The sequence below is a fragment of the Rattus rattus genome, chromosome 11 (genome assembly GCF_011064425.1).
Source record: "Rattus rattus isolate New Zealand chromosome 11, Rrattus_CSIRO_v1, whole genome shotgun sequence".
Classification (NCBI taxonomy): Eukaryota; Metazoa; Chordata; class Mammalia; order Rodentia; family Muridae; genus Rattus; species Rattus rattus.
The window spans coordinates 69,438,196-69,579,797 of NC_046164.1; the positions used below are offsets into that span (position 1 = coordinate 69,438,196).

The window sequence follows — 141,602 nt, forward strand, 5'->3', positions numbered from 1 at the left end:
ATAATGTCGAACTCACAAGTTACAGCAGTTCGCAGATTATCTTTGGCCACCTCACCAAGGAGAAGGCAGGTTCTCTCATTCCAATCTCATTCTTGCTCACAATAGTTTTTATTTCTCGTCTGGAAACTTCACACACAAATACAGTGTTCATTCTAACCTGAGTTGCTAATATCAACTCTCATATCAAGATGTGGGTTACAGGATGGACGTGAGGTAGGCTACAGCAGTGCTCTGGAGGGTTTGGAAGTGGGGCCGATAGAAACACAAACAAGTCTGTGTTGGAAGGAGAGCAAAGGAACCCTAGAACCGGCTGCAGGGACACTGCTGCTGTAGAGACCAGGCCCCAGAGCTGAGGATGAGAGTCCAACTATGACGGGAAAGGGCAGACCTGGATCTAGAGCAGGAACAGAGGGTTCAGGTCCAGGCAGCTGAGTAGGTGTTTGGAAGGATGGCTGATGAACAGGCTGCATGAACAGCAAGGGATGAACTGAGGCCCCAGCACAGCCAATGGGTTCTCTCCCTGTGCATCCAAGGGCCATACATCAGATGTCAGATGGGGATGGTGTGGAGTCAGTGCCATCCCAGAGCTAGATGCGATCTTTTTCATGCAGTCCAGGTAAGGGAGCTACGCCCTTTCTTTGGTTTTCTGTGTCTAATACAATATTGGGCCTATTAATATCCCTGAATGTGATTTTAATACACCCATGTACCTGCACAGTCTCAATCCAACATGGTCATCATCTTCAAAATGGAGTCAAAAAAAAATGGAGTCTCTTAGGTCTGTGAGGCACGGTCTGAGAACCGTTTTACACAATACGGGGAAACTCAGGGCACAGCCTGATCTCCGTAGTCTCTGAGACTGGGACAGATGCCCCACATGTCAGCAATCAGAAAGGCTGGGTCGCATGCTCTGCCTTTCTCTCTTCCCCGTCCACAGGGAGCCCCACAGGTGAATCGCAAAGCAGGAGGACACACTCTCCTGGTGTTGCAGAATACCCTGTCAGACAGAAGCTCTGCCGCCTAGACCGGCCAGCTGGACATTGCTGAGGTCCCCAGGGTGAATGAGGCAGTGTCTGGTGCCCTGTGTCACAGAGCCAGGCAGTATACAAGGCAGCCTCAGTGGGGAACCAGCTTCTCGGATAGAAGCATGGGTAGGGGCCCTGGTAGACCCCATCTATCTCTTCCCTCTTAGGACACAGAGAGAGGGATGTGAGGAAGCAATCTCCAGGCCTCATCAGCACACCTGGTATCCTGCCGGCTAGATAGTCCACGGGAACTGTGAGGAAATCAGAGTCACATCACGGGCTCAGTAAAAGTCACTTGGTTACAGCAAAATGCCCCCAGCATGACGAGTTTCATGCAGTGTCATAAACACACAGACTCAAACAGGCCTAGATGTGCCTTTGGGAAAAGGATAGCCCAATGGCATATGGGTCCAGGGTCAGAGAGGGAGAAGCCCTAATGGACATCCAGAGTATTTGCAGAGGCTGTGGGCCAGCAATGGCTGTAGCACACAGACTCTTGTAAAGAGTGTGTTCCTCAGGGCTCGTACCTCATGGTCTCAGACTCTGTATGGGTAGAGAAGGCCAAAGCCTGTGGGTAAGGGGCACAGTAATGTCAGCCCTGAAGCTGACCACTGTCTGAGGGACCCCAGGCCACAGACAAGCAGACTTCAGACACCACGGGTTGCCACCACGGATAGATACCAGGAGACACAAGATCAAGAACTGTGCTGCAGGACCAAGATTCAAAGAAAGAACGAGCAACAAATGTGTGGCAGGGACACTCTATGACCTGGGGACATCTTGCAATCCTGGCAGAGGTCATGAAGGGAGACTGGTCAGTGCACACACGCACATGCTGATCTCTTGAGCACGTAGCCACATTTCTCACCTCTCCAGCAGCTACACAAGTCTCTGTCCAGTTGCCAACTGACAACATGTTTCCTCCTCCCTGCTTCTGAGCCGCTGATGTTCAGAATAAAGAATGAGAACTCCGTGTCCCTTTCCACAGGACTCTGAGGTAGGCCCTGGTGGTTCTGAACGTTCAAAGCCACCTCCCATTCAAAAGCTGCCAGAACTACAAAGGCTTTCTGCAGAGGTCTCCGAGGCCTGACCTGTGGGTGGCAGAATGTTGTCAGGACATAGTGGGCTGGCTCATGCATGGCAAGGTCAAGGTCAAGGACTGCACTCTCTGGGGTGTTATCCTAGTGATGACTACTGTGAGGGCCCTGGGGACCAAATCTCTTTCCCAGTGCCAACCAGACTCGCCTGGATCTGGAAAGGGCTGGTGTTTGCCGTTTTTTTTTGTAGCTGGGCTGGTGTTTGCTATTTTTGCATCTGGGCTGGTGCTGGGGGTGGGTAGTAACTGAAAATGGGAGGGGGCTACTGGATCTAGCCATATCTGAATCCAGATCAATATGGCCTCAGGTTATGGAGTCAATTCATTGTCTTTTTGGCTTCACCTCCTTTGAGTTCAGTTTCTGCACCAAGAGTCCAAAAAAAAAAAAAAAAAAAAAAATCCAGTGGTGTCACAGTGTTCTCATCTGAGAGGTACCCCGTGAGGACCTGCATCTGAGGACCACAGGGTGGTCAAAGTTTCTGCATTGTGGTAATAGTTGCTGGAGAATAGCTTTGTGACCTGAATGCTCTGTAGTCTATGCTCCTCCCTTTCCTGCCAGCCCAGGGCCACGGGGTCCTCATGGGAACAGTTGCTTGAACTTCAGGGGGTCCCTTTCTGCTTGTATTGAAATAAATGTGATTGTCATTTGCAAATGTGTTGGTGCAAAGGTGAGCATGGTCCTCTGCTGCATAGCCACTGCTACCGTGCATGACTTTTCCTCTCATTTTTGAGGGGAGGCTAACATTCCCACAGGCATCTTTTGCATGATGTGCCTTCCAGTTGCATGTGCTGTGCCTGTGGTTATGCTGCTCTGGGGCAGCCAGTCTCTTGAGTTCAAGCACCACTGTGGATAAAGCGTCGATGTTCCTCCAGAATGTTATGCTGCATCCTGTTCTGGATGGGGAAGGTGCTGAGAGGTGGGGCGTGTAGGGGGAAGTATCCCAGTTTGTTTTCAGTTGCTGTGACAAAAGAACATTCTGACTAACGCGACTCGGGAAGGAAAGGGTTTGTTTTGGCTTGTATTTCTAGGTCGCAATCCATCACTGAGGAAAGAGGAAAACCAAGTCAGGAATGCAAGACAGGACCTGGAAGCAGGAACTGTGGAAGAATGATGCTTACAGGCGTCCTCACTGGCTTTCATATACAACTCGGGACAGTCTGCCAGGGGTGGTCCTGCCCACAGTGGGCTGGGTCCTTGTAGATCAATCAACCAATATTTCATTCACATAGTAGCAGGCCAGTCTTAAATTGAAGCTGTCTCTTCCCACCCGATGCTAGGTTATGTCAAGTTGACGATAAAAACAAGAGGTGCTGAGGTCATGAGGGTGGATCCATATGAGGGGAAAACATCTGTATTAGTCGGCTTTCCCTTGTTATAGTGAAGTACGCAAGACCAAAGACCTATTTACGAAAGAGATTTATTTTGGTTTTCTGGTTCTCAGTTCTGGCCCAAGGTCAAAGGCAACATCTGGTGATGGCCTTCTTGTTGGGAAAGTCTTGAAGTAGCTCAAGATATTATGGCTCTGTGTGTGTGTGTGTGTGTGTGTGTGTGTGTGTGTGTGTGTGTGTGTGTGTTCTTTCAAAACCACCAAGATAAAATCATGATGCTCCACTCTTGTGTCCTAACCAATTCCTATCACATTTACTACTACTGTTACTACTGCTACTACTGCTGCTACTATCATTGATGCTACTATTGCTACTGTTGCTACTACTGCCATTGCTACTGTTGCTGCTACTATACATTGTTGCTACTACTGTTGTTACTACTGCTGCTACTGTTGCTACATTACTGTTACTAGTGTTGCTACTGTTGCACATTGCTACTACTGTTGCTACTACATTGCCATTGCTACTACTGTTGCTTTACTGTTACTGTTACATTGCTACTATTACTGCTGCTGCTACGTTGTTACTACTGCTACTATTGTTACTACATTGCTACTACTGTTGCTACTGCCGCTATTGCCTACATTGCTGCTACTGCTACTACTGTTGCTACTACTAAGTACTACTGCTGCTGCTGCTGCTGCTGCTACTACTACTACTACTACTACTACTATTAATTGATGTGTATATAGGTATATACATGACATACAACATGTATAGAAGCCAAAGTCAACTTTTGGGAGTCAGTTCTCTCCTTCTATCTTGTAGACCCAAGGTCTTTCTTGTATCTGTTACACCGTGTTCTCTGGCCTAGCTGGGCTGAGAGGTTCAGGTGATTCTCCTGTCTCCATTTGTCGTTTCACGGTAGGAGTGCTGGGATTACAGATGTATGCCGACACATCTAGCTCTTTATGTGGGTTCAGGGAACCGAATTCTGGTCATCAAACTTATATTTACCTACTGTGACTTACTTTTACCCAGTGAGCCATCTTATTAGTCCAGCTGTGGACTATGGAAGACGACTTCAGCGTATTCTTGCCTGGATTCCAGCTATGAGGCCAAGACTAGGATGCAGTCAGCTACCTGCAAGCCAGGGAGAAAGGCCCCGGCAGCTGCATGCATTGTTCTCCAGACCTGTATAAAGGCTGCGGAGTCACCTGGTCTCTGACTCTCACCACAGCTCACAGAGACCCAGCATGCACCCAGAAGCACCTCAAAAATGCAGGACCAGGCTGCCCATTGGTCACATAGTGTAGGAGTCCTGGAAGTGGTAACACAAAGCTGGACCACACCCAGGAGGGGAAAGTCAGGATGAGAGAGCAAGGGGACAGGTGAAGGGAGCTGTCCCAGGCAGCCTTTGGGAACATGGGAGGGGAACACTGGGGCAGGGGAGGGGAGGGGGCGTTATCTAAGAGCTCACTAGGTACCCAGTGACCTGTCAGCAATCTCCATCCACTAACCCCATTCTAGCCACCCAGAAATCATCAGAATTCCTTTGCTTCTCCCACCCCATCTTGTAAATCAGCTCCATCCAGCACTGGCTCTGGGGCAAGGGCTGCCTCCTCTCCCAGGAATCAGGGCTCTTCAGTTGCCTCCCAGCATGCACAGGGGTCGACAGGAGAGAGAATTCCAGATCCCCCATCCCACCTGTGTATGTGTGGCCCAGGCTACCTAGCTCTACTGCAGAGAGCATCCATGTTCATGGCTGGGGCCCGAGAGCCAGAGTGGACAGACTGGGCTTCTCGCCACCTCCTTTCTGGAAGGCATGGGCTCCTTCGCTTGACTCTGGCAAGCACACTGGGCTGGCTGTGAAGTCCCCAGGGGACAGGGAGAAGTGAGACACTTCCCGACAGGGCCATGGCAGGGGAGGTGATTGTCCTAATGAGAACCAGAGGTAGCTGGCAGGCTCTCTCCTGCGTCCCATAGTTGTATGATTGCCAGACTGGAATCACAGAACCTGCAGTCTGCAGAGATGGCTCTGGCTTCTTAGAAACAAGTCTGGAGTCTGCCCCAAGCAGAGGCTCAAGGGGCTTGTGTGTTGTGTCTGGGTCACCATGGACCTTGGTTCTTTTTGCAGACAACTTGACAGCTAGCAATATGGTCGATAACAGATATGAAGACTTCCTTGGGCCATTAAGTGTTCATCAAGTCACATTTCATCTTAGTTGTCACACTCTCTTCTTCCCCTACAGAGGAGGAGACCAAGGCCCTAGGTGACAAAGCCCCCAACAGAAGCATCCAGTGTGCTGGTCTTAACATAATCACCTGAGCCCTCAACGTGAACGACCCCACTTCAAACCCAAAGTAGATGGAGGGGAAGGAGTCTGGGTCTCCTCAGAGGGTGGCCTGCAGTATCCAGGCCTCTGAGGCTCAAGGTCAGCTGGTAGCTTCCTCCTGCACTCCTGGTCTCTCAGACCAAGGCACAGAAGATTCTCAGGGTACATTTATTGGCAAGATTTCACTAGGCCGAGTCCATTCCTCTGTTGCTTTGGACCTCTCTCATCCACACTCCGAAATAGGAGCGGGTTCTGCTTCACAGTTGTTTCAGGAGCTCTGGGAAATGTCTAGCAAGCACTCCGGATGGGGACAGCAAGGGCCTGAGAAGGGATGCTCCCAGCCGGTTCTTACTGTGTGGATCAGGAGCTGGTTCAGCACCCATTAGCCAAAGGCTTGGGTACTAAGGGTTCTGGTGCAGGGAGGGCTGAGGGCAGGTGTACTTAGAAGACCACCTGCTCAGTGGGCAGGGTAAGGAGCTGAGCTACAGAAGTCAGTCCTGAAGCAGAGCCAGCTGGGGTCCTACTGTGTGCCAGGCATTTGGCAGGGCTCATCCAAGTCTCACAGTGAACACAGTAAATGACAGTAAAACAAACAAACAACAAAAACAAAACAAAACTGCACATCCAACTCCCTTCCACAGTGACACACCATCAGCTCTTCTCTAAATTTTTTTTTTAAGGTAAGCAAAGCCACCACTACTTAGTCCTTGGATCCTTCCGAGGACTACTGAAGTCCTGTTCATAACCACTATAAAGTCATTACTTCCCCTTCCCCATTCAGAGAATGCAGAAGCGAGGACTAAAAATGACCTTTTAAGACACTGATTTTTAATTTAATGGGGCTGGAGAGATGGTACAGTAGGTAAGAGTGTATGCTGCTATATGAGAGAATTCAGTACCCAGCTCCCATACTGGGCAGCTTACAACCATCTATGCAACTCCAGCCCCAGTGGAATCGAATGTCTTCCTCCGATCTCTACAGAAACCTGCACTCATGTACACACACACACACACACACACACACACACACACACACACACACAAAGAGAGAGGGGGGGAATCTCACTGTTCTATATGGATACATTACCTGTCAATTAAAAAAATAAACCCTATGGCCCATAAGAAAGGGTAGAATAGAAAGCGGGACATCCCGCAGGCAGAAAGGATTCTGGGAGAGAGCCAGGTGCTAGAGATTGGTTTGGGAGGGTGGAGGAGTACAGTGCATGGGAGCAGAAGTAATCAGCCACATAGCAGAACTTAGATTAAAATAAATGGGATAATAAATAATGAGCTAGTCAGGAAACAGCCAAAGCTTACGGCCAAGGTGTTTGTAAATATAATTGAGTCCGGGAGTCCTTATTCCAGGAGCTTGGGGCCGGCAGGAGAAACCTGACATCAACACATACAATTTTAAAATATTGTTACAAACTTATTCATTACTAATTGTGTATGTGTGTGCGTGTGTGAATGTGTGTACATGTGTGTGTGAGTGTGAGTGTGCATGTGTGCAAATGTGAGTGTGTGGTGAGTGTGTGTGCATGTGTGCAAGTGTGCATGTGTGTGTGTGTGTGTTTGTAGCTACGTGGGTGCCACAGGACACTGTAGAAACCAAACGATAACTTTCAGGTCCGTGGTTCTAGGGATCAAATAGGTTTTCAGGCTTACATACAAGAGCTTTTACTCACTGAGCCAACTTTGGGGGCCCAAGAATAATAACAGGAGGAGGGGTCAAGTATAACGATTTGGGAATTAGAGGAGCTTTTCAGTTGTTACACGAGTTATGGTCATGAAAGGTAGTGGATAAACCCCTGCACCACTGGACTCGCCTAACTGCACACAATGATTTCTAGAGTTTTGAACCCAGCCCAACTGTTCACTGAGCATGAGGTTAGGGTGGGGACATGGTCAGATTACATCTGTCTCACCTCCCCCAACCTTTACTGGAGTCAGATGAGCTCCATCAAAACAGGAGAGTCACCAAGTCCAAGGAAAACTCAGAGCATACTCTGAGTCCACAGGCATCCAGGCAATGGACAGTTTAGAGTGAAATTGGCATTAACCACACACATATAACTGATATCTGCACGGAGGGGTTGGAGTGCTCACTGGTAGAGCACTTGCCTAGCGTGCACAGGGCCCCAGGCTCATTCCCCAGTCCCAGTAACTATAAAAAAAAATAACTATCAAGTTCATTCATAATTAAGTAAAAGTGAAAATCTTCATGGGGTTAAAAAGTTGAGAAAGGAGACTAAGCCACAATGCATTGTTCTTTGCTGCAGATGACAGGGTCAGTTTGTCCTGGTGTGTGGGGTAAGGTGGTAGGGAGTACGAGTGGAAGGACAGGATGCCGTGGCCTTCATCACGGAAGTCAATGACACGCTAAGCTGTAAACCTGAGGGACGGCTATGCAAAGAAGCTATCAAGAATATGAAAAACAAATTCCCAAATAACTCAGTTTTAAAGTGGAGAGTTGTCCCCTGATGCATAATTAGAGTGGGTGGATGGGGGACAGTCTGGCTGGTGGATTGTGTAACTCCTTAGATTGAAGAGAGGACATGCAAAAAAAAAAAAATCAGGACTCAGGGGCAGGATGGATGGCTCAACAGTGTGGAGCACCTGCCACTCTCGCAGAGGACCCAGCTTTGATCCCCATCACCCATATGGCGGCTCACAATGTGATATATGGTATATACAACATATGTGGTATACACATATGTCGTCGAAACACTCACATATATAAAATCAATTTAAAAATCTGAAAGACAAAAGAATTAGACTCAGAATGGGTGCCCAGCAACTAGGAGTTTGAAACAAGCTAAAAGAAAACATGTGTGTGTTGGGAGGCATGGGGTAATGTCAGAGCCAAGGGAGAGGCCTGAGTGTTTAGGGACGGTAGGCCTGGGTAAAGAATGGGGACCTTTCTCTGCACAGGGTGCATGACCTGGTTCCAGCTTCTTGGCCTGGCCTGCACCAATGGATCCTAAGGGAACCCCCAGGACGGGGCCATGTGTTTCTTTTGCACACAGCCCCGCACAGCTGCACTGACTGGATATCCTGGCTATCCAGCCTTCTGCAGGGAACTTGGTCCTGCCTTCAACCAGATGTGAAGCCAGCACTGATGTTTTTCTGCTTGAAGCCTGCAGGAATGAGGGCCAAGACCCAATGGTAGTCTGAGAACAAGATAACATTCTGGTTTCCCCTGTCCCCTGGTGGGAACAAACATCCCTGGGTGTGGGGGAGGGGCAGAACCCTGTCTCAGCCCATCTTCCTTTGGCTTCATATTTCTGGCAGCTTCCCCAGTTCCGACAGCAGCTGACAGCTTTCCTTTCTTTCTCCTTGAGTTCCAGGCAGATGCCACTTCTGCTAAGCCCCACTTCTTCCCTGAACCCTTCCCTTGTAAGCACAGCCCTGCCTGCTCCCTAACAACCTGGTGGGATTGGAAGATGACCACTCCTTCCCTCCCATACGGAGCTTTCTGACAGGCAGCAGGCTCAAGCCCTGAATGGTAACCATTGCTGCAGCAGCTCAAAAGACACAAAAATCCAACTCTGAAGGAAGCAGGAACTGAAGGAAGGGGGACATGGCAGGTAGGAAACACTAACGCATATCTGTAAGGACAGACCCCAGACCTGACTGTGAATTTGGGGGAATCTCAGGGTTTCCTTAGAAGCCCTATTTTCCCCCCCTTTGTGCACCTTTTTCACCCCCTTTGTGTACCTACACTCAGACAATCAGGGTCCAGCTAGTACTCTCTAAATCTGGGCTTTGGAGCATAGGGCCACACTAGAATTCAACAAAGGAGGGAAGGAGAGTTGCCAGAGATGAACCCAAGCCCCCTCCAGCACCAGAGGCTTCTGTAAGCCTCCAGGACTGGATTTTACTTCAAGCCAAGGGGACGCATGCCTGCCTCCGTCTCTGTGACTATACATACTCGTGCTGTGGAGAGGACGACCTGGAGATCACCCATTGCAGGCTTGCTCTGCAACTGACCTCCCTTGTTTGGCACCCAAGGCCCTCCAAGTTTTGAGCTGTAACACTTCTCAGAGGGAGTGTCCCTCTGCCACCAAGAGTTCAAACGTTCTTCACTTAATCCCGCAAGGCGGTCTGTTTTGATTGGTTTGTCTCGCTTAAGGTTCTTAATCCTGAACTGACATTAAAGCATCTCTCATTTGCACTGTTCTCTGTCTGCCCAATACTTTCTTGGAAGAGGATGGGGAAAAAAAAAACAAACCCAATTGGAAGCAGACTTGGTCTCCATTACACTTCCTTGGTGGCTGAAGGGTCAGGGATACAGCTCATAAATCCTTGGGCCTGTGCTGGGTGTTTCTTGGACCACCCTTGCTTTCCAGGGTAGAGTCCAAGGTCTGGCAGCTTGGTGTCACCTGAGAGCTTGTTGGAAAGGAGTCTCTCAGGCTAAAACCTCAGATATACCAAATTGGACCCTGCACTGGAACCAATGCATGGGGATGTTAGAGTCTGGGCTCACCGCCTTCAGGGGGCTTGGTGATAGCCTCACATGAGCCAGGAGGTAAGTGACAGCTGCAACCAGGGCTGGATTTGGTGTGCACCAGCGCCCCCAGTGGCAGGCAAGAACCATGCACATTGCCTAGGCCTCAGTTTCCTCCCCTGTAAGGCTCTTCAGGGAGGAAGTGCATTTCACACATCATTCTCCTTTGGGCCAGGCAGACGAGCCCTGTGGGGACAGGCATGGCAGGCAAGGGCTGCCATCTTGAGGCTATGAGGTTCAGGAGCCAGGTTTTCTGTCTGACCTGACTCCAGACAGCTGAAGTATGACCCAGAGCAGACGGATCTCTGAACGTCTCTCTCTGAACGTCTGGTGGCAGTGAGGAAGTCCTGAGTAAGGGTAAGTCCCTCTCAGTGGAGCTCACAGGGGAGCCTGGGCAGGCCTGTGTGCTCAAGACATTTGTTAAATTGAATATCAGAGAAGAAGATATGCAGGCCAAAGTCAGCCTGAAAGGAAGATTGAGGCGTACGGGCTGTGGGGGATGCGGAACCTCCCTAAAGGAGGAAGCCCTTAGGCTAGAATAACCTGGAGAAGGGGTAGGGAGATAGGTGTCTGGATGAGGAGAGAGGAAACAAAGTTCCCCATCTTGGATGCTGTGCTGGAAAGTTTTATGTCAACTTGACACAAGTTAAAGTCATCTGAGAGGAGGGACTCTCAATTAAACTGTCTCCGTAAGACCGGCTGCAGGTAAACCTGTAAGGCAGTGTCCTAATTAGTGATTGATAGGGAAGGGCTCGGCCCATTATGGGTGGTGCCATCCCTGGGTTGGTGGTCCTGGGCTCTGTAAGAAAGGCTAAGCAAGCCATGGGGGGTGGGGGCAAGCCGGTTAGTGGCACCCCTCCATGGCCTCTGCATCAGCTCCTGCCTCCAGGTTCCTGTCCTGTTTGAGTTCCTGTCCTGGCTTCCTTTGATGAAGAACAATTCTGTGGTGGTAGAGAGATGATGAGGGCAGAGCCTGCCGCCCAGTTCTGGCTGGCGGGAAAGGTGGTGTGGGCTGGGTAGTCCACCAGGCCTTCACAGACTGACCTACTGGGGTGTTTTAGTGAGTCACCAACTGTAACACTGTCAGCCTTTAGACACAGCAGGAGGTAGGGGTGTTGACAAGAAGAAAAAACCAGACTTGAGCTTGGGCAGGGTGGGGTTGGAGGGTGCAGCCTGAGGTCTACAGGCAGATATCTGGAGGTGTTCCAGAGGTCTCGGGGCAGGAAGGGCTTGGAGACGGATTTCATCCCATCATCTGGGACCCTGGTGTGAGAAGTCACCTATTCCTGAGCTGAAGGACCTAAAAAGTGCTCTCCCAGGTGCCTGAGGGGTCCCCCACAGGGGAGGAAGCAGCCTGGGCATGATCTCATAAACACTGCCACTCTGTTCCTTCAATTGCTCCAGAACTGGGTGTCTTTTTTTCTTCTGTGGTTCTAAGCCTTGAGGGATGGACCTTCAGAAGACCGCTCTAAGCCAACATGCAGGTCGGTGGACTGTCCCACTGGCTGTGTCAGCCGCCTTGTCCCGAATCCATACCTTTAACCACTCACTGGTTTTTATCTTGAATCTCACTAGGCTGAAGCCTCTATGAGAGCAGGACTGTTCTTCAGCTTGATTTGTGGCATTTGTATTAGACCAGACCTGGCATGGATGGGTCTCCATGGAACCCACAGAACAGAAGCATATCACAGGGGGATTTATTGGATTGGTGTAGATGGTGTGGGCTGGGTAGTCCAACGATGGCTGCACAGTGGAGAGGCTAAGAACCCAGAAATTCCTCGGTCCACCAGCTGCATGCCTCGGTTGTCCAAAGCCGGTGCCAAAGGCCTAGAAGATTCCTAGAGAATTGCTTGTTAGTGCACAGTGGAAAGCCAAACAGCCGAAGAAATTGGGCTTTGGTGTCAGCAAAGGATACAGCAGCAGTAGCAACAGGGTGGATAAACAGTCCAGTGTGGTTAAAAAACAAACAAACAAACAACACCACAAAGAGCAAAAGCTTTGCCATCTGATCTCCTTATTCTGGGCTACCTGGAGAAGGTGCCACCCACGTCTGAGGGTGTGTCTTCCTATTTCAAATAACTTAATCAAGAAAATCCTTCCAAGATGCACCCTAAGGGTTGTCTCGTGTAAGAGTCTAGACCTTGTCAGGTCCACAATCAATATTAACCATCATGATGTGGGGGTGGGGCTAACTGGTGATGGACAGCCAAGCTGACAGATCAGAGAGGGTCTTGAGCTGGTGGCCACAGAGAGAATGCCAGAGAAAGGGCAGATAACCCAGGCACCCTCTGACTAGCCTACAGGGAGACTCCATTACTCAGTGCCTGTGGAGGGCTCCCTGGAGGAAAAGGACAGGATCTGCTAACCCACTATTAAGCCTCAAGAACCACAACAGACTCTGGTTAAAGAGACATGGACGAGATGTGGTCCAGGCACGTCCAGAGCAACAGCTGTTCGAGGTAGGAAAAGGGGCCTCCCAAGAGGCAGAGGTGGGGGGGAGAGGCTGAGAGTGGAGGTTGGCTAGGGAACAGCAGAGGATGGGGAGGAAGTGGGCAAACAGAGGAAGCAGCCTGCTGGAAGCAAGGAACGCCCTGTGCAAAGGTTCTGAACAGGCCCAGCTGCCGCTCTGTTTGGGAAGGACTTGATGAGATTCAGGGAAGACATGGCCTGACCCTCTTTGCACAGTGAAGTCAAGCCAAGGGGAGGCAGGGCTCTCTGAGGTGTCCCAGAGCAGCTGTTGGCAAGTGTGTGAGGGGCGGGGCAACTGGAGGCGTCTATGTCCCGGTCTCTTGTTTTGGTTTGGGGTGTGTGTGTGTGTGTGTGTGTGTGTGTGTGTGTGTGTGTGTGTGCCCCCATGCATATGTGTATTAAGGAAAAACAGCTGGGAGGCGGAGAGAAGGGGTGTTTCGAGAAACTTCCAATATCACTGCCCAACTTACAAACTTGGGATGGAACCTCTCGATACCTCCACAAGCAGAGCCAACCACAGGGCTCTACATAGGCTGGTTCAAGGAGCCTCACATCTGGGTCAGACACAGAACCCCAGCCTGCACAATGCCGGTAGCCTTTACAGACTCAGGCAATCTGAGAAGCCTTGATCCCTGCAGGTGCCAAACCCCCAAGCTGGCTATGCAGGGCCAGTAAGGCCTGGCTGTACTGTGCCCACGGGCATAACAGTGATTGGCTGGCAGGCTTCGTGGTACTGGGAAGACAGAGGTGACGAGTGTACAGGACCTATAAACTAAGTCACACTAAGCAAGAATACGTGGATGTGCAGGGGCCCCAGGTGTACTGGATCCACCAACCTGTTCTAGGCAGGAAGCTCTAGCTGGAAGCTGGACTGGAAGGTACACTAAGCCACACCGGCCCTGCAGACAGAGCCGTACTAGTCAATCTTAAGAGGCCTGGAGGCTCAGTCTTACTAAACAAACAGACTTGGCTATACTGGCCCAGCAGATCCAGCCATACTGGACCTGCAGAGCTGACCTTCCCTGTGCTAAGCAGAAGTACTGGAACACTGGAGAGGCAGACTCAGCCATATTTAGCAGGAAACAGCCTTACTGGACCCACGCACCTAGCCCTATCAGATAGGCAAATCCAAAGGTACTAAGAGGTGACCAGGTCATGCTATGCATCCAGACAGCTATCTAAGATCCACAGACAGGGTCAAGGGGCTACTAGGTAGGCAGACTTGGATGTCATATGGACCCTCAGATCTTACCATGCTGGGCTTGCAGACATGGTTGTGTTGGGCAGGGAGTCACAGTTGTGCCAGGCTGGCTGACCTCACTGTGCAGGGCCTGTAGACTCTACTATATGAGGAAAGATCTGTCCATACTGGGAGACACATTTAGCTTACTGGGCCCATAGACCCAGCCATATTAGACAGGAAGACTGAATGGCTGTACTGGGGAGGAAGACCCAGCAATAGCTGGCCTGCAGATCCAGCTTTACTTGGCCCACGGGCCTGGTCATACTATAGAGGCACATCAGGCCTTAATGAATCCTCACCCAGAGTCACATGAGGCAGGCAGACCTGCCTCTCCTGGGGCCACAGACCCAATTGTCCCCACTAGGATTTCTGCCACCCTGAGTTTGTGCCAAGAGTGAGGTCTGCCTCTCCAGCCCTTGGGTTCCCTCCCTGTACCTGTCTGTCTCTACTCAGTTCCCACATGACAACTGCAGCAGCTCCGGTCTCTGAGCTTAGAGTATGGGCTTCACATTGTCTCATGGTCCTGTTACCAAGTCATACAGCCCTATTATTGTCAGGTTCTAACTGAAACAAACTCTGAGACAGAGGTGGGGGGAGGAGAAGGTTTATTCAAATCTGGTCTTAGGAAACAAGGGTTGAGACGGCTTCATATTCTCTGCTTTCCGAGTGGAGGTAGCTGGGGTTTTATGCAGTAGTGTGTAGAAGACTGTGGGGTGGTTTGAATAAACATGGCTCTCATAGGCTCATAGAGGGTGGCGCTATTAGGAGGCGTGGCCTTGGGGTTGGGGATTTAGCTCAGTGGTAGAGCACTTGCCTAGCAAGCGCAAGGCCCTGGGTTCGGTCCCCAGCTCTGAAAAAAAGAAAAGAAAAAAAAAGGAGGTGTGGCCTTGCTGGAGGAAGTGCGTCACTGGGGGGTGGGCTTTGAGGTCTCAAATGTGCAAGCCAGGCCTACTGACTCTTCCTGCTGCCTGTAGATCAAGATGTAGAACTCTCAGCTCTATGTCTACCTGCAAGCTGCCATGCTTCAAGCCATGATGATAATGGACTAAACCTCTAAAACTGTAAGCTGGCCCCATTGAAATGTTTTCCTTTTTAAGAGTAGCTGTGGTCCTGTCTCTTCATAGCAATAGAAACCCTAAGTAAGCCACCTATCCTTGGAGACACTCTTTGCACTGCAGAGAAAAGGGATGGCACAAGTCCCTGCCACACCAAGAGGTTTTTTTTTTTCTACAAGAATAGGAAAAGTCACCTGGGAAAAATCCTGGAGTAAAATGTCCACCAGGACAAGCTTTTCTGTCTGGAGTGAACGGCTGTCCCGGATTGTTTGCCTCAACTCTGGCATTTACTGGGAAGCATCTCTTTTAAGATTGGTAAAAACGAAGCCTTTTGCTGAAACAGCTGCAGGTAGGTGGCAGCTAGGCAGCTGGCCCTAGCGCTGTGACTGCAAATGCCTTGGTTAGTAGATGGGGAAAACTAGGTCACAGTGGGGGTGGGGGAGAATGTCACCTCACAGCCCCTCACCTAGGGAGTGACTTAAGAACGGGTGGCCTTTCCTGAGAAGGGTGTGAGGATCACACTATGATGGACCTGTTGTTCCAGCCACAGTGGTTGGCTTCCTCATCCCTGCCCTGGGATGCACAGAGCAGAAATGAGCTGAGTCCCTCTTTAGAAAGGCTTGGATTGTGAGCAAGAAATCAGCCAGAGAATCAGACAGCAAAAGGTGCGTACAAAGATGCCACCCAATGGCTAGTCAACAAGAGAAGATGCTCCCATAGCCCGCCTTGGGGGATACCACCTGAAGCTGAAGGCCTGAGCCGCCATGGAGAGGAAGAAGAGGGGATGGGTGCTCAGGCTTTGGTGTGATCCTGGATGGCACTTGGGATACAGAGGTGCCGGAGGGAGCTGACTGGTGTGGAAAGATTTCCTTGATGTATGGGGCACTGAAACCCAGCCAACACCTTCGAGGAGACCAAGAGCTGGCTGACCTGATAGGCTCATATAGCATTGTATGGGAAGTAGGCTCCAAAGGGAACTAGGCCTGACACCCACCAGCAGAAGACCCAAGGCCCTATGGGTATAGTGTGGGATGGCACAGCCAGAGAGCAAGAGTTCTACCACCTGGTATCACATGACAGCCAGGAGGAAGGAACAAGACCACACACTACATCAACACAAGACAGGACAGCAATGACAATCTGTGGAGACCGTTTCCCAGGGCTAAGCACTGACTAGAGGGCCCAAGAAGGCAGAGTCCTTCACTATAGGGTATGCTCAACTCTTGAGACTGTGAGCTGAGGGGCTCCGTGCATCCTTTGTGTAAGTGACATGGATTCAACAGAGTGAGAGAGGAGGCTTCGGGGTAGAGGCTGGCTGAAGGATAGGTGCTGGGTAGCAGGGGCTGAGGGAGGGGACAGTCGAGTTTTAGCTCCCACAGCCCTTCCATAGGGTCACTCAGGGAGAGTGGCAAGCCAGCCAGGGGTGGGGTCTGGTTAGGAGCTGTGGAGAACACCAGCATTTTGTGCAAGACAGGGAAGGAAACCTCTCCTCACAGTAGGGGGTCTGCAGGGATCTCTTCAGCGAGGCTTGACAGGAAGAAGGGAACTCAGACCAGACACATCAGAAGCCAGCAGCTGCCAGGAGGCTGCTGGGTTCCTGCTGTGGACAAAGGACCCTTGTTCCCAGGACTGAGCCTGGTGTCACAGCTTTGTGAGGAGGGCTGTCTTAGCTGTGGGCCGACCAGACAAGCCGGGAGGCTGCCTATGTGTGTGTGTGGAGTGAGGGGTGACATTACCTATAAAAGTGTGACTGTTACTGTCATCATAGTGACTACGGATAGATGCTGAGGACCAGTAAGATAGCCAGGGCTCCTGGGTGTTGGTCTGCCAGGGTGGTTGTGTTACCCATGGGTATGGGGTTGGGAAGCCAGGTGACTATCCAGGCAAAGCACTAACAGAGAGAGGGACACACCAAAGAACAACAAGCAGGCCATCTAAGGCCACTCAAGGGTGCGTCATTCTGGGGGTTTCCATCTATGATCTTAATGGGGAGAATTTGGTTACTAAGGGCTATGGCTTGGGTGGTCCTCTGCTTCGATACAAAGATTGGGGCATATATTCATTTTTCCCACTGCTCACACCCCTTCCCATAATACATCTGATCTTAATGGTGGGTGTGCCCAATTATGCACAGGCACAGGCTGGTTATACGTAGGATATTCTCCCTAAAAGTTCACTTGAGGATGCAGTTTGCCTTAATGCACATGTACCTCAAACCAGTTCAGACTGGATGGACCTTTCCCTTCTATACGCAGATACATTGAGAATATTGGATAAAATCTGCCTGCTCATGGTTGTTGTTAGGGGCAGAGATATTGAGCGCTCTGTCCAGTGGGGGATTCATATGGGCTGATGCAGTTGGGGGCTGAGGTTCTAGGAACATTGCACGAAGAAGGCTGTGTGTGCAGTGTGTGCAGACGATGGAGCTAACCTGTGTTATTAGAAGAGGTGGGTGCACAGCCCATACCAAGCGGAGTTCCGGGCTGCTAAGGTATTCCTAGACTTGCCTGTCTCTGTTGTGGTAAAGAGCCTCAGGCTGGGAGCATAAACTTCAAGAATCATCAGCTCACAGCCTGGAGACCAGAAGTCCAGGAGTCATGGGTCAGTGAGCTGGTTTCTGCTGAGGCCTCTCTCATTGACTTGTAGAGACATCGTCACAGGGTTCCCACAGGACCTTCTCTCTGTGTTTGTCCTGAACCTCCTCTTTATGAGGACTCCAGTGGGACTAGATAGGGGCCTAATTTAGTGGCCTCTTTCAGACTCAGCAAACAAACCCTGTGGCCACACATGGCCTATGGTGGGAGCCCTAGTTTAGGACTTCTTAGTGTAACTCTTGAGGCACAACTTGGCCTCTCCAACACCCTCCATGGTCCTTGATCTGGTAAGGACATGGGCCAAGGCCCTACAGTACTTTTTACACAGAGGACCAAGGACTCTTGGGGCTTTTGCCCTCCATCTTTCAGGAGAGTCTGTCCATGCTGAGCCACTTTCTGATAGAACAGGGATCGATCTTCTCTCAGATGTCAGTCTCCTGCCTCCAATGAGCCTTGTATGTTGTCACTTGTCACTGTGACAGACACCTGAGAGACGTGAGGGGGAGGGTTTCTCTTTGCTCAGGCTCTCAGAGGGTCCAGGCAAGGCTTGTTTGGTTGTTATTCCTGTGGTAACACAGAGTATCGTGGAGGAAGGGCATGGTATCACACAACTGCTCATCCTGTGGTAGCCAGGAAGCAGACAGATGAGGAGAGAAAGGGGCCAGAGCCAGGATCCATCCTTCAAATCATGCTTCAGTGATCTGTTTCTTCCAACTGGGCCCCACCTCCTAAGTCTTCCCTCAGCGCCCATAATGCTGTCAAATTATGACGTCAATGGATCCTTCAGAGGGGAGAGTGACTGAGAGTCAATTGCTTGGCCATGTCCCTCTGAACTCGGCTCTGTCAAGGAACCAATCCTTCAACACAGTAGCTTTTAGGATACAACTCATTCCAACCGTAATACCATGCCTCTCTACATGTCCCCAAAGGCCAGTTGGCATCTCTGTCCTTGGTGACAGAGGTCAGGACACTGAGCAGAGGCTCCTGCAGCACCGCAGGACCTCCATCCCCAGTCCCCTCCAGTGCTGTCACACTGCACAGATTCTATGGAACGGAGATGCCTTCATAGCCCTCTGGAAATGACATTGTTCATTTAATAGGTCTAGAAAGGAGCAGCAGCTTTTGGCTTCTCATTTCTTGTGATGGTTTTTAAAGAATTTGAACTCCAACAATAACAGGATGAAAAATGCATCTTTCCCTGGCCAAACACTCCATCGGGCCATATCCAATTCCAGCGTTATTCTGTAGCCCTCCACACCTTCTGCCCACTGCAGACCTGGCTCCATCCTCTTCCCCCCATTACCCAGACCATCCCTGGTTATAAGGTGCAGTACGGGCAGCCCTACCCATGGGTAGAGACTACATAGAGCCTTGTTCCTACTGCAAAGAGCCAATTAGGAAAGGAGAGGGTAGGTATGATCAACACATTTCTCTCTCTCTCTCTCTCTCTCTCTCTCTCTCTCTCTCTCTCTCTCTCTCTCTCTCTCTCTCTCTCTCTCTCTCTCTGTCTCTCTCTCTCTCTCTCACACACACACACACACACACACACACACACACCCCCACGGAATGCATGTTTCCCTTGCACATTCTATGAGGAGGCAGTGTACCTAGGACACAGTGCCAAAGTGGTCTACCTTTCTCTCCAGCATCTCGACCTGCCCCACACCATCCTCTACTAACTATAGGATGATGTCATCACACAGTGAAGGCAGGTACAAGATAGAACGAGGCCCGTCATTGGACAAGAAGGAAGGATGGGCAGGAGAAGAGTTTTAGAGAGGAGGGAGGAGACTGGAGCGAGGGGGAGAAACAGAGAAGGAAGCAGCAGAGAGAACATGGAGGCGGATGTTGAGATTCCTCTCTGCACATTTGCAGGTTGTTATGAATATTCTTAAGGGATGGATGTGTACAGGGCTTTGTGTGTCTAGACGAGCAAATTATATATCATCAATTGGATCAGAGGTTATTGTGTTGTGTGTTCTTTCATGTGGCGATTTAAGTTCAATAGCGTATGTGGTGGCTGGAGACATGTGTATGGTGGCAGCCTGCCTTGGGAACTAGATGGGTAGAGAGATTGTTGCCAGGCTCAGAGAGAAGCCATTGGCAGTGTGATATGGGATGGAGCAAAGTGGGTGAGAGGCTTTGCTGACTGAGATGAAGATGTCTACCAGATATCTTGGGACACAATGGTGCCGGACCTAGTGCGGGGTAAAAGACAACATTTTTTATAATTTTACTGCAACAAATTACTTGTTCATTCCTTTGTGCATTCAATCACTTAATCATTCATTCACTCAACCATTCACTGCTCATCACCTAGCTACCCTCTCACAAATCCTTCATCAATCCATTTACCCATCTACCTATGTGTCTACTGGTCTACCTATCCATGTACCATTGACTCATCTGTCCGTCCCATCCATCCACACATCCACCTACCCACCTAGCCTTCCTCAGTCCATCCATTCACCCACCCACCCGGCTTTTCCTTAATTATATACACTGCCCATGTGTGAATCCCTTTGCTGGAGACAGATGACTGAGACCCTGACCTCAATGGACTTCCTCCCAGTGAGATCAATCCCAAAGCAACCAGAAGATGGGCTCCTGTCCCCTGTTGTTGGGGAAGGTGTGTCAACAATTGCCTCAGGTAAATTGGTCACAGGTAGGCAGAGGAAGTGATGGACTGCCATGGCTCTGATGCCAGGTGGATGGCCACTGTTCCTGGTAAGAATCCTGCAACCACACCCACCCAAGGCTGCTGAACAGGGAGTAGACAGGTGGAGATGTGCGTGAAGAGCAGGGAGGGGAGGTACCAGGCCCCTAGGTGCTACCCTAGACTCTAATGGATGTTCACTAAATGTCAGGGACTTCAGTAGGAAATAGAGGGGACGGTCAACCAGAGACAAAGCTGGGAAACAGGGCTACTGCTCAGGGTAGGCTCAGATAGGTAGACCAGTAGACACATAGGTAGAACACAGCCTTCTTAGTTGGAACCATAAGGCACATATCCAGTGGTTATTCTGGTCCTGGAAGAGGCTCAGCCCTGTGGGGGATACAGGAGAAGCTGAGGACAGAGCTGTGTATACTAGGCAAGAAGAGAAATAGCACAGGGTAGGCCATCTACCTCCCTCTACTTTGGTCTCCATTAGATCCAGGGACGGGCCTTCCCTGCCCTAGGGCCATTGACTGCTGATCTCCTCCACATATTCAGGCCTGGAAGTCAGAACTGCTTTAGGATGTGGAAAGAATGCATTCCCCTGGCCCAAGTACAGTTCACTGGGCCATAGGCCATCCCCATGGTGTGTTGACTGTGTTGGGAATGTTGACACATACTGTCTCAATTGATCCATATAAGCCAGTGGAGTTAGTGCAGAATGGTTTGTGTGCCCGTAGCTCTGAATTAAAGTGCTGCAGAGTAAAGAGGCCAGGGAGGAGGTAACTCACTCCAGGGCTTTGTTTTCGTACCCTAAAGCACCCAGCCCAGTAAGCCCATCCATGGTCTCCTCCTGCAAAATAAACAGCACTCTGGTCCCTGCTTGAGTGGATTAAAACACCCTCATGCACCTCCACAAAGGGGCAAGCAGGCCCTACTCCAAGCGCAGCACCAGTGGCTCAGGACCCAGCCACCCAGGAAGGGGTGCAGCCTTCAGTGTCGTGAGCAGAAGCACAGAGACAGTCTCATCTTCGATTCCCCTTCATGCACACATGCCTTTCCTGCTGACCTCTTGCCCACTGTCCTGGAAACTTCTCTGAGCATCCCACGGCAAATTGAGTCACTTTCCCGGCAGCTGCTAGGGTGAGGGTGAGGGGTGGTGGAGGAGGGAATGGTATAGAAACTTGCTGAAGTCAGTCCTTGCATTTGCCTGGGAACAGGGGCAGCTGGGCATTCCTGGGAAGCCATGGGGTCTCTGGATGGGTTCCCCCACAGAGCCGCCCTGACCTTTTGGATTTAAGCTCTAAGTCCTGAGCCTGAGGGAAATGCCTGACGTTAGTTTCAGTGACAACAAGTGGCTGCAGAGTTAGGAACTAGACAAAGCAGATGCCCCGGGGCTGCTGGGCAGCTGGGATGGCTAAGAGTAGGGATTCCCACACCTCTGTGGGCACTCTGTGCTGAGCTCACCTCTGTGAGGATGCTGGTATCCAGAAGGCTGCCGCAGAGGAACTGGGAATACTGAGACCTAACACTCACAAGCAGGCAGAGAAGTTTGGTTACTCGGGGAAGGCAGCAAGCATTAAGAGAAGGCATAGCCCAAGGGGACTGGCACCCAAGGCTCAGTAAGGCAGCCAGGGTACATAGTATCCCTCTCAGGCATGGCCACCTTGCATTACAGAGGCTCTGAGGATGCCCAGCTCTGGGTTTTATGTCCTGGGCACCATGTAACCCACTGAGCTTATGGGTTGCAGAATAATATCTGATTTTAGGTTCAGGGCTACACAGCCTGGGGGCTCCCGATACCTCATCAACGCATGCTGTATGCGCTCTAACTTCCGAATGAGACCTGAAAGCAGAGGGGGACAGCTAGGAGAGCCAGGTCTTCCAGGGCCGATTACTGCTCAGAGCCTCGAGCCTGCATGTGTCCTACTCCTTTGTTCTGCAACACTCCCAGACTGGAGTCGGTCTCTGCTCTGTGACATCCTGGATTCGCAGAGCTGATGCAGCTGAAGCAGCGAAGGACCCTTCAGAAGAAAACTCCATGTCCAGTGGAAGAAGCCACTTCTGTGCCAGCTTCGGAATCTGCCTTTAGGGCTTACCCAGAAGTCCTGGACTTGTTCCTCTCTCTGAGACAGTGACCAGAGTCCCTTGAAATTGATATCTTGTTTCTCACAATGTCATCTAAACTTACCACACAGAAGCAAGAAGAGGCTTTTTACCACCAGATGAAGTTGGCCTGTGTACCTGACCCTAACAAAGCTCAAAGAGCATTCAGTGTCACATGATGACATCACATCTCCTGAGCATAACACAGAAAAATGCTCGAACTCATGACACAGTTGGAATGCTTGAAAAATCTACTGTAGTGCTAGAGACATGGCTCCAGTTAGGAGCACTGGATGCTCTTGTAAAGGGCCTGGGTTTGATTCCCAGTTCCAACATGGCAACTCACAACTGTCTGCGATTCCAGTTCCAGGGCATCTTTTGATTTCTGTGGGTTCCAGGCAGACTTGTGGTGCACAGACATGCAGGCAGGTAAAACTCCCACATACATAAAATAAAACGGCCTGACCAGACAGCCTCGGCTATCCTCATATGAAGACAACCTTCCTGGAGAGACAGAGATTCTCCTGGAGTTCACCTGTCAACTAAGCAGGGCCTCCAAAAAACCATTTGGATCTGTGGGCTGGAGACAAAGTCAATTCAGTTGCCTCAGAGATTTCTGAGAGAGATGAGACATGAGCTTTTCCTAGCTGCACCAACGACAGAAAGAGGAGAAGCAGGGTGGGTTCTGGAAACAAGAGATGGGACAATCTGGAGTAGAGGTGCAGAAGCAGGAGCCCGAGTCCGTTTCCTACAAAGGGGGAATTCAAGTCTGTTGCATGATTCAGCAGGCTAACTGGCTACTCTCCGATCCCTACCTCACACCACGCCTAGAAAATAGGCAGCCTTTTAATAACAACTGAAATGGACCCAAGGACGAGCTCATGAAAACAAAATTGATCCTGGCCTGAGAAGAATTTCCAAGTAAGACTGACAAGATGGGAGCCCACATGCTTCTTGGGTTATAAAGTTAGAAATAGCTCCCATTTTAACACTTAAGCCATTTTAATCCAAAACAAGAAGGCTAGTACATCACAAGGCAAGTGACGAATGAGGGAAAATAATTTACAAAGGGTGACTACGGTTTTCTACTCTCCATAGGTAAAAATGTTTTACAGACAGCCATGCTTGGTGATACACAACTTTAGTCTCATCACTTTGGAAGGCAGAGGCAGGCAGACCTCTGTGAGTTTGAAGCCAGTAGTCTACATAAAAAGTTCTAGGATAGCCAGGGCTGTGCAGGCAGACCCTGTCTCAAAGCCAAACCAAACTAAGAAACAAAAATATTTTACAGCTAAAACACTTGAGTTGAACTGCTTCATTAGGTGATGAACAAAAACGGGGCTGAGGGGAGGGCTCAGTGAGAAAAGGGCTTGCCGCACGAGCGTGGAGATCTGAGTTCAGATCCCCAGAGCCCACATCAAGCCATGTGTGGCAGTGTATGTCTGTAGTCACAAATGCTCCTACAGCAAAGTAAAAGGGAGAGACAGACACCCGCCTGCTGTGTACAGGGGCTCAAACAGGATGGAGAGCCAGGAGGCTCTCCCTGAGGACTCTAACCTCCACATGTGCACTGGGGCACACACACGCCTGCACACACACACAAACACGCACATAAACATTTTAAGTAAGAAGCTAATGGCAGGTGCCATCACAGGACAGCAAGAACGAATGAGGCTGGGTTACGAGGTGAAAGAGGACATACAGGAGATCCACCTGGGCAAGCCTGCTGCTATGAAATGCTTCCACCCTGAGGACAAGGAGTCTCCTGTCTTCCTGGGGAAGCAGCTATGTAAGAGACCTACCAAGTGCATCACTTGTCAGCCTCGGGCTTGTGTGCTCTCACAGATCTGCTGCCGTTTGTGCTTACACAATGCAGCGAGGGGTCTTTCCTTAAGTGAGAATGTTGTACGGCTGGTACTGATGCAGCTGGCCACTGCTCAGCCTGTCTCCAGTCCTCTATGGCAACTTGGTATCCAAAGTCCTACAGCAGAGGGTGCAGAGCGAGTCCCTGCAAGCCCCTTCTGAGAGCTAGCCACATGCAAGGACATACAGGTGCTTATGTGCCAGCCACAGTGAGACTGGGGAGCAAGCTTCGAGGCCCATGTCTCTTGGGAGGAAGCTGATAACCTTGGAGGTCCACATGGCTTGGTAGGGGAAACAACCATCCCATGCTAATACACATGCACACGCACACGCACGCACAAACATACCATATACACACCACATACATATGCATGCATGTACACACATACACCACTCATACATACATGCATGTACACACCATACACACACCCCATATACAACACACACACACACACACACACCCCATACACAGAAGAGGAAAAGCATTCCAAAAGGATGCATGCTAACATGACAGCAGCTAGCGTGATGCAGAACCAGGTGACGGAGACCCTTGGGATTAGAGGGAGGACCACACAGAACAGGTCACTCCCTCTGCTCCAACTACTGGGCGGAGGGAACCTGACAGCTCCAAAACCAAAGGAGAGTGAGCAGGCTCTGTGTCTTGTGACCCAAGTAAATGAGAAAAAAGTAGCAGTTACTCCCAGACGTGTGAGGTTGCCAGAAACATGTTTTTCTCTGAATTCTGCCATTGCCCAACAGTACCCCAGGAATGGGCGCTGGCTTTACAGGCAGAGACAGAAGAGGAGAAAGCAGGGCTTCAATTTTAACACTTTATTGCAATTATTCAAGTCTTTCCCGCTGTTTACAAATGTTTCATTTTATGGGACTTTACAAGTTTGTCTTCACAATGTGGCCTCTGCGCATAGACCTCCACACACCACTTGCCTCTGCCTCGGGACAGAGGAGGGGAATGTGCATGCACAGGAGCAGGGACCAGGATACACGATTCGTTCTTGGGAGTCATGTGATGTCTGCAGGCTAACAGGACATCTACTTGTCCAGAGAGCCAGTCCCTACCCAGGGACAAAGGCATACCCAACCGGTAGATATGAAAACATAGATGTGCACACATTACAAAACAACAACAACAAAAGCCATCAAGTCCACTCTGTGCCGCACATATGCTCTTGGGTGTGTGGGCGTGCAATGGAGCCCGATCAACCTGCCAGTGGCTACTCCTGAGAGAAAACTGACTCTCCCTCCCCTCAGAAGCTATAGCTAGCTAATGAGCCATTTTCAGTAATTTGTTATCTGTTGGCACCTCGGCCACCAGGGGGCGCTCTGCAGTCAGATTGCCTGACCCTGGGAATCATGTGACTTATCTTGATGCAGCACTCTGTGGCATGCTAGTCAGCTTCCAATCAGACAGGACAGTAGTAACCAAGCTCCCACACAAAAGTATGGTCAGGCGAACAGGTGGCTGAGGTGATTGTTGCATGGCAGGATTGGAGGGCAAGGAGCCCAAGAGCTGGGAGGACCTAGTGGTCACTGTTGGGAAAAGCCATAGATTCAGGTGGAGGGCATCATCTGTGAACACATGACCCTCAGGTTCCACAGAGACTCAAGATGGCACGCCCCCATTCAGCTGGGGTGGGACTCTGGGAAGGGGCCGACCCAGGGGAGGGTGTGGTGGCTGACCGAGAGCAGGTGGCGAAAAGAGAGGCTCTCAGGCTCTGCAAGCACCTGGGGCTCAGAACGGTTTGTCAGAAATGCTAACAGTATGGGCTCCTCCCTACGGCAGGAAGGGATGGCATCCCGTGCCTTTCAGAATCACAAGATCTGGCTACGGCCAGTGTGGCAGGGTCATGCCGTGTGTGAATTTGCTGAGGTACACTTGACGGGAACAGATGGCACTGGGCATTCCTCCTGTTTTAGGAACAAAAGGACTAAAGCCACAGCTAAGCAGTTACTGACACAATGGGGGTGTCTGTGGTGAGCAAACTGGTGCACATCTTCTGTGGGAGCACTTTCCTCAGTGGAAACTTCTGGTGCCACCGAAGGACTTAATAAAACATTTTTTTCATATAAAAAAAATCTTCAAATTACGTTCTGACAGTCCATGGTACAGAGTGGCAAGTGGCAGGTAAACAGACGTATGGCCACCTCACAGCAGGGTTAAAGAAGCAGACAGCAGCAGAGAGAAGAGAGCATCTCGAAAATCTTCCACGGATCCCAAAGTTTACCTGAGCAGAACTTTACATTCCTATCTGGGCCCCCGAGATAGCATTACAAAATCCTTAGTTAGATTCCAAGGCCCTCGGGGAGACATACTGTGCAAACTCCTTGCAAATACCCCATTGGGGATGGGTACGGCAGGCTGACGAGAGTCAAGGAGAGGATTTAGTGCGTCTTCCAGCGTGGGTGTCTGATTGTCTGGGTCCAGGCCTCTGGATCGGCCGCTCCTGCTCAGACACCCCTCCAACTGTGTCTACAGCTGGGACTTCAGCCTGTTGGCCACGGATTTGTTGGCAGTGAACTCAGGCCACCAGGCCGCACGCTCCAGCACACCGCTCTGCTGCAGGACAGCTGCCCACAGGTTTTTATAGAGCTGCGGGAGACACACCAGGTAGAGGTGAAGGGCAAGGACCAGCAGAGTCCTCGGAGGACAAGCAGCCAGTGTGGCGTCCTCTCGTCTTGAGGACAGGAAATTCTCCACTGTCACTTTTTAGGAAATGTCGTGATGATGTGCGTTTAATTTATGTAAGTCTTTTATTTCTCCAGTAGGAAGTAATTAAGCAAATTTGATTATGAAGTACCATAAAAGCACTTCTGGTGGGAACCATCCCTTCTGGGCTATTCCCTCCCTGGGAACTCACTGCCTGTGGCAGCCTCTCCTACATCTGCACCCTTCCCCCACCTCTGCCCTCACCTTCCACATTTGCCAGACCCTGCTCTGTCTTCTCTGAGCCCTGTCCTTCAGCTCAGGATGCACAAGCCAGGTGTGGCCGAAGAGCAGGAGGCTGGGTGGGGGTGGGGGCTTGGGTCCCCGATGGCCCCACTGGAGTCTTAGCTGTTCTTGGTCTCAATTCCTCAGTGGAAGACAGGCAGAATAGAAGCTATCCAAGAGGCAGGCCCAGATCCCACCTGGCCAGATCCTACACCTGCTACAGATGTGGAAACCTTGGGCAGAGTCAGCTAGGGCAGAGCCACAGCAGAGCAAACGGCTCAGATGGCCCCATGCCCTCCTGCACAGCAGACCCAGACTGCTCGCCCACGTGGTGTGAACCTGGCCACGTTCCACAGAGCTGATAGCACTGCCATCAGAGCTATCTCAGACCCCCGGCTGAGTTTGCATTCCTGAAGCCATGTCTGCCTGGGAAGAGCACTTCTTCCTTAGGCTGAGGGGTATGTGCAGTCCCCCTGACAGGCAGTACCTCGCTGCCATGGATTGAGCTGCAGCACTCAGAAACAGAGAAGTCCCTGTGTGTCCAGGCATGGATGTGGCAGTCCCACAATGAAGGTCCTGCTTGCAAATGCCTGAGAGGCTGATCTGCTTGGGGGGACCCAAGTGAGGCAAGCCCTATTCCTCAGTGTTCTCTTCATACTCAAAGTTCTCCATCAGTTCTAACACAGGACCCAGGTCTCTGTCCACAGCTGGCTCTGCTGTGCATGGACCACATGGCAGGCTTCGCTGCACTTTAGGCTCTAATCATAAAAATGGTGTGGTACACACCCCGTGTGCTATCGGCCCTGCTTGTACATGCTCCTGATGCATCTGGGAACTCTCGGACTCATGTCTGCTCCCTGGGTGCCCATCCCAATGCACATGCAGTCTGAGTGTGCCAATCTTGGGGTTCAGACCCCCTAGACAGGACTCTCACAGGCTTGTGAAGCACTGAGCCCCGAGTGCTGTCTGAGGCCACCATGACCCTGGAGTGGGTAAGATTAAACCTGGCCCACAACCATCAGACCTCAAGCCCATGGCTGGAACACCTTACGATGTCATACTGACAGAATAATGTGGTATAGCCTCACAGGTAGCAAGGCACTGTGGAATACCAGGCTGTGAATGTCTCCCTACATGGGCATCACCTTGTGGTGGGCTGTCACACAGGGCAGGGAGGTGCAGCAGCGGTAGAAGATGCATCTTGGGTGCCTGGCTGTTGGTGACAGAGAGGCCCAAGTCCACTAACTACTTCTGAACAAACCATTCTAGAATTCAGTAGCAAGTGGACACCAGGAAGCTAAACAAGAGCTGTAGGGCTGTACAGGAAGACACAGAGGGGCAATGGCCCCACAGTTGGGATAGTCAAAGGGTAGTCAACTGGGATATTGGAGGGCAGGGCAGAGGAGAACTTGAAGGTGCAAAGGTTTTAAAAATAGACCAAGCAGATGGGGTCATGTCTGACCAGAAAGACCAGGGCCAGGGTGGGTAAATGGTAGCTGTTATGTCAAGGTTACGGCTTTGACATCGTGTCTGTGAATGAGCTGCAGGACCCATGTGGAGAGCAGGCATGGAGGAATGAGGAGGCTGGGCCTCAGGCCCTGCAGAGGAACGGTACATCACTCAGGACAACGGTGCAACTTCCCTGTTTCATGGGGTAAAGGCTGGTCAGGAATGGTACCTGAGACACAGAGCTGGAGTGACAAAGAGCTTCGATACCGTCCCCAGAAAGCTCCCCAAGGGTGACCATTTCCAGGAAGGCGCCCGAGACTGCTCACTACCTCAGGGCCCACAGAGACTCCAGCCGAGGCTCAGTGGCCGCAGGAGGCATCCCCCTTACCTCGCCATCAGCTCTGCCAATTGGGGAGCCCAGGACAAAGTCAGAAGGGGCAATTGCGTCCACCAAGGCCACCGCATCGTCTTTCAGCTGTTGGGAAACAAAGTCCGTCCACTTGGCAATGCCCTACGGTCTCCAGGGCAACCGTGGAGTAACAGAGACCTGCGGCTGGCTGTTCTAGTGCACTGGAAACCTGATCAGGCACGGAGTGCTCCGAGGCCTCCCTGGTCTGGGTTATGGATTCCCTGGGTGTGTGTTTGCATTCTTCTGCCATGTCGCCACTGACTCGGGACAGCCAGCATGTGCTGTTGCTGCAAAGCTGGGAGGCTGACAGAGGTGATGAGTGCGGGCTGTTAGGGTGTCCCCCGAGGCCCAGCCCCAGCCTATGGCCGACTGCTTTTCTGAGGCCGGAAAGGAAGTCCTGAAGCCACAGGGGCAGAAAGTGCTCCTGAGCTCCTGCAAAAGCTATCACACTTGCAGCTGAGGCGGTGGTTCCGTGACCCCTGCTTCCTCACACGGACTATTATTAAGCCCCACAGAGCAATCTGCTGTGGGGATGCCCAAGGACTTTCTTGAAATGCATACAGTGTTCTTCCCCTTCGGATAACTCCTGCCAGGCACACTGAAGTTTAGTAACAACTGGGTGATGGTGGGGCTTGGGTGGATAGCCTGGGGGTGACAGGAGAGGCTGCACAGTATGAACAGAGAGAGGGTTCCCAGCAAAGGTGACACGGCTCACCTGCACACACAGCATCAGGATGGCATCCTCCATCGCTTTTCCTGTTTGCTCCCCAGAGATGTAGCCACCTGCAAGCACAGCCTCGTCACACACTCCTCAGCCCTGTGGCCTCGATATGTCAGAAACGGCTTTTCCACCGAGCCCCATTAAGCCTTTTGGACAGAGATGTCAGGGTATCACAGCACGGACCAGCCTACTGTGATGTCTGGGAAGAAACATGCTGGCTCCAGACATTTTCCTTTCCCCCTGGGCATTTGTCAGGCCTGGCTAAGGAGCCATGAGGGAGGCAAGGCCTAAAGGCTTGGGGCTGAGTGGGATCCGACCACAGGGGGAACGATGGACAGGTAGGCAGCATCAGACCACACTGGTGCCCAGATGTACTCCAGGTGGAAGTGAGGGGGAGCTGGGGGCCGAGAAGGGTCATGGGGCTATGGTGTGTGGGGTATGTGGGCCTCTGAAGCTGCCAGGGGGCAGAGTAAGGGACCAAGCTCACAGCGGCCTTCCTGTAGAATCTCAACAGAGGTCTGTGAGGCTGGGAATGTGCTGATTGATGGCAGGAACTACTTTTAGGATGACTTCTCACCAAAGAGAGAGGCATCAGGCCACTACCTTCTCAGACAGCGGTCCGGGTAGCAGCCTCACCTCGGTAGAGCAGGGCCGTGTGCTGGCTCAGGCACCACAGGCCGTAGAGCATGCTGAGCCGTCCAAGCACAGTCCGCAGAGATGGAGGCACGCTAGAGCTGTGTGTATGTTCGTGGAAGCGCTGCATCACAGTGAGCTCCATGAAGGCCAGGGCCAGGGGCCGGCAGCCATACACCTGCAACGGGACAGAGGCCTGGTGTGCTGGAGGCAGCCAGTCAAACAACTCTATGACTAGGTCTCCGACGAGGAGGGACTTCGGGGAAGTGGAGACTGAGGTCCAAGTTGGGATGCTAATTCTAGGTCAGTATCGTGAGGCTAAGCATCATGGGGACACAGGAAGGCGCCTATCGATCTCCAAGTGAAGCTAAGCCCTGTGGAGGGAGGCTACAGCATTTACACACTCCACTCACTTTCCATTGGCCCCATGCCCAGCCCATCACTACAGTACTGGGAGTGGTTCCAGTGCACAGGGCCTGTCCTCTTCTGTAGCTGGGAATGACGGAGTACAGGTTCTACTGGACAGGGCTAATGCTTCACTGTTCTTAAGGGTTTCTGAAATGCAAATCCCCCGTTCTTATACCGTGTGTGAGGCTGTCGAGTAGCCACAGGCCCTGCAAGATCCCTCTAGCCACAGACAGCTCACCTCCCTAGGGAGGCTAGCCACCAAAGACCTTTCGGTGGCCTTCTCTGATACCCAAACTGGCTGTGGTGACTGCCAGCACATCTTTCCCTGTCCCCAATGTACTGCCTCAACAGAACTTTTAAACCCACGGAGGATTTCAGATCCACGTATGTGCTGCTTGACTGCGAGCTCAAGCACATGCTGCTTCTGAGAGCAGAAGACACGAAGCCAGGAGGGCAGAGAGTAGGAAACACTACAGCCCATTCCTACCAGGGTACACTAAAGATGGTGGCTGAGAAGGACTGAATAGAAGGGTGAGAAGGAGGGAGGGGTGGGCCGTGGGAGGTGCTGCCCCATTGAAAGCCCTTACTGTGGGTCCATGGTCTTGCAACGGACACCCCACACCAGCTGCTGCTGGTCTAATTTCCAGCAGCCACCACTTGGCACAGTCAGGTGTATTTACAACACCCTTCATCTCTCCCACAGGCACCAAGGCTGGTACTGACACTCTAGGGTGCAAGGGTGGGGCCCGCCAAGGAGCTGACTTTTCCAAACAGGACAGAAGTAAACTGTGAAACAGACCTACCTGGCTGTTGTTCCTTGCTTCAAAGTCACTGCCTCTGGACTTTTTCTCTTGACAGTATCTCTGATGACTCTCTCGGAGCAGGTAGCAAACAAGCCAACGGTAAGCTGCCAGGGGGGCTTTGGAGGGGACACAGGAAACAGCTGAGAGCACTTATTGCCACATATGTAAGCCTGGGCAGACAGTACCTCTGGCCATGTGTACCTTATGGGTCTCCACAAGGATGGCAGAGGAGGGGGTGGTTTTACAGACAGGGAAACCCAGCCACAGAGGGTAGCTGCCCAAGGCCCTTTACCAGGTGGAGTTGGTGGGGCATGTGATTGACAACATTTCCACACCGTCATCACAGCTTTGAGAAGGCAGACCACAGAGCCACTCAGAACCAGCTAAGACACAGTGGCTACTCTTTCGGTGGCTGAAAGGACAGGCACCTGTATTCCCATCCTCAGCCTCACTGGTCAGCCTGGGGGCTGTAGGTTGACACCCTGCCAAGGCCTCAGCCTGGCATGCTGCTCTCACTGACAGCAGACAGCCAGTTACAGAGAGGGGAGGATCAGGGTGGGTTGCTGGCACCTTGTCATATCTGAGCAGACTTCCCACACTGCTCAGGACTTGGGACACTGATGAGCAGGGACACACAGCCTTGGATGGGAGTTAGGTTCTAACCAGATACAAGGTGGAGTCCATGCTCTCCACATTCCACATCCAGGGGAAGAGGGTCTAGGTCCAAAGGACTTGCAGGTTTTAGGGACAAGGAGCAAGGGGACCTCTGCTAGGCTCAGAGCTCCTGGGGAGAAAATAGGGGTCTGGTCACAACTGTTTTGGGCCTCTGGTATCACATAGCCTATTACCAGAAAAAACGATGCTACAGACCATCAGGCTGTGATATCCTCATGGCTCAACTGAGAAGCCCATTAAATAGACAGGCAAATCCACCCCACAGGCTCAGAGAGGTCTAGTGGCTCATCCATGGTCACACAGGATGTGACCACGCAACCATGCATGAAGGAGAGCTGCAGTGGGAAGGCAGGTTACTGTGACTTCAGCCGTAAGTGTTCCAAGGAACAGGTGAGGCAGGGATGGGGATGGGGTGGTATATGCTTCTCAGGGTCCTTCCAGGTGTGGTACAGACAGATATGTGGTCCCCAGATATCTCCCAGGTTCAGAGCCCTGGAATTTATGGCTGGTCTTTTTAAGAGGGCCTATGCAGGTGGGAAGAAGTTGTAGCTAACAAAGTGAGATCACCCTGGGATGGGGCAGGCCTTAACTCCTATGACAAGGGTCCTTATTCAACGACAAAGAGGATATCCTGAGACAACAGAGGCAGAGGGTGGAGTGTTACAGTCATAAACGGAAGGTGCCTGGAGCCCCTGGGATCAGGGAGAAGCAGAGACAACTTGATGTTGGATGTCTTTTCTGCACTGTGAAACAGTGGTGTCTCGTACTCTCAGAACCCGGACAGCCCAGGACAGGATCCAGGGCTGTCTGATACTCATCCATGAACCTTAAATGTCATCCTTGCCATATCAAAACCCCCATCAACTTCTGGAGGCCACAGCTGAGGCTGGGGTGATGCCCACTCATTCTTAGGTCATGTGGCTCACGGGGCTCCTCCCAGAGAATCAAATCATGGGCAACGGGAGGGGTGGGTGTCCCACAGACCTTCCCAAGAATTATGAATGGCAACGAAGCCAAGAAAGTACTGCAAGCCAGAAAAGCACCGGTCCCTGTGAACTGTCACCCCAGCCCACGTGCTTCAGTCCCCAACCCTGTGGAAAGGCACAGGGCAGTGGAGGGGAAAGTGCTGTACCTTCTGAGTCCAACCAGTCAGCCTTGCTGGAGGCCATGAACTTCTGGCCCAAGATTCCAGGGTAGGCTTCCAGGAAGTTCACTGTCTTGAGAGGGCTTGTGAAGTGAGCTCCGTCTAGGACACACACGTCTGTGACTCTGGAGAAAGGCAGAAAGCCCCCACCCACGAGCCTGGCCTGCTGGCTCACCCACCTCTGGCTGGGCATCCCTATTTAGCTGGCCTGTACCTAGGAAGCTCCCCTGCCACCAGATGATGGCCTTTATTTATCCTGCAGATGACCCACAGTTTTTATTTTTTGAAACACTTTTTTTTTTTTTTTTTTTTTTTTTGCAGTGGGACCTTTAAGACAGGTTTTCCTATCTCTGCCAAGTGCCAAGTGCCACCACTGCCTGGCAAGACAGTGTCTTGCTTAGAAGCCTTCTAACTTGAGATGCTCTCGCCTTGGTTCCCGGGCTACTTAGATTAAGGGACTACACGGCCATGACTGGCTTGAGGACACATCTGACCGCAGCTTGGAACCCCCAGAGCCTGAGAGCATCCTGCACCCTGTTGCGCTCAGCCCCCTCCACCCCCCACAGAGGTGCCCACCTTGGAGAGGATGCTCCAGGAGGCTGAGCAGGTAGTTGCTGGTCTGCTGCAGCAGGACATTGTTGTCGCCTTCATAGGTACAGTTTGGATCGTTGTCATTTCTGAGTTCGCCAAACCGGTTCACTGTAAAAACCACCACAGTGTCACTCAAGATGCTCTGAGAGGTGTCCCTCCCATAGCCCCACCCAGCAGGGGCAGGAAGTGCTCTCTCGCCTCCCTGCTCCCTTGGCCCACATTTGCTGGCTGTGCCTCTGCACCATCCTTAGGGAAGAAAAGGTGCCTCCAGGAAGGCTGTGGGATGACACATGGACATTCAGCACAGAGTTGGTGGCAGTGAGGATCATCACCTTCCTGCCTGTTGGTATTAACAGCAGTCTGTCTGTCTGTCTCTCTGTCTCGCTCTCTCTCTGTTTCTCTCTGTGCGTCTCTGTCTCTGTCTCTCTCTCTTACACATGCGCGTGCGCACACACACACACACACACACACACACACACACACACACACACACACACACAGAGCCTGCCAAGTGTGGAGACCACTCCAGAGACAGGACATGAGGCTACTCTCCTATAGCTAAATGAAGCCTTTAAAAGGCAATTTCTAACTCTGAGCTGGCTCTCATGTTGACACCACTCTTCTGCTACGTGAACAGCACTTCACCAGATGTGCTTTGCCCAGAGCCTGCCTGAGGTGAGCTGTCCAGAAAACATTCTCTTTGAGGCGAAAGGAGGAGCCAGCAGGGAGAGGCGCCAGTCCAGCCCCTTGGCACCCTAGCTAACCCACTAGATAAAGAGCGGGGATCGATCTGAGGTGGAGCTGGAGAGCTGACGTTTAGCCTGGATGTGGTTCCTTATATTGCTGTGACTGTCTCTGCATCCTTACTGGCTAAATTGTAAGCTGTGGGTCAGGCACGTTTGTGTCTACAGCACTTCAAGATGTAACTTCCTTATTCTATTTAAAGCCAGGACAAAGCTACACTGTTTGTGTGTTTCTCTGAGTTTTAACAACAAATAAAAGCTCTACCAAGAACACTGCAGAAAGGATAAATCACGCGAACAAATAACTCAGATACAGCCAACGCGTGCTAGTGCCAATAGGAGACAGCATGTGGGGGAGGGGCTGGGCCAGGTTACTGGGAGCATCAAATCCAGGCTATCATAGGATCACCCACTGCTCCACAGGAACCTGAATCATCTCTTTGGCCACTAAGGGGTCCGTGGTTCTGTGCTGTCTGCAGCAGCAGTGGCCCTCTTGAGCAGTTGATTATTATTAGTTTATGATGTATACTATATAGCACTATATGCTATAGTGACTCCTTGGAAGAACCTATATGCTATGCATATAATTCTACCCTACTCTAATAAGAAAGCTGAGCATATAGTGAGGGTAACCTGCCCAGTTACCATGGAGACGACACGAGGTGCTGACCTGACCATGTACTCAGAGTCACGTACTAGGTACCTGTGGGATGCAATGCTCTTATCAGAGTTTTAGTACTACATTAAAACTACCGCTAGTTTCCTACAAAGTCATCTGCCAAATGTCACATTGAAATAACTTGCTAATTCCACTCAGCTGCATGCTAGGACCACACGCATTTCATACTTCCTCATTATTCCAAATTTTGACCAGGAAGCATGAGGCATCAGAAACTGCTGCGATCTGACTGCTAGGACAGGGGTCGGTGAACTTGCCCTGTGACAGGTCAGACTGTAAGCATTTCAGTTCTGACATGAAGACTTAGCACTGCCTGAGTGGGTATTCTGAGTGGGTATGGCTGGAGGAAGTGAGAGTCTGAGTGGGTATGGCTGGAGGAAGTGAGAGTCTGAGTGGGTATGGCTGGAGGAAGTGAGAGTCTGAGTGGGTACAGCTGGAGGAAGTGAGAGTCTGAGTGGGTACAGCTGAGAGGAAGTGTGAGTCTGAGTGGGTACGGCTGGAGGAAGTGAGAGTCTGAGTGGGTATGGCTGGAGGAAGTGAGAGCCTGAGTGGGTACAGCTGGAGGAAGTGAGAGTCTGAGTGGGTACAGCTGGAGGAAGTGAGAGTCTGAGTGGGTATGGCTGGAGGAAGTGAGAGTCTGAGTGGGTATGGCTGGAGGAAGTGAGAGTCTGAGTGGAAGTGAGAGTCTGAGTGGGTATGGCTGAGAGGAAGTGAGAGTCTGAGGGGGTATGGCTGAGAGGAAGTGAGAGTCTGAGTGGGTATGGCTGAGAGGAAGTGAGAGTCTGAGTGGGTATGGCTGAGAGGAAGTGTGAGTCTGAGTGGGTACAGCTGGAGGAAGTGTGAGTCTGAGTGGGTATGGCTGGAGGAAGTGAGAGCCTGAGTGGGTACAGCTGAAAGGAAGTGTGAGCCGGAGGGGGTACAGCGGGGGGAAGTGAGAGCCTGAGGGGGTATGGCTGGAGGAAGTGAGAGTCTGAGTGGGTATGGCTGGAGGAAGTGAGAGCCTGAGTGGGTATGGCTGGAGGAAGTGAGAGTCTGAGTGGGTATGGCTGGAGGGAAGTGAGAGTCTGAGTGGGTACATGGCTGAGAGGGAAGTGAGAGTCTGGTGGGTATGGCTGGAGGAAGTGAGAGTCTGAGTGGGTATGGCTGAGAGGAAGTGAGAGTCTGAGTGGGTATGGCTGAGGGGAAGTGGGAGTCGGAGTGGGTAGGGCGGGAGGAAGTGTGAGTCTGAGTGGGTACGGCTGGAGGAAGTGAGAGGCTGAGTGGGTATGGCTGAGAGGAAGTGTGAGTCTGAGTGGGTACAGCTGGAGGAAGTGAGAGCCTGAGTGGGTATGGCTGGAGGAAGTGAGAGTCTGAGTGGGTATGGCTGGAGGAAGTGAGAGTCTGAGTGGGTACGGCTGGAGGAAGTGAGAGCCTGAGTGGGTATGGCTGGAGGAAGTGAGAGTCTGAGTGGGTATGGCTGAGAGGAAGTGAGAGTCTGAGTGGGTATGGCTGGAGGAAGTGAGAGCCTGAGTGGGTATGGCTGAGAGGAAGTGTGAGTCTGAGTGGGTACAGCTGGAGGAAGTGAGAGCCTGAGTGGGTATGGCTGGAGGAAGTGTGTACCTGAGTGGGTACAGCTGGAGGAAGTGAGAGTACAGCTGGAGGAAGTGAGAGTCTGAGTGGGTACAGCTGGAGGAAGTGAGAGTCTGAGTGGGTATGGCTGGAGGAAGTGTGTACCTGAGTGGGTATGGCTGGAGAAAGTGTGTACCTGAGTGGGTATAGCTGGAGGAAGTGTGTACCTGAGTGGGTATGCCTGAGAGAAAGTGTGAGTCTGAGTGGGTAGGGGGTATGGCGGGGGAAGTGAGAGTCTGAGTGGGTACAGCTGGAGGAAGTGAGAGTCTGAGTGGGTACAGCTGAGCCTGAGTGGGTACAGCTGGAGGAAGTGAGAGTCTGAGTGGGTATGGCTGGAGGAAGTAAGAGTCTGAGTGGGTACGGCTAGAGGAAGTGAGAGTCTGAGTGGGTACAGCTGGAGGAAGTGAGAGCCTGAGTGGGTACGGCTGGAGGAAGTGAGAGTCTGAGTGGGTACAGCTGGAGGAAGTGAGAAGTGGAGGAAGTAAGAGTCTGAGTGGGTATGGCTGGAGGAAGTGAGAGTCTGAGTGGGTATGGCTGGAGGAAGTGAGAGCCTGAGTGGGTATGCCTGAGAGAAAGTGTGAGTCTGAGAGGGTATGGCTGGAGGAAGTGAGAGTCTGAGTGGGTACAGCTAGAGTGTGTGAGAGGAAGTGTGTACATGAATGGATACATCTGTGTCCCAATAAAACCTTACCAGAGAAATAGGCTGCATTTTGTGGGACCGTGGCCCAGTAGCCCATGGGAGGACTGAGGATGAGAAACTCCCCCCAAACTAACCCAAACTTACTGGCTAGATAGCCGTGTCCCCCACACGCCTCACGGCACTCCTGAATTCCCCGCTGGGCTGTCCATGAGGCTAGGGGCTTGCCCGCTGATGCTAGTGCGTGGATCTCCCGTCCGAGCTCTGCCTGTTGGGGAGAACCTGGTGAGAAGAGGGGAAGACTGACTGGCACGGCGCTGGAGCCAGTGCAGCCCTCTGAGGACCATGGTCGTGCCATGGCGCCATGGCATTCGTGGGCCGCCTTTCCCGAAGCTCACATGTGTTTCAGATGCACCCTCTTCTCTACTTCATTGGGTACAATGCCTGCTACACAAATGATCCACTTAGCCAGCAGCATCCGTCTCAACTAAGGAGAGGTTCAGATGCCATTGTGCCTGGCTGGGTTTCATCACAGGGTTTCAGGAAGAAGAGAAACAGGAGAACTACGCTGTCAACAGGCGGGTCATAGACTCGCTAGGGGAAGCATGTTTGCTTCTTCTCAGCAGCGCCCCTCAACAGCCTGTTCTTCTCAAGGGAACTGCGCCAACATGTGCGATGCTCTGGCTCTCATTCCAGATCTGCGCTGGGCATCCCAGTGCAGCTCATCTGACAGGTGATTTAACAGTACAGAGCCCCAGTCTGCAGCACTAACCTGCCTCCAGACCCACGTCTTTTGATTGACATCTGATTTCCACTCAGGGGTAGCACAAGGAGGGGCCAAACACCAACCCGTGGGGCTATCTACAGAGAAACCAGCAATGGACATCCTCGTGCAGAGCAGCTGACCCCGTGGAGCTGCGTGCTCACTTCTGGCACAGATCCTGGGCTGTCAACTCAGAGAGTGGAGTCAGACCTCTGCGGGGTTGTTTATGAAAAGACAAGAAGAGCTGAGACATCCTCCGAGGGTGGCAATGTGGAGTGTGGACGCCGTCACGCTCTCAAAAGAAGCTGTGAGCTCAGCTGTGCCAGCACATCCCCCAGATATGGGGTGATGGACACGGCCCAAACGGCAAGCCATTGGGTGAGCCAAACCACACGCTGGTGGGGCAGCTGAAGGAACTCACACAGGCTCTGTTCCCACAGCGAGCTGCCTTTGTTTGGCCTCGGTGCTGAAACAGGGCTGCTCAACCTTGGCAACAGTCAAACAGATGCCTCACCTGCCTGTCACTGTGGTCCCCGCTTTGCCGGCCACGCTGTAGCTCTATCAGGTCCAAGAAGATTGTCTTGGAGAAGTGGTCCAAGGCATAGGCAGCTGCCAGGTATGGAAGTAGGCGCCATTGCTGAGGGAAACAAGACACACAACAGCCATCCAGAGTGGTTGGCCCAGATAGCCAGCCTACTCCTGACCACAGGAGAACCCAGAGTCAGCTTCCGTAGGAAAGAAGGACGCCCACTGCTGGTGACAATGCGGCCCAAGACAGGCGCAATTTTATAATACTTATCTACTCAATGCATATGAATGCTTTGCCTGCATGTATTACATATATACATTTCATGTGTGCCGGGGTCTCAAGGCGGTCACAGGAAGGTGTCAGATTCTCCAGGAGCTGAGGTTACAGATGGTTGTGAGGCACCATGTGGGTGCTGAGAATCAAACCCAGGTCCTCTGGAAGGACGAGTGCTTTAAACCACCACGCCATATTTCTTGAACCCAAGAAAGGTGATCAATCATCCTGGGGTGGGGGGACTCACATACCGGCACCTGACAGTGCACACTCACTGCTGGGTGGACAAATGGACGAAGAGAGATGGCTGGAATGGAGGACATGGGTGGAGCCACCACCATGGCTGCTCCATGCCTGCAGAGTGCCAGGCACAGGCACTATTTCCATGTGCTAACTCTGTCAGCACATGGAAGCCTCTCTTAGGAAGTGGCAGCACCAGCAAGGACCTGGGTTGGAGCTCCTGGTTAACACTGGGCTTCCTTGGGCACCCAGAGTAGTCGATATGTTGTCACAATGAGGAACAAGGACGATAGCAGGGCATGCGGGCTACCCAGGCATGGTGAGACCTACGTTTCTTCGATATTTACTTCCTAAACTGGAAAAGCTCACTGCCAACAATAAGGCAGAAGTGAAGAGAAAAGGCCATTTGCCTCATTTCCTTTGACTGTCACTCAAACACCTACTTATGCAGCACTTGGCACAAGGCCTAAGCCAGACATAGCAACCAGGTCACCAACCTGACCCTTGTGCCCATAAAGAAGGGCCATGACTGCACCTCTGGCTGCAGAGGGTGCTTGAGCAGGACATGCAGTGTGACTCTGGCTGGGGAGCTCAGGAGGTGGCTGTGACCTTTCCACTCATGGTCTCTCTGCTTTGCCCCTTACTCCCTCTGAGGATTCGAGGCTAGGTGTTCCTTCTACTACTTTCAATGCCATGTTGTTTAAAGGGCTGCCCTCACCTGCTGCTTCCAGAAATGGCTTCCTTGGGGCCATTTCTTAGGGATGGGACAGATGAGTCAAAGAATGTAGCCTGATCCAGAATAGCATCCCCTGCCAAAGCAGGGTGACCTCATCTTGTACCTGCCACCTGAGTCCTGGCTCTCCCCTTCCCATGTGCCTCCTTCTGAGCAGACATAAGCCCTTTATAAAGACCACCCAAGACCCTGGTGCGTGTCAGGTGCACTTCTGTTCTCAGGGCAGTGCCTGAGAACTCTCACCAACACCCAGGGGCCAGGAAGAGCAGAAAGCAGAAAACGATGCCGACGGCAGTACCTGCAGTGGATACTCGAGGACAGGGATCTCTTCCTTATTTGTGGGTCCAAACTGACGCCGCGTGGCCGAGAATCGGATAGCTATGCTCACAGCCAGCTTCAGGTTGACCACAGAAATGCTAATGATGGAGATGCGTCCCGAGGACAGGCCGCCCAATGATGCCCCCAAACGCTGCCGGACATCCTGGGGAAGAAGCACAGGTGTCACACATCAGTCAGATGCTACGCGGCCTCAGAGAACGCCCCAAAGAAGGCGGCGTACAACCAGATGTACTGAGAAGAGAGGGCTCCCAGCTGACCGAGGAGGGAGCTTTGAGTAGTGCTGGGGTTCGACTGTGCGGGCTCTTCTTCTTTGGCCACCTGAGGGTGCTGTGCCCTGCCTTTTCCTAGATGGGCACCAGATGCAAGGGCAGTCCAGCATGGGGCCCTGCATCCACTCGGCACTCTGCTCCTGCTGACCTCCTGTGCACTGTTTCAGTCTTTGGTGTCAGTTTCGCATCTATCCTGCCCTTCACTATGTTTGACAGAAGCTATGCTCGGGCCCCTCTGTGGTGCTTTGGGATAGCCTGGTGTCCTCGCTCCCTGCCCCCTGCTGCTGCTCTCTGGATACCGTTTGGGTCCTTCCTCCAAAATAGGGCATTGCATGCACGGCCGTCTTCCAGACAGGGGACATGTGTCACACTCTCAGGTAGAGAGGACAGCTTTGTTGGTGTTAATAATGTTTCACTTCATGGGCACAGCTGAGGCATCAAGGTAATAATGGCGGTTATTCCCCTGTATCAGAAGGATTTCTGAGTCCTCTAATGATCTTGTTTCCCCCACGTGTCAGTTGATTGCTTTTCTTCTTTGGAACAGCAGAGATCCCTTACATCAGTCTTTCTTTCTCTAGCTGGGGACATTTGGATGTCATATCTCTGAATCCCTGCTGCTATGGCCGGACGCTCACCTCTCCAGGGCCTTCCGGTGAACTCTTCCTTTCACGCCTTTCACATCGTGGTAAATTTTCATTGGCTGCCTTCACATTACTGTGTGTCCCGTGTGGCTTCTTCACTCACAGGGCTAACTTCTCTTAAGTAACTTTGCTGGATTCGTCCTTGTTTTCCCACCAGGCAAAGGGTGAGGGTTGTCTGGGGAGTGTCCTTCCTGGAGCCCTGTTCTCAGGGTCAGCCAACTGTCTGTGCCCACCACTCCCTAGAGCCGTGGGCTGCCCCATGGCTCATCTCCACCTACAGCCTTAACACTCTCAGTTATTATCGTACCTGCTTACCCGGTCTGCATACAGCTTTCCACGTGACCCTCCTGTGGTGCTATGAATGAAAACGGCCCCCGTAGGCTCATGTGTTTGAACACTGTCAGTGGAACTGTTTGGGAAGGATGGCCTTGCTAGATGAAGTGTCAAGGGGGTGGGGGCGCTTTGGGGTTTCAGAAAACTCTAGCCGCCATTCCCAATGTGCCTCTCTGTCTTGTGTATCAAGAAGTGAGCCCCTGGCTGTTCCTGCTGCCACGCCTTTTCTCTACAGCCACAGACTCTAACCTTTTGAAACCACATGTTCCAACTTAAACACTCCCTTTTGTAAGTCGTCTTGATCACGGTGTCTTATCATAGCAATAATAGCTAAGACCATTTTCCTCTGTATGCTATGGGAGAGCAGCCCCCTACCCAAGTAGTCATAGATAGCCAGGCATAGCCAGAAAATGCTGCCAGATCTAGGCCACCCCTGCCCACCAACGCTGTGGTTAAGTCCCTTTTCTGCTGAGGGCACCAAACCCAACCAAGAGAGCTGTGTGGTAATTCCAGGGCCAACTGTTCCTGGGGGTCTTAAACATCACGGAAACAGACATGTGGGAAGTTCTGTCCGCAAATACCCACAGCCCACTGGTACCTTAAAGGGGGTGTTGTAAGTGCCCTCAGAGGTGATATTCCCGGTCCGGTCCAGCAGGTTCTGGCGAGGAATTCGAACTTTGTGGAACATGGCGAATCTGTAAGAGAGAAGGTAGGCTTCTGTCATTCAAGTTCTCTGGGAGCCTGTCACATGGTTCCTGAGCTTCCTCCTCTCCCCAAGAGCAGCTGAAGGTAACATCGCCCCAGAAACAAGGGGCATGAGTGTGATGGGGCCATTTGGGGACCATCACAGCCTGGGGCAGATGTGCTCTCAAGTCACTGGCAAAGAGAAGCTCCACATCTACCACTGCCTGTGCACAGCAAGGGTCGCACACAGGACAGGACAGGACAGGACGGGAGGGCAGGAAGACAGGAGCTGGTTCTAAAGCTTGACACCTCTGATCCCCAGGACAGAGAGCTACAACCAGCTGATGGTGGCTTCAAATGCTAAGTCAGGCTGGCAGTGGTGGTGCACACCTTTCATCCCAGCACTTGGGAGGCAGAGGCAGCTGATCTCTGTAAGTTTGAGGCCAGCCTGGTCTACAGTATGAGTTCCAGGACAACCAGGGCTGCACGGTAAAATCCTGTCTTGAGAAAAACAGAACAACGAAAATGCTAAGTGAAATCAAAGAGCCTGTAGTCCAGTCTCTTCCCCCGAGCAGCTAGGAAAAGGGTCTAACAGGTGTTGCTATGGACACGGGGCACTGACAATCCAGGACATTTTATAATAGATTAAGAAAGAAGCTTGTACAAGGCTACAAATCTATGTCAACTGCAAAGTAAACCATTGAGTCTCAATGGTTTCTACAGCAGTGTGACTGCTGGCTAAGATGCTCTGCAGACTCAGAAAGCCTTGTCAGTTGACAGCAACCACCTGTGCAGTTGGCAGGACAGCCTACTGCTCCTCACCTGCGTCTGACCTCCCGCTGCAGTCTCTGGCTGGTAGCGGCCCACCCCATCCCCCACCTGAGTTGCTCATTAAACAGCAGGGGGAGCAAAGTATTTCAAAAGGGACACACTCCACCCAAGACCATCAGGTAGGTGTGATTTTTACCCATCCTACAAGGATCCGGAGGCAGACCCCTCTCCAGGGTAGCCCTATTCAGAGTAAGCACTCAATTGTCCCCGTTCCTCAATGAGTCATTTTCCTGCCAGCAGATTCTTGGAGCTGTCAGATTTTTCTTACAAGTCCACAGGACCTGGTCCCTACCAAGTACTTAGTGACAAGGAACAGAGGTGATGGGGTAGGATGGTCCTCCGAGGTGACGGAGCCATCCCCCAAAGACCGTTTCCTGGGAAGATACAGCAGCCCTTCTCAGTACACACATGACAGGGCTGACAAGAGCCTTGGGGTGGCAGAATCTAACGCAGCACACCCTGTCTGGTGGCCACCTGGCCCACGCCCAGCCTGCAGGCTGCACACAATGCCCTGTTTTCAAGGAAGCCCAGCCTTGGTGCCAACCCCGAGGTGCTCCAAATGTTTACTTGAAAGCCGAGGAATGCTTTTCAAGTACAATGTTGTGGACGGAAAGCACGCTTTTTAAGGAGTGGAAAATCTTCACCCGTTTTTGCCACCGAGGTAGAATGAGTCTGAACATACTTGTGTTTGTGAAGTTTCTGCTCTAGTCTAAGTCTCACAGACTATCTTTGGGCCACTTTTATATCCACTGAAAAGTCAGATGGGTCCAGCTGGTGAGCTATTTGGCACACTATGATTATGGTCTCCAGAGGTCAGGGGATGTGTGTGCAGCAAAGTGTGACACAGGGAGTGTGTAGCACAAGGCATGTGCACACATATGTGGTATGGGACATGTGTGTGACATGGGGCAGGCAGAGGTTCAAGTAGTATGGAGGGATATGAATGGGGGTGCTGAGGAGGCTTGTGTGTGTGTGTGTGTGTGTGTGTGTGTGTGTGTGTGTGTATTACAGGACTGTGATATGGGATATCTGTATGGCAGGAGGCATGTGGTGTGGAAAAGGATAGAGGAGGGGGCTAGGGAGAGCGCTGTAAGTATATGTGGATGACACGAGGCATGTATACAACTTTAGGCATGTGGTATGAATGTGACAGGCATGTTGGAAAGGTGTAGAAGGGGTGTGTGTTGCAACAATTTCCACCCCAGTCTCCTGCTGCAGCTTCCTTCCATGGAGGTCCCCTCCAGCAATCACCAGCCAACCCCCAGTTGGTGCAGACACTCATTCTGGGGCACCCTCTCAGCCTTGTCAAGGAGGATTCCCCAGGCCCAAAGGCCCGGCCTCGTCATGGAAAGTACAATGGGCACACTGAGATTTGGGTTCAGACGGAGCAGCCACTCAGCTCTGGGGCTCTGGCGTCCTCTGCTGGTGGCCTGTGGTCAGTGCAGTCAACAGGCTTAGTTTAGTCAGCTAAGGACTTAGGTCCAAGAACTCAAGATCAGCCTGGCCTCTGCTTTGCTAGAGGCCCCACAGCGTGTTCACGGTGACTCTCAACCAAGCTTTTGCCACACCTACAGGTTGGGGCTCCTGTAAGTGGCATTTGGTGCCTGTTAGATATATCCCAGAGGACGACCCATTCTTTAATGACAGGAGCTGCTGTGATGGGATCAAATACAAGCTCTTTGTGATGTTGCAAAGTTATTCTGATGGCTTTAATGAACAACCAGCACAAGCCAAGGGGACCCGCCAGGCTGCACACAGAGCCATTAACAGAGGGGATGACAGTTCTGTGATTTCTGAGCCCTGATCCTTCTTCTTAAGCTTGGACTGCTAGGTATTAATGCTTCTAACCCCCTCCATACTGTCTATTACTGACTGCAGACTAAGGTGGCTTGATTCCTCTCTTGGCCCTGCCCCAGCCTTCTGGTGATGGCTAGACAGAAGTGTCCATCAGAGTCTGGGCAACCCCTAGCCCAGGTCAGGATTCTCTCTGTCTGGAGGTGGCTGGTCTTAGTAGCCAGACACAGCAGCAGTTGCTCGAGGTGACACTAACTGAGGTGGGCAAACACACTAAACAGCATAGGACACAATTCTTGGGGACACCCTATTTTGGCCATGTCCGTAATCATGAGTTATTGTGTGGGAAGAAAGGGGCCTAAGTGCACTGGACCAGGCATCTTGGAGCTGGCTGGAGCCTGTATACACTGACCCAGGGGAAGGCGGGAAGGCTGCCTAGGCTGCTCAGCAGGGCCTTTCAGGGCTAAGCATGAAGGCTGGACGAGGAAATACTAGAGATGAGAGCGAGCCCTACCCTGCTGGGTGCCGTGCAGCGGCTGCCAACCTGGATGTCAAAGACGGATGCTCAGAAAAGCCAGGACCCCTCGGGAGCTGACTTCACTATAAACCCCAGGCCATCCAGGTGTCCTGCTGACCATGGAGCCTCGGCCTGGTTAAGGAGTTAGCTAAGGTCCTTCTGGGCTGCACTCCCATCTGAGTACTTGGTGCACAGTGCTGCAGGTCAGCCCTGTTTCTGATCAGCACCAGGATGAGACAGAAGCACCTTGTCGACCATCATGTGTCCAGAACTTTGCCAACTCCTGCCTTGAGGACTCTAAACAAATATCAGGCTGGTTCCATGGATCAGCTACGTCTGCTCACTAGGAGACCTCAGAGAGGTTGTCCTCCATAGCTCAGCCTGAGGTCTCTCTGGGATGCAAAGGGCACCCCTAGTCTGACTTGAGAGCTGGGAGAGCTACACTCTGAGAAGCTGACCCGTGGAGTGAAGGGCAAGGTGGACCTCTGGGGACTGCGGCCATGCAGGCCATGGCTGCTGCTCTAATAGTGCCATATTGGCCGACCACATCCGAGCCAGGTCCTGAGAAACCTGCACCCCAGAGAGAGTGTGGCACTGGCAGCCCACTCCAGCCTGTAGCTTAGGAACAATCCTGGAGCCCCAAAGAGGTGGCATTTGTCTGGTGAGGTCCAGTGACACTCACCCATTATCCAGGCCATTCTGTCCCAACTTCTTCCCCATGTCACCGACCATCACCCCTGGCATGGGAAGCAGGGTCTTCGGGTCCCGAATCTGCACAGGGTCACAAGGAATAATGGCTAGTTTAGTCTGTCAGCAGACAAGCAAGCATGTCCAAACAAGCTGACCACGGACGGGTGACTCTGAATAGCTCTGGGTCATAGTGGGTCCTCTGAAGTGACATGTCCAGGTCTAGATATGGGGCCTGTTGGTTGATGTCAAGGTGATACATGGTTGGACAGTAGAGAGTGGGGCGGGGACAAAGTTTTTGTAGGGAGGGAGGGAAGGAGAAGGAGGGAGAATCAAGATGGAGACTGAGAAGGATGACCCAGATCCGGGTGGTCCTGAATTGCCAAGGGAGCTGGGATGGATTTCTGCAGACAAATTTATCTTATCTAAGTGGGAAGTTTAGAGCCTTATCAATTGGTTGTAAGTTCATTGTGTAGATGTATTGCGCACACACACACACACACACACACACACACACACACACAATATTAAAGTTAACACTTAGCCATAAGGGATTTCTAATTTTCTGTAATCTTGCAGTAAAGCTAGGTAAAAATTTAGACACAAATTTCTCTTAAACCTTTTTAAATAAATGCCATAAAAACCAGACAGTTGGAGAAAGAGAGGGGGGAGGGAGAGGGAGGGAAGGAGGGAGGGAGGAAGAGAGAGAGAGAGAGAGAGAGAGAGAGAGAGAGAGAGAGAGAGAGAGAGGATGATCAGGATCCTAGCCCTCAAGGTAAAAGGTTTGGGCTTCAGCCAATGGTGTTTTGGGGAGGTGGGACACGGGTGGGAAGAAATCAGGCCATTGAGAGTGTGTCCTTTAAGGGGCTATGAGACCCTGGTCAATTCCTGTTACTTCTCACTTTGTCCCCAGACACAGCTTGCTCAGCCACATTCTCCTGCCAGGAAACCTGGGCTGCCACCGGCCCACAACAGCAGTCAGGGCACCAGGGCCTGAGACTTCACAAACTGAGCTAGAGCAGTTTCTGCCTAGCTGCCCTGCCTTTGAAGCTAATGTGTTAGGGACTCTGTCACAGCGGCAGGAAGCTAACACAGGAGGACAAGGACAACCAGCAGGGGGAAAGCAGCTGTTGTTCTGGGTTTATTTTTTCCCAAAAGATCAAACAAAAGCCCACAAGCGTGGCTGGAGGGATGACTCAGTAGTTCTTGCAGAGAACACAGGTTTGGCTCCCAGTATCGATAGAGATCAGGCTGTGCTTCTAGTTCTAAGGCATCTCGCGCCCTCTTCTGGCCTCCACAGGGACTGCCCGTATGTGGTGTACAGATGTATATTTAAGCACTCTGTACACACACGGCATAAAATAAAAATAAACCACTCTTTGGAAAATAATATGACCAGTGGCAGCTTCCAGTTCATCTGGAAAGAATTCCAGAGTGAGAAGCAAAAACAGCTAAGGCCATGCTTCACTCAAAAATATTAATTGTGCAGATTCACCTGTCCATTTCCTAGGATGTGTACAAGACTGCCAGCCCGGCAGGGCAACACAGGCTCAGCTGGAAGGGGGATGGTGCGGCATCACTGAGGTGCCCTGAGTAAAGATGTGTGCCACAATGTCAGGCCTGCTGGGTGCTCTGGCTATCGCTCACAGAGACTCTAGCAGTACTGCATCCGCGGGGACCGCAGTGGAAGCCTGCAGGAAGCTAAGAGTCAGCACAAGTGTCTTCCACAGCGGTACAGATCTGCCTGAAGACACAGTGCATGCAGCTACGGGTTAACCGTTCATCCGGGCCAGTCCCGCCCAGGTCTTACCTGCACCAGGAAGGAATGCAGCCCGTGGCACTGGCCATCTGGCGTGTACAGCTGGGCAAACACCACCGCATGAGTTGCGGTCTTGCCCAGGTTGCCCACCCAAAATTTGGCAGCCTCGAAATCCGGAGAATGTAAGATGAATTCCTGTGAAGGGGAGATCGGGCAGCCTTGTAATCAGCAGCTGAGAATGGCTTTCCCTCCACAGCAGGCTAACCACTAGGCTCCAAGGCTTGGAGCCAAAATGGACTGAACATCATATTTCCTGTATGGGCGAAGTTGACTTTATTTTTGTTTCAGGGTCACCTTACAGAGGAAATGGAAAGTGAGGTTCAGTCTCATATGGTGAGCTGCTGGCTGCACTCACTCATAGAGGCTGACACTGGGACTGGCCACACTCTGCCAGTAGGGTGTTTTACCTCTTGCCACATCCCCTTCTCACTGCTAATGCCTACAAGGCCGAGTTCTGCTGAGTCAGCAATTGTCCCCACAGCCTAAGGTACGGTCATGGGGCACTGTCTTCAGCCAGCAGCCAGCACAGGCTTCCCACAGGTCCCACAGAAGCCACAGGCACCAAAGTATAGTGGGAGAAGGGGGCTTCCATACCCCATTCAATACTGACCATCCCTGACATTTGAGACCTGTGGTAGTTTGAGTAGGAATAGCCCCCATAGACTCATGAGTTTGAATACCTGGCCCATAGGGAGTGATACTATTAAGAGATGTGGCCTTGGAGGAGTAGGTATGGCCTTGTTGGAGGAAGTGTGTCACTGTTTGGATGGACTTTGAGGTCTCATATGATCAAGCATAAGACCCAGTGTGGCACACAGTCACTTCTGCTGCCTGTGGATCAAAATGTACAATTCTCAGCTCCTTCTCCAGCACCATGTCTGCCGGCAAGCCACCAAGCTTCTAACCATGATGATAACGGACTAAACCTCTGAAACTGTAAGCCAACTCCAACTAAATGTTTTCCTTTATAAGAGTTGTTGTGGTCATGATATCTCTTCACAGCAGTAAAAGACAAAAGTTGGTACCAGGAGTAGGGTATTGCTGTGATAGGCCTGATCATGCTTTTGTTTGGAGGAATATGAACATTTTGGGACTTTGGATTAGAAAAGCAACTGAACACTTTAAGTGGGGTTTAATGGGATATCTTAGTGCAAACATAAAAGACAGTAGTGCATATGGTTACTTGAACTGTGGGGGCCGAGCTCAAGAGGTTTCAGAGAATTTTAGTATGTGGCCTAAAGGCTGTTCTTGTGATATTTTGGCTAAAAATGTGCCTCTTCACAGCAATAAAACCCAAAACTAAGACAAGACTCATGTCCCTCACACCCTGCATATCAGGAGTTTCTTGAGGACCAAGCATGGCCTGTCTCCACAGTGCCTCCCTATAGATGGCAGTGTCCACACAGAGTAGTGCATAGCAATGCTCCACAAATGGTCAGCAACACAGGTGCCACAAGGATGCCAGAGACGTGGCAGGGAGCAGAGGATCTAGGCAGCAATGGGCAGAGCAACCTGCTGAACCACAAAGAGGCCTAAAAGCATTGGCAAGGCAGGCCTCAGGGCTGGGGATTAGGAAGAATTACCCTCTGTTTGGACACCTCATGAAGATTAAGTATTGTGGGAAAACTCTGTTAATTAAGGTTGACGTCTACCATGACAGGATGATCTTTGACAATTCTGGATGTTCCACTATACCAAAACCTACATGGCCATGCAAGTGACATAGCTCCTACCCCTGGAACAGAATCAGTAGGGTGTGGGCCTCTATGACTGTTCACAGTTATTGTGAGTGTAAGGGTTGTTTGTATAATAATGTACATATTTTCATGTTCCTCCTTGTCACTCTGACAAGGTAAATGAATCCATGATAATCAAAGACAGTACAAGTCTAGGAGGCAAGGGTGTGTCTAGTGTCTTAGCAAAATGGTAAACACTGAGATCTTCAGGGCAGCCTTTAAGGCTGTGGGAAAGAACTCTGAAAACATAAGTTGAAAAATATACAACTTCTCAACTATGCAAAATATAAGGATGCACTATGAATTGTATAAGGAGCTTCATGAACCTAAAGAACAAAGGCAGCTGCACTATGAGCCAGCTTGTCAGAAAGATATTAAGAAAGGAGATAAAGAGAGCTAGGGAATGATGATCGAAGAGCAAGATCCCACTCAGCTAAGTTTATTGTCTGTGCTTACAAAGGCAGGCAGATTCCTGAGTTCAAGGTCAACTTGGGACAGAGCAAGGTTAGGCCCAGGCATGGTTGGAATGGTGATCTCAGAGCAAGATTCCACCCAGCTAGCTTATTGTCTGTGCTTACAGAGGCAGGGAGTTCTCTGAATTCATTTGCAATGTGAAGGAAAAAAAGAAAAAATAATGTGGGGTTGGGGATTTAGCTCAGTGGTAGAGCGCTTGCCTAGCAAGCACAAGGCCCTGGGTTCGGTCCCCAGCTCCAGAAAAAAAAAAAGAAAAGAAAAGAAAAGAAAAGAAAAAATAATGTACTTGCTGTCTTTTTCTAAGAATCAGGGGTCTAGGGTCAGGAGAAGCTGATTCATAACCTGGAGGTGAATGGTTGATTGATATGTAAATAAAAGACTGGGCTTTTGGTCTACAAGAGATGATTGATCCAGAGAGGTTTTAGAATTTTTTTTCTAGTAATGGAGAGCTGCCTCAAGCAGAGGACTATTTGGGAAGCTGTTTCAAGCAGATCACAGGCCGTCAGCTTATACCCCACGATTGACTTCACATTGTTATCACTGCTCTCAAACATCCCTTCTGTCAGGAACCCCTCTTCAAGCTGAGGCTGGTCATTGGACCCACAGTCCCCCTAAGCTTTGTATGCCCTGAATCACTCTAATAAAAGTTGATCCGCCTCCTAGTAGATGGTCCCTGAACCCCTGCTCACACATCTCTGTTCCTTCAGCCCTCATGGATTGAATCAGCCAGAGATCCACAAGAGCAGGGAGACCCACAGAGTACCTGATCTTCCGTGGGTTCCCATACCTGTTTGCTTGGTGTGGAAGGTAAAAACGTCATGCCTCAGTACAAGGCATGCTTTCAGTGGCCTCTGCAGTGGCCTCTCTAATGACAGTGTATAAGGGGACAACATTCTTGACTATTGTTCGTTTTTATTTCCTGTGTTCCACCCAGGGCCGAGGGGAATCCAGAACCTACCTGGGTAGCAGGATCATAGTGAGCTGTCGTTCTCATGGCCTTGGTATTACTCCCATGACTCAGTTCGGTGAGAGCAAAACAGCCAAAAATCTAAATGTCAAAGCACACAGTGGCACCAGGTAAGAGGTGTGTTCCTGTGCATAGTCCTACAGTGACCTTGTCTCCGAGAGCCTTAGAGGACTAAAGCCAGGAGCCCAGCCACACCTCTCCCTTCCTATATAACCAGACAATGACATGACTGAGACATCCCACTGCACTGGATACCACTCCCACCTGTTGGTTTATATGCCATAGCCTATGCCCTGTTGAGCAAAGGCTGCAAAAATCTCTAGGGTCACAGGAGGCTGCAGGGGTCAGAAAGGAGAGCTAAGTCCACAGACAGGCAGGGTGGGCAAGGAAAAACACCAGCCCAAGAGCACTGATTTGAGCAGGGCCTGGCCCCCCGGGTCTCTCCCGTGGCCTGCCCTGTCTGTGGCTAAGTATGGTGATGACAGCTCACATGGCCAACTCACCTCCAGGTTATATATCTTCTCAAGGTACTTGAAATGGTGCTCAGAACCAGAACCGATAATTGTAGATCCAAAAACCTGAAATGGAACACAGGTCGAGGGTGGGGATGGGGGTGGGTGCTGCTGCTCCTGCCTCGGGGCAGGCATACCCCGCACCCACCCCACGCACACATCTTCCTACTGGGCTGCAGATTCTGAATAAACCCGTTCTATCCAAGAATTCATGGGTGCAAATTTACACCGAGAACTAAAAATCTGATCTTGTCACTGACTCTTAAACGCTGTATATTTTGAGAGCCGTGTGGCTGTGGTTTGTGACTGATGTGTGTGGCCCTGTATGGACATGGGTTCCCTGCCCTCTGCCACACACTCACCAACATGTGGAGGACACATTTGTTGGCCAGGGACCAGTCGTACATGCCCAGGCAGTTCATCAATACTAGAATCTTCAGGGGGTTCTTTAGCATGTCCTCTGCGTTGAAGAAGCCATACTCAAAGACCCGCTTGCAGCGAAGGAAGTTCAGTTCTCGCTCCTTCTCCAGAGGCAGATCAGCCCCGAGTGGGCGGGCGAAGAGAGGGTCATTCTCCAAAGTTGAGAAGATGGTTTTCTGTAAACACAGAGCACAGGGTGCTAACTTGAAAGCCAACGGTGGGATTTCACATGCTTCTATGCATTTGGTTTCTCTCGGGGTCATGACTGCCTAAGACCTAGTCTGACTCAGAAATCTCCAGATGAAAACATCCATCCCAGCTGAGAGGAAGACATTAGGATTTCAGAATCTTGTCCGTTCCTTCCCCTGGCATCCTGGGGAACATTCTGGGGTAAGGAGAGGCAGACCTAGACTGTCCCAAGCCCACCCATCCTACAGAACCATCAGGGCCAAGAAGGTCACTGGGCTATGCCAAGGGGCAGAGACACGACCAGGCTCCATGCAGACCTCACCTTGAAGTCGAGTATATCCTGGCCGTCCCAGAAGAGCATCAGCTCCTTGGAATTGAAGGAGGCTCTTGCTCGGTAGGCACTAAGGGGGCCCTTGGGGATGTCTGACCATAAAGCACTGTCTCTTCTTTCCGATGAGGACCCCATGGTACTGTCACCTGCACAGAGAATCAAACCCGTTGTGAACAGCCACACGGCATCGGAATGAGAACAAACCCTGGGGCACCACAGCAAAGCATCAGCCTAGAGGCACCGGTGTCCAACAGGGAGGTGAGGCAGCCCCCTCTCCTGGACTGCACTCCTGAACAGGCAGTGAGGACACAGGGCAGAGCTGAGCCGTCTGCTGGTGGAGTTGGAAAGAGGACCAGGGAAAGAGGCTGTAATAAACCTGGTAGCTATGGACAGGCCACCTTGGGGCTCACTCTCTTGTTACAAGGACACTGTGATCTTGCGTGAGCAGGAAATTCAAGTCCCTCGTGGGTCACTAGGCCCAATGGTAGGGAACTGTCCCTCTGGGATCTAGCCACTCACAACACTCAATGTCCCTGTTCACAGGGACACAGGCCACTGGACACAGAAGCTGTGACTACAGGTTCCTGTGCTGGTCTGTACTCAACACTCGGGCATCCTGCTCACAGAGCGGGTGAGTCCTTTTCACTAAGGAACTGTTCTGGAATTCTCTGAACAAACTGGGTCCTCCTCCAGAGATTGATTCATCTTGCCATAGAGGCAAAGAGCTTGTGATCTAACCAACAATAGTCCGAAGGCCAAATCCAGGCAAGGAGGCTCTAAGACCTTTGGAACCCACTGAGGTAACTGTCCAAATAGTCTAGGGCTAGACTGCTAGAGTCACTGTGCTAGTGGTTTGTTTTTGGTTTTTTTTTTTTTTAATGTGCATTGGTGTTTTGCCTGCATGTATGTCTATGAGGGTGCCAATCCTTTGGGACTGGAGTTACACAGAGTGGTGAGCTGCCATGTGGGTGGGCGGGTGGAATTGTGCTTAGGACCTCTGGAAGAGCAGCCAGTGCTCTTAACCACGGAGTCATGTTTTCCTATGTGACAGGGACAACGGGTACATAGAATGGCTGAGCACTCACTCTGACAACCAAGAAGTCCTACGAGACCTTCCCCAACTCTACGCCACAGGTTGTCCCCACAGAAACATGAGCCACTAAATCCAAGGCTCCTGCACACACACAAAACTGGGAGCAAGGGCTCAAAGCAACAGAAGGACAACAGACAAAAACTCCAGGGGCAAAAACTATGTCCTTATAAAGAATGACGGGACTGGAAAACATCCACCATCTGCTCCCAGGAAAGAGAAAGTCCAGATTCTGATCAGGATACAGAGGGGACATCAGCACCCATCGCAAACCAGAAGGACTAAAGGAATACACACATGAGAGTTAGCCCAGAGGCAGTAAGCAGAAAAGGACCATGCAGAAAACTACCAGTTACCCACATATGCTACAGTGGAAAAGGCCTCCAAGTAAAAGGGAATGTAAGGGTTAGAAGAATGAAGCCAGAGCTGGAGCCACAGCCCAGTGTTTAAAAGTGCTCACTGCTCTTGCAGAGGATACAGATTTGGTTACAGCACCCACATATTGGCTTACACGTGTCTCCAGTTACCAGCACCCACATATTGGCTTATACGTGTCTCCAGTTCCAGGGGGTCTAAAACTCTGGAATTCCTTAGGTTCCTGCACACATGCAGCACATAGACATACATGCAACCACACATGCAAAATTAAACATTTAAACAAACAATGAAGCTAGCACCATGGAGGGCAGAGACATAAATGCCTTATACTGGGTTTGAGACAGCCACATGACTTGTGAGAGGCCAGAAGGCTCTAAGAAGCAAGGCCAGCGACAGGGACCAGTAGGAAGAGACTTTTTTCCCTTGGGGAAACAGGACCAGGCGCTGTTGCTTGCTACAAATTCTTGCTTCTAACACAATGCTTCTAATGCTGACAATTATAACTGACTACACTGGGAGTAAGAATGGCTTCTAACAGCCTGACTTAGAGTTTTACTGCTGCAAGCAGACACCATGACCAAGGCAAGTCTTATAAAGGACCACATTTAATTGGGGCTGGCTTATAGGTTCAGAGGTTCAGTCCACTATCATCAAGGTGGGAGCATGGCAGCATCCAGACAGTCATGGTGCAGGCAGAGCTGAAAGCTCCTACCTCTTCATCTGAAGGCTGCTACTGGAAGACTGACAGCCAGACAGCTAGGATGAGGATCTTAAGCCCACACCCACAGGGACACACCTATTCCAACAAGGCCACACCTCTTAGTGCCACACATACAAACCATCACACAATCCTTCCCCAGTTTAAGATATTCAAGACCATACTATAGACCAATGGTTCTCAACCTGTGGGTCTCAAACCCTTTGGGAATCAAAACAACCTTTTCACAAGGGTCTCCTAAGATAACCGGAAAACAGAGATATTTACATTATGACTCATAGCAGTAGCAAAATTACAGTTATGAAAATAATGTTATGGTTGGGGGTCACCACAACCTGAGGAACTGTATTAAAGGGTCGTAGCATTTGGAAGGTTGAGAACCACTGCTCTAGACAGATAACCAAATGTTGGCACCTGTGAGAAGAGAGATTAATTTAATTAGGGAAGACCCAAGTTAAACATGAGAACATCATCCCATGGGCTGCAGTTCCAGGCTAAATTTTACAAAGTGGGGTGAGGGGCTGGCAAGATGGCTAAGCCATAATGGCACTTGCTGTCAAACTTGGAGACCTGGGTTCAATTCCAGGGGCCCCATATAGTGGAGGGTGAGAATCAACCCTCCCAGTTTGTTCTATGACACCCCCCACCACATGCATGTGATGGCATGAATGAGTCTCTGCCCCAGAGGATAAATGGATAAAACAGAATTTTTAAAAAGTTTAAGGGGGGGGTACAACACAGTCCAGCAGGTAGAAATGCTAGCCATCAAAGCTTATGCACAGAAATTGATCTACATGCATGGTAGGTGAGGGCTGACTCTGACAAAATGTCCTCTGACTGTACATACACACACACACACACACACACACACACACACACACATGCACACACATACATACTCACACATACATACACACATGTGCATGTGTGTGTGTGCCTGTGCGTACATGTACACACATTGAGCTAAAACAAAGCTTCCTTAAGTCATTTCTGTCAAGTATTTTGTCACAGCAACAAGAATAGTAACCAGTGCACCCAATTTCTTTTTTAAAAATATATTTATGGGGCTGGAGAGATGGCTCAGTGGTTAAGATCCCTGGCTGCTCTAGGAGAGGACCTAGGTTTGATTCTCAGCCCCCACATAACAGCTTACAGCTCCAGTTCCAGAGGATGCCACGTTTCCTGTAGGCATTGCACCCACAGGAATACATATATATACATATATGTATATATATAAAATGCAGGTAAACACACACATAAAATAAGCATATATATGATATATATCATATATATAAATCATATGAATATGTATCATATACAAGGCATGGACACTACTGGGAACGAAGCAGGAGGATTGAGCATTACAGGCCAGCCTTGGTCACCTAGTGAGTCCAAGGTCAGGCTGAAGGACATGAGACCCTGAGAAGGAAAGGACCCCTTGTACATGTTGTCACTAGCTTCTTAATTAGCATGCCACAATGATTCGTTGAGAAGAAACCACTTTTCTGACAACTGTGGCAAGGACAAGGTTCTCACATACACAGAAATCACCTCCCGGTGGCACAGATCCATGGGTACAAACCAGACCAATCGAACTCTTAGAAGACAGAGGAGAAGCTAACCTCTGTGACTTTAGATTTGCAAAATCATTTCTGTTCTTTTTTTTTTTTCGGAGCTGGGGACTGAACCCAGGGCCTTTTGCTTGCTAGGCAAGCGCTCTACCACTGAGCTAAATCCCCAACCCCTGCAAAATCACTTCTGATAAGGCCTGTTAGTTAATGTGAAACTCCATTACCAGCCTCACTACATCTATAAACAACTAAAGTGCAAGCCTCTGGTCACTCCCGTGAAAGATTTTCTTGTTCAGATCAGCGGAAGCAGGAAAAGCTCCTCTGATGGAGCCTGCCTCCCAGACAAAAGGAAACAGAAGGAAACTTTGCTTTTTGCCTGCTGGCTCTCACTCTCACCAGCAAGTTCATCTACTCTGTTGCTGCGGCACTCCTCCTGCCCAGTATCAGAACCGATTCTTCAGAATTCCAGTGCACACTAAAGACCAGGAGCTCCCTGGGAATCCTCCAGGACCACAGCCCCAAACTGGGACTGCTGTGACATCCAACCTCATGGACTGAGCAACTACTGGATTCTTGGCCTCTCCAGAGTGAGACAGCCACTGTTCTATTGCCTAGGCCAGATCTGTAAGCCAACCTAATAAATTATACATACAAATATCACATGTATAAGACACACACACACACACACACACACACACACACATTCATTCTACCAGTTCTTTCCCTAAATTATACATATAAAATCACATGTATAAGATACACACACACACACACATATATATATATTCATTCTACCAGTTCTTTCTCTAAATTATACATATAAAATCACATATCATAGGCAACAAGAAAGTGGATTTCTTCTTATATTTTTGGTTGTTAGCCTAGCCTTTAACGGCTGAGCTATCTCTCCAGCCCAGTGGATTTCTTCTTAATTAAAAATATCTGTGGCAAAGGAGCAAAGTGCTTTGGTCTAGATCCCAGATCCCCACCAGCTCCCAAAGATCCCATGCCACACGAGGTCACCAACATACCCACACTGCCACAAATGAAACAAACGCATGCCACAGAGCCAAGTTACCTTTGCTCCAGTCTCTCAATAATACAGTTTACCAATCTGGTGAACTTTGCTTTGCCACCCCATTTCTCAGAAGCAACTACAACTGGGATACCGGGCAGTGTCTGCCACGAACGTTCCTGGGACTCAAATCAGGCACTTGGGATGCTTCCTGAGGTAAATGGCAGCTTCATTATCATGGTTCTGACACAACTTCCCGCCAGTCTGTTAATCTATTAAAAATTTTAAAATATTATGAGGCCCCAGTTCTGGTTTGAAGTCCTATATGGATATCCCCAACAGACCAGACCCAAGCAACATAGAGTCATTAACATCATGGTAAGGTTTTCCTCTCTGCTACAATCTTACAAAAAAGTAGCCGAAAATCGGACCTTCACCAGTCTGTTTCTTGTTTCTGTTCCTCTTTTTGTTCCCATTTTTAAAAGTCAGTGTTATGCTGGACATAATGGACTGGCTTATGGTCCTGACTGATGCCAAGACTGAGACAGGATAGAGTTCAAGGCCAGCCTGGGCAACTGAGACCCAAACGGAGAACTAAGGTCTCCAGTGTAGAGCAGCGGCAGAGCACTTAGAGCAGCGGCAGAGCACTTCCTAAGAATTCGCTAGATCAGAGTTCAATGCACTTGAAAAGTATAAATAGTGCTCTGCTCGGGGACAGTGAGGAGCAGACCTCGGACACTATAAACAAATTCAACCTACAACTAACTCTGTTCTGTTTGTCTTGGGATACCTCTCCGCCGCAGGGCAGAGCCTAATAAACTGAGGTCACCTCGTTTTTTCCACTAGCGAGTATGATGTCGGGCAGAGTGCAAACTCTAGCAGTCACCCCAGCCCTGGGCTCCCACAAACCCTGTCCCGTCTGGAATCTCCCGAGCCCGGCAAGTCCTCACCGCCTGGATCCAGCTTGCGGTCCGTGGTCCTAGTACCGGCGTCCGTCCGGCAAACACTGTTGATCAAGAATGTCCTAACCTCTGAGGGCGGAGTAGGTTGATGGTGCCGCCCCGGCCCCATCCCGGAACGTGACGTCATCCCTCCCTTGACTCGGGTTGCTGCTGCCTGAAGCCTTGCGTCATCATTCCGAGCCGCGTCGTCGCCAGGGAAACGCGGACGCTTCCAAGAGCTCAGCTCAATGCGGTTTCGGGTTTGGAGTTAAAGGATTTCATCCCGGTTGCCTTCTGCCTGGTTAGAGGCCTCGGGCTTATTCAGAAACCGCCTTCCGCAGAGATGTCATGTTTTGGTCCAGGCCTCTCATGGCTCTGGGAGCATTTCCGGGAGAGTTGGACCGCGGCTCCTTTAAAGTGCACTTTACTCAGAATTCCCAGGTGACCTCCCTGCCAGGAACTCCTAAATAGTGCTCTGATTGACAGATTTCCGAAGAATCTTGTCTCAAGCTCTGCTGGGGGTAGAGTGGAGTAGGGATTGAAGCCAAGTGCAGAGAAAGAACCAAATGGGACTTAGTTATTTGCTAGAGGAAGCTGGTTTTCCTTTGAAAGGGACTAAAATGATAGATAGGCGTTAGGGGAAAGAGAAAGATGCTGAACTCTGTTTCAGAGACAGGTTTGAGGCATTGGGACTCTGTCACTGTCAGCCGAGGCTGAGAGCTGTTTGCTGAATTGAATAACTACTTTGTCCGTACCAGTTATTGTATTTATGGCTCTAACTCAGAACACGCTTTCAGTCACAGGTGTCAGTGGGGCCTTTCTATTGGAAAGTAGGGCATCCTGCACATGCCTCATGAACTCATAGTGGAGAGGACTGACTCCAGAAAGAGATCCTTCAACCTCCAGGAGCATTCCCTGGTACATTTGTGCCTGCACACATTACACAACAACAACAATAACAATAACAATAACAATAAATTGTAGCAGTGATAGCAAAGGGAAATGACTGAAGGGATGGGCAGCCTAAAGAACGAAATTGTTCTCACCATAAACACACACCAAATATACTCAGATAAACCATCCTTCCTACCTGGTGTGCAGTTGTCACAGTGCCTCCCATCACCAAGGAGGGGAACCTGACAGCAAGGGCAGAAGACAACAGTTACCAATCCTGGATTTCCTGCTCTAGTCTAGCCTAGAAGTTTCCAGAATCAGAGAAGCACTCCTACCCAGTCACCTTCACAGTGCCTGAACAGCTCGTGAAAATGTCTTCCACCTTGCTAAGCAGTCTGAATTCAGTCTCCACCAGCATTTACAGCTTGAACTCTGTCATCGCAAAGAGTCCTTGAGTTTGTAGGGCTGTCCAGAATGGTCTGCAAGAATACATGCTATTGTTTTTCCAAAGTTAGAGAGTAACAAGGTACCCATTCGTGACAGAATTCATGTATAACTCACAAATTCTGTCCAAACACAGCTAATAAGAAGTTGTGTTCATGTATTAACATGAGGAAAACATTGCTTCCTTGGGAATTATCAGTTTAGATGAACAGTAGGGAGACCGACTCCCTAAAATTAAAGTTTTCCTTTGGGAAACAATGAAATTGCTATCTGGGATATGTGAGCCAAGATGGATCATAGGCATATGAACAGATCAGGAGTATAAGGATTGTTATAGGGGTTCTTTGGGAAAACAGGTTCTTACCCCTTGAGGATGGATTAAAAAGGGTGGTGTCCCCCTGAGGCTGGTGGCAGTTGCTGTACCGGCATCCTTAGGGAAGGAGTCTTGTGCAGTGTTGTGATTTTGTTAAGAGGAGAAGGTTCCCTAGAATCATCCCTGGGTCTCCGGACTCTGTTTTGTTAAGAGTTTATTGACAAATTAACTTCATTTGATTCTCATTCAGGATTCCCCCCAGGAGTAAGAGTGAGAAGGGACATTTTCAAGCAGTTTTAGGAGCAGGAGGAAGGGTAAGAGTTACAATGGCTGTGGCAGTGGAGTTGGATGGGTGGGAAGAGAACTCTTGACTGTCAGTTCCATGGAGGATAGGGTGTCGCTGCAGTAGGTAAGCATGTAGAGGAAACTGGGCAACTGGGTTAAAGACTTGCCCCAATCCAAGACTTCTCTTGCAATACCAGCACTGTGGGAGCTGAGATAGGAGGCTCACAAGTTTTAAGGCAGGCTGGCTGACTTAACAAGATCTTGTCAAATCAATCAATCTATCTCAACTCTGACCTGGCTTACTTCAAGATCTCTTGGTGGCATCTGCCTATGATCTCCAGCTTCTTTGCAACTCTAAGGCCCCGTTCCTGGTGTGACAGATAATTCGTTGGTCATCTCGGCGTTGGACCAAGGGACAATGAGACTGCAGGATGTTGAGGAGAGGAACTAAACTTTGGTAAACTAAACTGTCCTCGTGGGCAGGCTGCTAAAATTTGGAAGGGTTTCACATTACAGAGAAAGAAAGGGGTTTTCCCTTGCCTCATTTCTTAGCTACTTCCCGATATGACTGCCAGAAAGAAGATCCAAGTGCAGTGGCACACAGCTCCAAGGGAGCTGGGGTGAGAGCAGGACTCATCGGACAGTGACCTGGCAGTGTATTCAGGAGCCCTGTCAGCAGAACCCACTCCTGCTCTGTGGTTGCAACCTTTGCCTCCACCTCCTCCCAATTCCCCGCCATCCCCTGCTGACATTTTAGTCGTTTGTTCTGTTGGCTGTCACTGGCATGCAAGTATTTTCACATTTCTGTTTGGTGGTGGCGGTGTTTGAGATGGTCTCATGTAGCCTGGGCTGGCATTAAACTTGCCTTGTAGCTCAGGATAGCTTTGAACTCCTGATCCTTCTGCCTGGTATACAGGTATGTGACAATACACTTGACCGTACATTGTCACAGTTTATTCCCACACTCTAGTCACTTGCCTCTCAATGTACTTTCCCTGTCACCACCACACCTCCAGAATTAGTTCAAGATGCCAGGGGAAGGGATGAGGAACAGTCACCACACCACCCAGTGAGAAGCCGGGGTGAGGATTTAGCACCAACCATGGCTGGGGACAGCTCTGCCAGGACCACCCACAGCAACCTCCCAGTTATAAACTCCTGTACAGCAGTGGGCAGCCAAAAAAAAAATAAGAGTGCTGGGTTGTAAGATACACATATAAAGGTTGAAGCCTTTCTGTCATGCTTTGTTCCTGGTGTGAACCAGGGGAGGGGAAAACCCCAATGTAAACCCAGCCATTTGATCCGAGGGGTCATGAAGCTGAAAAGAAAAGCTCTCAGGAGTCAAAAGAGCTTCTGTGGGAACAGGAGTGCACTGCAACCTCATCGTGCGTGGCCTGACTGATCACAGCTTACCTGACGATCTTCAGACCACAGGCAACGTCACATAAAGCATCTGTCACAAGAGCTTGCAACAGGGCTTGGCATCAGCTCCTTGGTGAAGACACACAGACATGTTTGTGCTGGTTCCTTACCTGGATTGCTGCAATCACAAGCAATCCTCTCTCCATAATCTCTGTTCCAGGAAAACACACGGTGGGAAGAGGGAAGTGGGAAGCCATGTCTTTAAACATAGAAGCTTTAGATACCACGAGAAAGCCCAGAGTGTCGGGGAAAGTATAGTTAGGCCTTTGGCCAGGATCCAAAAAGAGAGATAAAAAGAAGCAAAAGAAAAACAAATGCTTAGCACCAAGCCACTGGTGCTAAGTTCAATGGTAACAGAGGTGCACTAGGGACACATGGTCAGAAATACAATCCATTTATTTAAAGCGGGGAAAGGAGCTGGCGAGATGGCCCAGCAGTTAAGTGGATCTCTTATTTCTAGACACTTTCTGGTAAGTGGCCCAGAAATAATGAGATCCAAGGAAGAGTGTGTGGCTAGCTTGCCCAGTGGCATCCTCAGAGGGTGGGCAGAAAAAATCCTCACCACCTCCAGAACCCATAACCAACACAGGTTCTAGTCAGGAAGTAATTCGGACCTCTGTCTATTCTGGGTCTTGCTGGTTTCTTTTCCCTGAAGGCTTGGACCTGCTTCTCCGGGGAGTTACTGCAGGGCATCTCTGTGCTGTGCAGTTCTGTTGTACTTCCCAACCTTGGTGAGCTCCTATGTGCTCAAGAATCCTAGTGCCATAATGCTGCAAGTTAATGGTGTCCCTTTGTGAAGGTGGGGACTGGAGGCAAACAAAACTGGGTATAAGAAGACACACGCAACAGTGGGAGAAGTGCCTGGGGGAGTTTCTAGTTGGTGCAGGAAGCCCTGCCTGGGGAGGGAGAGTTTACTAACTCCAAATGCGAAAGAAGAGCTGGAAATGTGTAACCCAGGAGGACGGCCCTAAGGCTGAGTGGCTCTTTGGTTTGGAGAACTAAAGACCATGTGACAGGATTCAGTGAGTAGAGGAAGAAGGCGGACAAGGAGGTCGGGTTGATAAGGGAGAGGGACTGTATGTGGTGCTGGGGGGTGCTAGCAGAATAAACAGACACCTAGTTCAGTGGGATAGTTTCCCATAAGAAACCCACATCATCTGCCAGGACATAATCAATAGATGGCACTTCCTCTTCCCTAGGCAGTGGCTTCTGGATTCCCCAACTTTGCTCCAAACCTAAGCCTACAGGTCTCTCAGTTCTCTTCCATGTCCTTGTGACAGGCTTCTGTGAAACAGGAACTGAAAGAGGTATGGTTACACATGTGTAATCCCAGCACTTAGGAGGAAGAGGCTGGAGGATACTACCTCCTACATATATGTAGAAATGCAATTAGCCTGGCAGGAGTGAAGGCATTCTATTTTCATTCAAATATGTGTGCTTTTGTGTGTGTGTGTGTGTGTGTGTGTGTGTGTGTGTGTGTGTGTGTATGAGCAGGCACATGTACTTAAGTGCAAGCACACATTGAAGACAGAAGGGGGTATCCAATTCCTTGGAGCCAATTACTGGTGTTTTGAAGCTGCTAGCTATTGATGTTGGGACTCTGAGCCCCAGTTTTCATGATTGAGCACCAAATGTTCTTTTGTGTGTGTGTGTGTGTGTGTTGGGGGGTTGTTTGCTTTCTTTTGCGAGACAGATTTTTCACTGTGTAGCCCTAGCTGTCCTGGAACTCACTCTATAAACCAGGCTGGCCTCAAACTTGGAAATCTGCCTGCCTCTGCTTCCCCAGGTTAAAGGTGTGCACCATCCCCCGGGAGAGCAGCACATGTTCTTTTTTTTTTTTTTTTTTTTTTTTTTTTCGGAGCTGGGGACCGAACCCAGGGCCTTCTTGCATGCTAGGCAAGCGCTCTACCACTGAGCTAAATCCCCAACCCCAGCACATGTTCTTAACAGCTAAGACATTTCACCATCCCCCAGGAGTGAGGATATTCAAAAGAGACATGTGCCCTCTAATTTATCGATCAGACAATAGAAAAGATGGCGCTCAGCTAGGTCTTTAAGCCCAGTGTTCAGGAGACAGGGGCAGGCTGATCTCTTAGTTCGAGACCAGCCTGGTCTATAGAGTGAGTTTTAAGCCAGTTGGAGCTACCTAGGTAGATTCTGTCTCAAATTTTTTTAAAAAAGCATGAACTGGGAATTCGAGGTGTTTCGCCACACCATCTGTTAATTCATGTTTTACTGATGCAAGTTACAAGGGTATGAAAGAGACCCCAGAAACCTGTAGGATTAGGTTTGGAGCAAAGATTGGAAAGCCAGAAGCTGTTGCCTGGGAAAGAAAAAGAGACATCCAATAAGTCAGTATCCATGGAGCCTGAAAGCAAAGTTTGTGCGTGTGTAGGATGTGGGGTGCAGAGACAGAGAAATTAGTGACTCAGTGTGGCACCTCCAATCTCTGATGTGGGCTGAAGGTTAGGCAGGTTCCTTAGGGGAAACTATCCCACTGAGCTAAATACTTTGTTGAGGATCTCAGGTAACAAAGTAAGAACGTCTCTGCTATGGTGCTTATGTTTTCTGATGGCAGCCTTATCTCTTTGGTTGGCAGGAGGTAATGTTCTGCCAAGTTAATATATTCCAGTCAAAGGTATATTCCAGTCAAAAACTTTGGAGTCAGACGCAGAGGTGGGCAATGCACGGCTATGACGGAGCTAAGCTGGCTTTGGGTCTGCATTCCAACTCTTCACAATATGAAGTTGTAGTCATCCGGCTTTGTAGAATCCTCCACATAAGTGTGGCTTTCTGCTGAGAGTATCAGTTCCATCTTGTTTGCTCAAGTAATAATGCTCTCTCTATCCTCTCCGTATTATTAGCTTTGCCGTGGGACAGGTAGAACCTATGGGACAAAACTTAATTTTGGGGTGTGAGATGGATGTACCGTTTGGGAACTCTTATTTCCACGGAAGAAAGCAAGCGGAGAAGAGGCTGTGCGTTCAACCTTTGAGGATCCCAGGAGACTGTATTCACAGCGGAAAACACTCTGATCAGCCCTAGTCTTAGCCTCCTCCACCGCCCGGCCGGAGGTTACCGGAGGGCGGGCCTTCCGGCTCTAATTCCCATGAGCCAATGCTCTTCCGGGTCGCGTCATCCCAACGCGCCGAGAGCGCAGATATGGAGGAGCTCCGTAGAGTGCCGCTAAACGACCCTGATTCTCTGCTACCCGGAGGCTTCTGGGCCGCCGTGACCGTGTGGCTGGAGAGGCCACAGGTGGCCAACAAGAGGCTGTGTGGCGCCCGCATGGAAGCCCGCGGGAGAACTTTGCGGCCCAGCGCCCAGGCGGAGTGTGGACCGCGGCAGGGACAGGGGCACGGGCTGGAGAGGGAACCGGGACGGGGATCTAGGGCGGACCGCGAAGGCACCGCTCCCGCGGCTGACCTGGACTTGCTATGGAACCGAGTCTCCCAAAGCCTCGTCCACTCCAATCCGGAAATACTGGCCTTCTATGGCCCCTCGTTGGGTTCTCCTCCTGAAGCCGCGCAGGAGCTCGACCTGGTTCTCAGAACGGTCATCCCGAAAGCGAGCCCTCACTTCCCCCTTACAGAGCCGAAGAAAGAACTGGTGGTGCAAGGTAGGAGAGTAGTGGGAAGAGCGCAAACAGACTGAAAAGCTCTCGATTTTTGAGACAGGGTCTTATATGGCCTGGAATTCGCTATGTATAGCAGGCTGGCCTCAAACCCACAGAGATACACCTTCATTGGCCTCCCAAGTGCTAAGATTAAAGGAGCGCGTCTGGCCAGCTCTGACCTTGTATTTTCTAAGTGCTGGCTATAATGATGTGTCCAAAGTGTAGAGCCCTTCTCCCCAGCGACAGACAGCCACTAAGGATTGTAAAGCATCACTCTTGTGTTCATTGCTGCTCAGTTCTATTTCTAAGGGATCTTTTTAAAGCAGCTATGACCTGATGATGGCTTTGTCTTTTTCTCTCAGATGTTTCCAGTGGGAGTGTCACCTTTTTGCCCTTGGAAGAAGATAATGAGGGGAATTTGGAGGTTAAAATGAGCAATGTGTATCAGCTCTGTCTCCATCACAGGGAAGGAGAATGGTAAGAACTGGATACTGCTCTGTTGCACCACTATGTGTTGCCCATCCCAGACATCCTATCTTCAGACAGCTGGAAAGCCAAGGTCTTATGTTGATGGGCTGGTCGCAGATGTACACTGTAATCACCACTCTGCTGTTCCTGGTGCTGGTCCAGGGTTGGGGATCACAATGTAGCCAGAGTCCTCAATCTCTACATTCCATATGCCATTTAGGGTCAAACAGCAACTAGCTGGGATACTCTGCTAGTCAGCTTTCTGTTGCATAATACCCAGGGAAGATAACTTAAGGATGTTTGAGAGCCAGTGAAATGACTCTGTGCATAAAGGTGCTTGCTTCAAATCTTACAAGCTGATTTTGATCCCTAATTCTGTGAGCTGTCCTCTGTCTTTTACTTACACACACACACACACACACACACACACACACACACACACACACACACAGAGAGAGAGAGAGAGAGAGAGAGAGAGAGAGAGAGAGAGAGAGAGAGAGAGAAATGTGTGTATATAATTTTAAAAGGGTATCAGGTTTTAGTTTGTGATCATTCCCCTGTTTGGTTTTGGGGCCTGTAGTGAGGACCTAGGAGCATGAGTCAAAACTTCTCACTCAAGGCAGCCAGAAATAAAGAGGGGGCCCATGGACAAATTCTGCCCTTAAGAGCTCACCCCCCAACCCAACTCCCTGCTTTCTCCAACAAAACTTCACTCACCCTCTAAGCCCCCATCATCCCTAATATCCCTTAAGCTGAATGTCTCTCTGAGTTAGCCTGTTGATGAGGTTGGTCCTGTCATGGTACATTCACTTCCCAAAGGCCCCACCTTAGAGCTCAGCTGAAGTTTTCAACACAGGAGTCTTTGGGGAACATTTTAAATCTAGACCAAATTCACATGAATTCTTATCCCGTCATCACGCTGCTATTAGTATATCTTGGTCCAGAGTAGCGGGTGGCATATCCTGTCATAGTTTAGAGTCTCTCTTATAAAGTGCAGGTTTGTCTTTCGGTAGTAGAACACCTGCCCATCTTGGGCCTAGCTAGGTCCTGGGTTTGATACCAGCAACAACAACATGCACATGTGCGCACATACACACACTGAGAGAAAGAATGTTGTACTTACGGCTCCCTTTTGGAAAATAAACATATGACTTAGGAATAAGAATTGAAGCCAGCACTTCTCATTGGTATTTCTCTTATTTTTGAAGGTTCATATCTGTTTTAATTTTCTGTCCAGAGAGGTGGCATTCGGATGGTGTTGTCTACCCCAAGCCTGCCTGGCTTGCAGAAGAACTGCTGTCCAAGCTGGCCAGGTGGGCAGTGGAGAACAGGAAGAGCGAGTTTAAAAGCACACTTTCCCTGGTCTCTGTCCTGCCCTATAGCAGGATGTACCAGGAGCTCAAAGAGAAGTACAGAGACATGGTAAAGGTAATGCTCAAGGCGTGTTCACGGTCCCCTCATTTAACAAATGACATGGCAGGTGCCTGCCAGGGAGACTCCGTTGCCTGTGGGCTTCCTATCAAGTTCAGGTATCACACTGAAATCCAACTATGGGTACACATAGTGCAAACCAAGATGTTTGGGTACATATTTAAAACCAGAAGTAAACTTTTTCACATTTTTCAAGAACTCAGAAGGGAAATTTTAATCTAAAAATCAATAAACATTGTTAGCTACCATATTATAACATTTACTTTTTTTTTTTTTTTAAGTTTCATTTTTGTTTTTTGAGACAAAGTTTCTGTGTAGCCCCAGTTAGCCTGAAACTCATGGTCCTTCTGCCTCTTCCAAGTGCTAGGGACCCATGTATGTGCCACCGTGTGGGTCTAGCTGGTTTAAGAGAAATTATTTTAATTTTTTTAAAAAGATTTATTCATTTATTATATATAAGTACACTGTAGCTGCCATCAGACACACCAGAAGAGGGCATCTGATCTCTTTACAGATGGTTGTGAGCCACCATGTGGTTGCTGGGAATTGAACTCAGGACCTCTGGAAGAGTAGTCGGGTGCTCTTAACCGCTGAGCCATCTCTCCAGCCCCAATTATTTTAATTTTTAATTTATAGATGTGTCTCTGTGTAGGGATATGTTCATACACATGCAGTTTCCCATAGAGACGTAATAGGGTGTCAGATTCACCTGGGGCTGGACTTAGAGGCAGTGGCAGTAAACTGCCTGACTTGCGTGTTGAGAACCAAACTCAGATTCTTTGCAAGAGCAGTAAGCTCTCAACCTTTGAGCTGTCTCTCCAGCCCTGGCCTCATTAACTTAAAGGTATTTCTAAGACAGTCACTCTAAACAGTCGTGTACTTCATGACAATATGAACTTGAGTTAGTCCTTGCATTATAAGGCAAAGTAGCCCAAGCCACAGGCTTGGATCCTCAGTGATTCATTTAGAGATATGGTTCAGATCTATACAACAGCTGGGCTCCCTTCCCCTGAAGGCCCTGGCCCTGGGAGGGTCTTCCGTCTCCCTGGTACTCTAAATACCTTTAAGGAGGTGCTCCTGCTTTTCAGCCTTTAAACTATTCCCAGGACGTGGTGATGCATTGCATCATTTACTGTACCTGACCATTGTGTAGATGGCTGACTCTGGAGATGTCTTGACTGTCCTGCCTCTGTATCATAGAGCCTGGCCCTGAGCAGTTAGCCCAGTCTCGTGAGTCTGGTATGTGGCCGTCTGCACCATTCTCATATTTCTTCCTCTGAGTGCTTGCATGAGTGTGAAGGGTACATGTACCTATGCATGCACATGCAGAGTTGGGCCCTCCATCGTGAGGGTCTTACACTGAACCTGGAGCTGGCTGGCAGTTAGCCAGCTCCAGTGAGCCTCCTGTTCCCACTGACCCAGGGCTGGGACTACATGAGCCTCATGACTATCCGTGACTTTTTATGTGGGTACTGAGGATTTGAACTCTGATCCCCAGGCTTGCAAAGCAAGCACTTTACCCACTGAGGCACCTCCCTAGCCCTGCTCCTCTCCCTCATCTCATTAGTCATTGTCTCTATACAGATGAGCTGACTTTTTTCTGTGACTGACACTAGTCTATAGTGCTGATGCTTTGGATCACTTTGTACAGGACACAATCTGTCCGTTACAAGCAGCGTAGTAACTGTTTTTTGTATAAAGCACTTATTGCAAGAAATCAACTGTGAACTTGCCTTTAAAATGAAAGTACCTTTATTTATTTTATGATTAGTTTTGGTTTGATCTAGGCTGTTTAGAGATATTTAAATTGTTGATTTCACAGCTATTTACATATTCTCTGAAAACATTTTAGGTTTGGCCTGAAGTAACCGATCCTGAAAAGTTTGTATATGAAGACGTGGCCATTGCTACGTACCTGTTGGTAAGAATATTCGCAGTGTTCACACTCACATGGAATGTGTGAAGTTTGCCTCTCAAAGGTGCTACTATTTGGGGGTAGAGCATTCACCAAGTCAGGACTTGTGTTTTTCCTTGCTGTGAAATGATTTCACATCCTGCATGACTCCTGCAGGAGCACAGAGCATGTGTGAATCAGGAAGCTGGAGGTAGGAGGGCAGACGGTCAGGCATCGGTTAGTGAGACACAGTTGTCACTGTGGAGGCACCAACAATCCAGTGCTGTCCAGCTGTGGGCTGGGCCTCTCTCCCCTCGTCCATCCTTAACTTGCTGCTGGCCAGCTCAACTGGATGCTTCTCTTCTCAGCACTTTTGATTTTCTTATCTGTACAGTGGTTAAACTAGAGCTTCCCTGTTTCTCTTTAACTTGTAGTTCTCTTAGTTTAGAAAACGGGGTTATTTTGGTTGTCAAGGCATGTAGAAGTAAAGGAGAAACACTGAGTCATCTTGGTGTGCTGGTGACCACTGGATGTAGATGCCCTTTTTCTGCTAGAAGGAAACCAGGGCCTTTTATGTGCTGAGCTCAATTGGTACCACTAAGCTGTACCTCAGTCCTGAATAAGTCAGGGGAGAGCAGTGGGGGCTGTGGGGTGTGGGTATGTCCTAGTGTCCCCTGGGCCAAAGACCCCGTGTGTGCTGCTCATTTGTGTCACCTTCATGGGAGCCCTGGGGTCTTGAAAGAAGTTACTCCACCCCCAGTTCTCATACCCTAGTGGCATTAGCGTTTGGGTCCTTCATTTTCTTTCTCTTTGTAATCTTTGGGCCAGAACCCAGGGCCTTACAAATCCTGTTAGGATTGATCTGGAATAGAATGAGTCAACATGGGAATTGTGTTTACTTTGTCTCTTTCTTCAGATCCTATGGGAAGAGGAAAGGGCTGAGAAGGGCATCACCACCAAGCAGTCTTTCGTGGACCTGGGGTGTGGAAATGGCCTTCTGGTCCACATCCTGAGCAACGAGGGGGTGAGCACAGCTTTGTTGCCTTTTCTCAAGCTTTCTCTGGGTTGGGCAAAGGGGCCTCCATGGTTTTTTTTATTTTTTAATTATTTTAAGGCAGTGTCTTAGAGTGTAACTTGACTAGCCTAGAACTTGCTATATAGTACAGGTTAGCCTCAAACTCACAGAGACCTCTCTGTGACTCCACCTTATTCGGCTACACCCAGCTCCAACATTTCTTGATGCTGCAGCCTGGCTCATTTGCAGTGGCATCCCTGAAAGGGCCTGGAGGCTGAGTCTAGGGGTGATGGGAAAGTTCCATGGCTCTACCCAAGTTGGAGAAGAATAAGGTTGGAGTCAAGGTGCACGGACTGTGAGGGGGCTGATCACAAGCTTTCCTTCCCCACCATGTCCGCTGAGCACTGGCTCTGGATGTGTCCTTAGGACACAGCTACTAAGGTCCCTTTTAAAGTTCTGTGATGATCGCTGGTGGGGTGCAAGTTCTCACCAACCACGCAGGTGTGCAATGTTGCCAAGAGTTGGGAGCTGTGCCTCTCCCAGATGCCAGGCACATCTGCCCTTTTTTTTTTGTTCTTTTTTTCGGAGCTGGGGACCGAACCCACGGCCTTGACCCAGGGCCTTGCGCTTCCTAGGCAAGCGCTCTACCACTGAGCTAAATCCCCAACCCACATCTGCCCTTTTTATGTGGCAGTGGCAGATTTATGTGTGCCTGCAGATTTGTTATTTTTGCTAACTTACTGTAATGGTCCAAACTTAACTCATAATTTTAAAACTTCTCATCTCAGCATCCAGGCAGAGGGATTGATGTCCGAAGAAGAAAAATCTGGGACATGTATGGACCCCAAACTCAGCTGGAGGTACTGCCCCACCCCTCGATCTAGCAAGAATTGTCCCCTAGGGTCAGCTGTTGGCAGGAGTGCTTCTGGATTTAGCCCCCACTGTCTCACATGCTGCCCACAGCTGCCACTGGACCTGTCCTGCCTCCCCACTGCCCCCCATGCCCATAGCTGCCACTGGACCTGGCTGCCCCCCCTGCTGTCCCCCCACGCCCACAGCTGCCACTGGACCTGGCTGCCCCCCCACTGCCCCACACACTGCCCACAGCTGTCACTGGACCTGCCCTGCCCCCTGCTGCCCCACACACGCCCATAGCCATTGCTCTATCTGTAGCAGGAAGTACAGCTTTAGAGACTTTGCATTTTCTGTTGTCTCATCTCTTTTTCAAGTTGGGGTAATAGGACAAAGGCTTTGAGGGGCAGGGAGCTCACTGCAAGCCCCTCAGCCCTTACTTTTCCTTCTTTACTCATGGTTGTTTTCCCAGGAGTTCATAATTGCTTGTAGATTCACGGTACAGGAAATTTAGCCAAGCAACCTGGTGAACTCCTGTAATTCTGACACTTGTGAGGTGGAGACAGAAAGATAACTTAGTTCAAGGCCAACCTGGGTTTCGTGAGACCTTTACCTTAAAAAAAGGAAGGAAATTGAGAAATTTTTTAGGGCTGAGTGTGGTGGCATCTGTCTTTAACCTCAACTCTTGGGAGGCAGAGGCAGGTACATCCCTGAGTTCTAGGCCAATGTAGTCTACATGAACAGGTTCCAACCCATCTGATGCTAATAGTTAGACATTGTCTCTTAAAAGAAAGAAACTTTAGTCTCCATTTTGAGGACTGTTGGTGTGTGGCGGGTGTATAGCGAGCCCTGCTGGTGGATGTGCAGTCCATGCTGGCCGTGAGACTGACAACCAACAGGAGTTATTTGGCAGAATTTGGTTATTTGGTGTTACTGTATCCCTGGGGCTTGCCCTCTGCTTGGTAGGGACTTTAAACTGTCCCATGTTTCTTAGGGTTTTACTGCTGTGAAAGGACACCCCAACCAAGGCAACTCTTATAAAGACAAACATTTAGTTGGGGCTGACTTATAGATTCAGAGGTTCAGTCCAGTATCATCATGTGGGAAGCATGGCAGCCTCCAGGCAGATGTGGTGCTATAGAGAAGGAACTGAGAGTTCTACATCTTGATGTAAAGGCAGGCAGGAGACTTCCTTCCACAGGCAGCCAGGAGGAGGCTTACTGCCACAGTGGGTGGAGCTTGAGCATAGGACCTCAAAGCCAACTCCACAGTGATGCACTTCCTCCAACAAGGCCACACCTCCTAATAGTGCCACTTCCCGTGGGCATACTCAGACTACCACATAGTAGTAAGTCCTGACTACAGGAAGTGCTGATTGGTATGAAGGGCTTTCAGGAATTGTGTAGAGGTTTGAGCTGTTCCTTAGGGATCTTTAGCACCTGCCTCAGCCCCTTCCATGAGTCACCCTGATGTGGGAACCCCATCTAGTCTCAGTGCAGGCATTGAGTGTGTGAGGTGGAAGCCATCTGTGTTGTGTTGCACTCTGCCTGAGCCTGTGGCCCTGAGCATTTGATGGGTTGCGTGCTGCTGCCGTTCATAGTGTATTTCCAGCTGCAGTTGTGGGTTTCTCTGAAAGCTCTGACTGAAATCCCATCCATTGTGGCTTAAGCATCTTTCCAATCCCTGTTCAGTGGGAGTGTATTTGGAATCTCAGATTGTCTGGAGTTTGTGCATAGAATGGGATGGTTGCAATTTGCTGTATTCAGAAGGCCTTTTGTAAAGCAGGTCTAATTGTTTCCAGGACCCCGTGGCCTAGTAATGGCCGTCCAAAGTATAAGTAAGTTCTTGACACATGAAGGACAAATGGGCACATATAAGTGCAGAGGTTAAAGGTTTGTTTCCCTATGTGGTTATGTATGTGGCAGTTGGACTGTGTACGTACAGTGTCTTAGCATCAGTGTAAACTTGTCAGGAACCAGCACCTCCATAGCTGTGATGCTCCTGCTGGGAGGGATTATTAATTTGAGACTGGCAGTTGACCACCAGGAAGGGTGCTGTACAGAAACTAAGAAGGGTGGTGTGGGTGAGATATCACAGCTGAGAGTTCCCTGACCATAGTGACAGAATAGCCTAGAACTTGTGGGCTCATTTGGTTACCAGCTGTTTCACTGTTGGATACTTTCTGTGTTTATGCAGGGAAACAAGTTAAGTCATCAGAAAAGTGCTGTTTTGAGGGACTCAAAAAGTTGCCAATGATTTGTGTCCTTGGGGACCAACTATGGGCAGAATAGTCACCTTTTAGTGAGCTGGGCACAGAGGAGGCCTGGGAGGGTCATGTGGTAGGTGGACTGCGGCCATAGCCCAGAGCTTCTGGTGCATGGACTGACTGGTTCAACTTGTGTGACATTCTTAAGGAAGGTTCCATCACTCCAAGTGACAAGACACTGTTCCCTGGTGTTGACTGGCTGATTGGTAACCATTCTGATGAGCTCACCCCCTGGATCCCTGTCATTGCAGCCAGGTAAGCAGGAGAGATGGGTGTCTGTGTCTTCTGAGCATGTGTCCTCCATAGCACCCTGGCCACTGCGGCACTGACATGGTAACTCAGTGTTGAAATGACGGCAGCATATATACTGAGTACATTTAAATCTACCTGCTTTCTTTCGAAACCGTGCCTATTAATAAACCTAAGCCACACACATGCCTCCAACATGTTCTGTTGGCTCCATTGATTCCACTGTTATCATCTCTATGACATTTCTAACCCATGTGCTTTTTCTTTTTTTAATGTTCTTCTGATTTTGGGGGGTTTGGTTTTGAGGGGAAATCTTTCCTCAGACAGACCCTTTGCAGCAGTCTGCACCTTACAGACAGACCACTGAGGATTCTGAGATGCAGGGCCTTCAGCCCTGCTTCCCTTAGTCTTATATTGGGCCTCTCCCACCACCAGAACTCTTTGAGTTTGGCATGCTTCTAGCTCCACTCCAGGTCATGTCTGAACTTACCTTTGCTGCATCTGTCTTGGTTTCTAATACCTACCTGAAGTTCCAGCTCTGGAGAGCTAAAATCAGAGGGCCAGAGTAACTGCACAGGAAAATTATCTTTTATTAATTCAATATTTTATTGCAAAATATGATGTGCTGCATAGTTTTTAGAGACCCATGGGAAAGAATCTCAATATGGTGGCTATGCTTTTTACCCCAGCACATTGAAGGTTGAGGCAAGGAAGTCAGGAATAAATAGTTCTTGAAACCTTGTCTCAAAAAAAAAAAAAAAAAAAAAAAATCCGCTCATTTATAGATGTAAGAATTGCCAGGAACAGCCTAGGACTCAGTCCTGTGTTGCTTGTGCATGCTATGGTGAGCCTGTCTACCTGGGTCGGGCTGGGCTCCTTGGGTCTTCCTGGCTCTCTGCTGGGCTCCTAAACATTTCCTGGATTTCTTTCCTTTCCAGGTCTTCCTATACCTGTCGGTTCTTCGTCCTGCCCTGCTGTTTTTTTGACTTTGTAGGGCGATACCGGCGGCGGCAGAGCAAGAAGACACAGTACCGAGAGTACCTGGACTTCGTGCTGGAGGTGGGGCTCTCCTGTGGCTTCCACGTACAGGAGGACTGCCTCAGGATTCCGTCTACCAAGCGGGTATGTGCCAGAGCAGGTCCAGGGCCTGGGAGCTCTGTGTGCTTTGCCTAGAGCTCCTTCAGAGCTCCTTCAGGCCTGTCCTCAGGCCGACAGCTTTTCCCCCAAATGCTATGTCAGCAAATCTGGCTTCTCTGAGCGGGCTAAGGCTCACTCTGGGGTGGCAGACTTGTGTTTCATGGCTGCAGTTCCACTGATTGTCACTAATTCCCAAGGAAGCTCATGCAGTCTCTGAGCCAGTGTTGCAGTTGGATGATCTGCATTGTGCCCAGTAAGTGCTGGTGGGGACCAAACACATCAGATGCTGCTCAGCTCCAAACGCAGAGCCCATGGTAGGGCTGAGCGGCCTTAATGGACTTCGTTGGCCCTCTTTGCTGGTGTGCACTTTAACTTTGGAGTTGATGATCAGAGAAAAAAATGCAGAGGAAGTTCCCTAGATGCACTGGGCACCTACATCATGCTAGCAGGTTAACACACAGCCCACTCTCTCACAGACCTCAGAAACCTTCAGTGGTAAACTGTGTTATCCCTGGATCAAGGGCAGTTCCAGTAAGGACCACTGGAGCTAACTTGCACCTTCCTGCATCCACATTCCTCAGTAGTTTTTATTGTTGTTGTTATTATGAAATCATTTCTGTTGGTATCTGTTCAAAAGAATAAGGGTTTTGGAGCTAAGGGTATTCTTTAGAGGGGATAGCTTCCCAGCATGTACTAGGCCTTGGATTCCATCCCTAATATAACCAAAAAGGCTCAAGTAAGGATTTCTTTTCTTTTTTTTTTTTTTTTTTTTTTTTTTTTTTTTTTTTTTTTGAGCTGGGGACTGAACCCAGGGCCTTGCGCCATAGGCAAGCACTCTACCACTGAGCCAAATCCCCAACTCCGATTTCTTTCTTTTCATGGTATAATTTGTACTTCAGCAAAAGTGTGCTCCAGGAGTGTTGAAATTCAATGTCTCTTCAAACACAGGTCTGCCTCATTGGGAAATCCAGAACATACCTGCCTTCTGCAGAGGTCTGGATGGATGAGCAGAGAACACGATACCTGCACAGCAGACAGGGCCTTCCACAGAGCCTGCCTGGTGGGGGACATGCACCTTCTGTACCCCAGACTGCTGCTCACGATGACGATGCTGGTCACCAGGACAGTCACAGGACCTTTGATGCTGGTCACCAGGACAGTCACAGGACCTTTGATGCTGAGGCTGAGTGCATGCCAGAGGGCCTGGCTGCTGAGCGAGGAACAGGAGCCCCAGCCACAGGACTCTGGGTGCCTGGGTTCTGCCCTAGAGAAAAGGCTGAGCGTGTGAGGAATTGTGCTGCCCTCCCTCGAGACTTCATTGACCAAGTGGTTTTACAGGTGGCAAACTTGTTGTTAGATGGAAAGAGGTTCAACACGGGAAACTCTGAAGCCGGGAGTCTGAAGACCTGGAATGGAGGAGGTAGGCCCCCACTGAGGCAGGCTCACTGGCCATTGGGACTCTGGGTCTTCTTAGCTCAGCACACTCAGCTGGGAGTGAACAGCTGACCACAGTAGCATCTGATTGTTCATTGGCTGGAACCTGTACATTGGAGAGAAAACAGGCAAAGTAGGGTTGCTGTTACAGCAAAGGCTGTCAGAGCTTCCAGCTGCACCTCTTTCCTTCCACCTGTGACCACCAGGAGGCGGTATGGGGCCATCTGCTGACCAGAACCAGCGTTACACCTGAAGCTGAGAACATTGCCTCGTTCTCTCCCCACACAGGTGCAGGTGGCCCCCAGCATAATGTAAAGCACAGTGGCAACACTTGTCCTTGCCACATCCTCTGTGATTGCTGGGTCCAGGTTTCTTCCCTTTATCCTCTCATCTCCCACATGTGACATGGCAGGACCTTGTATGTTCCCCTTCAGAGCTAACCAATCCTGGGAGCCTCCACTGGCCAGAGTGGTCTCGGCTCAGGTGACCATATAACTTAAAGATTCAGCACTCTGTAGATGCTAATATAGGGTCTTTGCAGAGGGAGGCAGGCAAGGTTTCCCACCAAGGCTGAAAGAACAAAGGGAGCTCTGGGATGGCAGCAGGGTCTGGGATGGCAGCGGGGTCAGGTTCCTGAGTGTACTGTACAAGCCAGATTCCTGCTTTACCAGAGGAAGTGATGGGAACTGGGGGCTGCTGGGCTATGCCTGGGATGGAAAGCCATGAGCAGGATGGGCCCTCCTGCAAACCTAGGTCCAGAGATGGCTCTAGGGGCTGGGTCTCACCCTGCCTGCTACCAGGAGGAGTTCTGGGTGGGGACCATACTGTACCTGATGGGTATCTGGAGGCCCGTGTTTATGAGACTCTCAAGTACCCCTGGGTGTGTGAGGAAGGTGTGCCTGGGCCTCTGAGGCTACCCATGGCCTTTCCCTTTTCTTCCTGATAGAGGCCTGGATATCTCCCTCAGTAAACTATTGCTGGACACTAAGAAGGAGGCCCTCCAGTCTGGGTCAGTGCTGCTACTGCTTAAGTAATAAGGCTGGAGGCTGGGCTGTCTTTAGCCTCCAGCTCTAGGAGGCACAGGTGCACTGAAAGGTGAGACCTTTGGCAAGTGCACCCAGGGAGACCCATTGTCATCTAAATTGAAATAGACTTCATTGTCGCTGGGTGTCTGGTCAGGGTGTTTTCATGTCTCAGCAGGGTCTTGAGCAGCATTGTGAATGAGAGAGACCTCACTGTGATATCTGCAACTCTGTGTCACTCCTCCCATTCCAGCCCCACCTGTGTGCCTGGCTTAGGTGGGCAGTGCCCTGCAACGCTCTGACAGCTTGCAAGAGGCAGAGCTAGAAGCTTGTCTGTTGGTCTTTGCCCCTCAGCTCTGAGCCATATCTCCTGGGGGTTGGGCCACCCACCATGTGTTGGTAGACTTACTTGATGCTCAGCCTGCATAGTGGAAGCATGTGGTCCTGAATGCTGGCACACTGTCACTGTGGCTGGGGTGACTGTCACTCTCATGTCCTGTGGTTGTATGGTATGGATTCATTAAATTGCACTCACAGGGTCCTGCAGCTGAAGCACAATTGAAGCTTCAGGATTGGCTTTGGCTTTAGGACCCAACAGTCTCTGTTGACTATAGGCTTGTAATCTAGGCTATCTGTGGAAACCTGCTTTCCCACAGGGAGCCTTTCCTTGGCAGAAGTGGCTGCAGAACTAAACTCAGAAACGCTGCAGCAGCTGAAGCGGGAGTGTGGAGGCCTACAGACCCTGCTCAGGAATAGCCATCAGGTATTTGAAGGTAAAATCTCTGAGGTCGTCATACACTGTCCTTCCTGCTTGTCCCCTCTGGGTTCCTCTGTAGGTTCCTCCTGTGCATCCCGTAGACTTGCTTTCTGTCCCCCATGGAGGGGGTTGTGATACTCAGGGGCAGCCTAGATGTTCAGAAGAACCAAGTGGACAGTACCAGGTCACCACCAGCTTATAGCGTAGAGTGAAGCCATAGCTACCTTTCTCTCTAGACACACTCCAGCCTCTACTCAGACTGCTAGTGCCTTGGTCCAGAAGCTCCTGTCTAGGATATACCCCTGAGCTCCCCTTACTTTGTGATACCTGTTCCTCACACAGAGAAGGTGGTTAGTTGAAAAGCCTGCTGGCTGCATCTTGTGTCACCACAGAACATGGTTTACCTCTGCCACCTGCAACAAGAAGGCATGTGGAGCTGTAGAGCCCACCAGTCAACTTGGGGACATGAGCCTTCTAGTCTCTGCTTGATATCCTCAACACTGGATTCCATACCTCCAGAGATAAAAGGGAGCATTCCTCATGGGCTGTGGCTCAGTTCCCATCCTGCAGGAGTGTTTAGTCTAAGGATGGAGAGTGGAGTATGACAGTGTCTGCCCAGAGGCCTGAGGTGTAGAGACAGCACTGTAAATTCATGAGTGTGTAGGAATAGCACAGGCGAGAAGAGCTGCAGGAGCCAAGTCCTCTCACCAGCTCTCTCCGCAGGCCACTCCTACTTCATGGGGTGTGTGCATCTCCTCTAAAAGTGTGTATGCCCCATGTCTCAGTTATGGTTACTATTGCTGTGATAAACACCATAACCAAAAACAACTTGGGGAGTATCTTAGTTAGAGTTTTACTGCTGTGACCAGATACCATGACCAAGGCAAGGCTTATAAAGGACAACATTTAATTGGGGCTGGCTTACAGGTTCAGAGGTTCAGTCCATTATCATCAAGGTGGGAACATGGCAGCATCCAGGCAGGCATGGTACAGGCAGAACTGAGAGTTCTACATCTTCATCTGAAGAAAGCCAGGAACAGACTCAGGCAGAGCTAGGAGGAAATGTCTTCAAGCCCATGCTCACAGTGACACACCTACTCCAACAAGGCTACACCTCCTAATAGTAGCATTCCCTGGGCCAATCAGACCACCACAGGGATGAAGGAGTGTATTTGGTTGACATCAAGTCCATTGAGGAAAGCCAGTATAGGAACTCAAACCAGTGAGAAACTGGAGGCAGGAGTTGATGCAAGTCTGTGGAAGGAATGCTGCTTACCAGCTTGCTCTCTATGGCTTCCTATAGAACCCAGGACCACCAGCCCAGGGGTGGTTCTACCCATATCAATCACTAGTTATGTAAATGCCCTGCAGGCTCGCCTGCAGCCCGATCTTCTAGAGGCATTTTCCCAGTTGAGTTGCTACCTTCCAGATTACTATAGCTTATGTCGGGTTGATATAAAACCAGCACACCCCCCCTGGAGTGCATTCACCCCAGGCACTTCCACATTGTCACGCATTACCGTTGTGCCTTCACTACAAGTATCCTCTCAGGCTCAGTTTCTCAGCCCTTTCTTAGGAGGTAGTGCTCCAGTCAGGACTTGGAAACAGGTTGGGGCTTAATCCAGGAAGGGCCACTGACTGATGATGATAGGGAATGGGGCCTTAATGGGGGGGACACAGGTGTTGGAAAGTTGTCCCAGTCTCATCCCACATACATGAAAGACAAGGTGTGTGCTGCCTCATACATCTGTCCAATGTACATGAGAATATGGGTGCCCGGTACTCCTGAGCATATATGTACTTGCTGCCTGTGTGTACACATGGGAACATGGTGTCAGGCACTCTCTCATGTGAGGCTATGACTGTATGAGTCTACACAGCTGCCCTTGGGTGGTCCAATTGTCCTTGAGAAGTTAATATGGTTCTGTCCAGCCAACTGGCCCTCACTTGGGTGAATACTGCTTGTGGGTAGGTGCAGGAATGGCCTGACACCCCCCTGGAGGCATTACTGAAACCAAGAGCCCCACACTCAGACGTCCAGATGAACTGTCCAGTACCCAGGATCTGTGCTTACTTAGAAAGCTTTAGTCAGTTAAAGTACTGCAGCCTGAGGGGCTACACGGTTTCTTTGACTTTGTGAAGGATGGTCACTCCTGTCTAGTGTAAATATGCATGTATGGGGTTAACCACTTTTCGGTGCAGTTCGCTGTGGGGGGCAGTTATTTTTGAAGTCATTTCTGAGTAGAAGACTAGGGATCCAGCCACGTGAACATTCTCTCTGCAGTCATGCAGAAAATATGTGCTGAAACTGGGGCTTATCTCTGGATGATGTTTTGTTTTGCTTTAAGCTAATGTGGCTCTGGCTGGTCTGGGGACATGTGTGCTCCTGAGGAAGCTAGCTTTCAGATTTCATGCTCATGTGCACAGTGGCTCATGTGCACAGTGTCCTGTACCATATCAGAATTGACCCTATCTTGGGGTTGGGGATTTAGCTCAGTGGTAGAGCGCTTGCCTAGGAAGTGCAAGGCCCGGCCCGATCCCCAGCTCCAAAAAAAAAAAAAAAAAAAGAACCAAAAAAAAAAAAAAATTGACCCTATCTTGACTCTGCCCCTTCCTGGGGCCTTCATGTTGTTTCTTCTGTCTTTCTGTCTTCTGGTGAGGCTGGATATAGCTCAGAGGTCACCAGTGAGTTTGACAATCCAGGCCAGGCGAGACCCTAATGCTGGTACTTATAAAGACAAAGCACCTTTTTCTTTCTTTTCTTTTTTTAAAGATTTATTTATTTATTTTATGTATATGATTGCACTGTAGCTGTCTTCAGACACACCAGAAGAGGGCATCAGATCCCATTACAGATCCCATTACAGATGGTTGTGAGCCACCATGTGGTTGCTGGGATTTGAACTCAGGACCTCTGGAAGAGCAGTCAGTGCTCTTAACCACTGAGCCGTCTCTGTAGCCTCTTGGTGCTCTTTCTGTTCCCTGGTTCTCAGCTTGTGCTAGTGAGAGGCTACTGATGTGGAGCAGCTGCTGAGCGGAGCCTCTTTTGCTGCTTCGCAGTCCAGCAGGAGGCATGAGTTGGGGATTGGGAAGGCAACAAATTTGTTCCTGTGATTCCGTTTTAAATTACTAGCACATTTCCCAGAGAACTGTTGGTGGTCTGACTTGGATGGATGGTATGTGCCCTGGAGGGCCACCCATCTTGGTGCCTCACACCATCTTTCCAGAGTGAGGGCTGTGGGGCCACCAGGGAGCTGACTGCCTGGCATCCTGGTATAAACTGGGAACATAGGCACACTGCATCCTAGATGCCTAGCTACCCCTCTCTAGGCCTCTGCTATTGTTAGTGTTCCCTTTTGGTCTTTACTGACTGGGTCTGACCACATGACCCTTGCAAAGAGTGCCCCATTGTGTGGCTAGGCATGCTACTAGTTCATAGGCATCCAAGGAGGTTCTGTTGGCCACCATGTCCAGAGTGACGACCCAAGCCAGCATTCAGGGCAGGCTTCAAGTCCCCTGTTGACCTCAGATTGCTTAAACATGTCAGAACTTCCAGCAGGGACAGGGACTTCTGGCCACTTACAGACAAGTGTCCTGGCGCTTCTGGGAGATGCCCTCGAGGCTCCTCTGAGCACAGTTCAGAGAGTTCTGGGCCCACAGTGACAGTCCTCGTCTGTGGTGGGAGGCTCTGCTCTGGGAAACTTCTCTGAGTCCTGAAGTGACCCTAACCTGGGCTTTGGTTCAGGAAAGACAAACCTCAGCCCAATGGGGGTTGGTTGCATGTGGTGTCACTTGACTGGGGGCTTCAAGCCATCCCTGAAGACGGAACCCTCCCTGTGTCCTATGTGCCATAGGGTCCTCTCAGGACTCACTGCTCAGGTTTCCAAGGGAAATATTTACTTCTGACAGCAGCCAGGCTCACTGGAGCCATAGCACAGGGGAATCCAGAGCCGACAGGAAGCTGCATTCACTCATACACATTTGGTTCAGTTCTGGAAGTCAGTGAGCCAGACTTCTCAAATGAGGCACTTTTGTTCCTCCTGCCACTCTGGCCACAGGTAGTTTTTCAGGACTGGGGGAGGGGGCTGGAAGGTTTGGTTGCTTTGGCTGAGTTTCATACAGAGCTGTTGGCTCCTCAGAATGAAGTGGCAAAGGGCAGCAGGCCACTCTGGCTGTTTCCTGACTGCTATCCATTGTGCATCCAGGTCCCCTGAGGTAGGACTTAGGGCTGAAGGCCCTCTCCTTGACCCTGTACCCCCTGGCAGGACTCTCCACAAGGTGGCGTTTGTCAATCCCTGCATACTAATAACACTTAAGGAAAGTCTTAGGCTTTGTCTTTTTGTCCTAAACCTCAGTTCTGAATGGGCGAGTTCACATCCGTGACTGGCGGCGGGAGCTGCAGAGGGAAAAGCCTCCAGAAGCCAAGCGGAGCCTGTCTGCAGAGGTGTTCAAGACTCGAATCTGCTGGTTCTTCACTCACCACCCTGATGGCTGTGTACTGCCTGCTGCCCGTTGCCCCTTTGCACATGGGCTGGAAGAGCTGCGCCCGTCTCAGACCTTGAAGAAGCAGAGGCAGGCTCCCTGAGTCACCTCTTCAGTGTTCTCTAGCTGTTGGGTTCTGTGGCTCTCCTGCCTGTCTCCCTTATCCTGATGACATCATGTTGGGACTGGGTTGGCTTCAGTCTGACCTGTTGGTATGCAGAGCCACTGTCAGTCACTGGTACATGCGGGCTGTGGACTGCTCTGATGCCAGAGCCACCATGTCAACCTCTGCAAAAATGACCTCATTCCCGGGACTGTGTGCCCCAAGTCTCCTCTGCCGAGGAGCTCTCTGCTCACGGGATCCCTGTAAGCAGAGGCACAGGGCTTTCTGAGGTCCTTATTGGAGTCCTACAGCTTCCAGAGTCACCCCTAGCCACCTGAGTTCGAGGCATGACTCAGTGAGCATTGCCTCCGCCTTATCCTTCTCTTTAGAACATTCTCCCCAGAAGTGTGGGACAGTTTTTCCTTTCAGGAAACATTATTTCCGTTTAAGTTTGTTTTCAGTTTTAAACAAAAAGGAGCGTTCACTGCATCTCAGCTGAATGTCCTGGGGACCAGTCTCTGAAACCCCCCATGTGGTAGAAGTATTTGTGGTGACCAACCTGGTGTCATCTGAGTGGTGAGAATAAAGTCATTTATTCTGAAGAGCCAAGGGCTCTACAGCATCCCAGAGCAGGGCAGCTACCATGGGCTCTCGGGCCCGGCTGGTAAGAGCTTGCTCCCCCAGAGCTTGCTCCCGCCTCTTCCCTTGACACTTTCGTAGCCCCAGCTCCCAGAACAGTGATGGCCGTCTACCACCACTCTCTCGGATGGACTAGGTTGTGTGTCCTCAGGAACTCAGAGAGGAGCAGTCTCTGTCCTCTCATTAGCCCTACCTGTAATTGCCTTTTCTCCCAGGTCCACAGGGGCCTAGAAGCTATAGAGCCCCTTTCCAGCTTGGCCTCTTGTCTGAAAGGCAGCGTTTGGTCTCAGGCCCTGTAGGTGCCTGGAAATCTAATGGTTCCCAAGAATTTAGTGAGGCAAGGTTCCCAGGGGTATTGGGTCTGGCTTTCAGGTTTTTCTAGAGCCCCATGTTAAGATAGCTAGACTGAGAGGTGGGACAACAGTCTTAGGTTCCCACCTTTTCTAGTTCACAAAGCCTGGCTTGGTCTGGGAGAAGACACCACAGAAGCGTCTTCAGGATGAGCAGTGGGCTTGCCCCCCCCTTCATTGGCTCACGCCCTTTCCAGGGCCTGCATTCAGTGAGGACAATTTCCAGAAGCCCCTGCATGAGGATGAGCAGGCTTAGGGAAGTGCTCATGGAGGAGGTGGGCCGTACCTAGTCAGTGTGCTGCTCTGCTGTTCTGTTTGTTAAAGCGGCATTCTACCATGTCAGCGACAGGGACAGAGGAGCAAGTGAGCTCAGCTGAAGGAGTGTGCTAACCCAACTGCCATGCTGGCTGGTGAACAACACTCTTGTTCATAATCGTGGGGTTTGTCTGGAGCATGGCCTCTTGGTCCCTTTGGTTTCTGAGTCTTCAGATGATTGTGTCCCACAAGGTTAGAGCTCAGTGTTGGTGGTGAGAGCTGCTCTGAGTTCCAGAGCACTTACAAGGTAAGGGCATCACCTCTGCTTTGGGTGATGGTTCGTTTTCTTTTGATATGCATCAAGTGGCAATGGACCTGAAGGCTTAGAGCACTTCAGTAGGACAAGCATAATTTTGCTGGGCCTTTATGCCAGGTCTCTCCTGGCTGCTCCAAGGAATAGCCTACAGCTGAGGTCTCAGCAGACTAGACTGGGGGAGGAGCTGTGCCCATGGTCTCGAGCTGGCAACAGCAGCAGGCCAGTTCATACCTGTGTCACGTCACACAAGTGGTGCTCTGTCACTTCTCATTTCTCCTGATAGGAAGCAGGCCATGGGCCCTGCCCACACTCAGAACAGGCTGGTATAACACACAAGCACCAATAAGTAAAGATGGCGGCCCCTTGTTGCCAGCCATACTTCATGTCCAGACTTGCCTCCCAAGCAGCATGACCAAATGTCAGACACAAGCTCTGGGGACAATGCACATTCACAGTCTCTACCTTTTGACTCCACCTTACTCCCAAGTGAGAGAATCATGACCCTCCCCTAAGCTCACACGCTAGAACTTCAGTCAGCCTGGTTTGGAAACAGCCTTCACTATTGTGGGGCTGGCTGTGTGGGATAGGTACACATCCCAGTGAAGTGATCTGTCCCTGGGGATGAATGCAGACACAGGAAGAAGCCACCAGACCAGAGGCAGAGTGAGTGATGGCCACAAGCCAGGTATCCTGAGAGCCCCTTAAGAACTGGAAGAGCAGAGAGATTACCCTAGAGCCAGAGCCAGAGTCCCAGAAGTCACTTGGTTTCAGACACTGGCTGGCTTTAAGCTGGCCCAGATAGGTCTCATGGAGCAGAACACCACCTGATGAGACCAAGTAGGAGGCCAGAGGTCATTCTAGCATCAAGGACTATGGCCTCAGATACGCAATGAAAAGGTCCTGGATAGCCAGCTTGGGTCTTAGGCTCAGACTCTTTGGACCTTAGAGGAAAGTTCCAGACTTAATCCTGAGCCACCTGGATGGCCCAAAAAATGGTATCCCCAGTTACCCTTCTACCTGATGACAAGTTGGGAGACACAGATGGCAAGTCCTGTGTCAAGGCTACACAGTAATCTATATCACCAGAGCAGATGGGCTGACATGCTCTGATGCTCAAGTGAATCAGAACCTGCCTGAGACTACAGGTGCAGGGGGTTGTAAAACTCTTAGAGCATCCCCAACACCACTGCAGGCCCTGGGTACAGAGATGGCTTCAGCAGTGGGGGTGAAACAGGTTCCTCAGAACCTTCTGACTGTCCCCATTAGCTAGTACCCTGGCTAAGTCGGCTAAAACCAAAGTACAAGCCAGAACCATCGCCACACCAGGCAGAAGGGCACACTGAGCCAACTTGAATTCTGGGCTCTGCCAGATTCCAGGGTCCTGGCCAGTCCCTTCTCCCTCAGCCAGGGCAGTTCTGCCAAAGTGCTGAGGGCGCACTTGTGCCACGTGAGCAGAGAAACCAGGGCGGGGGAGGGCTACAGGCCTGGCTCCTGGCCTCCAACAGAGAGGCTCCAACGGACCCACGTCTGCAGACCTCAAGCCAGTTTTTGAGTGAGTGAAGCAGTCAGAGCTCCAAATGGAGAAGCTGCTAGCCTGGTTGGGTAGGGCCTGTTTACTGGCCCAGCACACTGAGGCTCCCCTGTAGAGGGCAGCCGGGAAGAACTGCAACATTTGCTGGCCTGGGATGGAGCTTCCACAGCATGGCCCATATGGCAACCAGTCAAGAAATCAGCCTGTGACCCAGGAACCATAGACCTGCAACACACTAGCTTCTTTCCTGGCCGGCAGGACCAGCGGTCATTCTGGTGATAGTACAGAGACAAGCTGCACTTTTCATGAGTGAGGCTGTCTTCCACAGTACATTATGCCTTTCTTCCTACCTGAGCCCTTAAGACTCCCTAACCATCAACTAGGCTGCATCTTCATTGAGCAGAGAACAAAAAAGGACGTCTGCTTGGCTTTCCAGAAATCCAGGGTCATGTGGCAGTGATTTGTTCTGCTTTGGGTCACTCCAGAGCAAACAAAGAAAAGCCCAAGAGGGAGGGGTGTGAGGGGCGGAGTCTCCAGAGAGCCACCCAGAGCCTCCTACTGAGTTATGAGGCCATTTCCTCCCCCTCCTTTCTATTCCCTCCCTCCCTCCTCCTCCTACATGTAGAGTTGAAAGGGTACTAGAATCAATCCAATCACAGTCCAAAGGCTAGGAACTGGGCTGGGATCAAGTCTGTGCCAACTGGTGACTGAGTTATGGCTTCATAACTCAGCATAACTAGGAGGAAGTGTGGCTCCTCCTAGTTGGGTGAACTGCAGGCTGGACAGGACATGGAGCAGACCTGACTGGCAGGGACCTCTAAGAGTCTGAGCTGGGGTTGCCAACTTAGGGTTTCCATTCCCAGGGGTGGGGAAGTTGAGGCTGTGCCCCAGACTGAAGCCGATCTTCAGTAGCAGAGAAGGGAGACAGCCTGGATGCCTTTCTGGATTGTCTGAGACCTCACAGTATTTCTTCTTGCTGCTTCCTATGAGGTCTTCAGTCTAACTGCTGGATAGTTTTATGTCAACACAAGCTAGGGTTATTTGTAATGAGGGAACCTGAGAAAAAGACTCCATAAGATCTGGCAGTAAGGCGTTTTCCTGGTTGGGGGAAAGCCAGACCACTGTGGGTGGTGTCATCCCTGGGCATAAGAAAGCAGGCTGAGCGAGCCAGTAAGCAGCACCTTCCATGGCCTTTGCGTCAGCTCCTGCTTCCAGATTTCTGCCCTGCTTGAGTTCCTGTTCTGACTTGTGTGTGATAGACTATCACCTGAAAACGTAAACTGAAATAAACCCTTTCCTCCCCAGTTTGCCTTGGTTATGGTATTTCATCCCAGCAATAGAAACCGCAAGACAAGTTGGTACCAGGAAATAGTATAGTGTTGCTGTGACCGTCCTGACTGCTGTTTTGGGGAGACTATTAAAGGCCTTTGGAACTTTGGGCTAGAAGAGACTAGGAGGGCTGGGGAGATGGCTCAGAGGTTAAGAAGAGATCATTGAGGCGAAACAATCTGGAAAAGTGTTCCTTTAGAGTCAATACGCAGACTCTGTGATCCAGAGGCAGCCACCGTTACACCTCACACTAGCAGCTGAACTTGGTAGTGTGAGAGTTACCCAGATGATGTTTTAAAGGCGTCCGGGAGTCATGCAGAGCAGCGGAGGCTTGGCAGTGTGTGGCAGAGCTGGAGTCCCTGAAGGGAGCCCAGGCGAGCCAGTTGGCAGCAGCATACCCCAGCGGTTTGGAGATGCCAGTACCATGGGATGACTACCAAGAACAACAGCGGCAGCAAAGTGGAACCCACCAGATCCCAAAAGACAAAGTGTTTGTTGCAAAGGGAGGAGCCAGAGAAGTGACCTTTCAAGCCTTTGAGGGGCCTGGATCCTGAGTGAATCCCAGACGCTGGCACTGAGTTATTTATACTGCTGGAGTTTACTGCTGGAGTTCGGTTTTGCTTTGATTTGGTTGTGATGTGTCCTGGTTCTTCCCTCTTGAAATAAGAAAGAATTTGGTTTTTAAAGGAACTCACAGATGAGAGACTTTAAATTTTAAAGGACTTTGGATTTTAAAGAGACTGAATTTTTTATCTTTATTTATTTACTTTATGTCCCCATCGATGCCCCTCCCAGTCACCTTCTCCCACAATCCTCCCCCCTCCCTTTCCCTTTCTCCTCTGATAGGGTAAAGGTTTCCCCTGGGTATCCCCCAACCCTGGCACATCAAGTCCCTGAAGAGCTAGGTTCATCCTCTCACACTGAGGCCAGACAAGGAAGCCCAGCTAGAAGAACATATCCCACAGACAGACAACAGCTTTTGGGATAGCCCCCACTCCAGTTGTTTGGGACCCACATGAAGACCAAACAGCACATCTACTACATATGTGCAGGGTGCCTAGGTCCAGCCTGTGTATGCTCTTTGGTTGGTGGTTCAGTCTCTGAGAGCCCTAAGGGTCAAGGTTAGTTGACTCTGTTGTTCTTCTTGTGGAACTCCTGTTCCCTTCGGAGCCCATAGTCCTTCCCCCAACTCTTCCATAAGAGTCCCCAAGCTCCATCCATTGTTTGGCTGTGAGTCTCTACATCTGTCTGAGTCAGCTGCTGGCTGGAGCCTCTCAGAGAACAGCCATGCTATACCTCTATCTGCAGAGACTGAATTTTTAAGTATTTGAATTTGTAAAGACTGTAGGACTTTTAAAACTTGGAATGTTTATATTGTAGTGGTGATAGTAATATGTGATTTGGGGGAAGAACAAGAAAGGAAAGGTTATGGCTTAATGATGTATTTGTGTGACAAGTTAACAAGGGGTCAATTGTGCTGGTTAGCTTTATGTCAACTTGACACAAACTAGAGTTATCTGAAAAGAGGAACCTCAATTGAGAAAATGCCTCCATGAAATCTGGCATTAAGGCATTTACCTAATTAGTGATTGATGGGGAAGCGCCCAGTCAACTGTCGGTAGTACCATCCCTGACTGCTGGCCCTGTGTTGTATGAAAGCAAGTCGAGCAAGCCATGGAAAGCAAGACAATAATATCACCCCTTTGTGGCTTCCTCTTCATTACCTGCTTCCAGGTTCCTGCCCTGTTTGATTTCCTGTCCTAAGTTCTTTTCATGAAGAACAGTGGTATGGAAGTGTAAGCCAAATCAACACTTCCTCCCCAACTTTCTTTTGGTTTTGGTGTTTTATCACAAGAATAGTAACCCTGAGACACTATTTCAGTTGTCAAGGCAACCATCTGCCACAAAGCACTGCTAACCTTGAGTTTCAGCCCAAGGAAGACAAGGGTCATGCCAAGACTAGCTCCTTGGACCTCCACCTATGCACATATGCACCCCACACACACACACACACACACACACACACACACACACACACACACACACACACCAGTAACAATAATTTTTTTTTTTTTTTTTCTGGAGCTGGGGACTGAACCCAGGGCCTTGCGCTTGCTAGGCAAGCGCTCTACCACTGAGCTAAATCCCCAACGTAATAATAATTTTTAATTAAAAATGAATGCAATTTGTTACGATAATACATTATAGGGGAGAATCCACAAAACTGCCTTAATAATTATGCAAAAATCTTTGACAAAACAAGAAAAATCAAGGAGGAGGAGGAGGAGGAGAAGGAGGAGGAGAATTCAGATTATTATTGATAGGTGTTTTCTCTCTCCTGGTGACCCAGATATAGATTGGATCAGATTAAAATTAGATAAAGGCAGGTTTATTAGGAGGCAGCTCTCGGGAGGGTTGGCTGATCTCACAGGTAGAGATCAGTGAAGTCACACATCCAGGCTAAAGTGACAGTGTATTATAGAGTTAGGTGAGAGGTGATGATGTGCCAGCTAGGAGCTGGGACGGTGCCCATACATGATCAAAAACTGAACCCCTGGGCAGGTACTCTTGGATGGGTTGTCGGAAACGGGGAGACAAGGAGTGATGACGCGTTAGCCCAGAGTTTTCTCCATGTGGGCAGGGGAGCGTTCTCTGTACAGTGCGGGTTGGAGGAGGGAGGGGAGATGGGGTTTCTGAGCTTGTACAGGGGTTTCACCTAACAATTATAAAGGAGGGAAACTGTCTTTATGGACGTGCAATGTGCTCATCCATGTTGAAGATTTAGTAGAATCTTTAAAAAAAAAAAAAAGGGTGGGGGGTTGGGGCTGGAGAGATGGCTCAGCAGTTAAGAGCACTGATTGCTCTTCCAGAGGTCCTGAGTTCAATTCCCAGCAACCACATGGTGGCTCACAACCATCTGTAATGAGATGTAGTGCCCTCTTCTGGTGTGTCTGAAGACAGCTACAGTGTACTTATATAAAATAAAATAAATAAATACAAAAATTTTTTTTTAAAAAGGGGGGGTTGGCCAATTGTAGGATATGCAGGATAGAGACTTCTACATGCTATCATGGGGAATTTGAAATGTGAAGTGGCCATTTAGATTCACATTGGAACTACAGCACCAGGAGTGAACTTGACTGTAGGGCAGTGTGCAGTGCTTTACTGAGAACCATAAGGCCAACCGCTCTTAACCCCTAAGTCATGTCTGTTCATCTCAGCTTGACTTCTTCTCCCTCCTCCATTGCAGCCACTGCAGCCCAGTCTGGTGTGTCCACTTAGTCCCAGGGCCAAGCTCACAGCCATTCCCTGTGGGCAGCCAGATCTGCCTGGGCTGTAACTTAGCAGCCAGCATTAGGAATCCTTTAGTGCTGCATCCGAGTTGCTTCTAAAACCTGACTTAAAAATAAGAAATCAGTAGTCCCTGCGTATCCGTGTGTGTGTGTGCACGTGTGGAGGGGGCAGTCACATGGCAAGGCCCTACTGGGTACCCAAAGCCACAAATAGTCTCAATCCTGTACATGAGCAAGGGCACAGGATATGGAAATGGTGAGAAATGACTGACTGGCAGAAGGGTAGTCTGCGTAGCATGGATACTCTGGACAAAGACAAGGTTCGGGAGGAGCAGAGGAGAAAGGGCTGGCTATTGTTTTGGAGCAGACTGACTGTGAGTTGCCAAAGCTGGTAAGAGTGGATGGGTTTTCCTCTCATTCTTGTCCTTCCATCTTCTGGGTCTCAATATTATCGAGCCAAAAAGTGTGGTTAATTCCGACTCGCACAGCACAGTCCACACGACCTTGCTATGGAGTGGGTACTGTTAACCTTACAGATGACACAAGGCACAGATGACACAAACAAATGAGCAAGTCACAGTGACACTGGAGTCTTCACTGAGGCTCTATCTGTGGCCGAGGAGCTGTGTGGCAAAGGAACAGACCAGTGGGCTGTTCCTGAGTGTGCTGAGCCCAGGGGAACTCAGACACCTCAGAATGAGAGCTGCCAGCCTGTCACCTGGCTTCCCCACAACTCCCCTCAGCCAGGAGGCTGTGGCTCAGGACTTGGTCCAGTACCCACAGTGGAAGGCAGGATGGGTCCCTAAGAGGTTCCTGTGCCAGGACTGGGCCTAGAAAGGAACCAACAGAGCCTCCGAAAGCTAATGGCGATAATATCGAACTTTCCTAACATCATAGCCTGGGATACCAAGCTGAGCCTGTCCAGTGGTGATCAATGGGTGGGGCAAGGGACACCAGGACAGCCTTGCAGGGAGCTCTCTGCAGCCTGTGATGAGTTCCCCTGCTTTAGCCCAGGGTTGCTGTGTTAGTTAAGAGTCTGGGAGGGAGGAGCATTCCCTTCTAGCTCACCATAGACTTGTGCTTCCGGTTGGGGAAGAAGCCTGGGCTTATTCCCACCGTGAGCAGGAAGTTGTGGAAGGGACAGCGTTAGCAGGAGTCTGGTGTCCCTGCTAACCCTAGGCTGCTCCTGCAGAAACCTTCCTCACCTCATCTTGTTCCTACTCTGGTTAACAAACACTTGACTGTCTGTGGCAGGTCCAAGCCAGATCCAGCACTCACACCCAGAGAGTGCCCAGGATCATGAGAGAAGTCAGCAGGGCCACTGCATAATCTGTGGTTGCTTATGAGACCTTCCCACAGGCCGAGAACCATGTACAGAGGGCTACATAGTGTGCAATGAACTTGGATCTATGTGGGGTTGTCTGTGGTGCCTTTATGGATAAGGAAGGGGAACAGAGAAGTTGCTGGTGAAGGAGGTTCTCAAAGGAAAGTCTCACTTACACTGAACATTCTATGACACTGAATGACTCGTTAGAACTGTGGCTGTTCAGAGTTAGAATGACGCCAATCTAGGGCTATATCTTGGATTATCACAAGTCCCCTTAATAACCATCCATGGCCCCCACCTGTGTGATCCATCATCATTGTCACTGTCAGGCAAATTTGGAATGACAAGCAGACCCCTAGCTTCCATCAACTCAAAGACCAAGACATCTGAGGCCTGCACCAAGTTTTCCCAATCTGCTATAACCCGGTGCTCCCAGCAACAGGTGTGAAGTGGCTTCCTTGTTCTATAACTGGTTTTGTTGTTTCTATAAAAAAAAAAATTTCAGGAAACTGTTATCTCACTGGGATACAATATTTTAGGGCAACCCCAATCTGTGTCACTGGGCCACAGTCATTCACATTTGAATAGATTATCTCTTATCACCTTTGAGGCAGGAGCTGGGCTTCTTGCCCACCGTCTCACACAGTTATGAGAGAAGTAGCATTCAAGTTCTGCTGACTGACCCTGCTTTGTCTGTGGTTTTGTGTTTGCTGTGGACAGAGGGGGATGGAGAGGAAGTGGGAGGCCAGAGGAGGTCAGACATGGGCCTCCCCAGGAGCTGAGAACAGACAGCAAGGTTTTGAGGGATGAATAGGAATTAGTTAGGGAGAGGAGGAGAGAAGAACATTCCAGGTTTCTAGTGAAAAGACTGAGGTAACGCTTATACGGACTCCATTTTGTGTTTACCCCGCCCATGATCATCACTTCTGCCTTGGCAACACACTGGAGATTTCTGTGGCCATGGCCTTGGCCATGGTACAGGTGTATTAACCAATAATAATCAGCAAGTTATGCCATAAATAGTTACTACACTCTGCCAGAAATGAGCATTTCAAGGTTACTCTAATCCTCATCTGATGCTGATATATCTGTGGTTTTTGCCTTTGAAAACCTGTACCTCTACTTAGGCACTGAGAGACTTTGCGGTGTTTCAAGCCACTCTTGGACTGACCATGAAGAAAAAAGACGTTAAACTCTTAATTGTCTTAATCAGTGCGGTTGTCGATAACTACCCCGTGTGTATCCTTACTCTAGTTTGATAGTTGCCCTGGCTTCCTCTCTCATCCAGTCTGCATTCTGGTACATGGGCTGGAGTTATTGCTGTCCTGTGGACACTGCACATGGGACAGTCACTTTTTACATCAGGCCAAGAAGAACAAACTCTGGGTGGATCAAAGCTCTAACTGTAAGAGCAAAAATCAAGTGTTCAGAAAGGTGCGCTGGGAGTTGAAGAGAGCTCTGCTGTTAAGAGCATGCTCTGCTCTTGCAGAGGACCCAGGTTCTGTTCCCAGCGTCAATGTGGTGCTCACAACCAGTTTCAGGGTATCTGACGCCTCTTCTGGCCTTCTTGGGCATTGTATACACATGGTGCCATGTATACATGCAGACAGACACTCATGCACATGAAATAAAAATAAATCTAGAAAGGTCCATTGGAGAAAGTTCTTACAATACTGACTCAGAACACAGTTTCCCTTCCAGTATCTCAATGGCATTTTTCAGCACTTCCCTACTGTAGTGAATCCTCCAAGCCAAGCACACAGGCATATCTGGATTGCACAATGCCTGTCACACACACAGCTTGGGACAGGTCCAAGCACAGAGCCACAGTACACTTGTAGAGAGCCGGAGAACGCGCAGCTCCCCTCCCCCGCCATGCTCCTCAGCAATCTCCTTGTGCCCTTGGGGAGGAGAGGGTGGAGGGATGCCTGACGCTGACACCCCACAGTGCAGGGTCCCACCAGTGTGGCTCCAGTTCACAGACAGGTCACAGATGGGTCTGTTTGTGGGATGTCCATTATGGGGCCACAACAAAGGCAGAATCAGTGTGAACACTAGAGGTCTCACTTTGTTGCACGGTTAGTTACTGGAAATCCTGTTGCAACTCCTGCAGCTTCTGTGTGTGTGTGTGTGTGTGTGTGTGTGTGTGTGTGTGTGTGTGTGTGTGTGTGTGTGCGTGCGCGTGTGTGTGTGTAAAACCCCAAAGGGCAAGCATGTGTTTTAAGGAAACTTTTAGTTGCAAAGCCACATCTGGCCTTAGCTTGCCAGCCTCTGTTTACTTCAGTGGAGCTCCTGTGCTAAAAAAAAAAAAAAAAAAAAAGTTGCAAACTCACTTGCTTTGCTAAGAGAAAACTTGCTAGCCCTACAGAGAGTGCCAGGGGAGGGTGTGGAGATGGGATACTGGCATCAGAGGTGAGGAAGGTATTGGCCCAGGTCAGCTTGCTGGGATGGAGATTCCAAGGAGGGATATACCTAGGTGGCACAATTTAGGGCTCTTCCTCATGGAGACTTTCCCCCACTTCCAGGGTTCCTGAAGTTGTGGGAGAGACCAACCCAGGGTCCCAGCTCAGAGGCCCTCCTGTGCAGGGAGAACTCAGGACAGTGGGAAAGATGCATTTCAAAGGAGATTCAAGAATGTGCTGGGTAGGAAGTTATTTTCTGTGAAGTTCAAGGGTGCCTTGTGGAATCCAAAACATTCCAGTGTGAGGAATGTGGATTTGGCCGTCCGAGCCAGCAGCTGGAAGCCTCTGAGATGGCCAGCCTGAACTGAATTCCTACACAGTTCAGGATCAAAGGCAGTGGGGCAGTCTGCAGCGTCCAGACTGCTGCAAGTCAGGCAGACAGGTCAGGGATGCAGAGCACCACATGGAGGCCATCAGTGAGGGCAGCTGAAGCCCTTGGCGCTTCCTGGCCCTGTACCTCCTCCGTCTCCCAAGAACTGTGTGCTGGGCTTAGATGTTCCACCCCAGCCTCTTAGGTGGTTGGGGACAGGCACTTGGGGACAAGTTCATTCATCTTTGCCCTTAGGGCCAGCACAATCGGAGAAAACTCTCTGCTTCATGAATATCCCTGAACTCCGGACTTCGTCCTCTCAGATGTTTCCTTGTTTTTGCACCACAGAAGCAGAGAAACTGCTGCCCATGTTACTGTGGCCATGTGTGTGTTTGTCCCCTACGCCATGGGCCACATCGTAGTCTTGCCAAAGGCATTTTATTTTATGTAAACATTTATTTATTTGCGAGAGTCCCACTACGGACGTGTACACAAATTCCGCAGTCAGAGGACAACTTGCAGGATTTAGTTCTCTCCTTCTATTTAGAGTCCCAGGAATCGAACTCATGTTGTCAAGCTTGGCAGCAAGCATGTTTACTCACTGAGCCATCTTACTAGTCCATCAAAGGTGTTCTAAACAGCCACGGGTCATTCTTTCTTGACTGCTAATGAGAAGTAGGGTAAATGGTGCAGACAGAAAGACATGGGAAATTGGGGGGGGGGAGAAAAGGGAGCCCCTCATCCCTGAGTCGGACTGAAGTCTGTCAATGGCTGAGCATCGGTCTGTTTTCTAAGAATGTAAAACCATGGTAGATGGGGCCTGCCTGAGCTGCATGGCTTCTTTGTGTCCCAGCAGCCCTTGCTAGGAATCACACCAGTGAGCCCATTTACAGAAAAGATGAGTCTGAAGTCCCTTGTGGGCTCTGCTGACCTATGGTGTCACCGTATCAGATTGTAGTTCCTCCAGGGCCACTTGGCAAGAAGAAGGGAAAAGGAAAAGAAAGACATTTCTTAGCAACTCATTGCTAATGCCGAGGCACTTAACCAGGAATGGCTGGAGAGGCCGGTGCTCACGTTCACGTTCCTTCTACTAACACTGGTACCAAAAACCGAGGTTCCGAATGTCGTTTTTTAGTGATTTACTTATTTTTATTTTATGTATATTGGTGCTCTGCCTGCATGTGTGTCTGCGTAAGGGCATCAGAACCCCTGGAACTGGAGTTGCAGACAGTTGTGAGTTGCCATGTAGGTGCTGGGAATTGAACCCAGGTCCTTTGGAAGAGCAGCTGGTGCTCTTAACTGCTGAGTCATCTCTCCAGCCCCTATCTCTTTTTAAATATATATATTTATTCATCCATTCATCCATTTTGTGTGTGTGTGTGTGTGTGTGTGTGTGTGTACAATCATAAGTGTGTGTGTATGTGTGTACAATCATGAGTGTGTGTATATACAATCGTGTGTGTGTAGGTCAGAGAACACCTTGAGGAAGTTGGTTCTTTCCTTCTACCTTATGGAGAGGACCATATCCTATCCATTGGAATGTCCTATCCATATGGGGTACTGTATCGTGTGCCTGTTACCCCAACACTGGGGAAGCAGAGACAGGCAGACCTCTGAGGCTTATCGCTCAATTAGCCCAGTTCATTTAGAAAATTCAAGCCCTGTCTCAAAAGCAAAAGGTCCATGGCTCCTGAGGAATGAGATTATCTCTATTGCCTCCACTAGCAACACACACGCGTGCGGATCTATACACACAAGCATAAAGCACTCATTCACGTCACATGCACCAAGCAAGCGGGCGAGCGTGGGGGAGGGGCAGGACCTCCTGAGGATCCCATGAGAAAATGTGTGTGAAATCAGAAACCTAAGACCCAGTTTTCCTGTCCGTAAGTTGAGTAATGGGCTTTTCCATGGCAGGGCTGTAGAGCTGGGCACTGTCTAACTCTGGGGTTAGGTGCAGGGCAGGGGTGTGGAGTTTGGTAGTGGGTTGAACCACTAACGAGTTCCGGCCAGGGTGCCTATGTGGCATGCCCGTGTGTCCAGCCTTGACCGAGTCTCCAGAACAGCTGCTTCCTGTGGTGACTGCTACCTTCCCTCCCCTGGGAGAGCGTCCAGCTCCTGGGGTGGGAGGGAGTTCCAGGCAGCTATTATGGCCTTGGACTGCAGACCCACAGAAAGTAGTGAGTGAGGGTCCAGGAAAGGCCCCTTGGCAGTTGTTTGGCCTCCCCATGGCTCCCTGGTTGCCTGGGACCCCACTCTGGGGTACTGGAAGGATTGGGCAGACTTTACTGCAACGGCTGGTGTCTTGGCAGGATGGAACTTTGTGGGCAGCTGTGCTGCAGCTGGTACAGAGGCCAGGGAGCAGCCAAGGGAGGCTCTAGGGTCCTGGCCACAGCCCTGCAAGTCATGGCCATGTGACAGCAAAGCCAGACAGGTCCCAGAGCCAGAGCGCTAAGTGCTGTGATGGCACCTGATTCAGAGTGGTGTTAGTGAGATGTAGATCATAATAGGGAGAATTCCTAGATAGTCTCAGTTTTCTGTTCCCTGGTGTGTAACTGGGATTACCAACTCCCTTAGACTGTGGATGGGACCCACGGATCTGGTGGGATTCCAGCCAGGACATGTCTGTTACTACACCGACTTTAAGAAAAATGAGGGTCCATCCTGAGTGGGCCTGGCCTACTCAGTCAATTCAGCAAAGAATCCAGGCTCCTACCCCGAAAGAGAAGCACCTGAGAGGTGTTCTCCGTACCCAGCTCTGAGGACGGAGGGGCCCATAGCCAGGATCTGGAAAGGCCTTTCATTGCTGAGGACAAGTTCTGGGCAACAAACTTGAGAAGCCAAACCCTGTGTCTAGCCCTGGGAGCTTGGAAGAGAACCAGACCACAAGTGGCCCTCCCTGACCCAGAGTCCTGAGTGTGGCGCTGGCGGAGTCCCACCCAGACTTTGACCCGAGGGATGGAGCTGACCCAGTGGGCACCGGCTAGGGTTGGTCTTGAGCTTCTCCACTTAGAGAACACTGCACTTAGAGAACACTTAGAGTCTAGGCTCTGACCGCTCCCAAGCTGAAGGGCAGGGATGAGAATTCTCTGGGTAAGGGCAGCATCTGACAGGTTCCTGGCATGGTGGACAAAACCTAGGTGGGGCGGTCTGTGGGCCATTTTCTTTCAGGGAGAAGGGTACCGAGAGTCACCCTGGCCTTGCCTGAAATGCCATCTGTGCCTTCTGCTGGTCCAGGTCCCGAACCTCTGTGAAGGTTCACGGGGCACCAGGGAAGCTCACTGTAGCGCTCAAGCAATGGGCAGAGCAGGGCTGGCCTGTAGGTCAGGCTGCCTTGGTGACGGCCAGGAGGAGGGATGCTGATGGCCACCTCAGACTGATGGGCCAGCGTCAGTCAAGTTAAAGCCCCAGTCTATGCTAGCTACAGGTGCAGGGATTCAGAGAGGGGCCACCAGCCCATGGGTTCTGAGGCAGCTCTGTGTGTCTGTCACTTCACTATGTCCAGGAAAATGGGAAGGACATGTGGTCAACCGCCAAGTGGGTTTCATGCTTGTCCTGTAAAATGTCAGTAACACTGTCTAATGGCTGCACACCGTGGGCGCTGGGATAGTGGCTAGCTGTATCACCTTGGGCCGGGGCTGGCCACCTAGCAGTGTGCTTGTATGTTCTGTCACACATGTCCACCCACGGCTGTGATTAAGGTCCACAAAGAACTAGCTTCAAGTTAAGGAGGTCACTCTGGACCATCTGGGGAGAGGCCTTTGGAGAGGCCTCAAGAGTGGGTGAAATAGTTTCTTCAGCCACCCAGCTCACAGCCTTCCTTTAAATTGGCTCCAGGGTGCTTCCCACAGTCGACCGCTGCTCCAGACACCAGTTGCCACCTGGCAGGAGAACCCTCGATTAACCTCAGTTCCGTGTCTCTGGCTGAACCATGACCACGGTGAGAACTCCTCACCTTAGGTGAAGGAAGGACAGGTGCAAAGCCACGGCTGTCAGAAATCGGTGAGAATGCCTTACGGATACTTTCTGGTCAAGTGTTTATCCTGTGCAGACTCTAAAAGGGCCCAGAATTCAACAGAGACCAGAGTTCATGGCCTTCATTGGTACCTCAGGGGACAGGCTGCGATTAGGGAAGCCAGAGGTTATTGGGTAAAGGATAGGCAGCAGTCATTGTGTTGTCTCTGGGCTAAGATTAACCCTGAGTTCATCTGCAGAGCCACCTAGGACCCCTGCAGGCATCAGATGGTAACTTTTTTTTTTTTTAAGATTTATTCATTTATTATATATAAGTACACTGTAGCTGTCTTCAGACACACCAGAAGAGGGCATCGGATCTCTTTACAGATGGTTGTGAGCCACCATGTGGTTGCTGGGAATTGAACTCAGGACCTCTGGAAGAGTAATCAGGTGCTCTTAACCGCTGAGCTATCTCTCCAGCCCCAGATGGTAACGTTTACTAGAGCAGGTGGAGTCTACATCTGCCTGGCTTCTGGGACAGTAGACAATGTGACATGTGGCAAGACAGCAACAGAGTGGGGTGCTGGCTGGGCTAATCACTATTAGAACAAGTGTCAACAAACCAGAAGCAGGGACCCCCGTGGTGGCTTGAATGAAAAATGTCCTCCCCACCTCCCATAAATGCAAACATTTTACCACTCCATCACCAGTAGGTGGCGCTGTTTGGAGAGGCTATGGAACCCTTAGGAGATGGAGCCTTGTTAGAGGGAAGTATACTGAGGATGGGTTTTGAGCGTTTACAGTCTCACCTCAATCCCGGCTCCCTTTTGATTCCTGTGTCAGAAGCATGGGATGCCATTACCGGGGGTGCCTGCAGACTATCTGCTGAAAGGGTTTGGCCTATGTTGGCTGCTGCTTCTGGCCCAAGTGCCAAGCAGGATCCTCCAGGGCACGCGGCATAGTTCCTGTGTGCAGCTCGGCTGGGTGTCCTTCCTGGCGTCAGTCCTGTTGCACACGTTCCCTGGATGCAAGCTTACATGGACGAGGGAGCAGAGAGGCTGCGTGTTTGTACTTCCAGGACAACCGATTCCAGGTAACACCAATCGTACCATCTTTTTCCTCCACAGTGATACTTAGCGGAGTCTTTCTGGTGTGTGCCCAGGCGGAAGGAGGCAGCAGGAGGCTGCCCACTCCATTTCTGCTCCCTGCATGAACTCGTTTCCATAGGGACAGACCTGCTTTCTGACACACTGACCAGGAACCTGGGGTCAGACTGTGCCACTCTCTGACACACGCCCATTCTGCTGAATGACCTTAAGCCACCATCAAGGCAGCCATCTTGGCAGGATCTGACGAAGGACACGTGGTGACTTTTCTGCCAGCCTGGCCTCTGCGGGACATAAGACAGCAGCGCTCCACCCTTAAAGAGCCTTTAAGGCATGCGACCAGGTCGAAGTTGGCTCTGGAATTTGCAGCACGTGTTTCCACAGGGCCTCGCTCCATGGCTTCAGTGCTGCCTCCCGTCCTGGCAGGCAGAGCAGGCAGTGACGGCAGACCTCACCCTGATGTCCGTAGTTACTCCCACTGCGGGGACCCAGCAAGCAGTTGTTCAGTCAGGACCATGGCATCCCCTTTTCTCAGGGGGTCCTCAGGCTAACATGGCCTACGAGGATTTTCTGGCTATTTGTTGAACATCCTCTATCTTCCTCCTGGCCCTCTGAAATACCTGCTGTCCTCGGGCCATCAGGCAGTCCCAGCCCTGGAAGCAGTAGCTTATTGAATAAGGGAAGATCCTTTTGTGCGTGTGCGCGCTCATGCGCTCAAGCTTGTGTCTGTCTGTCTGTCTGTCTGTCTGTCTCTGTGAACTCATTGCTCATGAGTGACAGTGTTGAAACAGGTGCTAAAACTCATCATCTGATTTAATCCTCTTGTCAATCTTTTTTGTTTTGTTGGTCTCTTTGGTTTTCTCTTTTTTTCTTTTACCAATCTTATAGGGAAGGTCACCACAGTCCCCTTTAATACAGTGTTTCCCAACCTTCCTAATGCTGCAACCCTTTGATACGGTTCTTGTTGTGGTGACCCCAGACTGCGAAATTATTTTTATTGCTCCTTCATAACTGTAATTTTGCTGGTTATGAGTCGTGATGTAAATATCTGCATTTTCCGATGCTCTCAGGTAACCCCTGTGAAAGCGTTGCAACCCCCCCCCACCCCACAGGTTTAGAACCACTGATTTTAACAGTCAATGGTGAGGCTGAGGAAGGCAAAGCCTGCACAGTGAGCCAAAAAGAGTCAGAAGCTTCCAGCACCCTCTCCAGATGTGTCCTGTCAGCAGCCCCTGAATGAAGAGTCAATACCAGGGGTCTCCTATCCAGTATCTCCCACCCAACTGGGGCTTCTAGATTTCTCTCAGTCTCCTACTGCAGAGGCCAGCAGGGTGTGTCACCTGGGGTCTGAGCTGCCTGTGCTGGGGTTACTTCTGAAGATGGAGGATCCACTATGCTGGGACCCACACTCCTCTTGTTAGCCTGGCCAGATGCCTATCGCACTCCAGATCTCCTGGGACCTGATCCAGTTCCTGGTGTCTCATAGCTGGGGTATGCTTGGGCCTGCTCCTGGAACAGCATAGCCTGGGGATCTGCTCCACCCACCCCCATCCTTCTAATTTAATTACCTCTTCTGGCCCCTCAGGGTCTAACTCATCTCCTTCCAAAATGTCTTGCTCTTGGGGAACTGGGGTGGATTAGATGCCATCTTGGACTCCCTATACCTCCATGAGCAAGGCACCAATATGCTCAAAGCTGCACAACTAGGGATGGGGAGATCAGGTATCCCAGCTCGACATTCTCCAGGGACACCTCTCTTCTGTCCAGCCCTCAGGCATTGCCACAGGGAGGGCCCCTCCCCCATAAGCTGAGCCCTTCTTCCCCTAAGGAAGAGAAAGGCAGACAAGAGTTTTCAGGCCAAACAGATGTGTGGAAAGGGCTACACGAGGAGATGCTAGAAGCATCAAGCAGCTCTTGGCAAACAATGACTTCCAGGTGTCTTCATCATATTCTGTTCCTGTCACTTGGCCACCAGGAATCAAAAAAGTCCCACACATGACTATATTCAGACAGGGGAGAGGGCAGTGGGGTGGAGAGAGACATACTCTCCCACACTCGAGGGCATTACAAGCCATGAGTTGAAGGACTCTGTGTCCTGAGATCGTCCCCATGTGGTATCCCCTTGAAAGTGTCCCTCCCAAATACCTCCCTTTATTCTCTCTCCAACCACTGGGCCACTAACCATGAGATAACTCATCACTGGGCCATTAAATATTTGGTCACTGAAGTTTGGTGCCAGCTGGTGAAAGGCAAGGTGTGGAATGGGACTAAGCAACAATGTATCCAACTGCGATGAGAAGAAGGAACGATGTATCCAAATGCTATTCCTACCAGTTTACATTCCAACTGCATATGGTTCACAGCCCAGCTAACTCAAGGATGGGGAAGGTGTGACTACTTCAGGGGGACAGCCTGGACAGTAGAGGGACACAGAGTACTCTCCCAGGGCTCTCAGAAAGGTCAAAGAGACAGGCAGTCAAAAGCTTAAAAAGCATCTATTCCCTTTGTCTACCCACTGGTTTTTGATTTGGGACAGTGCCTCAGGCAACCGCGTTCAGCACCGAGGACAGCGCCGCTACCTGTAGCTGTTCCCAGCAGTGCCAGTTACCCACCACCACACAGTGTATGTAACACCTTGTCTGGGTGCTTAGACTCCACACTTGCCTCACTTGAGCTGTGCTGGATGCTGCCAGGCTCTGAGTCTATGAGAAGCTGCAGTGTCTACACCACTGCAAGGCTCTCCCTGGACAGCTCCTGGATCTCAGCCAGGAGCACAGTGCCACTACCACCTGCCGGCTCCTGGCAAGCTGGTGCTGGTGCTGGTGCTGGTGCTGGTGCTGGTGCTGGTGCTGGTGCTGGTGCTGGTGCTGCTGTCTAGTTCCCTAGTGCTGTTCTGCTGGACCCACAGAGCTGGACTTCAGGAGAGGCTGCCTCTCAGCCACCTGTTGCTACCTCTGAGCCACTTGTTGCTGTCCAGATTGGACATTCGCTTCACAGTAATGGGAGAGCTGGGTTCACTGGCTGCCCTGTATGCCCCACAGTTGGCTTTCTGGGCACCTGACTGGCCTCCAACACTGTGCTGAGCATTGGGAAGCTCACTGTGGACTTGTCACTGTGCTGAGAGTTGTCTATTGCTGTACTGTGCGTGGGGATGGTCTCTGCCCTTTGCAGTGCCCCACTCTCCCATTCTTGTCCCGCTTACTGTTGGGGTTGAGCCCCGTGCTTTGACACCCTTGCTGCTGTGCTTATTGTCACCTGATTTGTGTCACCATGGGTCATGTTCTGCTCCATGACTCTCAGGGTGTGGTGAGTGGGCACTGCCAGCCAGGCACATCGATGTCACCATGAAGTGGCAGTCACTGCTGATACTATTCATGGACCAGCACCCAAGGTAGCATGTGGCCTGCCACTATGGGGATTGTGCCTGTACACTGAGCCCTCCTGGTAGGCATTGTCCCTCAGTGTTTCCATTCTCCAGTCATCCAGTCACTCTGAATTTCTGTGCTGACCCTTTCCTGGTCTCTGCATGCGGCCATACACCTGACAGGCAAATGCTCAGTATCTGTGTTCTGAGTAAATGATGTGGGGAGCTTTAGCAGGAGCAGAGGCCCGCGTCAGCAGGAGCCCTCCAGAGGGCTCAGGCAGGCGGCTACCTCTTTCCTGGTACGTGTAGGCATGGGTCTGGACACCCATCATTGCTGCCCACTCTTCACCCACTGCCGTTGCCGACTTGAGGGTTGCAAGCTGTGGGAGGTCTATGGGGAGACCTGCCCACTACTTGCCATGTCCTGTTTTACGGATTGTCCAGCAGGTGTCACTGTTGTTCCCAGTTATCTCTTGGGTATGTGCTGTTGGTTGCCCTGCCCAGGGAGTAATCCTGGCCTCCGCCATCCTCAGACTCAGTCTCCACACCTTCTCTAGCCCTTCATCTCCCTGTCTCTGGGCTCCAGGATCAGGCTTTGCCTAGTCCCTCTCCCTCACCCTCACCGCTGCCTCCTGTCCATGCAGATGTGACTGGTAGTGAACAGAAGAGACATTGCCAACCAGCGACAGGAAGACCAGCCCCTCTCCATAGAGGGTCCTTCATCATCTCCTTTGCCCCTACATTGTGACTTAGTGGGTCCCACTGAAAGGTCACTGTTCTGGGAACCCTCAGGGCAGCAGAGGGCTCAGCCTTAGATGACAGGCCTCAGGGGTCTTCCATCCAAGGATCTGGAGGGAATTGGTATCCACAGGCTCCTCTCCATGTCTGAGGTGCCAACAACATTGTCTTATAACCTGTCAAAGGACAGAACTGTCACCAGCCCTATATCCAGTTTCATTACAAACCTCCCTGTCCAGGGAGGTGGAGTTGAGCACAGGTCAGTGTAGTCCGTGTGAATAAGCCTTTTGCAACGCAGGATGCCTCTAGAGTCAACCAGGCCACGAGGGGCTAAGCCATGCCTCCAAGGCCACATCTCCCAACATGCCCTGGGGGACTGTGGGTAGAGGGCAGAGACAAGCCATGTTTAGGGAGACACCATCTTTGCTCCCTGGCCTCTTTCCCTGGAGCCCTTGGCAAACACACCTTTCAGGCCAGGTCAAGAGGTGTTGGAGTCAAGCCTGTGTGAAGCACTACTTGCGCTGTTGTCCCATGTCTCCATGTAGGATTCCTAGGGTTCTCACTTGTGACCATACAGCAGCCAGACCCCTTGGTTTCCTCACATCTGGCCACATCAGAAGGTTACCTAGCAGAAGTGGCCTCAGCCTGCAGAGGCTGGGTTGATATGGCTTGAGGAAGGTGTCCCAGGGCTCCTTGTTCAGATACTCAGGGTTTAGACATTGTCACTGAATCTTGTCAGGAGCAGAAGGACCAAGGGATCAGGCGCCTACCATGCAGGCTGTCTCTGCCTTTTGAGATAGGAACTCCCTGTCTCCAATCTCCCGTGCTACCAGGGGCCATATCAAGCACACCTCACCCTGTCTCCTCATGGGCCTCTCTCCAGCTCTCCTTAGGCCTCATCTGGGGTTTTCATGAATGTCCATAGATGGCCTCCATGGATTCTCTGCTAACGTAGGCTGATCTGGATCCTTCGAGCTCTTAGCTCCATGCCCTTTATTGCCAAACCTGAAAACCTTTCTACTTTGCCTGCTGAACTGAAGCTCCTTGGGGGGAGAGGAGGAGATCGCATCTGTGTTAAAGGCTAAAGGTTAAGGGTTAAAGGATGATTTACTGATTAAAATTTAGTGATTTTACAGAGTTGAACTGTTGTAGGTAGATAGCCAAGTTATCTTGGGCTATCTTTGTCTCCCTCGAGGGCTATTCACTTCTGACTTAGCAATCTTGTGACTACCAGTGAAACCTTCCAGGACATCTTGACAGACTACTAGTTTCCACCAACCCATGGGGGGCTAATAATGCCATCAGACAACAGCTGAGACCCACGGCAGAGATTTCCCCACCTACTATTGGTGAGTCTCTGCAATTGCAAAAACAACATGGAAACTGTTTATATAGTTAGGCCTGTTGTCTGGGCCAAAAGTCACTCAAGTTTGGTTCGAGTGTAACCTCCTTGTTTGGGGGGTGAGAGCTGTGTTGTGTATGGATGGCTGCCCACTCCCAACCTGACCTTTCTCTAAAGCTCTGTGCTCAGGCTTCTCAGCCCTCCCCAGGGACTCCGGCTCTAGCCTTCTTTGAAGAAGCCACCTCCTCCTTCCCATGTGTAGCAAGCCCCTCCCAACACCTCTAGCTCACCCCACTCAGAGCCCTTAGCCTCGGCAATGTCATGGACTCCTATACCCCAACACCCTCCTTGCTACCTTGTGGCTGTTGTTTGAGGCCTTGCTGCCCCCAGTGCTTTGCTTGGTACCTACCCTGATATGCAAACTCTGGAAGCCACATATCCAGCATCACCAGGGGCCAGGGAGTGGCACACCCCACCTGTGTGTTCCTGCTACCTGGAGCACCCATCACTTTAAGGCAGAGAAGGTCATTGATGTCATTGCCAGTGGAGAGTGCCCAGGCTGGCCAAGCTGGGAGGTATGTGTCCCTTTGTAGCTGGGAGGACAGTGGCTGTGCTCTCTGTGAGAGCCTGTGGGGGCTCTCGCCCTGCTCCAGGCTTTGAGTTTTGTGTAGATAAACTCTAGCTGCCTCTGCTGGTCACCCAGCTGTCAGTGCTGGTCACTCGGTGGTGCAGAGGATGCTCTACATACCCCGAGGCCTCTGTTGTGCCTAGCTACCTGCTCTGGTCTAGCACTCTGGCAGATGGAGAGGGGGCAGTCCTTTCTCCATTGGGAAAGTGTAACCCTGTCTGCAACTTCCTCATGAAGAATAGCTTAATGGGGGGATTGCCTTGTCTCACAGATGAGCCAAGGTTGGATTAGAGAGGAGAACCTGGTCCCAGGACATCTGGGGTCTGAAGGGTGATGACAGTAGCTCTGTAGAGCCTATTTTATTGAGTCTGAAGGGCTGTGGTCCCTAAGCTGCATGGGTTCCCATGTACTGCTGAGGATGAAGACCAAGGCCCCACTGAGGGCTGCACGCCAGGTCCCATAGCTGCATGCTTTGCGTGCATGAGAATCAGACTTGGTGGGAGAAGGGGAAAGCAAACCTGTAGTTCTCACAGCATTTAGCCTGCATGCTGCCAGTTGGACTCAGAGATAAGGGGCTGAGTCAGGAGCCTCCGAAGGGAAGGTCAAAGGTAGGGGCTGGGGAGGCTGGTGGGCAGACACAAGTGCCCCTGGAAGGGATAGGCTGAGCTCGGGTGGGTATGGCTCTGCCGCCTTGAAGGGCTCTCACTTGAAAGGCTGTGAAAGTGGCCTGTGCTCCCTGGGGATGGGTCTAGTTCACAGAGAGACTATAACCTCTCACCCAAGGCTAAGTGGCTTGTCCACAGCCCCCAGCTATCCAGGACAGTTGGTAAAGGGTGTCTATGAAGGCATATGGCCCCTATGAGTCAACTGGGCCAAATCCTTCTACTAGGTGCTTGGTGTCCCACAGGTACTGTCCCTAAGCTTATGACATGTGCACACTGACTGGATCATAGCAGTGGGGCAGTGAGAAGGGGCTGGCAGGCAGATGTGCATATAGCTAGTCAGCTGTGTCAGGAACTGTCCTGTTCCAAATGGTGAGGCCCAGAAGGAGAGCATAAAGGGCTCCAGGCATCTTTCCTTACTTGGGTGCTGGCAGCCCTAGGGTCTTACCCAGTAAGTTCTAAGTGGGGAAGGCAAGGGCGGGGGGACTGGCTGCATAGGAAGGTGCTACCATTCCTCTATGTATAATCTGGAGTTTGGTCACCAGTACACTGCTTCCTCCCACCTCATGACATTGCCTTCAGGCCACCTTCTGAGGGGTAGATATACAATCCTTCAGGAAGGTCCTCTGAGCTAGGTCCCTGCTGGGTCTTGCAAGTGGTGGAATCAAAGTTTAGGGACCTGTCTGGAGCCCCACACAGGGGATCAGAACATTGTCAGCATCCAGGCAGGGGTGCTGCCACCACCTTTGCTCCACAAGCAGCTTCCACTGGGAGAGAATCCCCACAGGGACAGGCATCAGAGACCTGGCCAACCTCATTTAGCGGGCTGTGACCAAGGCCTGGCTCACTTCCAGCTGGGGGTCAGCTCTGGGCCAGGACCCATCTTCACTTCTGGTGCTGCAGTCTCCTCCCACCCACAAATCAAGGTTTTTAGGCGAAATCAGCAAGCATTCTATGATTAGCTCCCTGGAGCCTCCCTCCCACAAGAGGGCATGTCCCTTTCTTGAGTAGGCGGGGCTCCTCGAGGGTTAGGGGGCAGGTTGGCTTTTATCTGCCTTCTCTCCTCCCCGCCAGCATCCCTTCTCCAGTGTCTGGCGCTGACGATTGTAACCCGACTCCTGCGCTGGTTCCTCACCGCTCACCCCCCTCCGCCCCCCAGCCGCTGGGCCCAGCAGCGCCACTCGCGCTCCCCGAGTGCCACATCACTGCGCCCTCCCGCGCATCCGCGCATCTGTGCCCACCATGCCTACAACGCCGCTGCTGCTGGCTGCGCTGGCTGCTTTGGCCGCGCTGGCCGTTGCTGCGTACCCCAGCTGCTCGCCTGGACCTGACCCCTCCGGTAGGGTCCCAGCCGCTCTTCTGGGTAGATTTAGATACCCCTCCCTTCACCCACCTGGGAACTTTTCTCTCCTTATGGGTCGCAGAACTACCGCCTGGATAGAATGTCCCGAGGGTGCCACATTGTGACCCTTAGCCAATAGAGAAAACTGTTGGGGCACTGGGCTTTCTCAGCATCTGAGCCAGAGACCCCAGGGAGACAGCAGAGCTGGGAGGTATCGAGCACCAGCCACTGCCTAGCAGGCACCTGGACTGGTGGGATTCAAAAGCAGGTCAGAGTGAGCAGGTGCCAGGACTGCAGGACCTCCCTGCAGTGCCCTCTCCTTCCAGGAATGGGGAGGTGCTGGCCACAAAAGACTCCTGACCCTTCAAAACTCCTGGCTGCAATGTGGATAACATTTTATTTCCGGGAGTGGCCCAGAGAAAGGTGGAATGTTTCAGCAGGGATAGGACAGGGAGAAGGAGGGACATCCAGGGATCATAACTGAGGGTCCTGAGGGTGGGTCTGGAGTCTGGTGCCTCGCCAGAAGCTGGGCTCCAGTTTCCCTCTTATCTGGGTGGGGGTACATCTACTTCACACCCTTTATGTCTTTATCAATAGCAACCACCCGAGTCTAGCTGGAGGCCCCAGGGTCTTCAGAGCCCATGGTATCAGGTGTAGAATTTTAAGAGCTAGGATTTGTGGTCACCTGAGAGCCTGCCTGCTCTAGCCAGGTGGATGCTGGGAACACAATGCCTCTTTTCTTTCCTACCCCGGCCTCCCCTGGACCTGCATCCACCCTGCTGTAGATTAGACAGTTCAGGCCAGTTGGCAAGTAGGTACACGTGCGAGTATGTGTGGACCTGTGTGCGGACCATGCCTGCCTAGCACTGCTAAAACCTGTAGTGGAGGACTTGTCTCTGAACTTTTGCTATCCCAGAAAATGCATAGAAGCAAAAGCTGCTACAGGAAGTCTTTCTGGGTCTGCTCTGCACCAGGAGTACTAGCCTCAGACCAAGGCTGTCTTACAGACACCCACTTCCTCACTGAGACAGGGCACACAGGTGAGCTCTGTCCCTGGCTGGGCTGGGCATCACCACGACACATCAGGGAATATTTCTGGAGGGAGGGAATAACTTCTTTGGGTCCAGTCTTCCTCTATAGGAACATGCATGGAAGTTTAGAAAGCTTTTAGATCTGGAAACTTCTGGGTTGGCCTGGCAGCTTCCACCCACGCTGCACATCTAAGGGTGGCCACCCGGCTACCCTCACCCAATCTCTGTGTCCCAGGGGCTTGGTGCAAGCCTGGCATGCACTTCTCTGCCCAGTGTCTTCATTGATGGAGGACTCTGGCTCCTCACTGAGCCTGAGTTGGGGTTCACAGCCTTTACTCTGCTCTGACTGGGGACGGGCATCCTGCTCTGCCATCCCAGGGCACTCTGACTGCTCCGTTAGAGGGGCTGGGCCATCGAAAAGGGAAGGTTGAACCGAGGGCAGCTTCCATCTCTGCCATGAAGAAATGCTGCCACCTTGTGGTCGATGAAGGTCCGCCATGTGGGCTGCTAAGAAAGACTGAGAAAAACAATAAAACCCCAATTCTCTGGAATATTAGTTCAATATTTTCTCATTAGCATAAAATTATGACCGGAGTATGTCCAGAGTTCTATTGCTGTGGTAAAATACCATGACCAAAAGCAACTCGGGGTTGGTTTGGCTTACACCTCCTGAGGAAAGTCTAGGCAGGAACCTGGAAGCAGGAGCTGATGCAGAGGCCACAAAGGAGTACTGCTTACTGGGTTCCCATGGCTCCCTCAGACTATTTCTTACACACCCCAGTCCCTCAGACTATTTCTTACACACCCCAGTCCCTCAGACTATTTCTGACACACCCCAGTCCCTCAGACTATTTCTTACACACCCCAGTCCCTCAGACTATTTCTTACACTATCCCAGCCGCCAAACTCTCCACACCAATCACTGACCAAGAAAATGTCTTGCAAACTTGGCTACGAGCCATCCCACAGTTGAGGGTCCCTCTTCCCAGGTGACTCCAGTTTGTGCAAACTTGATCAACCAAACAAAATATAATAGCGCAGACCACGTCACCTTCTTTTAAAGCACTAGGTCCGAATTTTGCCATGGATTTCGCCTTGCTGGTCTCAGGCCTTGGACATCCAGAGCAGACAAGATGGAGGGGCTTTCGACGCTGCAGCAGGCCCTCTATGTTCTAAGGAGCTGTGGGTTCAGGCATCAGGGTCTCAGTGTGTGTTGCGGGTGGCAGGAGGTGAGGGAGCAGTCGTGATGATCCACGGTGTCTGTGGCTATGACACAGCAGATGGCAAGATGGAGGGCCTCTGGGTAAGCGGCTCCTTCTTTTGCTTTGTGCATGAAAATCGAAGGCCTGGAGAGACTCACCCAGCTAGAAGAGGTGCGATTTCATTCTGTAGATGGCTGCGTAATCCCCAGACACATGGCCCTACTCTGGGTCCCTCCTCTGTCTCATTTTTTTTTCTTTTTTTCAGAGCTGGGGACCGAACCCAGGGCCTTGCGCTTGCTAGGCAAGCGCTCTACCACTGAGCTAAATCCCCAACCCCCCTCCTCTGTCTTATTCACTTCACTTTACCATGACAAGAAGAGATCTCAAGTTCTAAGCCCAGGAGCTGTGAATGGCTCTCACTTAAGAATAGGGTCTTTCTAGGTGACCTAAACCTGATGGTGAGCATTTTTAGAGGTAAAGTGGGGCTCCAAGAACAGATTGGAGTGAGGCAGCCATTAAGTCAAGGACACTGGGAATCCTCAGGGACTGGGCAAGGCAAGGAGTCCTCTGTGGGCCTTTAGCAGGTGCACGCTGGTCACATTTTGCTCTGACTGCAGCATCCAGAGCTTTGGCAGGCGAATTTCCACTGCTGTTGTCCACTTAGTCTGTGGTGTTTTGTCACGCCAGCTCTAGCCGACAGGTCTGTCATCTTTGGTGTGGTGGAAGCTTGGAAATAGTCGGGATTAACTTGGTGGTTGCTTGCCCCTGGCCACCCCTTTGAGCCCTGGTCAAGTGCTGTTGCCTGAGAGTGTTGTCACTGCAGTCAGTACTTCCTTCTACACACTGTGTGCCCAAGCTATGTCATGCAGACACACCCATGAGTTACCTCATTGTCCCCTCAGCTGCCCCATCAGACAGCATTACTGTTTTTCTCTCAGTGTTCAACAAGGAAACGGGCACGGGACATGTTACTCTCTGAACGTGTTTCCTCATCTGCAATCCAGAGAGAATGGAAGGGATATAAAGTCATCAAGTTCTCTCTTCTGATCCCTGAAGAGTGGTCCAATCTCAGGGGCAGGTCCTCGGTGACTTTGCAGAACAGCTTAGGTACAGCCGGCACCTGGTAACCTTGCCTTAAGTTTCCCTGAGGCCGTCAGAGGACCCAGGGACAAGTTCAAGTTGATTTTTCTATTCACTCTCATCAGGGTCTCACTGAGCACCTAGGCTCCTACAGAGTGAGCCTGGCCGTGCCCTGTGTGATCCTGGAGCTGCAGGAGCAAGGGGAGGTGACTGAAATCACCCCCTTGAGCTGACTGGCTTCCTTCTGCATCCGCCTTGCTCTAAAGTCAGTGTAGAACAAGATGGCGCCCAGACTGTGAGTCCTGGGAGTGGTATCTCTGGATGCAGCGGCTCGCAGGGCCCTGCACAGGGTGGGAGTCACACCAGGTCCCCCAGGGGATCCCTTCTCCGGTCCCAACATTGCAGATCGTCTGGGCTTCACTGACAGCAGATGATGGTCCCATGTTCTCGGCAGAGGTCAGGTCAGTTTCCCTTCACGGTTCTCGACAGTGTTGACACACTGTGTCCTCCTCTGCTGTGAGTGGTGAGGGCACATGTCTGGGACACAGAGCTTAGCAGTCTTCTGAGCAGGATCAGCCAAGTGCTTTGAGATCCCTGCATGAGGAAACCAGAGCCTCAGGCCACTTGCATGTGCAGCAGGGGGTCGCGAGACGCCCCCTTTGCCTGCTTGTGATCGCTCCACGTGTGTTGTAGTGGATTTGTTTTCAGGGGTAGGCACCTGCTCTCTTTTCTATCAGGGTAAAGGCTGTGAACCTCCCCAGGGGTACATTCACAAGACTTGACCTATTGTGTGTGGCCTGGAGCAGAGATAGTAGGGACAGATATTATTAAACTGTGGGATGTTGTTCTTGGGTCACGTCATTGTTAGATGTGGGCCAGCATCTAGAGCTTTTATAATGTATCCCAAAAGTGATTATTATAAGCCTCATATAAAAAACTCATAAGAATAGTAAAGTGATACTTGCCCAGGCTCCCACTGCATGGGCAGGTGAATCCAGAGGCATCCACGCCAGAGGCTGGGCTCCTCTGTTCTCCGCTGCACTGACTCATGGTCAGGGCTCTTTACAGCATGGCTAGTGTAAGGAGGGGTGGATGTTCTGGAGTACCAGGGGCCTCTTGTGGCCTGGTAGTCACCAGATCTACATCGTAAGAGAGTCTGTGTGAATTTCCCTGATAGTTGAAAGGGTAGAAACTGGGCGTGCCATGCACTCCTGTAATCCCAGCATCTGTGAAGAAGGGAGGAAGGCCAGGAGTTCACGATCATCTGCAGCTACAAGGAGCGTACAAGACCACCTGGGCTACATGGAATCCTGTCTCAAAGCAGCAAACCCAAGCCCCCAACTCAAAGATATTAAAATCCTCAGGTGTTCTGCGAGTGCTGGGCAGGGGTATGGTGTCTCCAATGCTGCCCGTCTTATGAGAGCCTGGGAGTAGGATCCTGACTGAGGCAGCCTGGCACATAGTAGGTACACTGAGCACAGTAGGTTTGGGTAACCAGGGTAGGGCTGAGTCCTTGCTGTGTTCTCTATAGGTGACAGGCATAGGTGGCTCGCTCCTGTGTGCATGACTTTAGATCTTGAGAAAAGCCTATGGGTGCTGTGCCCCTGCTAGGCTCCTGGACACTGCCAGGTTCCATCTGCAGAGGACGGAGGACAGGCATTTGCTATGGTCCCTAAGCCAGCAGGGTCTGTCTCCCTTTCCATGCATATACACCTGCTCCTGAGAGACTCCTCTTTTGGCTATGGTCATTCTACCACACTTTTGGCCCTTCCTGGCACAAACCATCAGAGTGCTTCCTGACCCTACACCACGGCCGGTCCAGTTTAGACCTGATGCAAAGTTTCCTCCTTGGCTCCTTCTCCTTGTACACAGGATGCCTATCAGGTGCTTGACTGAATGTGGCCGCTGGTGTTCATAGGGGTTTTATGACCCCTTCTGAATCTTACTGTGGAGCCCATGAGGCCTGGCCCCCGGGAGGCTCTTGAGACCCCACAGTTGCAAGGATAGTTTTGTGTCTTATTTTTATTTTTTGCTAAAAAGGGGGTCCCAAACTCACACAGCACTGAGACCCCCATATTCCTTCAGTGTTCTTTGGGACTAGGTAGCCTGCTTGGATGGCTCCTTGAATGACGCTCAGTCTTGAGTACAGGGTGGTGGGAGCCATGGGCACAGTCTGAGGCTGATGGCTCAGGACACTGTGGGAGCTGATGCATGGCTGGCTCTGGGGATGTGCGGGCACAGGGCCCTCCAGGTTGGTTCCAGGCTGGGCTGGAGCAGTGCCAGCACAGCCATTTCTTAGGCAAGCCCTATGATTTGTCAGACTCTGGCTGCTTCGAGCTCAGGTCAGCAGTGCAAACCAGGGGCATGAAGGGAACAGAGGACAGGGCTTGTCATCAGTGAGTGCCCAGCAAAGGCAGTGAGGGGAAAGGTGTGTACCATCATCTGTCGCTAATCAGGGTTGTCTCTTTTCCCAGGTAAATGTCAGAGACTGGCCTCCACACACAGTGGTAGGTACCACCCCAGCCCTGCTTTGTCTCGTAGGAACTCCACGTTCCCCTGACCCCCATGCTGTCAAAGCAGAGGTGCTGGCTTCGGATATGGCTAGCAGGGCAGGCACAGAGGATCTGGTGAAGTGAGACTAAGCAGGAGAATAGCCTGCCCTGCCTGCCCTGCCTGCCCTGCCTGCCCTGCCTGCCCTGCCTGCCCTGCCTGCCCAGCGTGGCCTGGAGGCAATGCTAGGGTCCCTCCGAGGTCAGCCCTGTGTTTGTCTCTTGCTATAAGATTCTTCCCTTTCCATGGTGGGGAGATGTTATGCTCAGGGGAGAGCTCAGGGCCTCCTGCATGTTATTCACAGGCTGTGTTTCTAATCCACACCCCACATCAGAGAAGCCACCCTCAGCTTCTGGTCCTGAAGGCCCAGCTGGGTTTGTAAACTTGGACATGCCCTTCCTGAGGTGAGCAGGAGAGGTAGGCATCTTGCTTAGTGACTTGAAAGCTATGATTCAAAACTCTCAGGCCAAGGCTGAGGAGACGCCTCTCTCCCACCAGCTGTGCACATCTGGTGTCTTCTATACAGAGATTTATAAAATGGGGAAGCATTTCCTCTGTAGAACAGCAGCGCCATAGCTGAGCTCCGTGGCTTGTGTTTGTCATCCCAGCATTCAGTAGGCCAAGGCAGGGATTACCATGAGTTTAGAGCCAACTTGGTCTATGTAGAAGTTCTAGGCTAGCCTGGGCTACAGAGTGAGGGCTGTCTCCAAAAATAAACCAAGAAGCTGGCTGACAAGATGGCTCAGTGGGTAGAGGTGTCTGCTGCCAAGATTTACCGTCTGAGTTAAATCCCTGGGGTCCACACAATAGAAGAAAAGAACTGACTTTTGCAAGTTGTCCTTTGATGTCCCTGCTCCTGCTGTGGTGTGGACCACCTATAAATAAATGAATTAAACAAACAAACACCAAACCAACCAACAAACAAAAAACAAGGCCAATTGTGCATGCTTTTAATCCCAACACTCAAGAGGCAGAGATGGGCAAATCTCCAAGAGTTCAAGGCCAGCCCGATCTACAAAGCAAGTTCCAGAACAGCCGGGGCTGTTATACAGAGAAATTCAAACAAACAAACAAAGAACAACAACAACGAAAACCAAACCCAAAATAAAAACCCCAAACCCCAAAGGCCAGAAAATAAGGCCCAAATCAACATATCTAAAATGCTCTGAGTGGAAGAAAGATGGACGTGAACAGCCATGTCCTTCCCATGCGATGATGGTAAGATCTGCGTCAGTACCACATAATGTCTCTGATGGGGCAGTGCAGATGGTAGGTGGCAGAGGGAGAGACTAGAGTGAAGGTCATGACTCTGTGCCCAGCGGCTTCCTGTTCAGAAGTGTTTAGAAGTCTAGAAGGCTTTGCCCGACAAATGGTGGTTGCAGGAGGTAGGGCCACCCATGTTGGTCCAGCACAAAGCATCTAACATCACAGGAGCTGGCCTCCTTTGGCCTGGCCTACAATGTCCTTGTAACAAGAGGAGAGACATAGCCAGGCCTGCCATGTGCATTCTGAGAGGACTTAACCTTGTCCTGAGGACGGGATAGTCCACATGAGATGGGTTCTCATGAACAACTCTCCTTTTGGCCTGTATGAGGGGGCTCCTGCTTTTGACAATCCACTGGCCTCATCATGCATCCTCAGGCAGGGCAGGCTGCCTGCTCCCCTTCTGCTGGTCCCTTTGCCATCCTGGCCCACTTTCTGGTAGGTAGCTGGCTGGGTGCAGTTCCTTCAGAACCCCTTGCTGTGTCTCCCACGGACCCTGCTCCCTCCACGGCAGCCCTGCCCTTGTCTCTCCCCACAGACTGGGTGCTTCATTGTTGCAAGCCCTGGTCTTAGGTGGTATCGACCGGAGCATGGGTCATCATGTGACCTGCTGACTCTCCTTCTCCAGCCACCTGCGTGGACCTGCATCTCAGGACCTGTGCGGATGCGGCCTATAACCATACATCATTCCCCACACCCCTGGAGCACCGTTCGTGGGAGGCAGTGGAGGCCAGCCCTGAATACACGCTGTTGGGTGTGCTGCACTTTCTCCTGGAGGGTCAGTGCAACCCTGATCTGCGGCTGCTAGGGTGCTCTGTGCTGGCCCCCAGATGCCAAGGAGGCCACATACAAAGGCCCTGCCGCCGTGTCTGTGAGGGCCTGCGGGAGGCCTGCCAGCCAGCCTTTGACGCCATCGACATGGCCTGGCCCTACTTCCTAGACTGTGCCCAATACTTCGCACCAGAGGAGGAAGGCTGCTATGACCCTCTCGAACAGCTCCGGGGTAAGGCAAGGCTTTGGGGGTACTCCAGGCTGCCCATTAGCTCTGGGAGTTACTGTTTGGGTAGACAGGTGTCAGGGGTCTGGTAGGGCTATGTGACACACAGAAAGATGAATTGAATCTGGGATAGCACAGGCAAGAGAGAGAGGAGCCACATCCTGGTGCTGGCCCTGCTCCCTGTAGACGGGTACCATTCGGTCCTATGAAGGTTTATCTTATTGGTGAGAAACCGAAGGCTTCTGCATCCATGGACTTGGAGGGAGGGGCCTTGGAGTGAAGAGCATCTTATCAAAAGGGGAAAGTGCCCATCCAGACCCGTGAAGGATCCTGTCCATGGAAAGGCCTATGCCCAGCAAACAAATGGGCCATGAACAGAGTAGACAGAGTGACCAGCTACAGCCACCTTCAGAACTGCACCGCACAGGTATGTCCCTGGACAGGGAATGTCTCAGACGTCCTGGCCAAAGCTGGGCCTGAAGGATGATGTGGGCCATGTGATGTGAGTCACTCTCCAGGCACAGACTGTTGGACGTCAGGGGATGCGGTACAAGCTGCAGAGAGGAGGGCTTGCTTTTCTCCAGGGCCAACCTGTGACGGAGGAATGGGCTACACTGAATGCTAGAGTGAGTGGCTCATCTCAGGAGGTGTGTGGAGTCTCAGGGGGCCACTTCGCACAGTGCCTTAGTGAGCATGGCCCTTTCTGCCCCTGGTGCAGTGCCTTAGTGAGCACGGCCCCTTCTGTCCCTATCTGCACCTTTCACCTGAGGGGTAAGAAGGAGGACACTGGGAATCAGTACCCACTGTGCCACCATGGCCCATGGGGCTTTCTGTGGGACAGACACAAGGCCTCCCATACTGTCCCGGACAGGGGTCACCAACAATGCTTCCATCTTGCTTTGCAAGCCCTTAGTCTTCTGTTGCAGTTGGGAAATGGAGGCCCAAGGAAGCAGATAGAGCAATGGTTTCCATTGGAGTCACCGTGACCAGCCATTGGTGGATGGGCTTGTTTGTACAGCCGCATCTTTTGGGTGCCTACTGTGTGCTGAGACATAAAGGCTGTGGGAAGGGTGCAGACCCAGCAAAGCATGTGTGGGTGGCTGCCAGGGGCTGCGCCATGCTGAGCCTGGTCTCGGAGCCTGGTCCTGCGCTGGAGAGGGCAGGTTGGGTTCAAGTGCAGGCGCAGTGGGTGCTGGCCAGCGGGAGTTGTGTCCATGATGGGCTCAGGTGCGGAGGCAGCAAGCAAGGATGGTGAGGAGGAAGGAAGGCAACTGGCTTAGCTGAGCCTGTTGCCCCAAGAGAGCCCAGGCCCTGGAGAGGGATTATTTTGAAACCACCAAATTGCTGGGTTCATCAGCTCTTTTCTCCTCAGCAACCATTTTGAGCAAAAAGGAAACCACAAGTAGAGACAACGTTAACTCTCTGTGGCCCTGGACAGCCTGCAGGGACCTGCCTCAAGTTTCTTCAGCCATCAGGGCTGAGGGGGACCTCCAGGCTGCTATCCACTGGGCTTCTTCTATGAGAGGAACAGGGAAATGGGCAGGGGGAGAGACAGGCATGACCAACACTGTCCCAGCCCCCTCTTCTTTGTGGGAGTCCCCCTGTACCAGAAACATTTGGAAACAATCTCAGCAGACTACAGACTGTGGGGAACCACTCTTAGCCATGCCGCTGCCTGGCCCATGTGAGTGTTGACACAGCATAGGCCATAGTACCCTTAAGTAGGGAGGGATGCAGAGCTGTGTCAGGGCCCCCATGGCAGGGTTATGTCAGACAACCACGGCTTAAAGGCAGATTAATGAGATGGCCGCCTCTCATTGTTTTCTGTAGGTCGGGGATTCCTAGGTGCACCTTCTCTTGAACTTTCATATTTGAAAGCTCCCAGGTGGGCACCCACATCTTGCTGTCACTTTTACACTGGAATGCAGACATGGTTCATATACGTCTCCCGGGCACCATCCCTGGCTGGCTTGTGGCAGTGCCATCCAGGCGGTCCATGTGTCATCCCACAGCCCACTTGTACAGCATTAGAGCTGTGTGTGCCATGAGCAAGTATTCAGTGCACACCCCAGCCACAGTTCCAATTCCTTCCCCAGGAGAGCTGGATGTCGAGGAGGCTCTACCCTCTGGCCTGCCACCTACCTTCATTCGCTTCGCCCACCACTCCTATGCCCAGATGGTCCGGGTGCTGAAGAGGACAGCGGCCCGCTGCTCCCAGGTGGCCAAGACGTACAGCATCGGGCGCAGCTTCGAAGGCAAGGACCTGGTAGTCATCGAGTTCTCAAGCCGCCCAGGCCAGCATGAACTGAGTGAGTGACCCTGTGAGGCCCGGGTGTGATTCCGCCCCTGGGAGCAGGGCGCAGACCCACTTAGCCTTGGGATGCGCAAGTTGGGAATCCTCTGGAGTCCTCCTCTACTTTTAATCTCTGCACACTTTTAATCCCTGCACTTGGGGAGCAGAGACAGGAGGATCTTTGTGAGTTTGAGGCCAGCCTTGTCTACATAATGAGTTCCAGGAGAGCCAGGACTACATAGAGACTCTGTTTTTTGGGTGGGGGATTTCTTTAGAAAAGCCATATCACTTGAGTTTGGGAGCATAGAAATGAGTTGGTCTCATCCTAACAGACACTTGTCCGAGGAGACTGAGTAACAGCAAGATGACAGTGTAGAGACTCTGTCTTTGGGAAAGTGCAAAGTTTTCTGAGAGATTGGAGGCTGGAGGGACTAGGGCAGGTCCTGGAGGGGACACTGGGTCAATGGGCCATGACTTCCAGAGCTTCAGTCCTAGACCCTTGATGTGGAACATGTCACCATCACCACCTGAAGTCTTGTGAGTCACGGACCTGTGCAGGTCTGGGTTCTGGTTCCTTTCTCTCTGTTCTTCTGAAGCAGTTTGCAAGGCTGGTGGTGTGGACACAGTGGGTCTTTCACATCAAGGCCCAGTGATGCTAGGTGTGGAGACCTGCTTTGAGGCCCAGAGCCTTCAGGACTTCTTTGCTAGGGTGCAAATTAGGACTCTAATTTCATTACAGTAATTGCTAGTGGTTCAGAGCTGGAGAAGAGACACCAAGCTGAATGTATCCAGGGCTCTAGGATGTCCTAACAGAGACTTGGCTTGGACCTCCATCTGCTGTGAGAGTAGGACTTGGTGACACTGAAAGTTCCTATTCCCAGCACTGAGAACATCCCCAAGGCTCTCCCTTGGTCCCATTCCCCCAGCCCATAACCCCATTGCCATATTGGTGTAACAGGGCCCATCCTTCCCTCTAGTTCCAGCAGTCTCTGAGTCTGTGGATTAGGACTCTGCTGGGCTGTCCACCCACATCCAGCTTTCAGCTTGTCAGACTGAGCAGTGTGGACATCATAAGCCCAAAGGCCCTGTCTCTCATGGGGCCAGAGGTCATCAAGTCACCTCTGGCCTCCTGCAGAGAATGAGCATTTCCTTGTTGTTTTCACCTTCGGATGTGGAGTCTGAAGGGTGTGGATGTTCACACTCACAGCTGAGTGTTGCTGGGACAAACAGGTCTGCTTTCCAATGAACAACATTAGATATAGCAAGTAGGAGTGACTCTCCATGGCCATGCTGAAGAAGGCTGCCAGGCCTAGTCTAGTGTTGCTGTGATAAAGCCTTCACCCATCCTTTCACTCATTAATCCGTCCACCCACTCACCCACACGTGCCCTTTCCTCTGGCCATCATTCGATATTTTATTCATTCACATATCCATCCACCAATCCACTTATCCATTCACTTATCATCCATCTATCCACCTGCCAGCCCATCTATCCAGAGTCCCATCCATTTATCTATTTATTCATTTGTTCTTCCATCTTCTATTTAACCAACCCATAAACACATCCATCCACCCAACCATCCATCCACCCAACCATCCATCCACTCAACCATCCATCCATCCATCCATCCATCCACCCAACTATCCATCCACCCATCCATCCACCCAACCATCCATCCATCCATCCATCCACCCGCCCGCCCGCCCATCCATCCATCCACTCATCCATCTATCTATCCATCCATCCATCATCATCTATCTATCTATCTATCTATCTATCTATCTATCTATCCATTCATCTATCTATTCACTCATCCATCATCCAACCATCCACTCATCCGTCTATCTATCCACTCATCCATCTGTCTATCCATCCGTCTACCCACTCATCTGCTCATTCATGCATCTATTCATCCTCCCTTTCCAGAGCCCAATGTTTTACTAATTAGGCACTGATGTGCTTGACTTTTTGCACAAACACGGGCAATAGGTGTCAATAGAGGTCACACACATCAATGACACCCTATATTCTCATAGCATCCTTTACTTATGCTAACAGTTGTGATGAAACATAAGATATGAGCTCAAGAATTGAGTGTCCAGATAGCTCATTACGCCCAGAGACTCTTGAGTCAAAGCGAGTAGGAATCCCTCCCAGTATACCCGGCACGCCCTTGCTAGACCCTGTCTGTGAGACCACGCCCCGTATAACAGTTTCTTCCTGCAGTGGAGCCTGAGGTGAAGCTCATTGGGAACATCCATGGCAACGAGGTGGCAGGACGGGAAATACTCATCTACCTGGCCCAGTACCTGTGTTCCGAGTACCTGCTGGGCAACCCCCGCATCCAGCGCCTGCTGAACACCACCCGCATCCACCTGCTGCCGTCCATGAACCCTGATGGCTATGAGGTGGCGGCTGCAGAGGTAGGAATTCCCGCTGCCTGCAGAAGGGCTGCCTCCTCCAGCACTTGTAACCTTTGACTTTACTCCTCATAGTTGAGGGTCTATTTGCAGCCGTCTCCCTAGCTGAGCAGGGCTGAGCAAAACCAGTGGTCCGGCGACATTCTGCCAGATGGACGGGCAGGATGTGTACTGAAAGAGCAGAGCTGCGGTGTATTGCTTTAGGACAGGGCTGAGGATGTAGCCAAACAGGCAAGATAAGATAGAGTCCCGAGGAGAGAGTGTGCTGACGGAGGATTAGAGAAGCTCTCTAGAGGAACAGAGTGACATGGACAAGAGCCAGTCTCTAGAGGAACAGACATGGGCAAGAGCCAATGGAAGCAAGAGGCTATGGAGGGCACAGGTGTTCCATGCATGGGAGAATACTTCCGGGCCATGATGCTAGTGTTGAGGGAAAGGATATGTGGAGGCGAAGGAGGTGGGAGGAAGGGCAAAGGTGAAGCCACAGAAGCCACAGTCCTGCCAGAACCTCTGTCCAGCTGAAGCCTGAGCTGGAAGATGTGGGGTGGGAGATGTGGATTCTTGACTGGGCCCTTGTGTTCAGGGTGCTGGCTACAACGGCTGGACCAGTGGGAGGCAGAATGCACAGAACCTGGATCTGAACCGCAACTTCCCTGACCTCACGTCAGAGTACTACCGGCTGGCCTCCACTCGCGGTGTGCGCACGGACCACATCCCCATCTCGCAATACTACTGGTGGGGTAAGGTAGGAGCTGTGTGGCCCCTCCCTAGGGCGCTGGCCCCTCCCTAGGGCGCTGGCCCCTCTGAGCCTCAGTATTTGGCCTGTAGGGTAGGCCCATCCCTTGTTGGGGCAGTAACAATGTATCGAGTGCCCCAGTGTTCAGCACAGATGGTGTGAGTCTGCATCCTGCTGGAGCGCTCACGGCCCAGATACTTTCCCAGAAGCCCTGAGTCCTCTCTCAAGAATGGGTTTGACAGGAGCCCTCTCCTCTGTTCGAGTGTAACCTGCTTTATGTTAGGACCATTACTGAAGCTAGTGGGGTCTACTCAACACAGCCACTGGATGCTCAGGAGCTGCAGGGGCAGAGAGCTCCTCAGCTTCCAGGAGAGGTTACCTGACCAGGAGAGGCAAAGTGGACTCCAGGCTGAAGGACCAGCACATACTCTGCAACACAGACATTGGGAAAGACAGACATTGGGGCCCAGAGAAGGCATAATCTTGAAAGCAGTGCTCCAACCCCGGCAGGTGGCCCCCGAGACCAAGGCCATCATGAAGTGGATACAGACCATCCCCTTCGTCCTCTCAGCCAGCCTGCATGGGGGTGACCTGGTGGTATCCTACCCCTTCGACTTCTCCAAGCACCCCCATGAGGAGAAGATGTTTTCTCCCACTCCGGATGAGAAGGTGAGAGGCGGACACCATGCCGAGGCTGAACAGGTCTTCTGCTGGCACGGCCATTTCTGTTCTAGCTCATAGGCATGGCTGAACCCTCGGGAGCCTCTTCGCTTGCTTCTCTCATATCCAGGAAATGCCCTGTAGAGCAGAGAGCAGTCTTCCTTTTCAGTGTCCTCAACCTTAGGGAGGAGCTCTGGCCCTGTGTTGTGTCTCTCATGTTGTTCCAGATCTCACCAGCAGGGGGCAGTGCTGCCACATGCATGGGGTCCAGTGGGCTCTGAACTGGGTTCTCTGCCTGGGCTCCAGCTTAGGTGCAGAGGTTAGGGGCGGGGCTCTGGCCCTGCTGCTGCTCATGGGGGTCCTTGGGTAAGACTTTTTAGGATTACTTTCTTCACAGTCTGTGAGACCGAGTGACATTGGGACCCTTCCAGGCACTCCCGCCCTTAAAGCTGCCTTGCTCTGCCGCCCAACCCTATATTTGTTGTGATTTGGGACAGGAAACTGATCATTCTTCCCAGTGTGGATGAGAAAGCTGGCAGAGGGAGGGAAGGGCTCAGCAGTGCCCGGTGTCCTCCAGGTCTGGAGCCAATCCTCCATTCCCTCTTGTATTTCTGGAGGCTGCAAGCTCCCATACCAGGAGCGTCCTGTGCAGGTCTGGGCTAGCTTTGGTCTCCTGGGGAGTCAGATAGGAGCAGAGCCTGGTGTGCTTTCGAGGGCAGTTTTCATTTCAAACCTAGGGGAAAGGACCTGGAGGCAGGAACCACCAAGACAGACAGGGGCAGACACCAGGCTCTCTGATCTCTGAGCAACCCAGCCAGGGCTGCCCCTGAGCCCTGTTGAATACTTGTACATCAAACTGGTCTTACCCAGAACCTTCCTGGGTCACAGTGGAGAAGGAACTTCTTCCTCCTACTTAGTCCAGAGAGGAAGACAAAACAGACAAAGGAACAAAAACAAGCAAAACAACAATAACAACAAAACACGCCAGGACAGGACACTCAGCTTCCATGAAGAGTCCCAGAGGCTGGGGCACAGTGTACATAGACGTGTGTGAATACGTCTGCAGTTATGTTTGCATTTGCATATGTATATGGCTGTGCTCCCATGTGTGTCAGGGGAGGAACCCCAGCCTGGCCTAGACTTAGAGGGGGTTTCCCTTAGGGGGCAGTGGAGAACAAGGGCAAGGATGGGGAAGACCCTCCCAAGTATGGAAGGGTGCTTCAGGCACAGGCTGTCTGAGACCTCTATGCAGCCAGACTGGGCTCAGTGCCTCACACTTGTCAGCTGCAATAGGTGTGCCAGCAGTGTCCATATCTTCTGACTTCTCAGCCCCAAGTCTGCCCATCGGCTCACCCACTCGTTCATTCAGTCATTCACCCATTCACTCATTCATTTACTTATCCATTCCCCCATTCATGCACCCACTCTCTCCCCCACTTCATTCATTCAGTCCTTCACTCAATTATTCATTCACTCATTTACGCTCATTCATACATTCACTTGCACACCCATTCAGTGTGGGGGTCTCAGATCGTGTGCCTCCTTAGAGGGGATGCACCCCCTGGGTGGGCAGGTGTGCTCTGAGCAGGAGCCCCTCTGTGCCCAGCCTCTCAGCCTCAGTGCCTGGGGATATCTGTAGCGGGGAGGTTCACCTCAATGGGTCCCACTAGAGTCAGAAGAAATGAGCCTGCTCCCCAGACATCAATCCTCAATCAATAATGGTGTAGCCTGCAGCCAGTGGCAGGCTCTGTGGAAACCACAGTCTCAGGAGAGGTGGGGAGAGTGTGTGAGGGAAGGAGCTGGCTGGGTGTCCCAAGAGATATCTTTGCCAGTGTTCCATCCTGCCAGGAGAGTCCTGGGAGCCACACTCATAGCCCTCAGCCCTTCTTACTTGCCACAGCCCTAGGAGTCAGCGCAGCTGCAGCTCACCATGGCAATTAGGCATTTGCTGGGAGGTCAGGAACTGTGCCCAGTGACCTGGGTTCCTGGGTCTCTGTAGTTGTTCTGCCCCTTCCCCCTTTGTTCCTTCATTCTTTCTTTCATTCCTGTCTTTGTTCATTCCTCCTTTCCTTTTTTTAAAATTTATTTATTATATTTAAGTACACTGTAGCTGTCTTCAGACACACCAGAAGAGGGCATCAGATTCCATTACAGATGGTTGGGAGCCACCATGTGGTTGCTGGGAATTGAACTCAGGACCTCTGGAAGAGCAGTCAGTGCTCTAACCGCTGAGCCATCTCTCCAGCACCCCTTTCTGGGTTTTTTGTTTGTTTGTTTGTTTGTTTTGTTTTGCCTTTGATACATAGTTTCTCTGTGTAGCCCTGGCTGCCCTGAACTTATTCTGTAGACCAGGCTGGCCTCAAACTCAGAGATCTACCTGCCTCTGCCTCCCGAATGCTGGGATTAAAAGCGAGTGCCACCACACCCGCCCCTGGCTGCCATCATCTACACTCCTCATGTCTGCAGTCAGGCCACGCCTCTGCCCACATAGTCTGCAGTCAGGCCACGCCTCTGCCCAGTCAGGCCAGCCCCTGCAGTCAGGCCACGCCTCTACCCACATAGTCTGCAGTCAGGCCACGCCTCTTTATATCCTTGCTCTTAGCCAGGCATAAGTTTCATGCGCCCAGGATTTGGGGGACCATGGCTATAACCTCCTTCCAGCCTCCACCCATAGGACCGTGGAGGAACATGGGATGAGATAGAAGAGTGGGGTCAGTCCAGGTGCTGGCCTAACGTTTAGATAGATGGAGGAGGACTGCAGAACACCCACCTTCCTTCTCCTTCTTCATCTCCAGATGTTTAAGCTGCTGGCCAGAGCCTATGCTGATGTCCACCCCATGATGATGGACAGGTCGGAGAACAGGTGTGGGGGCAACTTCCTGAAGCGGGGGAGCATCATCAACGGGGCGGACTGGTACAGCTTCACTGGAGGTGCGGCCTGAGCAGGCGGGTGGGCGGGGCCTCCCTCAGCAGAGCCCTGGCACTCTCTGCAGAGTCCGGTTGGAGTCTTAGTCACCATCTTCCTGGAGAAGGGGAACTAGGATGAGCTGGTCCTGTGACTTTTGGCAGCTACTGTTGAATTTATTTTATAATCAGCCATGTGGTGATTCCACTCGTGACCCAACCCTTGCTGCTTGTTAGGGGTTGAACAGGGCTGCTAGGAGCAGTGGCAGAGCCCCGGAGAAGCTGACAGAGGACTTTTTGGTTCTGTGTAACAGGTCCTAATGGTTGGGATGTATTTACTGTGTAAATATCAGGGCACTTGTACTCTAAGGCTTCGGGGTTTTCCCAAGCTCAGCCTCTGAGTCCTCACTGGCTGCTATGTGGTGGGTAAAGGTGTCACGTGCACTGCGGGAGGCACATGCTATGCACACCCCGGGGCACCCACTGAAGGGCCCCCTCCCCCACAGCAACAGCCACTGTTCATCTGATTCCTGCTGTACCCCAGCACACTTGGACCATTCTGCAATGGACAAGAGGGCAAGAGACAGATTCACAAGGCCTGTGTTAGCAAGGCCGGGGCTTGCTCGCCTGACAAACCTGTCTCCCCACAATCCTACTCAGGCAGCCGATGGCTACCTTTCTCATGTGCTCCAAAGCTACTGTTTGGCCCTTTCATGCTACCAGGGACTAGCACATGCCATCTTCTGGGGCATGAGAGCTTCCCTTCTCCCCAGGATTCAGGTAGATTGGCTCCCCAGATGCCAGACAAGGTCCTACTGTTGAGGCCGAACTGGAGAGACCAGTAGGCTTCCTTCCAGCAGCCAGCAAGGCTGGATCGTGGCAGTCATGAAGACTGTGGCAGTGGTAGCTACAACAGAAGAGTTCATAAATGCAAAAGTCCTTAGAACGGAGGGAGAGGGCATTGTAGTTCCCCTGACTACTCTCCTGGGAAATGATCAGGTCTCCTTGGGCTGCTGTAAGTCTGGGCTACTGTCTGCTGTGGTCATTGTCAGACCCAATAGCTGGGACACAGAGGCCCATGTGGTACCCTGGCTAGTTCCTCTGGGAGAACAACATTCTAATCCCAAGGACTCTGTTACCCACCTGTCTGAAATCAAAGTTTACCTCTGTGGCCCGGTCAGGGCCTTCTACTCCTGTCCTTGGGTTGTGCATGGGAGAACAGTGGCTGAGCAAATCATCTCTACGTGCAAAGTGGTGCAGGGCCTGGAGTCTTGGGCCTGCCGCAGGCTCTGTGCCCTTGACACCCAGCTGCCCACCCCACAGGTATGTCTGACTTCAACTACCTACACACCAACTGCTTTGAGATCACAGTGGAGCTGGGCTGTGTGAAGTTCCCGCCAGAGGAGGCGCTCTACGGCCTGTGGCAACACAACAAGGAGCCCCTACTGAACTTCCTGGAGATGGTGAGCCCTGCCCTCTGGAAGCTTGCTCTGGTGGTGATGGAGACCAGCTCCACCCTTAGGCTTTGTCTTCCTGGCTCTGTCTGGGGCTCGGTGGAAGCATCTGTTGGTGACTTCTCTGACTCTCCATTCAAGACTGGGGCTTCCTAAACATATCTCTTCCCACACACCCTGAGGAATGTCAGGTAGATGCCCATCGGGTAAGAATCTCATACCTGTCAAGCACAATTGCTAAAGGGAGCAAGGGGGCTGGCAGCCTTTCAGAGGGGCTGGCAGCCTGGAGGGGGTGCTGGCCAGCCTCCAAACCCTGGGGGTTATCAGGAAGAAGCAGGTGAATCAAGCTGAATTTTGCTGGAAGAAAAACCAGGCAGGAGCGGGTACTCTCTGAGAAGACGGGGTGCAGTAGGCAACTCAGTGAGGCACTGGAGACCTACAGGGTCCCTTCCAGAGAAGGTGAGTGTGGCTGCAGGAGTGAAGAGGGCATTTTGTATGGGAGGGTCTCAGAGGTGATGATTCTGGGATACAGGCTGTTCACACATCAGAGGCCTCCAGGCTGACTGGGTAGACTGCCTGAGCGTACCTGCTTATCTGCATTGAGGTCATGTGGGCATAGGTGGGCAGGCAGTGATGGGGTGGCTGGAAATACATCCTCAGAGTCTTCCATTGGATTCTTGGGCTAGGGTCTGCTGGGTCAGAGGAAATAGGTACCTGAGCCCAGTGCTTCACCTGGCACAGCTCACACGAGTGCTATGGAGCAGGCACGGAGAGCTATAGAGACATAACTCCTCCGGAAGAAATCGGCACATTCAGATGCAACGTGGCTGTGGCAAGTGCACAGTGCTCTACGGTTGGTCCCGCCCCTAGAAGGCCCTGTCCTAGGCAGCCCCACCCCTAGATGATAGGGCTTGAGAGAACGGTCAGTGTGGCCACAGAGTCACATGGCTATGACAGAGTGAGAGAGAGAGCAAAAGGAGTGGCCCAATGTGGCTTGGCAGTTGCCTAGAATTTAAGTCTAGACTTTGTGCCCCCAAGCTCATCATTGAGCCCTGTTTGTTTTTCCTAGAGCGATCAGGAACCTTCCACCAGGTAAGAACAGGTCAGAGCCTTGCTAGAGCAGCAGCAATGGGAAGAAGACAGCCCCAGGTAGCACAGAGTGTGGCCATGTGGCTATGTGTTTTCTGTGGTAGCTGGCATGTCATTCAGGTAGGGCTTGGGGCAAAGCTTAGGCCTTTCTGTGGTCGCCTGGGGAAAACGAGTTAGGAGGGGCTTTGGTGGGACTGGGATCGCTCCGTGGATATTGTACATGAAGTCTCGTGTATGAAGATTTAATGGCAAGCGGAGAGGTGGCCAGTCGGGCAGCACTTGGCTTACTCTGAGACAGATGACCCCCAGGAAATCGGGCTTGGATCCTGATAAGGATCGGGTCTGTCAAGGCCAATTGAGGCCACTTTCACAGTGATCCTGAGCAGGCCCAGGGGTGCGGGGCGGAAGAGGCAGAAGCAAGACTTCCTGCTGCACAGCTCCAGGCCCCAGGGTGGCAGAAGAGGACCCCAGTTGAAGTGCAGACCAGAGACTAGGCAACTGGAGGGAGGCCTCCCATGGACAGGCCCTGTTTCCTTGAGGGGCAGAGGAGACACAGATGCCCACTCAGGAAAACCCAGCAGGGAGAGAGAAGCTGGGCTATGGGGTCATCGGGAATGACATCCTGGAGGCTGAGGAGTGGGGGTATCTGAGGGGTGGGAGAAGGAGCCAGTCAGGGCTGATGTCCAGAACATTCTAAGATGGCAAAGGTGTGGAGGGTGAGTGGATGACAGAGGTCATGTTGGGGAACCAGAGGCTTGCCGTGGCCTCTGACTCAAGGGGTGGCTTTATTCAGGTCAGCTGAGCTGGTGTCATGTGTAGGATTCAGTGCCTTTCTGCGAGTGAGGAGGAGCTGGGGTAGCACGGCAGCCTCTGCACTGTCAGTTTTCCTCAACCAACAACTTTGCATTTAAAACCCCTCCTCTTGCTCCCCAGGTTAGCGGTTCTAGTTTCTGCTCCACAGAACAGCAATCCAGGCTCAGGAGCACCCAGGCGGTGGTCACCCGTCCAGGGGCAGCCAGCTAGCACTTACATGTTCATGTCATGAGAGTTGAGCTCCCATCCCGTGCCAGCCACATTCTACATGCCCTCTTTCCCCCAACATTCAACACTGTTGTGCTTGTTTCTAAACTGCAGGTGAGAGGTGACTAGATTGTTATGTCTGCCTCAACGCCACTGGGGGATAAGGAAGGAGGGTGGCAGCCACTGAGAGACACTGGCTCTGAGCATTGGGGACATCTGGGATTATAGTAGTTCATAGTAGGGCTGAGTCTGTCCCGCTCTGTGGCTGTCCTCCATGGGTCCTGGGTTCTACTCTGAGGATACTCACCAGGAGTCTGGTGTGTAGACAAACACATGCAGCAAGTGTAAGTAGTGGGTTGGGGGTTCGAGGCCCTGGTTTGTGTCCTTACTAGGCTTCCTTCTAGAACCTCTGCTCGGAAGGAACCATGAATGCCTGCCTAGGCTAGGAAGGTATTGACGCTCAGATGCTGAGGACAGAGAGTAAAGGTTGTCCGCAGTGTCTGGGGTCAGGAAGGAAGTGAACATGACCCTTAGACAGAGCTGCAGTGTCAGCCCAACAACCCAGAACATACGAGACAGGTTGCCAGAGATACCTCAAACAGAAAACAAGGCTTTCAGAATGACTGTACTCGACTATACAAGCAGAATCCCAACTCAGGATCCCGCGGGCACTGGTGCGAGTGACACTGGGGTTAAACATTACCTCTGTACCTTCTCTCTGGTGCCTTTAGGTACACCGAGGCATCAAGGGTGTGGTGACAGATAAATACGGAAAGCCCGTCAAAAATGCACGGATTCTAGTGAAAGGCATCCGCCATGACGTCACCACAGGTGAGCAGCAGCCTGCACCCGTCAGTGGGTGAGGCCAGAGCAGGGCTCCTACTTCACCAGGTTCTCTATCCATTCTCGGCCGGGTTGGTGAGGGAGGGGGGCAGATCCTGGAGCTACCCCCCTCAGGGGTCCTATTCATTCAGGACCCAAGGTTCATGCTGGGACGCTGTGGGTAGCATGTTTAGTTATTTTGCCTGTTGCTGGGACAAAATCCCTGGCAAGAAGCAACCTAAGGAGGAAAGGGTTAATTTAGTCTCCGAGTTCATCCATCCTAGAGAAGACATGGTTATAGGCTCTACCTTCTAAAGGTTCCACAACCTTCCAAAACTGCACCCCTAACTGGGCACCAATTGTTCAAACACATGAGCGTATGGGGAACACTTCTCATTGGGCCCACGACACTCTGAAAGTTGATTTTGTCTCACATGGGCTTTGGTTGTCCTTGGGCCTTTCCCAGCTGGAATCATAGTCCCCAGTGCTGGAGAAGTGGCTCTTGCAGAGGACCCAGGTTAAATTCCCAGCACATCTGGTGATTCATAGCCACCTGTAACTCCAGTTGCAGAGGATTCAATGCCCTCTTCTGACCTCTGAGGGCACTATGTGTGCATGTGGTACAAATGCATACATGTAGGCAAAAGATTCAACTTCATAAAAATAAAAAAATATTTTAAATGCAATTAAAAATGGATGTCTATAATATGGGACTTGGTGACAACATTGTCTGGTAGAGGGAAAACTTGCAAGTTAAATGCCTGAGGACATGGTGAAGCCTGCCAGGAAGAGGTGGCACCTAAGTAGGGCTTTGAGGTATGAATAGGAGTCTATGAAGAGGTGGAGGACATTCTAGGAGGCAAATGCTCATCCCATCCTGTGCTAAGGCCCATCTACCCCCATCTGTCATGTAACCTTCTCACCCTGACTATCATACTTCTGCCTCAGCCTGAAGCCCTCTGAGAATTGTTTCTATTCTCTTTGAAGCCCCTGATGGTGACTATTGGAGACTCCTTCCCCCGGGTTCACACATCGTCATTGCTCAGGCCCCTGGCTACTCCAAGGTAATGAAAAGAGTCACCATTCCCTTGCGCATGAAGAGGGCCGGCCGTGTGGACTTCATCCTTCAGCCTCTGGGGATAGGACCTAAGAACTTCCTTCCTGGACCTTCAAGAGCCTTACCTCGGTCCCTGGATCCACAGGGAGAGCCTGCACAGCTGGATTTTGAGCCCCCCAGGGCGCGTAGGCAGCCAGCTAGTGGGAGCAAGCCATGGTGGTGGGCTTACTTCACATCCCTGAGTCCACACAAGCCACGCTGGCTTCTTAAGTACTAGCACCCCTCTCAGGCCCAGCCCTGATGTCCACCTCCACAGCCCAGGCTTCTGTCTGGAGTCTGCCAGCCACAGACATCACACACAGCCTCTGCGGCTTATTAAAGCGTGTTTACCCACTGTGATGAAAGGCTCTGTGTAGAGCGGGAAGGAACTGGGTCCTGCCTACTGAGGCAACTCAGACTGGCCGTAGTGAAAAAGGCTCTAGGTGGAGCTCTCTCTGCCCCCAGTAGTAGAACTGGAATTATCTGGGCAAGGCCCACAGGACCGCCATCCTTTCTCTGGTCTTGGAGGCTGAGCTCTGGATCCCGCTGCTGCAGGTTAAGTGGCCAAGAATCCTCTGGATGGGAAGAGTAGGGAGACACAGGTGAGTCCAAGGCAGGATCAAGGCCTCAAAGGCAGAAGAGTTAGCACTGGAATCAATGCAGCTTGACTAAAATCTGCCTTTGCGGGGCTCACAGAATCCATGGGGTCTGACTCTGGGGCCCAGTTCTCCTTGGGCTTCCTTCATTCTTATGTTGCTGCCAGCTCAGGTCCAGAGACCTTCCATGATCCCACGTTCTCCTTAGTTGGTCTTCATCTCTCTCACCATAAGGGTATAGCACCAGTCCCGGGATTTACCAGATTCTGTAGCTTCTTAAGAGAGTGCAAGCAAAGGACATGCTTTAGCCACCCGCACTGCACATCACAGTCAAACTAGGGCTTTTTTTTTTTTTTTTCCGGAGCTGGGGACCGAACCCAGGGCCTTGCGCTTCCTAGGCAAGCGCTCTACCACTGAGCTAAATCCCCAACCCCCAAACTAGGGCTTTTAACAATGGACGTTTATCATAGCCTCATCCTGGAAGAGTTGGATTTTCTCTGCTTGGCTGGTAGGTTATCTCTCTTCTCCTTGTGTCCTATAGGGTCATGACAACATGACTGTTACTTGACTGTCACCAGCCCTGACTTGTTTCATGGCCTCCTGGCAGCCTGGCCCTGACCCAAGTTTCCAAGGCCACAGCCCACATGCTGTCTTCACCGGCTAGGGGTATGTGCTGGGTCCCAGAGCTGGGAAAACAGCGCACGGGCATTGCAGTTTCACAGCCGCTGAGCCGGGTGTGAGAGCCTCCAAGAATGATCTGCAGCACTGGTTTGCGGCCTGCGTTTCTCTGGGTGTCTGATGGTCTCCAGGTCGGCATTTATTTGGCTCCACTGTGTACAGGATGCCATGCTGAAGTCACTGTATGCCCTGGAGCAGGGACTCCAGTGGAAGAGCAATGTGGACACAGCAGAGGGAGCTGGCCCAGACTGCCAGGATCTTGATACATGCCCTCTGGCAGGGCATATATAGGGGCTCCCCTAGAACTTCCCCTGCCCTGTTCACACAGCCTGAAAGAGCAGAGCTCAGTGCTGCTAGAGTGAGGCTGAGAGGACCAACAGGCCTGATGGAAGATGGTCAGAGAGCCTCAGAAAGGCTGTGCAGGGTGGGTAGCAGCCAGTTGGGGGAGATGAGGCTGTGACATCCAGACCAACCCCACTTATCATCAGGATTCACATCACTCTACCATGCCCTTCGGTGGCTGCCGATGACATCGTGGCCATCCTTGATGACATCCTCTAGTACCCTGTCCTCTGAGCACTCTGTATTTGCTCTTTGCTTCCAACTTGCTCCCCGCCCTGGGCCTTGTTGGCTGGAAGGCTATAGGGAGATACCTGCGAGGCACTGGGGTGTCTAGGCTGCAGATCCAAAGGACACAAAGTTCCCAAATGGGACACCAGAAGAATAATTCTTGGGTGTGTCCAGATTGATCTCCCCTAGGCGAAGAAGCAAAAAGCTTCTTTACGCGTTAGCTGTACAATGCCTGAGGCGGCCTGGTAAAACCTGAGACTTCAAACACAGGCGAGAAAGAGATTCAGGGTGAGTCAGGCCTTGTGGACGGGGTTCAAAGGAAAGAAGACCGGATTCAGAGGGCGACCTGAAAGGAGAATTCCTGAAAGGGCCCCGTTGGGCATCCAAAAGGGATGTTGAGGCGAGTTACTGAGAAGCAGGTAGTTATTAGAAGTTACTACTACGGCAGCGCCACAGAGATAGGCAGCAGCAGGGAGGCTGTGAGGAGGCTTCAGGTTCCAGGACCAGAGACAGAAACGTGGGGCAGGCTCTGACGAGAGGAAATCAGGCCCTGTGTGGCAGAAGTGGGGTCTCTTCTTCGGCTCCTTCTGAGAAAGGGGACGGATTCACAGCCCACTCCTCAGCTAGGCTTGTGGATTCCCTGACAGGAGGTAGGAAAAGAGGGGTGTGTCGCCAATACCCTCTTTGATGTAAGCGCACCTCCTGGGACCTGGGAGTCTGTTAACTAGGGACTCACAGACAAGGTCTCAGGAGGGCGCCTGCCAGTGCCTGTGTGAGGGGAAGTCCAAGGATCATGGTGAAGGGATTCATGATCGTGGTAAGGAAGCATTTTAAAGCAGAAGTTAAGCCTAGGGAGGTGCCACACCCATCACCCCAGCACTGGGGTGACACCCCAGCACACAAGAAAGCCCGGACTTCGAGGTCATCCTCAGTTACAGAGTGACTTGATGTCAAGTGCATTCCAAGGGGGAAGGAAGATCATGAGAGTGCCGGGGAGGGGATCTGCTCTGCAGAGGCTTGGGGAGGGAAGCCCCCTGGGTGCTGCAAAGTGCCAGTTATGGGAGGGCAGTACGTGGAGTCCCTGATGGCCACACTCAGCTTGCTTGTGGAGTGGAAACATCTTTCGCTGGTACAGAGAAAGGGAAGAGAGTCTTCATTGTCCCCTGGGAATGGATGGGGACTGAGCCCCATCAACATCACGGAGGGGATCATGGCCATTGCACGGTAATGCCATGGGTATTTGCTGTCTTTCCAGCTGCCCTTGGTGCTGACCTGGGGGGCTGGAGAGAGTCCTGAACTATTACTGATTCTGGAGGACGGTCACTTCCAACTACAGTCACCTCTCCTACCCAGTGCTAGCTGGCCCAACTCTGTTTATGACCTAAGGACAGGAATGGGGGTCATGCCCCGGAAGGGAAGCTGTTGTTGTTCTCTGGTACTTCCCCCATCCCCCGCATCTGGTTTTATGACGCTTACTGACTTTTTAGGAAATCAACTGCCATGAACAGTTCTAGACATTGCTGAGAAGTTCCCCAATGCCATGCGAGGCTGACCATTACACTACAGCCAGTGTCAGAAGACATCTTGGTACAGCTACAGGCTGTGCATGCTTCCTGCTGTGATGCGTTATCTCCTGGTGCTTTTCTCTGTGTAAACTTTCCGTGGAGTGCTTCCCTGTAAGGTGGCCTACCTGGCCCTCTCTCTTCCCTCTGGCTACCCGACTGCCATCCTGGGCTGATCCTGTGATCTCACGTGCTCTGCAGAGGTCCATGTCTCCTGTCCCCCAATAGACAATGTGCAGGCAGAGGACAGCAACCACACGGCCTCACTCTGCCCCGGCACTAGATCGTGAACCACTCTCCAAAGACTTTATGAAGGTCATTTTTTTCCCCATCCATTTTCGTATACAAATCTAATCTTTGGAGAGCCCACTCCCTTCTAACTCATTCTAACTCACAATATTACGGGCTTTCATCAATAATAATATACGATCAATTACTCAAATGTAATTGATTAGTTGAGAGAACCACATTTCCCCTCTTAGCCTGTGTCTGATTGGACGTAAAGCACAGCAATTGCCCCCAGAGGGTGGCCTTGCCCTTGGCTGTGGCTTTTTAGCTGAGATTGAATTTATATACAATTTGCTAATGTTAGCTTAAGAAAAAAAAAACCAAAAGGGCACTTTATGTCCCAGCCTTACCGATGACACCATCCCAGGGTGTGATAAGCTGCCCTTGAGGGGGGCATTAGTGGCCGAAATTGCCTCCCGAGCTGCCTCTGAGCTCCGTTTGTCTTTATTTGGTTGTACAGATAATTTTTTTTGTCATCAGAAAAGTTGAGCTCCATAAATACAGTATCGTCCAATTTAATAACAAGAATCAGAGCCGGCTTTATCCAGTCTACATTTCTCTTTGGCTGAAACAAACACAAGATGTTCCTCCAAGATGGCAGTGCCTCAAAGGAAATTCTAGCAAGGCCTCTCTGCACAGGCTGCTGCCCGCGGGCTGGACCCCTCTCTAGGCTGCTCTGCATGTGGCGTCTGGGCAGTGTGGTGACTGGGTGCTGTGGTGGCTGGGTAGCATGGTGGTTGGGTACCACAGTGGCTGGGCAGTAGGGTTGCTGGGCAGTGTGGTGGGCTGGGGGGTGTAGTGGCTGGAGGCTCAGGTGGCTGGGCACTGTGATCCCATTTAATGAGGTACCCGGCTTACCAACAGCATTGTGGGAGCAGAAGGCGGGATGAGGGTTTGGGAGCAAGTAGCTTCCCTTCCTTCCTAGAGCAAGGCAGATGCTCTTCAGCTAGCGCTCCTGACGGTCATCAGACCTGGGGCTTCTCATCCACCATCCTTTCAATGAAGCCAGCCAGTGGGAAGCTAGCTCCTGGGCTTCCCTATATATGGGCGGTGGCTGCGAAATGATCCACCTCATGGAGGCGGGGATGGGGAGGGTAACCTTGGTCCAGCAGAGTCTCCACCATATTCTTCTAGACTCTAACCATGTGATACTTGGAAATGGAACTTTTGGGGGGACAATTAGGTTTACATGAGGTCATGGGGACCCTCATGATGGGATTAGGGTTTCAGAAAAAGATACACTTGAGGATCTTCTCTTTCTGTCCCCACCACTTGAGCATGAAGATCATGGATGGAGTCAGGTTAGGAACAGAACCTGTCAGCCATGTGGCCCTGTGTAGCCGGCCGCACTACGATGGACAGGTGTCCTTTGTTTGAGGTGCCATCTGTGGCCCTTGGTGACTGCAGCTCTAGGGGACTGTGTCCCACTGACTGAGGTGTCTAATGCTAGACTTCCATGCAGTGTAGGCAGGGTCAGGCTGGGGCATCAACAGTAGACAGGCAGGCACACCAGAGGACCTAGAGTAGCTGCAAGGCAAGTTCTAGAACCTACAGTTGTCTCCATACCGGCTCTGCAGAAGGGGCCCCTGTTTAACACCCTGTCCTGACAGTTGTCCCAGCCTCAGCTCTGTGGTCACCTGAGACTGTGCAGGTCCTAGTTCCTCTGGTCTGCCTTAGACAGTGTCCTGCCTGCTCAGACCTGGACTGCAGCCTTCGGCATCTATGCAGTAGCTCTAGGTGTCAGGACCACAGTCAACCTGAGAAAGAGAAGCCTCTGGAATTCTGTGACACTGTAGCTTCAGTTTTGAGCTGCACATTCTGAAGGTGCTGAGGTCCACCAAAGTCTCCCCCTCCTGTTGTCCCTCTGCTTCCATTCCTAGACAGGCTACTCCCTGCTCTGCTCTCTGCTCACACAGGCTGGCCTCTCACATGTTTCCTTCTTTGTCCTTCTGGACTGTAGCTGAGGAGAAAACCTGAGAGAGCAGATAGACACAGGATGCCTTCCTCCTGCTTGGGCAGGCCTTCTGCAAGAACTGTGGGTCACTTTACTCCTGTGGGGAAAGTGAGGGTGAGAGGACCCCATACTGTGACATAGGCAGAGTTCCTGAGAGACTCCCCTGCAGACAACCATGCCCATGGACCTTGATGGAGTGGGATCTGTCCTCAGAAAAATGGACTGAAACTTCCAGCCCCAGGACTTACAAATGTGACCCACAGAGTGGAGCAGGGATCTCCTGTGTTGGGCCTTCATGGGCTGAGACTGCAGGTGAGTGACTGAGTGTTCACTATTTAACACTGTTCCCCTTCTCTTTCTCCTTCCCCTTCCCCTTCCCCTTCCTCCTCCTCTTCCTCCTCCTCCTTCTTCCTCTCCTCTTCTCCCCTTCCTCCTTCTCTCCCTCCTCCTCCTCTCCTTCCTTCCCCTCTTCCTCCTCCTCTCCCCCCTCCTCTTCTTCCTCCTCCTTCTTCTTCTTTTTCTTCTTCTTGTCATGGAACTCACTCTGTAAAGTCTGGCCTCAACCTCACAGAGATCTAATTGCCTCTGCCTCCCAAGTTCTGGTATTAAATGCATGCACCACCAAGCCTGGGCAACTTCTTTTTAATGGCAGCAACTTCTGTTTTCCAGGACTCATTTGTCACCACAAAAATATCCTCTAAATGTTATGTTCACCAGGTGACAGAGGTGTAGATAAAACTACATATTCATAGGTGGCAATGGCTGTTCTGCGCTGTCCTCGCGGTCAAAATCAAGAGGTTTGTTTGTTTGTTTTACTATCTTCTGATGTTGTTTGCTGATGGATATGTCCTCCTTGCCACCCTGCTTCTTCATGGGGGCGCAGGGAAGCCACTGCTCAAGACTGTAGCCCATCTTCCTCACCCCAAGGACAACATCACCAGGGTCCTAATGCTCAGGGAGACCTCCGAAGATGGTGCCAACTCTGCAGGAGAGGTCTCAGCAGCCTGGCTGTGGCCTGCTAGGACGCCCACAAAGCTGTTCCTGGGGAGCCAGCGGCCTCTCAGCAGCAGCCCATTTCCACAGTTAAGTCAATTTGTCTCCACTGAGTGGAGAGAATCGCAAAGCAAACAGATTACGCTCACACCATTGAGCCGCTGGCACTTGGCCTCTGTGGCTGGAGGAACACTCCGCCCTCCTACCTACTGAGCAGACAGCTTGCACAGAACAGACTGGGGGTGGGGATGCTCCCTGGGTTCGAAGGCTTCCCTAAACTATTCTCCTTTCTCGTACTCTACAGAGGGAGCCCTTTGTCCCTCAGATGTGCCTGAGAGGCAGTACTTAGATGAGGTTACTTTGAGGACCTGATTCCCCTAGGTTCCTCAAACCTGGAGACTGCTGTTGGCTCCTAATTCATGAGACCCCCGAAGCATCCTTGGCTATGCCAGATGGATTCTGATGTCACCCGCTGGCAGAAAGGGGCATCTTGGGGCCAAAGTGGGACAATCCCACAGCCTTGTTTCATGTTTCTCACTGACCCCAGGTTTATCATCCATGGGATCTAGGGACTCATGAGCTTTTAGGAATGTCCGAGTCTGCATTTCCAGGAGCTTGAGGCAGCTCACAGGGACACCATGGAAGGCCAGATAGAATTAATAGTTATTTGATCAGAAAAAAAAATGTAAAATCAGGATCAGGGAAACACACAAAAACACAAGTCAGAGCCCCGTGTAGGCTTGAGAGAGGACTGGGATTCACACTGAGGGGTGGTGATGTAGCCCAGCTGCTGCATGCAGGAAGTGGGCCTTGATCACACAGAGGAAGAAAGATGCCCTAGTCTTGGGGAGGGAAGAGGTGGAGGGGGCAAGGAGTGCCTCACCACTGTTTTTGGCAAATATTTAGTGTGTGTCTACTATTTGCCCTGTATTTGCCTCAGGACCTGGGTGGTGGCCGAGGATGGCCTGGGAATGGGGTTCATAAGGCTGTGCACGGAACGTGTAGGCAGGCTATGGACAAGGGACGTGGATCATGGGTGGGTGGGTATAGCTGGGGACAGAGCTTTGTGTCCACATGTTACTCACTCTCATGTGACACTGCTCTCTCCGACTGGGAATCCCAAGGCTTGTCTACAGTGGATAAGCACAAGTGTATTGTCCTTGCCAATTCAAGGAGGTCCAAGAAGATAGTGTGGACAGAGAAAAGAGAGTTCTGAGCCCGAAACCCAGCCTCTGTGCACACAAAGCCTGCAGTTGTAAATGCCCCAGCCAGGCCAAGGTCTCAGGGTCAAGCCCATGCTGCAGAATTAATGTGCAAGATAAACAGAGCCCGGAGGGCTGCGTCACAGTCTCTGACAGGTCAGAGGTCTGCTCTTGAGGTGTGAGAAAAGGTTCAGAGGGATAAGGTCAGTTGTCTGCAGCCCAGACTGGCCCACAGAGGGCTGGCTACGCCTCTCTTACCAGGTCCCTGGCTGTGTGGGGGCAGGGACCAGCCAGGGTAGACTGATTGCTCAGGAAAGGCCACGAAAGCAGCTGCCACTCGGCTGCCTGAGTCCATCAACATCAGCAAACCCCTCCTCCTGGCCCGAGCTGCCCTGGCCCTGCATCTCCAACCTCCAACCTGCTGTGGCCTCAGGGAGGGGATAGGGTGAGGGTAGGGTTGATCAGCAGGCCGGGAGAACTAGGATCTCCAGGGCTACACTCCTAAACAGGTGCACTTTTCAGGGTATTTTGGGGGTCCCAAGCTGTGTATGAACTGCTAAGGTTTGCTGGACTTTAGTTCTTACTACAGTGTAGTCAAGCATCAGGAAAGAAGCTGGCCCCAGGTTGGGTCTCTGTCCTCATTCTATGTCCAGGGACATGGCCAAGCCTTGAGGTCCTGTTTCTCAGCCAGGGAGTCAATGAAGAAGAGCAGGGTAGGCATGGGAAGGTCTGACTTTGCTGTGTGGCCTGGGCTGCAGCTGAAGCCTCAAGGCCACGCCCAGCCTCAGTCGTAGGAGTCTGGGGTTCCCATCTTCCTGCATCATTTTTGTTCTGCGTCTGCTGCTGTGCTCAAGCTATTCCTAGGAAGCAGTGAGGAAGAGGCACGGGCGTGTTGGTGAGGCTGGCATAGGGTGTGCAGTGCCAGCCTTCCGTGGTCTGCAGGGAATCTAGGGCAGGAGGCGAGGAAGGAGGTCAGGGAAGTGTGTTCCTGTGATGCATGGCTCCTTGCCCATCTTGTCAATATCTGGTGTGCATTGTCACTTGAGAGGTACTGAGGAGCAAGGAAGCATCCCCTGGCCCAGGAAACTCCCCCAAAACAACTGTACCCCTTGTGCCTTCTCAGGCTGTTCACCAGCCTCACAGATGCAGCAGGCACAGGGGAGTCATACACTGTACTCCTCACTGTCCAGCCCCTTCTGCTCCTCCCCACAGCAGAGGCTAAGGCAGGGGCAGAGATGAGTGACCATCCATATCAGCATACCCCGGCCAAGGACTGGACTCTATCCTGCAGGGTCCCAGGCTTCTCCCAGCTTCTCCAGCTGACTGCAGGGAAGGAAGGGTAAGAGGATCCAGGAGCAGGGCCAGGGTGAGATAGTGGGCCCAGGAGATGGGTCAGGCTCTGTCTGTATAAGATAGTCATGGAGTCTGGCCTGGTGAGGCAGTGAGAGCAAGGGGCCGTGCTTCACAGCTGCATAGCCTCTCCAAGGGCCATGCTCAGAATCCTGGCCTGGGGTCTCTGCCCTGCTGGAGCCTGTCCTCATGCCTACCCGGAAACATCAAAGCATCTGCCTGTAGGGCTGAGCAAATACCTCCTGCCCACTGACCAGAACAGCCCTCTGCTTCTGACCCCTCTCACAGGGTCCGATCGAGAAGCAGATTCTGCCCTCCCAGATCAGGGACTCCAAGCCAAGACGTTGGGGGGGGGAAGGCTGCACCCAGGAGACAGGGCCAGAGAAGTGCCTGGTTCCCTTCCTGCAAGGGCATCTGGGAGGGGGAGGCTGTCCAGACAGAGCCTGGGGGTGAGGAGGAGCTGGGCTTTCCCACTTCTGCAGTTCACCTCCTCTGTCTCCCTCTTGGTTACTCGCACACAGCATGGTGAGGTGTGGGCCCTGTAAAGTGTGGGGCTTGGCTGGCAATGAGAGTTGCACCTTCTTTCTGCGTACATGGTCTCTAGGGCACTCAGGAGAGGGTGGGTGCTGAGGGATGTGGCCAACAAGCCAACAGAAATCAGCAGCCTCCAGAAGCTGCAAGAGGGCAGGAGTAGATGCCTCCAGAGTCTCCATCAAGAGCCAAGCTCTTCTGATTCCTCGTTATGAGCTCTGTGAGAGTCATTCAGATCTCTGGTCAGAACTATAGAGACCGATCTGTGTCGTTTGAGCCTATCTGTGGCAGCAGCCACGGGAGCTTGTAGGAGAAGCCATGTCATCTCTTGTCTTGGCTCATTTGTTTCCTTCCCAAGTCAGTAATTTAACAAACTTCTACACATCCTTCAAAACCCCATAGGCCAACACTTCTAGCCAGGCTCCAGGAGCTTTCTGTGCAGACTGATGGATGCTCACTTCTCCACTGTAGCCATAGCGATTGGAAACAGCAGCTTGCCTTACTCACACTTGCACACAGGCACTCTTTAACGCGGATCCTCACCTCTCACTCTGGCTGGGCCTTCTGCTGAGTAAGTACACAGCCAACTCTAGCCAAACTGATCGATGGACTGAAGACACGAGGTCCACCCAGGAGTCTCCCTGCTCTCTCGTAATTAGCATTTACGGGGAGAGATTTATGGGCATGGGAAAGATTTATTGGAAGGCAGTATTAGCAGGACCCAAGTCTACTAGGTAGACTATGTCCTGGGAAGGCAGCCTGAACCCCTTGGGAAGGGATGAGGAGGGATGAGCTGGAGCCCGCAGGCCAGCAGAGGTGTCCCTAGCTTCCCAAGGACCAGGCGTTCCTGCAGGCGTGATGGTGTCTTGCATCTTCTTCCTTGTGAGGTTGGGTCTGAGGTCCTTGGGGTCTCTGAGGCAGATCCTTGTATGACAGACAACATTCTGCAGCACAGGGTGAATCAACTCGCAAGCTCCACGTGCTAGCCCACAGTGCCAGCTTCTTCCTGGCATCAGTGGGAACTAGTCCAGAGGCAATTTCACCCATGGGCTCAACCACCTACCATTCCTACCCCATGAAGATCACAACAGGGGCTCGGGATCCTGGCTGCAGGGAAGAGCTGGGCGTGCTCAGTAGATGAGGTCCTTGCCTGCAGGACCACACTCAGATGCCTGAGGCAGCAACAGAGGTTGGGTGAGGATGAAGAAACTAAGACAGGAAGTCAAAAGGCTGCCACTCAGAGAAGTACACCCATCCCAGGGCCTCCTCGATACCCTCTGCACTGCAAGGCCAGTCTGGAGCTACTCCTGCCCTCTTGCAGCTACTCAAGGCTGCTTACGTCCACTGGCCTATGACCACATCACTCAGCCCCTGCCCTCTCCTGAGCGCCCCAGAGGCCATGCACATCGAGGAGGTACAGTTGTCATTGCCAGCCATCCCAATGTGCCTTCGAGGGTGTCGGGGCCACTCAGGTGTCCAGGCCACTCAGGTGTCCGTTCCTCTCTGACATTTTGCAATCACTGTTAAACTTTACCTTTTCCAGTCCTGGTGCTGAGCTGAGGGTCTGGTGGGCTGGGTAGGCTCTTCATCCCTGAGCTGCATCCCAGCCTAGGAATCATTGTGTGTCCGAGCTGCAGGGATGCGCTGTGTAGTGTATGTGGAGGAAGCCATCCATCAATCTGAAGAGGACAGGCATCTCTGCTCT

At 51.2% G+C, this 141,602-nt stretch overlaps 3 protein-coding genes across 3 annotated transcripts; 2 read left to right on the top strand and 1 right to left on the bottom strand.

Annotated features, from left to right (window-relative positions):
* Nucleotides 1-25,095: 25,095 nt before the first annotated feature.
* Nucleotides 25,096-52,975, bottom strand: Acox3 (acyl-CoA oxidase 3, pristanoyl). The gene is made up of 17 exons (XM_032916321.1): nucleotides 52,799-52,975; nucleotides 52,230-52,463; nucleotides 51,859-51,933; nucleotides 51,347-51,436; nucleotides 48,170-48,313; nucleotides 46,355-46,443; nucleotides 42,445-42,541; nucleotides 40,563-40,745; nucleotides 39,004-39,126; nucleotides 37,874-37,994; nucleotides 34,045-34,167; nucleotides 33,457-33,570; nucleotides 31,650-31,765; nucleotides 30,442-30,616; nucleotides 29,800-29,867; nucleotides 29,064-29,150; nucleotides 25,096-26,887 (listed from the first exon to the last, which is right to left on the bottom strand). The coding sequence occupies exons 1-17, from the start codon at nucleotides 52,940-52,942 to the stop codon at nucleotides 26,768-26,770; spliced, it is 2,103 nt and encodes a 700-aa protein (XP_032772212.1). The 5' UTR covers nucleotides 52,943-52,975; the 3' UTR covers nucleotides 25,096-26,767.
* Nucleotides 52,976-65,018: 12,043 nt separating this feature from the next.
* On the top strand, nucleotides 65,019-83,208 carry Trmt44 (tRNA methyltransferase 44 homolog). Its single transcript, XM_032916481.1, has 11 exons — nucleotides 65,019-65,497; nucleotides 65,857-65,971; nucleotides 67,171-67,390; nucleotides 69,246-69,314; nucleotides 70,204-70,311; nucleotides 71,091-71,162; nucleotides 73,569-73,675; nucleotides 74,608-74,791; nucleotides 75,755-76,226; nucleotides 77,919-78,035; nucleotides 82,375-83,208. Exons 1-11 carry the CDS (start codon nucleotides 65,041-65,043, stop codon nucleotides 82,602-82,604), a joined length of 2,151 nt encoding a protein of 716 aa, XP_032772372.1. The 5' UTR covers nucleotides 65,019-65,040; the 3' UTR covers nucleotides 82,605-83,208.
* A 24,247-nt stretch (nucleotides 83,209-107,455) lies between these two features.
* Nucleotides 107,456-130,533, top strand: Cpz (carboxypeptidase Z). The gene is made up of 11 exons (XM_032916277.1): nucleotides 107,456-107,552; nucleotides 113,343-113,375; nucleotides 115,310-115,684; nucleotides 117,775-117,987; nucleotides 120,199-120,395; nucleotides 120,976-121,137; nucleotides 121,639-121,797; nucleotides 124,584-124,719; nucleotides 126,016-126,155; nucleotides 128,987-129,086; nucleotides 130,065-130,533. Exons 1-11 carry the CDS (start codon nucleotides 107,456-107,458, stop codon nucleotides 130,409-130,411), a joined length of 1,959 nt encoding a protein of 652 aa, XP_032772168.1. The 3' UTR covers nucleotides 130,412-130,533.
* The last annotated feature ends 11,069 nt before the right edge of the window (nucleotides 130,534-141,602 follow it).

Excerpts from the sequence above, each read along its gene's own strand:
- Acox3 (XM_032916321.1), bottom strand. The coding sequence starts at position 52,942 with ATGGGGTCCTCATCGGAAAGAAGAGACAGTGCTTTATGGTCAGACATC. Across the intron at positions 48,314-51,346 it reads ACTATGATCCTGCTACCCAG|GAATTCATCTTACATTCTCC; the intron begins GTAGGTTCTGGA and ends TCCCCTTCACAG. Across the intron at positions 30,617-31,649 it reads AAGCAAGGAACAACAGCCAG|GTGTATGGCTGCCGGCCCCT; the intron begins GTAGGTCTGTTT and ends GTCCCGTTGCAG.
- Trmt44 (XM_032916481.1), top strand. The coding sequence starts at position 65,041 with ATGGAGGAGCTCCGTAGAGTGCCGCTAAACGACCCTGATTCTCTGCTA. Across the intron at positions 67,391-69,245 it reads AGTACAGAGACATGGTAAAG|GTTTGGCCTGAAGTAACCGA; the intron begins GTAATGCTCAAG and ends AAAACATTTTAG. Across the intron at positions 73,676-74,607 it reads ATCCCTGTCATTGCAGCCAG|GTCTTCCTATACCTGTCGGT; the intron begins GTAAGCAGGAGA and ends TTTCCTTTCCAG.
- Cpz (XM_032916277.1), top strand. The coding sequence starts at position 107,456 with ATGCCTACAACGCCGCTGCTGCTGGCTGCGCTGGCTGCTTTGGCCGCG. Across the intron at positions 120,396-120,975 it reads ATGAGGTGGCGGCTGCAGAG|GGTGCTGGCTACAACGGCTG; the intron begins GTAGGAATTCCC and ends CCTTGTGTTCAG. Across the intron at positions 124,720-126,015 it reads CTGGTACAGCTTCACTGGAG|GTATGTCTGACTTCAACTAC; the intron begins GTGCGGCCTGAG and ends CCCACCCCACAG.